This window comes from Phaenicophaeus curvirostris, chromosome 5 (genome assembly GCF_032191515.1).
Source record: "Phaenicophaeus curvirostris isolate KB17595 chromosome 5, BPBGC_Pcur_1.0, whole genome shotgun sequence".
NCBI classification, from domain to species: domain Eukaryota; kingdom Metazoa; phylum Chordata; class Aves; order Cuculiformes; family Cuculidae; genus Phaenicophaeus; species Phaenicophaeus curvirostris.
The window spans coordinates 37,456,992-37,578,284 of NC_091396.1; the positions used below are offsets into that span (position 1 = coordinate 37,456,992).

Here is a 121,293-nt window from a genome sequence, read left to right on the forward strand (position 1 = left end):
ATGTGTAAATTAGGTACGTATGACAGTATGTTAACTAAAATTCATCGATCTTTGCAGTTCTTTCCCAGGAGGTTTTCCTTCCCTGCTAATGGAGTCTTCCTTGAGCTGTACAGAAACTTCTAGCATAGCAGGGAAGCTTTTCTCATTTTCTCAGCCTAACTGTCTCTAGCTTCATGGTAGCACAAACTAGAAAGCATTTGGTATCACATACTTATTGTCTCTTAACTCCTTGCCTCCACATGATGTGACAACAACTGGGAGGAAACGTCTCCTAAGAGTGTTGTGTTTTCTTGTATCTTCAAAAAAAGAGGCTGAAACTGAGTAGCTGTTAAAATTCTACAGAAGAAAAGAATAGGAAAAAAAAGTTGACTTTCTCAACTGCTTGATAGCATTGCTAAGTCCTACCTGAACAATTTCAGTTGGATTAGGTAGTGCCTCAGTGTAGTGACAACTGCATCTAAGGTGTACATCCAAGTGTTATTTAATAAGGCCTACAATTATATAGGAACATATCTTTTAGAGGTGACTAGCTTTCTTTCCGTTAAGCTTTAGAAAAATCTTGATTTACCAGATACTTTCAGTCTTTTGTGCATATGTCTTGAATGTCATTGTAACTTGTTTTAAATTGCAGTATGCTTTTACTCTTCACAATGGCTTTGAATGTACTTCTCAGATATTTCTGAATTTTTAGAAACTAGGAACACTAACTCTTAGTGAAGAGACAGGGCTTTTAGAGACTTTGAGTAAATTAGTTTTTATTCTGCTGGTATGTAGAAAGGATATACAACTTGTGGTATTTTGCTTCTACAGCTGACAACTTGTTAGTAGAAATGTATCATGTATTTCAAAGTTAGTACAAGTCCTAACTATTATGCTGTTGTTTCAAAGTCTGCTACCTCTAGCTGGGTTTTTGTTTGTTTGTTTGTTTTTCCTTATAGCAGTATATAGGTAATACCATAGAAGTATTTTGATTCTCCTGTTCTTACTGCTCTTGTGGACTGAAATACATAATCTGTTTTACATGCTGCAATTTAGGAAGGATGTGACCAATTGAAGTTAGTCCAGAGACTATTAAAACACTCAATTAGTTCTTTTTCTTTCTTCCTTTTTTCTTCTGTCTTTTTTTTTCCTTTTTGGTATTAAGGTGGACCTAAAAGAATACTTGGGAAAACCAGAATTCTCCTTAAAAAAAAAATAAATAAAGAGGACAGAGAAGAGACTCTAAATATATAAAATTGTGACAGAGAACACTTTGTTATTTTCCATGTTCACTGGGGAAAAGATGAAGCAAATACCTTTGTAGTAAAGAAAGGCTCAGCTGAGGGCAAGGAAAAATAGCTTCTTAAGAGGGGCGATGTATTGGAGTGGGAACCCCTGTTGAAGGAGGTTCCTTAACCTCAGCTAAGTTGTTAAGATCACTATGGAGGCTGTTTAGACATGAGTGGCTTCACAGTGGAAGGCTCGGTCCTTTGTAGCTGTTACCATTATTATTTTTGTAACTTTTCATGGACTTGGGCACTTGCAAATTATTGTTTTTTGTTTGCAGGTAATTATGCCTTAGCTGAGACATGGTAGCTTGCCCAAGTGTGTTTTGTCTGTTGAAAATTCAAGGAAAATTAAAATTGACTGTGTAATTATTTTGTCTGAGACAAAAATATTCATTATGGTGAATTATTATAAGGACTCTTATGATGACTTCAGACTATACTCGTGGTTAGGTTTCACAACTCTGGTATTGTAGCTCTGTGGTGAGATAGTGAACATAGCCTGTGTTTGTTCTTGGTTTTAGGGGTTATCCCTGTTCTCATTGTGGTTTATGGTTAGTGTGTGCCTCTTCTTGGCTAGTTCTAGTATTTCCCATTTTGAGATAAGGTAAAAATTTTTGCACTACTGTTTCTTCTGGATAGAGTTGATAAGATGCAGACATGTGAGTAGTAACTTTATACTTAGTTTCAATGTATTATTAATTTTTATTTCTCACTAACACTGCGTTCACTTAATTTTCATTTCTGAAGCCCAAGCATGCCTCTTCCTCTCATCTTCATAAATATTTCGTCTGGGAGTTAGAGTTACTGCTGTAGGATACAAATTTACTACAGTAAGTTTCTTGTGGGTTTTTTAAGAATAGGCTTTATTTGTATATAACCTAAATATCATAATGTAGCCAAACTGTATATGTTTTAAAGTAACATGCAGGACTAAACAATATCTGTGCTGCAGCACAGGTGATTTAAATTTATTTCTTCTGAAAAATAGTTTCTTATTGTCATGTAACTTAACAAGTGATTACTCTGTTATCAGGAAAGCATTTTAAGCTAAGTTAAATCAGGAGTATCGTAATATAGATGCTTTTGATCTCTTATATAGAAAATGAGGCAAACTTAGGCAATTACATATTAATATAGGCTTAAATCATACTCTCTATTTTGTTTTAGGGACCTGTGGGATTTAAGAATATCTCTCCTAAGAAAACTTGCTGCTTCTACAGCCTTCCATCTTACTGTGCAATTGATGGTTTCACTTGAAATACCAGTCTGAAGAAACTTAACAGTGGGCGAGGTATAATAGATTTTAAAAAATGTTAAAAGTTCAGCATTGTGTAACAAGTGACAGGATGCCCAAGAAAAAGCCATATATTTGTGACATTTGCTATAAACAGTTTGAAACTCCATCAAAATTAGCTAGGCATTATCTGATACATACTGGTCAAAAGCCATTTGAATGTCATGTATGCCATAAAGCCTTCAGGCAGCTAGTCCACCTGGAGAGGCATCAGTTAACCCATAATCTGCCTTTTAAGTGTATTGTTTGTCATAGAAACTTCAAAAACTTAATCACTTTCTTAAAGCATCAGCAGCTTCATAATGAAAATTGTCAGAATGATACCAAGCAAGCAGAAAACTCGGTGAACTTTGAGCAAGACAGGGTCACTTATGGCATATTTCGGTGTTCTACATGCTGGAAATATTTTACAACTGAAGAGAGGTGGATGCTGCATCGGTGCCCGAAGGTGGATCATCTACATGGTGCCAGAAGGAGAAAGAAAACTCACACTTGTGAGTCATGTAAGAAGACATTTCCATCAAGATCTAAGCTAGAAAGACACTTCCTTATTCACACTGGCCAGAAGCCTTTTAAGTGTTCTTCATGTGGTAAATCTTTCAGACAGTCAACACACTTGAAAATCCATCAGCTCACACACACAGAAGAAAGGCCTTTTCAGTGCTGCTTTTGTCAGAAGCGGTTTAAAATACAGAGCAAACTCATGAAGCACACACAGCTCCATACCAGAAATAAGACTTTCCCCAATATTTTATACAAAGCAAAGGCTCTTAAGTATCCCAGGCTACAGAACCTGTTGGAAGGAAAGGGGGATAGTTTTGAGAATGCTGACAGTTACAAGGCAGAGGAGAATGACCCACGTGATGTTCACTCCATTTATATTGTACCCTTTCAGTGCCCAGCATGTGAACAGTGTTTTGAAACGGAGCATGTTCTAAACTTGCACAAGTGTTACTTGGGAGCTGGCAAAAGTTCAAATAATGGTGCAACAGCATGCAGTCATACCGTCAGCATGAAAAATAAGATTCTGGGGAAGCTGAAGCGTACTGGAGGAAAGGCAACAGATTTTTCTCTGTTTGACAGAAAAAAAGTAAAATCAGGTCACCTTAAAAGCCCTGACCTGGTTGCAGCTAGAGATCAGCGTTCTAATCAGCATGCTTCCACTAAACCTTTCAAGGATTGCTATAGCAAGCTTGACATGCACAAGGCACTTAGTAATCGGATGAAAAGAACATTTGCTGTGCCATTACCTTTGCAAGAGCACCTGCAACCTCACGACTTTGGAATTAATTTAAAAGGTATGTGTACTGGTAAAAGAACGTTAAACATCGATGATTCACTGCATAATAAAGATGACTCTATTCATGGTTCATCAGATGATGGTTTCTTTGATAACCCAGAAGTACTTCACTATGCTTTTTCTGCTCCTGCTAAAAATCTACATAACAGACACAAAGTGTGTAAATGTGACAGATGTGAAAAAATCTTTCCGTCTTCATCCAAACTTCAAAGACATTATCTTACACACACGGGACAGAAGCCCTTTGGCTGTAATGTTTGTGGGAAGACATTTAGACAGGCAGCTCACTTAAAAAGACATCAGCTCACCCATGCTGAAAAGAGACCCCATAAAAGCCCTGTTTGCCAGGTAGAATTTGAAAACCTGAACAAACTTTTCAGTCCTCAGGGAAATCATGTTGAATTTAAGTCTTTTCAGCCTGTGGGTTATTCAGGTTATTCTCAAACACCTTCACAGACGTCTGGCTTTCAAGAATTTGAGCTGATTCAGTCAAACCAAGTGACTGAGATCAAAGTTGAAAATGAAGCAGGGGACTTTGTTGTTGACACCAGCAGTAGAAACACACAGACATATTTGTGTAGTAAATTGTTGGAAACAGAGCAAAACTGTTACAGCTATTGGCATGATTTTTCTGAAGGTACTGGTAAAAGTGAAGTTGTTAATAAATTGTATCAATGCAGTATCTGTTTTAAAAGTTTTAAATCGCCTTCTAAGCTTGAAAGACATTACCTTATGCATGCTGGACAGAAGCCATTTGAATGTTCAGTTTGTGGTAAAAATTTCAGACAGGCCCCACATTTGAAAAGACATCACCTTATTCACTTTAAAGAGAGCTTAAAGCTGAGTTCCGCTGAGCAACAACCAGACAATAAATCATTTTTATCAAAACTGGATAATGCCCTATGAAATTATACAACCAAAACTTTTAATACATAATTATTAAAAGGCTTATGTTAGATCAAACACTTGACTGAAGGGGATTATCTTTTTCTGTTATGGAGATGACTTGGTGAAGAGTTAATTTGCTGACTTCAGAACTGTCTACTTGATATAATTTGAGATGAAAGTGAGATATGTTTAAAACAAAACAAAAAAATGCAACAAATGCCACATTGCATTTCTTTCTCTAAATTAATTTATGAATACACAATCTTACTGTATTAATAATGTTTCAGCCATCTGCAGTGAACCATGAACTGGATATTTAAAAATAATACCTTTTCCCATGTAGTATTTTATGACATGCTGTCCAGTGATAACTATCAGAAAAGTAAAGATAAAAAGGTACTTTTCATAACGCAGAAAAAAATGGTCCTTTTACTTTTTTTTCTGGCTCACTGGATGTTGCAAACAAAGGATGCTTGCTGTATTTATTTCCTACTTTAAAAAAAGAGGTTAGATGTAACATACAAAAAGAGAAGAAAAGGAAGAAGTTTTATGAGAAAACATGTTCATGTGGCACTATAGAAGAGATAATAGAAAAAATTAAACTACTTTGCTTGGAGGTTTGTGGATGAGGAATTGGATCTTTTCCCTTTTTATAATAAAATATAAGTAAAAAGTGCTAATATAGCACGGTTTATAATTTCACTACTTCATTTCCTCCACTTCTTTGAATATACCTTGCCTTTTCTAGCTTTTTTTTTTTTAACTGACCAATTCATACAAAAGTGAACTTTTTTTCTGCAAGAAAAGAGGACAAGAAATATCATTAATATTACAAAAGGCTTACTATCTGTTCCAGTTGCCTTTCCTTTTAGTGTACATATTGCACCAGTAAAAGAAATGTTCTCTAAGATGTGATAATAACTCAGACGAGAAGTTTTGTCATGAATTCATGTTCTCATTTCATTAAATATAAGAGATTGAAAATGACTCTTAGTTCAAATTAAATAATTCTGATTTTGTATTAATAGAATCTGTAGTTACACTTTCTGATAAGTAGAGAGCTTTGCCCATTTTGCCTGTGGGATTGGTTAAAAGCATAAGTGCAGCTTTGTTCAGTATGAACAAGAATGATGGGGGTTTTTTTGTTTGGGTTTTTTTTTTCCTCTGCAAAAACTACCTTTTAGATTGTTTCCTTTGTTATACAACTTCTGAATAGTTGAAACCTGAAGTTTTTAATGTTATTTCTAAATCTAAGATACATGGCATTCTTTTCACTATTTAAATAGATCCATATTTATTTAATTAAAATGGAGGGGGTTGTGTGTGGTTTTATTTTTTTTTAATTTTTGAAGTGATTTATCTAGGTTTTGCAGTGGCGTGAGCTTTTTAGTATTCGGTATAAATGAAGTGAAAGGTGAAGGGAGTTTGTATTTTATTGCTATACACCTTCTTCTTTCCCATTTCCAGAGTGGTTAAACCCAGGAAAGATATTCAGAAGCAGTCTGCAGTTACTATGATTTTTGTATGACAGATGAATTCGGTACGTTAATGATAACTATAAGTATTGAGATTTTTTTCTCCCTATGAAATTGTTTCATATTGAAAGATAGAATACTGTATAAAATGTTTTGAAAGTGTATTGTAGAGCTCTTTTAAAATGCTTGTAATAAACTATTTTATTTATATTGTACTTCTATTGTATATTTTATGTGCAAACCAGAGCTTTGCTGTGCTACCCTTGGAATATTTGCAGAAAGCCAAAACTTGCAAAATATATACATATACATATATATATAAAGGTATTCATACATATGGCTAGGGAAAAATTAAAAAAGGAAAAAAAGGTCATCATAAACCACAGAAAAACTGTTTAATCACTTTTATAGCTGCTTCTCACTGAGTGAGATCATCTCTCATTTGTTTGATCTGCCTTTGTTACCGCACCCAGAACCAACAAGAAGTTAGCAAGGCCAATCAACACAAAGGAAACTTAATTGAAGTTAATGAGACCTTAGGCTTCACATTGAGATGCTGGATCTAACGTTTCATTTTCCTGTCTGCCTTCTGGTATAAACATAAAACTCTGAAAGTCATAATCTTGCAACAGTAGCTCACTCGAATAACACTTAGATGACTCTTAAACCAGTAAAGACTATGGATTCGGTTCTTCTAATGACCCCTTGTAATAATGTGAAAAATGCATAGATCTCCTAACTAACCAAAGAAGTCACGGTTCATATTCCTAGCACAAGGTTTTGTGGATTTTTGAAATGCAAGTTTTAACTTAATAACCTAGTTTTATATTCTGATGGCTATGGATGAGATTTGTCTGAGAGGCAGTTACCATAAGGAAAATTGAATTTGCAGAAGTGACTTCTCTGTGCTCTCATATGCCTTATTTTCTCCATGTAGAGTAAATTAATTGTACTTCTTCATATAATGACTACTTCTGTCAAGCAGCTTTTAAACAGTATCTTTTTAGCATCTCTTAGAAAAGTGAATCTTTTCAAAAAGAGTGAAGTCCATGCAAGTGAAGGAGAGGAGAAATCAGCCTTATGCCAACAAAATCACTCGGATGTAGAACTGATCATTTCTTTGTTCAGAAACCGCTGTTCTGACATAAAGTATCAGTCTGTCTGCACTGAGTTATCACAAGTCTTTAAGTGCTGTTTTAATTGTGTGCTCTGCCATTCCAGTTCCTTTCTGCTTCCTGGACACGCTAATGCATGACTTGATTCTGCTATACACCTGACATAGTTTGGATATGCGGCTGAAATTTTTCCTCTTCACTGGAATCCCTTCACTGTCCCTGGTGTCAGTTTGTATGGATCTGTGAAGCCCCGTTTGTGAGAGTCATGGAGCTGGTTGTTGCCTTGTGCTGCCATGACATGCAAAATGATGCCTCAGAATGTAAGAAAGTGATAGGCTATGATATATACTGTGCCCTGTCATTCTCTACTGCAAGTGGTCTGGGTATATAGAGTAAAAAGAGCATAGAGTGGTGGCTGTCCAGCTTTACATATGGCTGCTTCACTGGATATAGCACTGGAACGTGTCTTGCTGACATGAAGGAGGGTCATATAGAGCATTATGTGGCCACTGCTACATAAAAAAAGTAAAATTCTATTCCTAAGCTAAAGAAAGTAACTATGCATACTGTCTCCTGTTTGTATTGCTAATGAACTGCACTCAATTTCTGTTGATATCAAGAAAAGCACTATCTTCCTGGTATGCAAATTTGCATTCTTTTATTTGTGCATTTTTTAATATAGTATACATTTTAATGCTTAGTATGTTTGCAGAAGTAGCTTGCGGAGCTATATAAACTCAGATAATTTCCTCAATTCCTACTTTATTTTGATTTTAAGACAATCCTGGAAATGCAGCTGAGCAGAGAGATTTCTGTTAGTGACAATGCAGTCCTCCTAAACTGAGCAGAAATCTGCTAAGACATCTAGACACCTCAAGTGTTTCAGTCAATTTGAGGATAATTTTTAATCTCAAAACATGTTATGATTTTTTGATGACATTGAGAGCAATCTTGGTTTAGTATCTTGGCAACCTCATTTGCCATAGTGTACCTTGTCTTCTATTTTATACCCTGGGTCTTAATAATAGCAGGTACTTGGGTAGTGAGAATAGCTGTGTAAGAATTCCCTCTGTCAAATAGTGTGTCTCATGCTAATGCAGTTAGCAGAGGAAGCACGTCCATTTGCCGATAAGCAAAAATTATATATGTCATATTTTAGTTTATATCACAGCAGAAGGCTTTTTTCAGTAAAAGAAATAATTTAAAAATAATAATTATTTTTGATAGTACATCAGTGTGAATTTTGCTGTTTTCAGTAGGTATTCTGTTTTGTTGCTAATTTATCCTCTCTTAAAGTCCTTACATGGTAATGCAAATGTCCACTCAAAGCCTAGAAAATATGGATAAAGGCAAGGATGAAAGCTTTAGGAGACTGGAGCTAGTTCTCAGCATCTTAGAATTGTTCTCTCAATGAGGTTTTGTGCTTTATATTAGATATGCTTCTGTTTTGTCTGCAGTCTGTATTTTTCTCTATATTGTGAGAAGGGATACGTGATCAAGAATCTACTTTTATAATGATTCTGCAAATAGACTCAACTTCCTATAACATTTCTCATGCTAGCACTAGCAGAAAGGAAATTATTTGCCTTAGAATCTCATTTTGGTGATGAAGGCCTCATGTTCCTCCAACAGATTTATCTCACTTTTTTTTTGCCCCATAGAAATTTTATCATATAACAACCTCTCACAGGTTTTCTAGAGCTTTAGTGGACAGTGGTCTCTTATGTTCACACCGCTGTTCTGCTCCAGCTGGTAGGAACCTAGCTAAAAGTCTCTGAAGAGAATTAGGATAGCCCAGAGTTATCTCTAAGTTGAGCTGTTACCCAAATGTGAGTCCAACAACAGAAAGCTAAGAGTGACACAAACTCCCGTATTTCCCCACCTCCTTCACTAGAGGCACTGCTTGCTATTCTGGGATATAAAGCAGCTGGGTTGCTGAATTAACCATATTTTCCTCTAGTCATGAGATCAGAATTTCCATTGAAGTTACTGTAAGTTTTGCATGAAATCAAGGGCAGTACATTGGCCAGAACGTGTGCTAAATAAATATTTATACACAAATCAGAATACTACTGACGGCTTCTTTACACTTTAAAATTCTAAATATTTTAAGAAGCATCTGTTACTAAACTGAGGCATCAGTTTTGAAAGTACGCATATTTACTGAGTGAGTACCCATATTTAATGAGATGAACACAGTGACAAACTCTTGGACTAGAAGAAGGCACGTAAATAAAATAGTAAAAGCAATGTGATGTGATTGAATTAAAAATATAATGAACAGGCTGAACATTTAGTTTATGTGAATATTATTAGTAACTGCTATGAAGGAAAAACTGTAACCAAAGGAATAACCGCTATCATTGTGCCCAAGCTTTTTACATGTTGAAAGATTCCTCTGATCTTTTCTGAGAGGCTCTTCCAAATTTTATTTGCCTGAATGCAGGTTAAATCAATGTTTTCTCTATTATTGCAACAGGTAAGTGACGCAGAAGGTTTCTGGTCTTTGAATAATGTATGTATTATTCAATTTCTGTGCTATCCGCCCCCTCAACTCTCAAAAACTTATTTCATATAACTTTGCAAGTAATATTTTGAAATGCTGCACATTCATAGTCACTCGCCTTCTTTCATAGAATCATAGAATAACCAGGTTGGAAGAGACCCACCGGATCATCGAGTCCAACCATTCTTTGGTTAGAAGAAAAGCTGTATGTGCAAGTTTGTACATAAACATGGTGATCTTGAAATCCCCATGCTTGGAGCTTTCTGTTTCAGAGCTCTCAAAAAAACTTTTGTTTGTGCATAAAAATCCATAAGCTATAGGTAAAAGCTGATTTTAAGGAGATGTAGTCTCCTAAGCTTTACACCTGTGCTTCACAGAAGGCCTACCCAACATATAGCTTTATGTTACTTGGGCTGGGATTCATCTGCCCAAAGTTCAGGTATCCAGTGTGCAGTTAGGTATTTCACCAAAACTAAGCTTGTGTGTTTAGCATAATGCTCTAATATTAGGCCAGATAACAAAGTCCCATATAGCAATGTGATGCACCCCAGACATCTATACATGCATCCTGAGAAGCACATTTCTGTTAAAAATCACCTGGACTACCTTGACACATTTAACTCACGTGCAGGGCCCAATTCAGCCATCTCCCTCGAGGACTTAGATGTTTTTGACTTTCTTTCATATGGAATGTTATTGTCAGAACAATCACAGCTCACTTTTGAAAAAAGCAATGTAGACTTCCCTTCACCTCAGACTTTTTTACCACACATCCAAGAAACACTGTGGGTATTCAACATACATAGGAAAGAGCAAAAATCTGATGAGTAGAATGGGTAAGGTAATGCCATTTTGCAACCCAAGTGTAGTGCTGGTATTCCTTACCTGCTTTGGAAAAAAACATTCTCACTGGAGTTTACGTAGCTGCAACATGGTATCCATACTGAGTCTACATCTCTCAGTGCAGGGTTTATTTACGTCTCAGCAGCTGAAAGATAGATGATTCAAAGGATAAATCTCTACATTTGTGTGAAAGAGAAACAGTAAAAAGTGTGACTACTGTATTACAAACATGTAGCTGCTGAATCTAGTTGCACCGGTCATGTCTCACTCAAGACCCTAAAACAATAACAAATCTTAAAATCAATTAATATTTGAAATCCTTATAAATTATTTGTTTGGAGTTTTCATTGCTATAAATTAATTTTTTTGACGCTAAGTAAAACCTAGAATAATCTAAAAGGTAATCAGGACAGAACATAGAGTCAACCCCTGCTAGTTATCATTACATTCTTCATGACCCACCAATGCTGTATTCAGGAGGGTATCATTGAGATAAAAGCAATGGCTTATCAATGACCTTGGCTTCTGTAGTTTACTAAGAAGAGGATTAAAGCATATTTTTGCTGGCTACAATAATATAGAAGGGCAAGCATCCAAAACAAGAAGAGCTAATTAAGCAAGAAAGCAGCATTGAATATAAATTGACCAAGGCTGTAAGCAGCCTAGAAATGAGTAATAGTCTTGGAAACTGCATCTGCTCTGACGTGTGACTTCTTAAATAATACATGTCTTCAGGAATGAATTAACAGATTTTTGAAGAGAAAGAATATGTGATTTTCTTGATGTGTTAAGTCAATGAGTACAGAAAGAGGGAGAACTTCACAAAAGGCTGTGGGGACAACACAATGGAGAATTTGATTTTTCCCCTGACCACAAAGCAGTTTGGGGTGAAAAGTGGCAGAGGTGTCTCCACTCTGGGGGGAATTGAGAATAGCATTCAAGAGATGAGTCTTCATAGACAGTTACGAGCTGGAGTGAGAGTCGCAGATGGGGTGGATACAAGCATGACACTGGGTGTCATTATGCCTGGTCTGACCACGACTCTGCTTTAAAGGTTCAGCTACTCTTGAAACTTGAAAGCAACCTATTTGCCAATGCACTAGTCTATACTTTTGATGATCATTTGTAGTTCTACTGTCATAGCACTAACTAAACAATACCCCATGTTCTGATTTGCCCTCTGGAAAGACCTTTGTCACCACATTGACCGTAGAGAAGTTTAAGACAACTAACCATCACACTGGGGCACCAAATACTAAAAGTTAAGTAAACATTCCTCCATGAGCTTTCATACCACATGGAAATTTTGGGATTTTGACACATGCCTGATAATCTGTTATAAGCAGAGGTCAGAATGTTTAAATTAGGCTTATTTAGGCTGTTCTAGAAAATTTAACAAGCTTGCCTACTTTCTGGCACGGCAATAACTCCCCAAAACTGTCACCTTGTGGCTAATACTTCAGTATATGATTAGGAAAGAAATCTGTTTTAAGTAATGAACTTATACTCCTTTGTCCTTTTTAATCACTAATTTAGAGCATCAAGAGTCCCTTTCCCTCCTGCCATTTATCCTTGTCTGCTTATGGATAGTAAAAGTACACCCCCCCCTTTTTTTTTTTCTTGCAAAACTGGCAAGCTGTTACATTCCTAATTGTTCTGATAGATGTAAACATTAAGTTTTGCATGTTGATTTCTGATGCAGTCAAATACAGAACTACTTAATTGTGAAAAGTAGGTTGGAGCTGACAATGTAGGTAGGAAGTGTTATCAGCTAAGGTGCAGCAGTATCCTAATATAGCTCAGACAAGCCAGCTAAGGGCTTAAGTAAATTATACCTGTATTTTCTACACCTCTCCATGAGTGCAGGTGCTAGGAGTTGTACCAGGTGATGTAGAAAGGGCAGACACCAAAATGTGTAGTTAATTTGCATAGATTTTGATAAGTCTAAGTCAATCACAAAACTGTATGCTCAAGATGGATTAATTTAAATTGAAGCATCTTAATATGCTGATTTTTATCGCAATTTCAGTGTCAGACAGGGTACATTGATTTAGGAATATTTCAACTGCTTTGTATTTGCATATTTTTCATCAAATACAGACCTCTCTAACGGTTTCAGTCATTAGACAAGACAATGCTTAATCCTTGCTATTTACAGAATTTGTTACTGGTACTTTTGTGACTTTTTTATTTTACTAGTTTTCATGTGACACCAAGCTGAGTGGTTCACTTTCTACACCAGAAGGACGGGATGTCATCCAGAGGGACATGGACAAGCTGGAGAAGCGGGCCTGTGCGAACCTTGTGAGGTTCAACAAGGCTAAGTGCCAGGTCCTGGTTTGGGGCAATCCCCAATTTCAATACAGGGTGGGGGATGATGTGATTGAGAGCAGCCCTGTGGAGAAGGACTTGGGGTTGCTGGTTAATGAGAAGCTCAACATGAGCCAGCAATGTGTGCTTGCAGCCCAAAAGGCCAACCATATCCTGGGCTGCACTAAAAGAAGCATGGCCAGCAGGCAGAGGGAGGTGATTCTGCCCCTTTATTCCTCTCTTATGAGACCTCACCTGCAGTATTGAGTCCCGTTCTGGGACCCTCAATGTAAGAATAATATGGAGATGCTGGAACAGGTCCAGAGGACAGCTACCTCCCATACGAGGACAGGCTGAGAGAGTTCAGGTTGTTCAGCCTGGAGAAGAGAAGGATCCAAGGAGACCTTATAGCGACCTTCCAGTACCTGAAAAAGGCTACAAGAAAGCTGGAGAGGGACTGTTCACAAAGGCTTATAATGATAGGACTAGGGACAATGGGTATAAACTGGAGAGTGGCAGATTTAGACTAGACATAAGGAAAAATTTCTTCATAAGGGTGGTGAGGCCCTGGCACAGGTTGCCCAGGGAAGGTGTGGCTGCCCCATCCCTGGAGGTGTTCAAGGCCAGGTTGGATGGGGCCTTGGGCAGCTTGATCTAGTGGGATGTCCCTGCCCATGTCCTCTTCAGGCAAGAAATGCAAGAACCAGACTTAGGGGAATAGTGACCTTTAGTCTATCGGTTACACCATCAGTGAAACTGACTGTGAATTAAGCAATTTTGGGCACTCTTGAGTTTTCCTTTGTTCTTCTGGTCAGGCTGATAGTCTTTTGCTTTCACAATTACTTTTTCCGGAGCCGGGAACTTATTTACTTCCAAAGGTGCGATCAAAGGAACTGCCTGAAAATCACCTTCCTTTGACTGTTTTTTATCGACAAGCGTGGCGGTACCGGGGGCGTACGGCAGGGGGCGCAGCCGCAACACCCTCCTCCCCGCGGCCGCTCCCGCGCTCGTCGTCCCGGAAGCGCCTCCCCGTGCTTCCGCCGCTCCCGAGCCGGGGTCGCTTCCGGTGCGGCTGGGCCCTCGCCATGGCGGCGCCGCCGGGTTCTGCGCCGCCCAAGAAGATCGTGGCGCCCACCGTGTCGCAGATCAACGCGGAGTACGTGACTCAGGTAGGGCTGGCGGGAAGCGGTATCTCCTGCAGGCGCTGCTGGAAAGGCCGTTCCGGCAGCGTCGCGGCCTCGGGGTTTAAATCGTCTTTGCAGACTGTGGGAAAGGGTCTCGCCTTGTCGTAAGTGAGGAGGGATCTGGAGCGTGGGAAGGGGTGTATGTGGGCGTCCAGCGATCTTCAAGAGCAGCGCCCCAGAGTAAATGGGGCTTTTTATAACCCATGACGAGTCGCAGGGAGTTTCTTGTAGCTGCATATTTTAAGCGTGTTTATGCAAACCTTCATTTTTTTTGTGCGTGCTGGGAGTGCTGCTTTCCCTCCTCATGTACAGCGTAAAGAAGTTTGGGTAAAGGTGGTCTGGAAGCTCTTGCCATCGTAATAGCTCGGGAATTTTGGTGAGGTGATGGCTACAGCAAATAGCCTTGAGATATTAAACCTTTACGAGTCGCCTCTAGTGCTTTGTGAAGTTTTTCATGGGACTGGGGTCATTTACGGTCTAGGATTTGCAGTCTCTGAAAGACCATGATATATATTTGAGAGACTTGTTAGAAGGAACCTAGAAGCAATTATGCATCTGAAACTTTTACAGAGATTCATGTCTCTGTTTAAAAAGATTTAGGCATGAAACCCTTGTGAAAAATTTGAAAAGCATTGTTTTTGGTAAAGGTAATGTTATTACCTATAGTTACCGTATGTTGAAATTAAGCAAGAAACTAGTGAAATAAAGCTTGGGGATGGTATGTGTTACGGACTTACTGTATCAATGTATGCATTTAAATGTTTGGGTTTTTTTTAATTTTTCCCCTGTACAGTTAGCAAACAAATACTGGGCTCCACATGTGAAGAAAAAGTTGTCTTTTGATTCAAAGGTAAGTACTGCTGGAATTGTGATGGGCTGAATGAGTGAAACTCAATCCTTTTGTGATGTGCCAGTCTCCAGTAGCACTTTTTTAATATAAGAGTGTAGGAAGCTGCTTGGAATGTTAACAGTTGCTTAACACACTGTAATTATAAATTGTTTGTTATGTATTTGTAGTTTATAAGTGTAGACACCATTATAAAGGTGCAATAGCAGTGCAATTCTTTTTTACACAATCTGTTCAGTTTATTGTGGCCAAGACCTTATGAGACTAAAAGTCTTTTGAGCTTCTCTGTTGAGGTTAAAAGATATTTGAGGAGGGGTTACTTTTAGAAATCAAAGAAGGATGAAAAGATACAGGTATTACTGATCTGTGTACTTCTTTGTGAAAGCTGCTTCAGAGAATTTTGGTCAGACAACTTTAGTGCTGTCCTGGTGGATATGTGTGTTTTGGACGTTAAAAATTTGGCCAAATGTATTTGGTTTTGTGTTGGTTTTCCGTAGTACAGAATTCTTAAATATTAGGTCTCTTTCCCTTGTAGGTGTTTGACTAAATCTCCCTTTCCAACCTCAGTTTACTGACTTTCTTTGTGATATTTGTGATAGCATTTTTCTGTGATTGTTGGGATTAGGATGTACATGAGCAGCTGAACTGCTTCTCTGTCATGTGATATCAGTATGCCTATTGCAACAGATAATGCAGAAACTTTGACAACCAACGACTGAGCTGAGGCATATTTGACTTGTGAAGACTGTTCTTTAAATTCAGCGGTAAGGCAAAGGTTAACAATAAAAAGGCTTGTGTATCTATTTGTATAAAAAAATCTCAGTGAGATGTAGGCTGTTCTTTCAGAATAACTTGAATGAAGGTAGTATCCATTCTTTATCACTGTGTGTTTTCCCCTAAGTTGATGAACTTTCTTTGTGAGAATGCATGTCTATGAATCTTTTGGGCTCTTTAGAGCTGAGACATAATTTTTATGACATTTTTTGATCCAGTAAGCAATTCATAAGTAACTAACTAATTTAGAGTAACTTTGAGTGCATAGGATGTCACTTTAGGAAGTATATAAAATTCTTAACCTTTTTTTTGAAATATCCTTTCCTATAGGTTATTGAAGATGTATATACAAAAGAAATTGTCAGGTCAAAGTAAGTACACTGGCTGCTTTGATATATCGACAAGCATTGCAACATTAGAAACCTCTTCAATAGGGATAATGTTTCATGGTATATTTTAAAATGCATTAACATGCTGAAAGCAGATGTAAATGACTCAAGTGCATTTGAGTAGTTTAATAATTTTGTTATTTCAGAGTCTGAATATGGCAAAAAAAGTCCATGAGCTCATAATCCTTAAATTCAATGGTTGAATATCATATTGTTTGATTCCTTAATCTGGTCATCTGTTGTGCTTTATGTTGTTCTTGTTGTGATGGTTATAGAAAGTCAATCCCTTCTTTTGTGACTACGGTATGTAAAGAAAAAAAATTAGTAGAGGAGTGTGCTGCCCATAGCGTTTTGCTCTTTCCCTAATTATTGTTACCAGGTTTGTAAAAGGCAAGGCTCATTTCAGTGTATTGTAATGTTAGATGAAAGATGTAGAATTCAAGATAAACTGCTTTCTACAACTGTGCGTATGGGAAAGAGTTGTAATTGTACAGGAGAGAGTTGTAACCATAGCTGTTTGGCATTCTTTAGTGGAAGTTTGAGCTCTGGAGAGAATTCTGTTTATGATTCCTTTGTGAAAGTAACCTAAGAATTGCCATTCAGGATCGGAGCAAGCTTCCAGCTTCCATTTCCAGTCACTAAGAAGAGATACCATTGCAAATTTAATACATAGTTGTAATTTTCCAGAAGACGCTCTGAGCTTTTAGCAGTTTATATTTTTAACGCTGTTGGTAGCAGGATCTTCATATTTAAAAGATTTAGATTAATTTATTTTTTTTTAATGTAAACTCTATTGCTTATTGAACCTGTATGAACTTTAGCTTCCACAGTGTTGCTTCTGCATTCAACTGGCTGCTCTTGCACGCAAATAGGGAGGGCAGAAATAATTTCTAGATGTTTCTGGAGGTTTCCTTATGTAACAAAATAAGGGAAAATGTAGCCACTTCCCATGTAGTTACTGTTATGGGAGGCTTTCTTTCCTATGTTAATTGATTACTTTTTCCTTTTTAGGTTTGCTATTAGAAAGATAATGCTTCTTGAATTCAGGTAAGCTAACTGGAATGAAATTTTAAGTTATTTTTTTCATAGAGTAGAGGCAAATGCATGGCCATAGGTCACTTGAGGTAGCATACTAGATGTACACATTTGTTCCTACTTATGAAAGCTTTGAATTGTGTACCTACGAAAATTAAAGGAGGAAATTAAATTAATAAAAATTAATTAATTTGGGGAGGAAATAATCTTATAAGTGTAAGTAACATATCAGATTATCTTGGTTTATGATTTTGAATTTCTGGTGTTAATGAAGCACCAAAGAAGAGAGTGTGAATGAAAGAGGTAAAAAAACCCCTTGAGTCTGTTATTTGGAATGTATCATTAGGCCTTAAAGAACTCATTGTAGTCAGTGGAAGGTTTTGGATTAGGACTTTTATTATAATGGTAAAAATGAATTCTGCTGCAGCACATTTTCTTGTCTTGAAAAGAAATGGAAATTTGTTTAGAAGATTCTTACAACTACTTCAGGCTTTCCTGGAAGAACTAACGAAGCGTGTCATGTCCAGAGAAGAGTGACAAAGTTGGTGAAGGGGCTGGAGAACAGGCCTTATGAGAAATGGCTGAGAGAGGTGGGGTTGTTTAGCCTGGAGAAGAGGAGGCTGAGGGGAGACCTCATTGTTCCCTACAACTACCTGAAAGGAGGTTGTAGAGAGGAGGGAGCTGGCCTCTTCTCCCAGGTGACAGGGGACAGGACAAGAGGGAATGGCCTCAAGATCTGCCAGGGGAGGTTCAGGCTGGACATCAGAAAAGAAATTTTCACAGAAAGGGTGATTGGGCACTGGAAGAGGCTGCCCAGGGAGGTGGTTGATTCACCTTCCTTGGAGGTGTTTAAAGGACGAATGGTTGAGGTGCTGAGGGGCACGGTTTAGTGTTTGACAGGAATGGTTGGACTCAATGATCCGGTGGGTCTTTTCCAACCTGGTGGTTCTGTGATTCTGTGAAGCGTGCACATATTTGGGAACACAAATTAGTGTTCTGTTTGGTTCTGGTTTACCTCTCAAATCTTTTGAGAAGATAGTATGAGATGGTTTTTGAGTGAGATATATCAGCCTTCTCAAACAAAGATTCTATGTAAATTAAAGTAGTACCACTAACGAGAAAAGTAAGACAAACTTCCCTCTGTTTCCCACTTATACTTTCTCTTCTGCCTTTCCTAATAAGTAAGCTACAGTTTAGGATTTGATGCTAACAAAGAGCATGCTGATAGTGTGAGTTCTGGAATCTAAATGCCAGCAATACCATAGTGTTAGTGGTTTTTATCCTTTTTGTGAACATTCTTAATTTTAACAGCCTGTAGTGTAACTCTTGTGCTTTTTGGTGTATAGCCCCATCTACTGCTGTTTATCCTGTAAGTCACAGAATCACAGAATGATTTGGCTTGAAAGGGACCTCTGGAGATTATCTAGTCCAACACCACTGCTAAAGCACATTCACCTAGAGCAGGCTGCACAGGAGCACGTCCTGGTGGGGTCTGCGTATTTCCAAGGAAGGAGGTTCCACAGCCTCATTGGGCAACCTGTAGCAGTGCTCTGTTACCCTTGCAGTGAAGGAGTTTTTCCTCATGTTCAGGTGGAGCTTCCTGTGTTCCAGTTTGTGCCCACTGCCCCTTGTCCTGTTGCAGAGCACCACTGAGAAGAGTCTGGCCCCATCTTCTTGACTCCCGCCTGTTAGAAGTTTATAAGCATCAAGATTCTCTCTCAGTCTTCTCTTCTCCAGCCTAAACAGACTCAAGTCTCAGCCTTTTCTCATAAGAAGGATGCTACAATCTCCTAATCATCATTGTGACCCTCTGCTGGACTCTCTCTAGTAATTCTTTGTCTTTTTTGAGCTGGGAAACCCAGAACTGGACACGATACTCCAGGTGGGGCTTCACTGGTGCAGGGTGGAGGGAGAGGATAACCTCCCTCGACCTGTTGGCCACACTCGTCTTAATGCACCCCAGTGTACCGTTGGCCTTGTGGGTTACTTAGGAGTTCTCCCTGCCTTTTTTCAACACCAACTCTGGTACTTGTCTTATCTGAAATTATTGATGAAGCCTAATGTAAGGCAATGGAAAAGTAAACTGGGGAAAAATGTGAATAGTTAAAACTGAGTTGACTCATGAGGGGCCAAATGAATGTTAGAGCATGCATTGGGAGGAAGGAAGGAATGCATGAACAGCTTGTTTAGGACAAAATATGTTTCCACCTTCTGGTGGCAGTTGTTAAAGTAGCACAAGTGCACTGTTGAATATGATTGATTTAGGGATTCCCTTCTCAGGAGTAATTATCCTGCATAGTTTCAAGCAGAAGTTAAAGGAGAGAGGTAGTTATTTGTCCAAGTAGCCTCTTACCTCTAAGATCTAATTTTAAGAGTTTCTTCTATGAGAAATGTACTGTCTTAAAGAAGAAGAAATGCTCATTGCTGGGAAGCTGGTATTTTCTCGTGTCCAGTAATTTTTTTTCATCTTCTTGAAAATACTTAATCACTCTCCTAATATTCAATGCTTTATTTTAGTCACACTGTAATGTCATATTTTTATTGCCTTTAAATGATTAGAAGTATGAAATCTCTCTAGATTATGCCTAATCTTTTTTACGAGAAAGGGCATTTAATTATGCAAATACAGTTATATAATAGTTGTCCTTTGCATCTTATGTTAGGAAATGCTGCATGTGACATTCTTTAGACAGGTGATTTTTTTTTTTATTCTCCTTTTGGAAAATCATAATGAATTCATCTTCTGAGTTTGTATTGAGCTGTGACTACTTGCTGTGTTTGAAACCCCCTGGTGAATGTGTTTTTCTGAAAAGAAATGCATTTGTCTCTTGTAGCAGCCATTGAGTCTTAGGAGTTTTGCTGCAGTGACCTAGATGAGACATAACTTCAGGAATTGCTAACTAACTATAAAGATGGTTTTAAGGAGAGGAGGAAAAAAAAACCCCTGTAGATAACTGTTCTTTCAAGTGAGTGACAGATTATGTGGGTGGCAGCAGCTAATGAAATATTCTTTGTCTCTTCACAGCCAGTATCTTGAAAATTACCTGTGGATGAATTATTCTCCAGAGGTGTCCAGTAAGGCATATTTAATGTCAATCTGCTGTATGGTGAATGAGAAGTTCAGAGAGAATGTGCCTGCATGGGAGGTAACCATTTCAATTACAGCTAGAATTGACTTTGATCCACAAGTTGTGAGTTTTGCAGTGTGCTCACTTATAGTGGCAGGAGGTAGCTAAGCTTGTAGTGTTAAAAGTAAGTGGTGTCTTAGCTGGAGTGTCTCCTGTGGTGTTTTAAAGTGCGTATTCTTTTCAGAGAAAGCAAAGGATGGATGAAAAATCACCTTCTTTTCCTTCTGGTGTGCGAGTCTTTTGTTCTGCTGTGTGATGCCTTTACATCGCCATCAGCATTTGCTTTTTTGGCACTTGACAAATACTGGGCGAGAAGGTCTTTTGCAGAGAAGGTCTTGCTCTGATACTGAAAAAAAAAAGGATTTTTATATCTGTTGGTATGAGAAGGCACTAGTGGAAGTCTTAACATACTGTCCAGTAGTGTTTTGCCTAAAACTTGTGAATATGGTTCTGTAGCTTTCTTGCATGAATTTTGTACGAATATAGTCTCTTATTCTGCTTCCGTGTCCTGATTTTTTTGTAAGACTAGGTTTAGAAATTATTTAGTGTTTCTGTAAACAGTCAGGTTCTCACGGGCCATTTCAACAGCATAAGCCTAATTAGAAATTCTATGCAAGCATTATTTCAGAGGGATGCTTACTCTGGTAGCAGTGCTGACAAAGCACAAAGGATTAGTAACTTTCTGGTATATTGTCTTGTGCCTTTTTTTTGTTCTGGAATATGTACAGATGCAAAATGACAGGTACATATTGCTTTCTAAGCACGTTAGTAGAATTTGTTTTGTATATGGCTGCTCTTGTAAAAAAAAGTATCTCCACAATTGCTTTGTTTACCTTTTTCTGACTTGGATAGCTGAATGGGAGTTCTACAACTGTAATTAATCTCTAGTGTTTTTTAACCTGCTCACTTTTTACAAATCACTAAACAGCTGCCATAGTTGTGGCCAAAACCTACCAAATCTCTTCTAAGCTCTGTCACTTTACAGGTGTTCTGTGTGATCAACAGCTGAACATTACCAGAACACAATCCACTTCACTCCATTTGTGCTCCTTGTTTAATTTGTCCTATGTATCATCTGTGTTAGGTTGTGCAGAAGGCTGTAGTCCCACTAAGAGCATTTCAACAGCGTGAGAATCCCTGATCAGGAGGCTATCATTAGTCTCTTTTGTGAGTGCTGCTGAGTCAGAATAGATGAAAAGGAGAAAATCTAATCTTTCGTTTTATAGCTATAAATGATTTAGGGAATTTAAGCTATGTTATGTGAATGAAGATTGAAATTATTTGTATCAACATGATTCAAAATCAACCAACTTCCTCTTCTATTTCTAGACATTCAAAAAAAAGCCGGAACACTTTCCCTTCTTTTTCAAACGCATACTGGAAGCATCACTGGTTGAAGACGACAGTGAATACTCCTTGCATGAACAGACAGTCCTGCTACTTTTCCTTGATCACTGCTTCAATAGTTTGGTATGTTAAAAGTAACTGTAATATTTCCAGTGTGTTTATGCTGTTCTGTGTTAATAGCAGCTTAGTGTGAGCAATTTCTTCTTAGGAGACAGATGAAGCAAAATTCCCATTTAAGAAAGAAGATGGTACTAGAGAGCTTTTACCCGTCTTTTTGACTCTTACTTTTTCTCTCTCATCATGTTTGCTTTTCACTGACACAAGGTCATAAAAGAGACTCAAAATTGGAGGATTGGCACTTACTGCAATTTAAAGGCATATATTCAGACATTTTTTAAATGATGCTTAAAAAAAGGATGTATTTGTATTTGAAAAGATGTTTTACACTTAAAAGCCATTACATGCTCGCGTCCAGGCCTGACTGGGTGAGGGGGCAGTTCGTGTATCTGTATGGCAATCTGGAGGCCAGCAAGGTCACTCCCAGTGTGAAAAGCAGTATTTATTTTGGCTCTGGCAGACATAAAGAGATCAAAATACTCGGGTGCACAGCCAAGATACAGGACTGCAACTTCACAAAGTTACAGAAACAAATCCCAACCAGTTCAGATCACAATCTGATCCCTGAACACAGCCAAGGTCACTCAGATCCAATCCGACACACACCGTGCCTAGGTCTCTTCCAGCTTGTACAGTTGAAAGACAAGATGAGTTCAGGATCGGGAAATACCAGATAGGGGAAGAGAGATAGGGAGGAAAAGACAACCAGGATGGCATGCATGATTATCCAAGGGTCAGTATTAATGTAACAATAGTCGAGTGAACCACTATAAATCTAACAATCAAAAAAACCCATTTAAACAAATAGGGTTGAAACCACAGTTCTTATCCTTGATTTTCTATGCCTTATTGCCTTTACTAGCAATAGTAAATAAACAACTCAAAACTTAATGTGTAACCCACAAGCAGTAATAATTTTTGAGCACTCAAAGGGGTGCCACTTATCTTCCCCAAAATTTTAAGGTTCAATTTTGTAACCAGAATCCCACTGGCTCTAATAAATTTAGGGGGCTTAAAACCAGAATATTAGGAAACGAGGCATGTGTAAAGCCTCACGGTAATCTGGTTTCTCCAAAGGATGGAATTTTGGATCCCAAGGACAGAACTCACAAAACTGCGTGGTAATGACATCCTCAAGAGTATCCTTCACCACCACTTTCTTGCTTGCAGTCGAGATCAATGGCTCTAGATCTCTCTTCCTGAGGACCAGTAATAGCATTAACAGAGAATATTACCAGAGAAATATGCAACTTCCTTATGAAAGGAAATATTCAACTTGGGGAAACCCAAACTCTGTAATACAAGCATAGTGAAAGTAGCCACATTAACCATATTAACCAGAAAATCAACAGTTGTGGCAAAAAATCTCAATACGGGTGTAGTGAAAGTAGCCACATTAGTCTTATTAAACCCAAGACAAAATCAACAGTTGTGGGAAAAGGTCTCAGCCCATCTTCAGTGGCGGAAGTTATAGCAGAGCGTCTCAGGACATATCTTTGGTCCGCATGGCTCCATGGTTGATCATCGAGTTTTTTCTCAATAAAAAGAAAGAAAAAGAAAATTTGGTCCAAACCAGGACCGATTCTTAAAAAGAAGGAACAATCCACGATGTATTTATTTTATTCTCCTTTCCATGGGTGTTGATAGCTATCCACACATGCAGATTAAGTGGAGTTTTTAAAAATAAAGGGTACCTCTCATGATTTGGGAGGCTCACCAGCACAGGCTGCCCTGGGCAGTACCTAGATTCGCCGAGGGACAAAGTAATCAATAAATCCCCTTGTTTCTTTCCTGTGAACTTTCTAAAATAAGTCCACTGGCTGCTTTTTGGTTCAGCTAAAGATAGCTCCACTAGTTTTCTCAGTCTCGGGGGGCTGGTAATCTTACTGACAGTGGCTGCTCTTCCCTTTGTTAAAGGGGCTGCAGGTATTTTCTTTTCTTGAGTGGGCGGGTGGCTTTTGTCTGGGGCTGTTGCTTTTTTGCCAGCCAGTGCAGGTCGGATAGGGGCAGGCCAGGCACTAAATATCCCGGAAACCCCTTTACTAACTGATACCGTGAAAGTCTGTGAAGCCTGATCCCAGAAGTACTGGTCGCAATCACATCATCCTACTTACAAAATCCATTTCCTCCACCCCACTGTTTGAATCACAAAGCATAGTACTCCCTCATGCTCCTGCAACCGGGCAAGCTTCTGCACTTCAGCCAGCTCCGTTACGGCACTTACTGTAGCTTTCGCTACAGCAGAGGTTTCAGACTTCTCTCCCTTATCAATAATAACTAGGGGCTGGAGTTTGAAATCAGCAGCATCAACAGCAGGATCAGGTTCTGCCACCCTTTCATTAGTGATAATCGGGTTGGACTTCAGGATCAAGATTGGGAGTAGTACCCAATTTCACCACCCCGTCCTCCCAAAAACAATGACCCTCATACTCCAAACTGGAAAAAACAGTTTCACAACACCCACCACCGCTGTCCAGCAGTGGCAGTCCAGTCTCTTTTGTTCGATCCACTGCACCCTGCTGCCGAGCCACCCACTCAGCCTCTGGGTCTGCATCCAATGTCAAAATAATTCCTGGTCTGTAGAGTCCCTGAAATTCTTGCTCAGAAAATCTAATCATATCCTCTCCCTTGTAAGCAACATCTGTTTTAAACAGGGGTGGGAGCTTGGTGGCAGAATGAGGCAGTGAATCAGGTTTTACCTCCCCCTCATCCCAACAATAGGTGGCCGCTTCCCCTGCCAGATCTGCAGCCTGGTCTGTAAAACTTGAAAAAACGGTTTCCCTACTGGCCTGACAACCATGGAGCAGCTGTAATGTCAGCCTCTCCTCAGGTCTATAAGCATCATCTAAGTTGCCTCTCAAAAGCTCCCTTTCCCTTTTCAGTTCAACCGGTGCCTTCTGTGTTATCAGCAGAGCTGCCCACTCTGCCTCCAAGCATGTCTCCAGGGCCTCATTCACTGTTTTCAATGCTTCATTTTCTCTCTCACTTTTAAGTCTCTCTGACTTTCCTTTCCCAGCAGCCACCCACATGGCTCCAAGTATAACCAACAGAGCTAAAGACATGTGGGAGCAATAGAAAGAGGGCACATCCCAGGGAACCATCATCACCATGCCAGAAATCACAATTTTCTTTCACCCTGTTGCCACTGCAAACAGACAAGCCCTGCTTGCTGCTTCAAAAATGTCACACCCCAGATCCACCAGCCACATGCTCGCATCCAGGCCTGACTGAGCGGGGTGGCGATGCAGTGCCCACCACTGCATCATCTTCCCCTGTAGCAGCCATCTCCAGACCTTGAGCTCAGCCAGGTGAGGGAGAATGTTGCTTACTCCTGCACCTGCCCTCCATTGAACCCTGTGCCACAGGTGAGGCCCTCAAGTGAAATCCCAAGCTCTGTCCTTGGGGAGGTCTGCCACTGCACCACCTCCAGTATTTGTTGCTGGTGCCACAAAACCAACATAGAAATGGCCAGCCTTCAGACAAAACCTTTAAGGCAAAGAAAGAAGCAAAGTTGGGCTTTACACTACTGTACTTTTTAGTTTGGCTGGGAAATGGCACAAAATTATTTCCAGTAACTATTGAGAAAGACAGTATTTTTTTTCACTACCTGCACTTCTCTTTGAGTTAGTTTTAAGAAAACATTGGACCAAGTTGTACTGTTGCTTTGTGGTAGAAATACAGTTATAGATCCTAATTAGCAAGTGTGGAGAAAAAATTATCTGTTATACGAAACAGTTCTCTGTTACCTCTGCTACTGGGCTTTTTTGTTTTTGCTTACATTGCACACAGGATGTATCTGTCAAAATTAGTATCTCTACAAGTAAAGAACAAAATTGTATCTTGAAGATAAAATAATTGAGAAATTGCATGATTTGCTTTTGGAATTATGAATGATTGTAGGAGCCAGTAATCATCCTGAACCTTATGTATATAGTTTGTTGAGGTAGTATTTTTCTGTAGTGGCCATTATACAACAGATTTTAACTTTAAAGGAGGGTTTGATAGTGGCTGTATGGAATCCTGCATGCAGAGTATGTTTCTCATGAAACATGATGTGGAAGCCAGTAAAAATTCTTGTAAAAGCATACTGCTATTGAGGCTGCATTTCTTTGTGAATTGCAGAACAGGATAATCACAGTAGTGTTTTAAGCAAGGAGCACTGAAACATGAAGTTTCAGAATGCTGGGAATAGAGTATTTGTCCATGAAGGCATATTTAAGATATTAATGGAAGTGTTTCAGTAGTTTAGGAATGAAAGAAAATTTTGTGGATTCAGATCACAGGCACAGTTGAAGAGAGAACATTTAAAACTACAGTTGAGGTTACATGAATAATAGAGAAAATTAGTTATTTCAGATAGTGCAAAAAGTGTAGATGAAATGGAAGAAACATGATAAGTGAAGTGTTTCAGGAGAGAAAGAATAGAATAAAAGCAAATGGAGAAAGCAAAGTAAGAAAATTTGATTCAAGAATGAGAAATGCTTGAAGAAATAATATCAGTTCTCAACAGCTTCTGTGCTAAAAATACTTATGTGGATGGGGCCTCTGCCATGAAAAGAACCTAAAATGCAAAAATCATTCAGCACTTTTAAGTGTTAATAGGTAGGGCTATTGTACAGTTTCCTGTCAGGAAATTATGAAATCTAATACGCCACCACATATGTTTTTGTCACATGGTAACATACATGGATGTATTTTGTATGGCACATCAGAAAACATAAGAATTTTAATAAAAAATATTTGTCTGCAACTTTCTAACAGGAAGTGGATTTGATCAGAGGTCAGGTACAGCAGCTCATTTCTTTACCGATGTGGATGGCTCTACAACCTGTAAGTAAAACACTGTAAACTGGCAAAGTAATCTTCTAGGCCAAAAGTAATCTTTGTTGCTTACAGCTTTTTCAAGCTATGATTTGTAGACAGGGCCATGAGATCACAAGGACTGGGGAATGGAGCTGACATCTGGCTGTGGCTAGACTCTCTCTAGCAGTATTATGTTTTTGTTTTACAATGTTACTTATTGAGATTAGTGTGAGACAGCTATTCATTTGCATTTGTTATGTATTTTTTCTTTCTTCAGTAAGACTCGATTGTATTTTTAGCTCCTGTGACAACAAAGATTCTTGGTGATTGTATAACATTTTAACATTTCAGAAACGACTGGAACAAGAGCTGAAAAAGACACCAAAACTAAGAAAATTCTGGAATCTAATAAAGAAAAATGATGAGAAAATGGATGAGGAGTCGAGAATACAGTATGTTACAGCAACTTTTTCCTGTTAAATCCAAAGCTCTTAATGCACTCGTTGTGTTTCAGCAAAAATAAACAGTTTCAATGAAAAAATATTTCTTAAAAAATATGTGAAGATGGCAAATAATGAATGATTGTGTGTTGTCTCCTGGAAACTATTTATAGTCTTTATACAAAGTACTGGTATAGAACGCTAGTATTTTGTTTGATTGTTGAATTTGTGATACCAAACCTTAGAGCTATAGGACGAAAGCCATAAGAGAATATTCATGTAGTTACTTCTATTTTTTTCATTACTTTTAGGAAATGTTTTGCTCTTAAGCAGATAGCTTATGCAAGTATTTGAATAAATTTGTGTCTCACCACAGTTAAATGTTCCAGTACTTTTGTGTTGCAATGTGATAAGGTGTAGGTGGTGACATTTCTCCTCTTTGACTCAGTAGAAGCATTGATTGTTAATGTGCCTAAAAATGTAGAACCTGCTAATCTGCCTGCCTGAGTGCAGAGAGAAAAGTTATCTAAACTGTTTAGATGTATTTTGAAGAAACCTGCTGTCATTCTATAGATCTTAAAGCAGGTAACTGATAGGACGTACTTCTTGCCTGCATTTAGGTAATATTAATGTTTTTGTTATGTGTCTGATTTTAGAGCATACCGGGAGAGAAGATTTCTTTCACAGCTCATTCAGAAATTCATTTCTGTGCTAAAATCAATACCTGTGTCAGGTATTTGTGGTTCTTGTGTTAATTTTTTATCTGCTAATCTGTTGTATATTCTTTCTAGTTGCTGAAGCAACTACTCCTTGGGATACAAACCTGAGACTTAATCTAGATGGGGATTTAGTGAAATCTGTGCCTGTCTGCATGGATTCCATGTCAAAATTAGTATTCAAATCCATATGTGCTTTAAAAATGAAATAGCAGAAAGCTACTTTAAACTTCTTCTCCTTCTATACAGTATGGACTTAATAAAAAAAAATATTTCTGGGTACTGATATTCTTTATTGTGTGCTTACAGCCTTCTTAGAGCATTAAAGTATTTCATACATAATTAGATGCCTTGTTAAACAGGTGGTACAAATGCATATCATAAGGCTCTATTCTGTCAGTACTGTTGGTTTGCAGTAGGAACAAAAGCCTAAGTGAAGTGAAATTCTTGAAGATTTGACTGTTCTTTATTTGTAAGTCATTGTGACAAGTGAAATTATGTGCTTGCCAGATTTAGAAAGGAAAAGTGTTTGTTCAGGCAGGTGTTAGCCTTTTGACAAAAAAGACTTATTATGTTCTCAGTACAGCACAGTTTCAGTGAAATCACTTCCCAGAGTTCTGCTTTTGCTCTTAAACTTTTTGCCCTTAACTGGAGGGGAAAGTCTGTGTGTTGTAGCTTCCTCAGAAAGGATGCCTTTCCCCTCTGTTTTCCAGTTATGTAAGACGTGGATTAGGGATATTTACACTGACACTTCATTGAAGGCATTACTAAGGTAGATTTATTGTTGTGTTTTGACATGATTCTAAAGGCTCCTTAGTAATCACCACTGAGTGCCTTTGAATATTGTCAAACCCTTTTGTACGCACCTTGCTTGCAGCTTTTAAATAGGTATTTTTGAGTACCTGGAGTTAATAGTTCTTAAGGTTAGTGGGCCGTTTGTATCTTGTGGAAGTGTGCATTTTTGTATGTCACATTGGTTGATTTTTTTCAGAGGGGATAAAAACCCTCCTTAAACTCTGTTTTCATTACTTTCTTGTATCCAAAAGTTTTCTGGTTTCCAGTGAAATAAAGGGCTGTTTCAGTAAAAGAGAAGAATGTGCAAATTAGTTTTTTAATCTTGTTAAAAGCTAATACTGGTATTATTAGTAGCACTTATTACATTCTTACTGAGTAGTTCAAGTACAAAAATATTGTGGTATGCATCAGTTGCAAAAGAAATTTTTTTTTTTCTATCTAGGTCCTATTTCTATGGACAAAGTTCATTACTGTGAGAGATTTATTGAACTCATGCTAGATCTTGAGGTAAGTTATTAAATTGTTTCAACCTGTTTCCAGGTGTACTTTTCTAGGTTTTAAATGCATAAAGTCATTATTTCAGCTTTACTCCATTTAGCAGGTGGTTACATCACAGTTGTGCACATGGTTGCTTTAATAGTGGTTTTCCATCTGTAAATAGGAGTTTCTAGCAGTGCATCCACATTGTGAACTCACTAATAATATTTTTTATAAGGCAAAAGAACTCTTTGAGAAAGCTAGAATCCTCAATCACTCATTGAAGACTACTTTAATTGGAGTGGTGATAATAAAACGATGAAAATGTGTGGCACTTTAATCTGGTGGGAATAATCCAGAAGTATTCTTCCCAATGCTTTATAGGTCACTTAAGGTATCTTTTCTGCTGTAAGGTATAATTCCAGAAAGCGTCAGTAGTTCTGAAATGCAAACTGTTTCTATTTGATTAGAATTCATTGTTTAAAAGTAACAGTTCTGCTGTTCTAGGTTTGTTACAGAACGGCCAGGTTTTGTGACATTTTTCAGTAGGTACTGAGAAAGTGGGACAGCGTTAAGCTTCACAGTACCAGAAATAAAAATAAAAGACATTAATTTACATTTATCACAAGTAGCAATTCTTTTAAAAAAACTTCAGATTTAGAACACTCACACGCGCACTCACCCTCTCACGCTGTCCTCTGCTTAATCACTTAACTGTCATTTAGCCTGTGTTTGTCTTTGCAATAGAATGAATTCTTCAAATTAGATCTTGTTGTCTTTTGGATGTACTATACTCTCAGAAGATAAAATACGTATTTGAAGTTAAACTTAAGTTAGATGTTAGCCAAAATGATAAGAGGTAGTACATTTAATGCTGGTTCTTACTAGATATAACAGGAAGGTTAGAATTCAGACAGTTTATGAAGCCTTGTTTAAATGACTGGAACAAGCAAACAAGAAATTAGCTGTATATCTAAGTCTTTTTGCCTTTGCATGTTGTGTTAATGGGCTCTTTATCAGAATATTTGTTTCATATTACAGTATATAGACTGCTGTCAAAACTTGATGATTTCATAATTTCATAAGAATGACCTTATAGAAATGTCTTACAGTTTTCTGAGGGGTTTTTTTGTAGTTATTGTGCAAAGCAATTAACATTTTCTACTACAGATTCTTTTCTTTGCTTTATTTCTAAACACTGTGTTGATTTTTTTTTTGGCTTTCTAAACTCAGTCTGTAGATTCCATGGAGAACAACTGATTTTTCTCCTGCATTGTTGATATGTACTACTGCATGCTGTTGAACAATTGGTACATATAGCAGCTTAAGTTATTTATGTTCAGAAGAAATGATCTGTTTTGCTTACAAAAAGTTTTTATAAGTTCTCAATTAAGATTTGAAAAATTCTTAGATCTAATCTGAGTAACTTACAAAGAACAGAAGAGACCATACCTTATTTAGAATAAATACAGTTTGAAATCTTGAGAAAAACAAGTTTAAAATTAATGAAATGAGTTTAGAAAACAAGCATTTAAAATGATGTTGTAGCAGTGTGACATATCTTTTGTAACACGTAGTCATTATGTAGACATTTAGAGAACAATTGTTTTATTTAATTCCCTTTTATTACTGGCAGGATGCAGTCTTACTAATGGCATGCTGTCAGTCCTATAAAAGGCCGTGTTTGTAGCTACTGTGTTCATAGCAGCCTACTTGCATAAAACCAGAGTCTTGGCATAAGTAAATGCTGCTTTAATATGAGAACCTCTACTAGGGTATTAGATATGTAAATAATTGTGCAGCAATCTATTTTGATATGCCTTCTTGAAATGTAAAATTAAGAGAAACCAGGATTTCTTCTGTTTTGAAGAACTGCTTGTACTAACATGAGGTTGTTTACCACAGGCTTTGCTTCCCACACGGCGCTGGTTTAACACAGTGTTGGATGATTCACATCTTGTTGTTCACTGTTACCTGTCTAGTCTTGCCAAAAGAGAGAAGGAAGGTCATCTCTTCTGCCAGGTGACATACAAAGTTGTTGAAAATAACTTTCATTCTGATATGGCTCTGAATTCTTTCTATTTTTAAGACAAGTTTTTTTGAGTGTTCCTGATTGGATGTAAACTACGTGTGTATTTAAATCCTTCAGACAGTTCTTTCTTACCTGCACCTATATGTGTGACTGCTCTTACGTTTCTTGCTTCGAATTTGAACAGCTCTTAAAAGTACAGCCTAGAAATAGTACAGTTTCTGGCCTGCTTTTCCCATGTACAGCAGAAGTTGTCACCATTGTATTCTTCTGTGCTTTGTTTTAGCATCTGTCTGTTCTGCGTTGCAGCTGTTTTTCACTACTGCTCTTCAGTTTACTCAATCGTAGAAAGTATATTGCTTTATATGGCAGGTTCTGAAGATCTTTCCCCTTTTCTGCATCTCGGCTGTTTTTCTTGCTGCCTGTTATTCCCCCATCTCTGGCATTTGTTCAGTTTCTCTGAGAGTTGTAACTGATGGAACAGAAAGCCAGCAGCACATTTGAATAATTTTCTTCTTCTGAGTTAAATAATATCATTGAAAGGTAGGATGAGTTCTGGAGCTGGCATCAGAGGGCAGGAGGAAGCAAGCCAGGAGTTGGGTTCAGTATCTCTATGAACATCTGACTAGGTCACCCTAGTGACTTTAGTTTCAGTTTCAAGTCCTCATAGGTAAAAGAAAAAACACATTGGTTGTGGGCTGTGCTGTAATTCCTGTGGCTTGTAGATGAGATCCCTAGAAAATTATTTTGTGCATCAGCTAAGTATAAAATACGGATACCACTCCTTAGTCCATTTCTTCAAGAACTTTGAGGAGCTGTTGTCCAGATTTTTCTTCTCAAATTATGGTTTTGTTTGGAGTAGGGTTGTTCTCTTATTCTTAGTCCACTAATTTTTATGAATGATATATCAGCTTTTAGATATGCTTAAATTCTACACTGGCTTTGAAATCAATGATCAGACTGGAAATGCTTTGACAGAGAATGAGATGACAACAATTCACTATGACAGAATTACTTCTTTACAGGTAAGTGAACAGCAAAGTACTTATGGGAGGGAAAGAATTTAGTCTAGTTTAGTCTAATTTGCATCTAGAATGCACATTGAATTATTTCCCAAAGCAGACCCTTTATTTTTGCTATTGAGTTATAGGAATAGTTTTAACTTGATTTCATATACCATATCAAAGACACTAACGCTTCAATATTGTGTTTGTGAGTCTAGCAAATACCACCACTTTTGATTTGATATTGTCAAGTTGAGATGAACTGCTCCCATTAAAACTATTGAGAAGGGAATATTAAATGCTGTAGGAACTTAAGTTACGATTATGCAGTAGGTGGCACCATTTCTCTATATCAGTATGCACATTTAGTAGCAATAGTATTCCCTTTATTTCTATCCTGGTAGTGTGTACAGGGTGCTATGTGTTATGAATTGGAAGAAGCTATGCTTTTGTATAAATATTTAAATTGTTATTAAATTGTTTGATTAATATGCTTACATGTTGGGTTTGTGTGATGGTCTTTTGTAGAGAGCAGCATTTGCACATTTCCCGGAGTTATATGACTTTGCACTCTCAAATGTAGCTGCAGTAGATACTCGTGATTCACTGGTGAAGTTATTTGGACCCCTTAGGTAGGTTATCAAAATGAAATTTAATGGGAAATTGAAATTCTTTGTTCTCAGTATGTTCTAATGCAACAGATTTCTCACCTTTTCTATTTCCAACTTCTCATGTGCCTTCTAATTTTCTGGAAAATAGCTAGCTGGTTAAAGTAGTTGTGGCAGTAATTAACTCTGTAGTTAACCTCTTGTAAAATTTAGATATTTTTATTCTATTCTGAACAAAAACTACAACAGGAACCATAATTTACACCACTGTATTTACTGCATTGTATTGTAAATGCTGCAGTTAAAAGGATGACAGTCTGTTTTGACAAAGACAATGTCCGCACTGTTGTTTGGCAGTGTTTAAAAAGCTGCTGTGTTCATTGAGAATCAGTGGTTCAACTTCACCCCTGGCAGTGTTCTAGAGCACTGTAAAGCAATTTGAAAAATAAATTTTTTAAACATTTTAAACTTCACTTAAAATACTGATCTGTGGTTATTGGTTTCTGATGAAATTCGTGGTTGGAATTTCTTTTCAAGGGAAAAAAATTAGCTACAGTAGTAGGTGTGCTCTCCCGGGTTTCAGGTTGTGACACAAGCTTCCCTTTCCTTTTGCTGCACAGCTCGAACGTTCTCCACCAGGTGGCGTCGTATCTCTGCCTGCTGCCGCCCCTTGCGCAGGGGGAAGACTCGCCCTATGAGAAGGAGTTCCTGTTGGAGTTGCTGGTAAAAGCATGATTTAATATTGCTTGTATTTTTTCTTCTGCAAACTCCAGACATAGGTAAATATAGAAAATGCACTGTGATAAAGTAGCCATTTAGGACCTTTTGCTGAAGCACTTGTGAACCATAGCAGTGTTACAGCAGTACTGTGTACTAAGGTGGGTTTTAAAACCATATTTATTAATTATTTGAAAACACTTATTTATAAATATAAGTTCCCTAAGAAACTAATATGTGTGTGTTCAATGTAACTGTAAGGTAAATAAGTAGAGTCTCAGCAACAATTTTGAGTTCTTCTGGCATAGTTGTTGCTCTTACTATATATATTAATCTGTTTGTCCTCTTTGAAAGCAAAAGAGCTGCTAAAGTAGAATTAGATATTCTGTTTGGTTCTTGAAGGCCATTTGAAATACTGTTTGGTGCTCATAATAGTTTTTTGGATATTCAGTGTATAACAGTATCACTGTAGGCTTCTAATCTCATACCAGTAGCAACATAACTGGTGTAGTGTGACATACTATGGCATAGCTTTTTTCCTAAATATTTCTAGTAAGCTTATTTTGTGATTGTAGATTTCTTTAAATATTGTTTATGTTGTTTCTTAAGGTTTAGATGGTAGTGATATAATGTTTGTGGATGCCAAGGAGAGAGATTTATTTAGGAGACATTGTATTGGATCACTTTTTTTCCTCTCAAAGAGGAAATTAAAATGCGCTGTTGCTGAATGAAGTGTTACTTAGCTATTGAACATATGTTTAGTGGAAAGCAAAATAAATCTAGTTTGAAGTTGATTCTCTGCTAAGACTTGACTGAATATTTTCAGTTCTGTTTTGTCATTTTGGTCTGCTGAGTAGCCAAAGATTGTTTGCCTCTAGTACAGTGACTTTTAGTTGGACAATGTGTTTGTTCATTGTGTGCATTTAGATATATTTAATTAAAAAAAAAAGAAAAGAAAAAAATAGCAAGTGACCACTGGCAGTCTTACAGATTAACGGGTATGTTTCAAATATAGCTTTATTGTCCCTTTTTGGCTTATGGAAGTTTAAAATGCATCCTTTCTTCAGGTTTCCCGTCATGAGCGACGAATATCTCAAATTCAGCAACTCAACCAGATGCCTCTTTATCCCACTGAAAAGATTATTTGGGATGAAAATATTGTACCAACTGAATATTATTCTGGAGAAGGTATGATAAGAAGTTCGGTAAACGCTGAACGGAACAGAAAATTCTGCAAAAAAAGTGCAGTTCAAATATCTGTGTTCATTTTGTCTTCAGAACTTCAGAGGCAGTACTTTGGCTTCTTCAAATACTATCCAGTAAGGTCAGCTGGTTGTGAGTTGTGAATTGGGAACTCTGAAATGAGATTTCTGGCAGATTTGTAGTGGATTTAAAGAAAAATCCAAAGGCCTATGTTTACACAAAGACATTTGCTTCTAATCTGGGTAACAGATTATACTTCCATCCATGGCACAGTTAGTTATTGTAAGGTCAAACAGGTTGTAGACATGCAGCAGAAAAGCCTTTGTCTATGCTTTGCTTTTAAGTATGTTTAAGAAAGCCTTTTTAAAAAGTAAAAAAAGGATGATGACAGGAGGAAATTAACACTAATAATCTTACTGTTTGATTTCAAGGTAAGGTGTACGCATAGTCACTGAAAGGTAGTGTATGTGCTCTAAATTCAGAACCTAGTGTTCTTGTCTGATGTGCTTATGATCAAAGAAGCAGTCTGCAGGTATTGCAAAGAAGGAATTATGTAATTTTAAGCTTTACAGTAACCAACATATGTAGTTTTGTCTAGCTGTTTTAAAAAACTGTTGTGCTTTTTAAAATCTCATGTTGAAAATAATAATGCGGATTATAAGAATTTTCATTAGGAATGTGAACATTTTAATTTGGAAATAGAGATTCCAGATAACATATATCTTCAAAGACAAGTATGTTTCTGGTTTGAGCAGTGTGAGTGGCCTTCTCCATGTAGTTTTGATTCGGAGAGTTGTTTTGTGTAGATATGAGTCATAAGTTCAGCTGCTTAGCATAAATTGAGTTTTTGGGATAAATTCTCTCTGAACAAGTATTAGTGAGAAGAAAAAGATTTTTGAGGCAACAAAGGGTCTTTTTCCAAACAGATATACAAATGCCATCTTGAGATTTGCCCAAGAAGGGATAAAGTGCTTATGTTTGGTATGATGCAAATAGTTTAAAGCTGATTCATATTTTTCTCAATAATAGCTCTCCTGATGGTGTCTAATCTTGAAAAAAAGTAACAACAGAACAATACCAAAAAAGACACAGCCCCAATAAAACAAAGCAAAAAATCCACAAACCCCCCCAAACCATGGTGATAGCTGTAATTTCTAGGAAATTAATGTATAAACCAAATTTTTTTTTTTTTGTTTCAATGAACAGCACATAGGCTGTTAATGGTCTGGAACATTCAGGTTCTGGAATGCAAATCAGGGTAGCTTTGCTGTTTTGGAAGGCTGACTCTGCAAGATTTAACTTGTGAGTGCACTGTATGTGTACCTTGTGTTTTATTAGCAAAATATATTAATTACCTAATGGAATTGTGGGGGAAGGGAGAGAAAGAGCAGCTTATCTCACTTATTTTTGTGCTGTTTTGTGCATCTTTAGTACTACATTAAAGAAATTTTATTAATGGTGAAATGTAATTTTTGGAAAGTAACAGTGGTTGTTAGTGGAAGCATTTCCTCCTGTGGTGAATTCCTGCTATTATTATCCGTGTGTTGGTAGCGCTGATGAGAAGTATTTCTGTTGCTGTCAGACTGTTAGAAGTACGTTTCTATTTTGCTTCTCTTAGTTTCAGTTTGCACTTTCTCATTTTAACCTCCCTGTATTCTTCAGCTCTGATTTCAAGCAAGATAGTTTTGGTTTTGTAGTCTTGAGGGTTTTTGTGATCCTAAAAGTTTGCTGCATTCTTTTGGTGGAAAATGTAAATAAGAGTAATTTAACTCAGGAAAGATAGGAGTATTGTTTCTGTTTTCTTCAAATAAATGAGGGAAAGGAATATCTGTCTGATAAATGGTGTGCAGCCTTAAAGAGATGTAGCTTCAGGCCCTGCCATTTCCATGCATAACTAACTTCACAGGATCAAGTTTGTTACATGGTGTTGAGAAACATGTTTAAGTATTTTATCACCATGAAGCTTTCCAGAATATAAATTACTGTGTTCTGTCGCCTTTCTTTATATTACATATACCAATGAAAGGTTTCAAGGATAATGTTTCAAGTTACAAAAGCCAAATGTTTTCATAGGTCTTAAGCATAAGTCTTAAACCAGAACATCAATCTGATCATGTTAAACAAGTAGCACGTAAGAGTTTTTATTATGGAAAATTAGCATCTAAGACTACTCTAAAGCTATGAAAGCTTTAGGACTTGTCTAGGAGTTTTAATACTTTTTGTTTAGTTAGGTCTGATCTTCCCATGTTTGTCATTCTCATTAATAAAACCCCAACAAATCTGTAATCAGTAGCAGAAACTTTCTTCAAAAGTTGTGTATTAAAATCTGATTTCTTGGCTTAAAACTTTTTTTCTATACTAATGTTTTTTGTGGCTTCTAGTAAACATAAATGTTTGGAATTGGGAAATTGTTGGATAACACATTTTTTTTGTTAATTAATGAGCCTTTTTCATCATTGTTTAATGATGGCTTAACTGTTGCATTTCCAAAGTACCGTCAGTTTGCCCTACATTTGATATTTATAAAATCAGTTTTGTTGTCTCAATAAAGGGAAGGATTCAATTTTTAAATAGTTTACTGTGTTACTGCCAGAAGGATGAAAACTAATTTAATCTTGTGTAGGTTCATTTAGAGAAAACATTAGAACTTGGGGGAAGGAGAGGAAGAATGTGGACTTTTAGTGATATTTATTCATAAAGGAGTAGTTCTTAGAATCAATTTCCCAGGATAATTGCTATGGCACTTACAAATATGCGTGTATATATTTATGCCTTTGTAGAACCGATATATTAATATGTCTTCTTGTTTATTCATCAAATACCTCTTCACTTCCATCCTTACTCCCTTAGGCTGCCTTGCACTTCCCAAATTGAATCTACAGTTTCTGACTCTTCACGACTACCTGCTGAGGAATTTCAATCTCTTCCGCTTAGAGTCTACTTACGAGATCAGACAAGACATTGAAGATAGTGTCAGTAGGATGAAACCATGGTAATATTTATTAACTGATGCAAACCAGTCAATTCAACTTAAGTTGTAATCAAAGTGCATTTGAGAATGAATAATTGGTATTGCATATATCCTAAATAAATAGTAACAAATGTATTTTAAATCATTGCATATATACTGTTTTATGCTAACTTCTTTGGTAAGGTGTTGCCCTCCTGTGGGATGACTTTATAATGGTGTGTTACTATGTATCCCTGTTGCATGCTAACAACCAGCTTTTGTTGTGGTGAGATAGACAAGCTAGTTTTCCAAAAGTACTAAGCCTTGGTTGACATTAAAAAATATCAAAACTTTACCACCACCTCTTATGGTTTATGAGAGATGTTGCAGAGCATAAGTTGCCTTTTTTTCTTAAAATAAAGGTCAGTTCACATTACATTTCAGTTCTAAAATGCTGAATTATGTGAATCTACTGCAGTACCATGTAAAATCAAGACTTCTAATTTTGTTCTAGAGCTGACTGTAAAGTAAATTGTTTCACAGTTTAGAAAAAGAACTGAATCTCTTTTCAGATAATGCTTAACAGAACTTTGTTGTTTGGTGTTTTCTGGGATTTTTTCTAGGTTATCGGAATATGGAGGTGTGGTCTTCGGTGGATGGGCTAGGATGGCACAACCCATTGTTTCTTTCACAGTGGTGGAGGTGGCAAAGCCCAATATTGGTGAAAACTGGCCTATGCGAGTGCGAGCAGATGTTACCATTAATTTGAATGTCCGAGATAGCATCAAAGATGAATGGGAAGGTACTTACGTTCTTTTGAAATAAAAGGGCTCAGAATAGGTACTCATCAAAATGTACTTTGATGTAATCTTACTTGTAAGAAGGGGTTTTTATTTCATCAGAGATGAGGATTTGCTAATCCTAATACATTGTTTAAAAGTTAGTTACTTAAATTCCAAGTCTAAGAAGTTTATACATTCCTAAAACGAAGATGGAATATTAAAGTATTTAGACACCCACTGGGAGCAGAATGTTTACTACTTCAGACTGGTATAATTCAGTTTGTAACTGTAAGATTCTGCCCTTTACAAGGAATGTGAAAAAGTAACTAAGCATTTTAAATTAATTTGCATGCTAATAATGACATATTGGCAAAGTAGTGGGGAATGTGATATCTGTCTCGTATACATATGGAGAGAACAGATTCTGATTTAATTCAAACCAATGAATTTTAGTCAGTGTTTATGTATTTGAATGTTGTTGGGAAGTGCTGACTGCACCAAATACTGTTTCTTGTAAGTATTCCCAGGCAACACTTCTTCTGCTTGGGGAATTGAACTTCGGTTGACTTGGGTTATCAGTAAATGTCACTCCCTTCTCTTTTGTTATGAGGAACTTGTTAAATGTGCTGGAGCTGCATAGTGTGATTACAAGTCACATAGCACAAATGCTAAAGCTGGATCATGTGATAAATAAGCAGATACAAGTTTGGGAATGCAGGTTTCTATTAAAGTAGAAAAGCTAGGAGGATGGCAGCAGACTTCGCTATACTGAAGGTAGCCATGTAGTGGTGCACCTAGCTTTCTAAATACTAGAACAGCCTCTGTGATTTCAAAAGCAGTAATGCTTTAAACTTAGTCTAAACTGAGGTGAAGAATTGGTGAATCATTGCCAGGTCTTGGTGAAACTGCTTTAGATTGGATGAAAAAATACAGCGTGCATTTACTAAATTTTGAATGTGTCTTAGATCTGTGAGAATATGTAGATATACTGGAGAAAAGGATTAGTATTCAAAATAACAGTAGTGAATTGGTGAAACTGCATTTTAAGAGTAGTGTCATTCAGAAGGGGTGAATATTAAGATACTGTACTTATGGAAGAACAAGTCACTGCACAGATGCATGTTGAGAGTGCCACTTGTTAGGTAGTAATTCTGCAGAATATAAAGAGTCTGAGGTCATCATTGCTGAAAAGCAAACGTGGCACCATGACAATATGTTACTGCTGAGAGAAAGAGAAATACACTCAACCAAGTCATATCAGGACTTATAAACTGTGATGTAGCATGGAAAACAAGTAACTTGGTTAGGTGACCTTTTGCTCTATTGAGTAGATAACTAAAGTAACTGTTCAGGATTTTGTGCCCAGTTCTAGGCACTGCACTTCAGTTTGTTGTTAAAAAAAAAATAAATTGGAGGTTAGTCCAGAAAAAAAGCAATGAGAACAAGAGGTTAATGATACACTAATTTTGAGGAAAGACTGAAAATATCTAGGTTGTATAACTGAAGTAAGATTGTTGGGAGAAGCATAATCTTGAAATAAATAAGTTAGCTGTCATGAAAAAAGTGGTCAATTTCTCCTTTTTATATCTGAAGTCCTAGCAGATACTAGTGTGCAAAAGTAGTGGAAAAGATGACAATATCCTATGGTTCTGTATCCTGTAAGTTAAAGGCATGTTTTGAAACGGGGCACATTATTGTGTAAGCAGGTAGGGTTTTATTTAAAAGAAATTTTTGTGTGTATTAAGGAATGGACAAAAAAAAAGACATTCAATCAAATCACTGAATGTCCCTTTTTGGAATCAGGTCTGCGTAAACATGATGTCTGCTTTTTGATTACGGTACGTCCCACACAACCTTATGGCACAAAGTTTGACCGACGACGACCTTTTGTTGAGCAAACTGGTCTGGCATATGTCAGAGGCTGTGAGATCCAGGGCATGTTGGATGAGAAAGGACGTGTTATTGAAGAAGGTATGATATTCGAAAACTTGTTTGAAAGTCCCCACATTTTTTTTTTTGGTAACAACCTAATCATTGACTTGCTTTTCTTTTAAGCAATGCTTATTGCATTCATTACCTACTTGAAAAAACAAACCATTTCCATAGCTAGTCCTGAGAAAGGTTAGCTAACTATCTCTGCTAAAATCTCATGTAATTAGATTAATAAATTAAATCTAGTGCATTTTGATTTGAGGAATAAAATAGCTTATATTCAAAAACTGTGTTAAAAATGGGATGAAAACATGAAATAAGAATATTTGTAATGCCATGCAAAGATTAGTTTTATCATGTGAAATTGTCTAAATTTCATTTCAGAAATGATTATGGATCACTTCTTTGAATGCTAATCTGTTTTTAGCACTACTTCAAACTGTAATCTTACTATATCATTACTGGCAGGACCTGAACCCAAACCAAGACTTAAAGGGGACTGCAGAACATTCAGAGTGTTTCTGGACCCAAACCAGTATCAACAAGACATGACCAACACAATCCAGAATGGAGCAGAAGATGTGTATGAGACGTTTAATATAATAATGAGAAGAAAACCAAAAGAAAACAATTTCAAGGTAAGGTACTGCTCATTGACTCTTAAGGTAAGAGTTTGTCTGAATATGCCAACTGTACCTAGTCATGTTCGTTTTAGATGCATGGAGTTAGGCTTCATAGATGGAGTTTAATCACTTCAGGAAGTTAGCTGTGGGGGGAAGTTATCATAAGCCAACAGACTAAGTGTTGTACTAACTGAAAATCACAACACTTTACTTCACTTGCTTATATAAGACATATTATAACACAGTGCTCTGATTCAGGGATAGGATGCCGTTCAGAGGACCTGGACAAGCTTGAGCAGTGGGCCTGTGTGAACCTCATGAGGTTCAACAAGGCTAGGTGCGACGCCCAGAATCTGGGTCAGGACAACCCATGGTGGCAGTACACAGTGAGGGATGAAGGGATTGGAAGCAGCCTGGCCAAGAAGGACTTGATGGTATTAGGGGATGAAAAATCACAGAATCATAGAATAACCAGGTTGGAAGAGACCCACCAGATCATTGAGTCCAACCATTCCTGGCAAGCACTAAACCATGCCCCTTAGCACCTCGTCCACCCGTGCCTTAAACACCTCCAGGGAAGGTGAATCAACCACCTCCCTGGGCAGCCTGTTCCATGGCCCAATGACCCTTTCTGTGAAGAATTTTTTCCTAATGTCCAGCCTAAACCTCCCCTGGTGGAGCTTGAGGCCATTCCCTTTTGTCCTGTCCCCTGTCACTTGGGAGAAGAGGCCAGCACCCTCCTCTTCACAGCCTCCTTTCAGGTAGTTATAGAGAGCAATGAGGTCTCCCCTCAGCCTCCTCTTCTCCAGGCTAAACAACCCCAGCTCTCTCAGCTGTTCCTCATAAGACCTGCTCTCCAGCCCCCTCACCAGCTTTGTTGCTCTTCTCTGGACTCGCTCCAGAGCCTCAACATCCTTCTTGTGGTGAGGGGCCCAGAACTGAACACAGTACTCGAGGAGTGGTCTCACCAGTGCCAAGTACAGAGGGAGAATAACCTCCCTGGACCTGCTGGTCACACCGTTTCTGATACAAGCCAAGATGTCATTGGCCTTCTTGGCCACCTGGGCACACTGCTGGCTCATGTTCAGTCACTGTTAACCAACACCCCCAGGTCCTTCTCCTCCAGGCAGCTTTCCAGCCAGACTTCTCCTAGTCTGTAGCACTGCACAGGGTTGTTGTGCCCCAAGTGCAGGACCCTGCACTTGGCCTTGTTAAACCTCATGCCATTGGACTCTGCCCAGTGGTCCAGCCTGTTCAGATCCCTTTGCAGAGCCTCCCGACCCTCCAGCAGATCAACACTTCCACCCAGCTTAGTGTCGTCCGCAAACTTGCTAAGGGTGCACTCGATGCCTTCATCCAGGTCATTGATAAAGACATTGAACAGGGCTGGACCCAGCACTGAGCCCTGGGGAACCCCACTTGTCACTGGCCTCCAGCTGGATTTCACACCATTTACCACCACTCTCTGGGCCCGCCCATCCTACCAGTTTTCCACCCAGGAGAGTGTGCGCCTGTCCAGGCCAGAGGCTGACAGTTTCCCAAGCAGAATGCTGTGAGAAACTGTGTCAAAGGCTTTACTGAAGTCCAGGAAGACCACATCCACTGCCTTTCCCTCATCCAGCAGCCGAGTCACTTTGTCATAGAAGGCGATCAGGTTAGTTTGGCAAGACCTGCCTTTTGTGAACCTGTGTTGACTGGGCCTGATCACCAGGTTCTCTTGCATGTGCTTCATGATAGCACTCAAGATCACCTGCTCCATGACTTTCCCTGGCACTGAGATCAGACTGACAGGCCTGTAGTTCCCTGGATCCTCCGTGCGACCCTTCTTGTAGATGGGCACAACATCAGCCAGCCTCCAGTCCAGTGGGACTTCCCCAGCCTTCCAGGACTGTTGGAAGATGATGGAAAGGGGTTTGGCCAGCACATCCGCCAGCTCCTTCAAAACCCTTGGGTGAATCCCATCCGGCCCCATAGACTTGTGGCTGTCTAGTTGGGCTAGCAAGGCTCTGACCACCTCCTCTTGGATCATGGGAGCCTCATTATGCTCCTCTAGCTCCTGGGTTAGTACACAGATGGAACGACCCTCCTTACAACTAAAGACTGAGGCAAAGAAGGCATTAAATACCTCAGCCTTTTCCTCATCCCCTGTCACTGTTGTTCCTTCTGTGTCCAATAGGGACTGTATGGTCTCCCTAGTCCTCCTTTTATTATTTATATATTTATAGAAAGATTTTTTGTTATCTTTCACAGACTTGGCCAATCTGATTTCTAGCTGAGCCTTAGCCCTTCTGATTTTTTCCCTACACAATCTCACTTCCCTCCTGTAGTCCATCCAAGAGGCCTGTCCCCTCTTCCAGAGCCCATAAACATTTCTCTTCTTCTTGATATCACTCAAGATCTCTCTGTTCAACCAAGCTGGCTTTCTCCCCTGCCGGCTTTTTTTCTGGAACATGGGGATGGCTTTCTCCTGATCTGCTAGGATTTCCTTTTTGAAGAGCTCCCAGCCCTCCTGGGCTCCCTTGCCCTTGAGTACTGTCTCCCATGAGACTTTGCCAACCAGCCTTCTGAAGAGATCAAAGTCTGCCCTCTGGAAATTTAATGCTATCGTCCTACTAACCACCCTCTTCACCTAGAACAGAAAACCCTATGATCTCATGGTCACTTAGTCCTAGGCGTCCACCTACTGCCACATCTCCCACAAGGCCTTCTTTGTTCACAAACAGCAGGTCCAGGAGGGCACCCTCCCTTGTTGGTTCATTCACCAACTGTGCAAGGAAGTTGTCTTCCACGCACTCCAGGAACCTCCTAGACTGCTTTCTTTCTGCTGTATTGTACTCCCAGCAGCTATCAGGAAGATTGAAGTCTCCCACAAGAACGAGAGGCATCGATCTAGAGATTAACCCCAACTGTTTATAGAAGAGCTCATCAGCTGCTTCTCCTTGGCTGGGTGGTCTGTAACAGACTCCCATCACAAAATCTACCTTCTGGTGGGCTCCTCTGATTTTAACCCACAGGCACTCAACCTCCTGATCGCCACGATCCATCTCAACGGAGTCCAAGTCCTCCCTTACAAAGAGGGCTACCCCGCCTCCTCTCCTACCCTTCCTATCCCGCCTGAAGAGTTTGTACCCCACCATAGCTGCACTCCAGTTATATGAGTTACAAAAGCTGGATGTGAGCCAACAGTGTGCACTTGCAGCCCAGAAGGACAACTGTATCCTGGGCTGCATTAAAAGAAGCATGACAAACAGATCGAGGGAGGAGATTCTCTGGTCTGATCTGGTGAGACCCCACTTGGAGTGCTGTGTCCAGCTCTGAAGCCCTCAGCACATGAAAGGCATGGGTCTGTTGGAGTGGGTCCAGAGGAGGACCACAGAAATGATCAAAGGCGTGCATGGAACATCTCCCATATGAGGAAAGGCTCTCAAAGTTGGGGTTGTTCAACCAGGAGGAGAGAAGGCTCTGGGGAGACTTTATTGTGGCCTTTCAGTACTTAAAGGGGTCTTATAAGAAAGATGGTGACAAACTTTTCAGAAGGACTCGTTGCACTAGGACAGGGGGTAATGGTTTTAAACTAAAAGATGGTAGATTTAGACTGGAAGAAAGAAATATTTTGTACTGAGGGTGGTGAAACACTGGAGCAGGTTTCCCAGAGATGCCCCATCCCCACAAACTTAAGGTCAGTTAGGATGGGTCTTTGAGCAACGTGCTGTAGTTGAAAATGTCCCTGCTCGTTGCAGGGGAGATGGACAGGATGACCTTTAAAGGTCCCTTCCAACCTGAACCACTCCATAATTCTATGATTTAGCCTCAGTGGCGCTGAGAAGAGGAGGAGAACCTCCCTTGACCTGCCAGCATCTTCCTAATGCAGCAGAAGATACTTTAGACTTTCTTTTGCTATGAGGGTGCATAATTTTGTATACCTGAAAATATTTCTTGTATGCATGCTTAGTTTCTTTGCTGTTAGATCAGTTAGACCTTTGAATCTTTAATGTTCCTTGGGTTTTCCGTTATGAAAATGCAACACGAACAAAAACCTGCCATTCAGTGCCTAAAAGTCATACATTACATAATTGAAGTGACTTCAATTTTAAAGGATACTGCAGGAAGTTCTGTGCAGATGGATAAAGAAGGAGGCAGGAAGACTTTGACTTTTTTTTATTTTTTACCTGTATCTGGAAAGATGCCTCCAGTGTGAAACAGTAGCTTGTGTTCTGCACAGAGCATTCTGATGCCATCCAGCTGTGGATTGGTGTCACGTTTTATCAGAGCGAAGGAACACAGGACAGTTTGCCCAGACTGCCAGGCCAACATCGGCAGCATTACCAGAACAAGTCCCTTCTATCTCCTTATAGAATTATTAAAAATTCCAGGAACTTGTATATGCATGAACAAATTTTATTACATAAATTTGTGACAGGGTAGGGGTTTGAGGATCGCTGGTGATCAGATACTGACTGCAAAAACAGGTCTAAAGTGTGATATACAGTCAAGACCTCCAGCATAGACAAACAGTAGCAGCTGGCATGATGTCAGTAGATAAACACACATACCAGAATTCTTAGCCAATAGGCATCCCTGTGAGGGGTGAAGATAGAGTCCATCCCATCAGCTGATGCCAGAAAGCTTTGATTAAGCCTTCCCTAAAAGTTTCCCTTTTAGTGTATCAATGTTTTTGTACCTTTGGTTGGAGCTTGAGTGACTCTAGTCATATGTTCCTTTATTCCTGATTGGTGTAAAAATCTCTTGCTTCACATTTAAAGGTAGAGTCAATAAAATATTGGAGCACATGCCCAGCTGGGAAATGTCATCACTTGAAGGCAGGTAGCCTTTGGGATTGAGGTATGTTTTCATCTTATAATGACATTAAAATGAGGGCAGTTTAGGTAAAGGACATGATTTCACTATGGTTGCTGAGACAGCAGTCATGATCCATCTTCCTTGATATGAGCTATGCAGTTACCTTCACAGTTCCATGTTCATAATGGTAACGGAGCCTGGCTGCACTATTGTGTAACAGCACCTTGCACTCCATTCAAGTGAGGCAGAAAGTACCACTTGGCTGGAACAGATGTCTTCCAAGGCAACCACGTTACTGTCCTAGGAGCAGCAACTGCATTTTGCTGTAATATCACAGTAAAATCACTTTGGTATACCTTATCTTGGTGGGTGTTGTTTTGGAGAGACTTGGGGTTCTCATTTTTGCCCCACATTTTGTTATTTTGCCATAGTTGGTATAGTGGAAGTACTTTGCAGAGTCCTTCATAACTTTATATTAAAAAAAACCCAAACAACAGCAGAACTAATTGTTAATGATGTATGGCTGTGGCAGGTTCATTTTACATTATAAGTACAAATGCTCTCTACCAAAGCCTGTTGGTGTGCCAGCACTATAGATTTTATTACTTGAACATGTATGCACTGTTTTGTTTTCGGAAGGAAAGTGCTGCAGTGAATTCTTAAGTTTGCTCAGAATTGCTGTATGTGAGTGTAGCTTTCGAATTTGTACTGTGCACTTGCAGCTGATTTACAGGCAAATCACAGTGCAAAACATTCTGTGCTGTTTTTCACTTGTCTCAGACATTCATTTGCCAAGAATAATAATGATATTCCTAGGTTTATCACATCACTACCAGTTTAAAGTGCAAACATTCTGTGTAAGCCTTGCTAACTTAAGCTGGATAGAAAAAAAACAAGGTATCACTGTGATTAGTGTTGATAGTGTGTTGAGCAGATTGAAGATAGCTTTTAAGCTGAGCTTGTAGGAGGGAAGACAAGAGAATGCTTGTGCAGTCTTCATGAATTAAGTGGATGTGATGGAAGTGGAAGTGCAAATACAGTGTGTGCACCACTAAATCACTACAATTGGTCAGCAGTGTTCATTCTTAGAAGAACTAACGTTACTGTTTTTACGTTTATAGAAGTTACTTTTGAAAACCTGAAGGAAAGGTTTTGTGATGTAAAACCAACACAGTAGCTGTTAGGGATGTACTTGTTGAACTTTCCTCTGAGAAATGGGTTATCTAGATTTAGAAGTGTTACCTGAAGAAGCCACATTTTCAGGTTTATTTGTGCTTTTCTTGGCACAAATGTGGCATACTATGCTGAATATACATTTAAGCAGAAACACTTGTTTTATATTTGCATCAAAAATACAAATATTCTTAGTGAATATGGGACTTGTTTATCAGTATATGTTGGGCCTCTGAAGTAATTGCAGGGCCTCCAGGCTTCATAAGAAAAGATCACATGCTAAAATGTTTGTAAGAAGAAATGCACTATGTGCGTTGGAGAGCCAAAAGGAGAGGAGGTTTCTGTAGTTGTTTGTAGGCATGAGGTGAGATTCCTTTAACCATTTCCTTTATTAAGTGAGGCTGAGCTGAGAGTATACTTTTGTGTCACAGTGATACTTGATAATGCCAGCTATATTATTACATGTAGGTTCACCTCTTCCCAGAGCTAGGAATTTGACTATCCAGAGATTACTGCACAAGGACAAACCTGCTTTGACATGTTTCCTTGGTACGAAAATTAAATTTGAAATAGATGGAGTCATTCTGCTGGTAGACAATCTAGCAACCTTCTTAGATAATGAAGGGACAGAGCATAGCACATATAACAATGTTAAGTTTTATGTGCTAAGTTGCCTTCGAGCTAATAACTTTACAGAGCTGTCACAGAATCCACAGCATCATTGAGGAACAGAATCACAGGTTTACAGTGTACTTGAGGTTGGAGGGAGTTCCTGAGGATGATCCAGCCTAAGCCCTGCTTAAAGCAGAGTTAACTAGAGCAAGTTGCTCAAGAGAGGACAGATTAGGGTGAAATAGTTTGTGAGGACAGTTGTCACCACAACATCATCAAGCCTAGGATCTGGAGGCCATGAGTATATACACCTGTATGAACTGTATGAGAGACACTGGAACAAGTTACCTGGAGAAGCTGTGGATGCCGTTTCACTGGAAACGTTCAAGGTCAAGGTTGGATGGGGTTCTGAGCAACCCAATTAGTTGAAAATGTCCTTGCTTATTGCAGGGGGGTTGGACTAGATGACCTTTAAAGGTCCTTTCCAACCCAAACCGTTCTATGGTTCTATGGGTCTAAGATCTTGAGACTTTGTACAGTTGGAATTGGATATTTCCAGTGATAGAGACTGCATAACCTGTCTATAGACAATCTGTTCTAGCAGTTAACTGTACAGTAAAAACTTCTTCATATATTTAAGTGGAATTTCCTGTATCTGTGTCTGTTTCCTTTTGCACTTTCACAGGGCACTACTGAAAGAAGCCTAGTTCCATTGTCCTTACTTCCTCCCATTTTTTTTTTTTTTTTTAAATACAAACTGATAAAATTCCCCACCACCCTTTGAGTCTTCTCTTCTTGATGCTGAATAATCCTCTCTCTCAGCCTCCCATATAAGAGATTCTCCAATCCCTTAATCAACTTAGCGGTCTTTTGCTGGACTCACTGGACACAGCACCACAGATATGGTCTCATTCGTGCAGAATAGAGGGCAAAAATCAGAATCTTTATAGAGGATGACTGTGTAAGCAGAAATGGTGACCACATTACATTAAAAAGGCAGACAATCCTACCCTTGCGAACTAGATATGTAAATTTAGGCTATCAGAATAAAATTACATACTTTTAATTTTGGCTGACTAATCTTTACAAGATAGTTGTTTGAAAAATCTGTATCATATCCTGATGTGGACTGCTGATGCAGTATGCCTCTGTTTATGTCCATGTTTGATGGTGTGGTAAGTTCGAGGATCTGGAAATCATCAAGAGTTTACATATCCTGTGTTTCTTCTGCTGAAGAGCAGATGCATGATGGCCTAATACCAAGTTTCAAGTAAGGTGGTTGTTGAAGACTTCTCACTAAAGTAGCCCTTTAACAGGAAGGCTAAATTTAGCTATCTCTTAGTTAAAATGCGCACCTTCTGTGCAAGTCCAGGGTTTGCAGCATTGATGTTTTTACTGGAGGCGGGAAAAGAAAGAAAATACTGACATAACCAGAGATGAGTAGAGAAGAGCAGGCTTTTGGAGGAAAACTTCATCTGGCTTCAGGGATGAAATTTAAAGGCTTAAAGGAGAAACCTTAACCTGCATGAGGGGGTTCTTGAATTAATTAGGTTTCTGGTAAGAACTGGATCTAGGTTTTAGGGTGATTGGGGCATTAATTTGCTATACAATTGTGCATTACGCTAAGTAGGATTTTTGTGCTGGTCAAAGTAAAGAGTAATCATGTTAAAATGCTGTATGCCTATAGTCTTCTAAAAGCCTGACATAAGCCTTAACATTTGCTGCTTCCAGAAATCGATCAGTCAATCAGTACCCACTAAGCTGAATATTTCTTAGAATCTGTGTGTGGAAATGTGTTGAGGACTGTAGAATAATCAGTTGTCTTCTTGGATTAGTGAATTTAGGTGCAAAAAGAAAGAGTTGAAAAGCAAGGAAAGTGCGTGCGAAGATTGTATATTGAAATCCAATAAATGACCCAACTAACCATGCAGAGGTTTTAACACATTTTTGGTAGAAAGAGGATGACTTTATGAAGATCCTGTAGAAGAATTTCAAGCAGAAGTATGTGTAGCTGTTGATAAAATGTGAATTGTTCGGTTATTGTAAAACCAGGATGATAAGCTAGGACCATAGCAGACACTTTATTTTCGTTATAGGTTATTTTGAACTATGCCTTTTTCTTTTTTTTTCTCCTATGAGTGTTCTAGCATGAAAGCTTTACTGATAATTATGTTCCTCTTTACTAGCTCCTTAATAATAGGATAGTATAAGAATTGTATGGTTTGATGGCGTCTTGTTGCATGTAGACACTGTATATATGTTGACCTAGTCTAACCAGACACCTGTCAATGTGTCTGGCTGTCAATAGACTGTTATGTGCTAGCATCTTAGATTTGATTAGGCTTCAGTATGTCACATTTTCTTGGTGAAAAGTCAATCTCAACAATAATTTTTTTTTTCTGTTTTTCTAATTTGCAGGCTGTTCTGGAGACCATTAGGAATTTGATGAATACAGATTGTGTGGTTCCTGACTGGCTGCATGATATCATTCTTGGATATGGAGATCCAAGTAGTGCACACTATTCGAAAATGCCAAATCAGATTTCAACTCTGGATTTTAATGACACGTTCCTGTCCATTGATCACTTAAAAGCTAGCTTTCCTGGATACAATATTAAAGTGACTGTTGACAATCCAGTTCTGCAAATACCCCCTTTCAGGTGATCTCAAAATTTCCAATATTGTTCTGGTATTCTTGATGAAGTGCACTATTAGGTGGAGTTGAGTTTAGTGGTTGAAGGGAGGTGCTCTTTCTTTTAAGAAAAGATGTTAATATGTTAATATGAAGATCTAGGTATTTATATAAAAGAGGTAAATGTACTACAGTTAGGCTCAGGACAAGCTTCTGCTCTGCTCTGTACAAAAATGCATCACAGCATTGCTTGTAGAACAGTCTATTGGATATATGGAAAAAGCAACAGTATGAGAGACTCAAGACGTAGTATTCTCGTTTGCATTATGATATCTAGCATTCTCAAGTTCAGCCTAAAGATTTTTAATTTCAGAGTTTCCTTACATGTCTCATTAAGACAAGCTTACAACAGCAATTTCAACATCAGTTAAAAATTGAGAAACACCATGCGATCAAAATAAAGAATTAAGTCTGAAATCCCATGTTGCTTATTTTTTTTTAGAAATGGTTTCTGAAATAGGACGCCTACCTATGCGACCACTAAATGAGACTTACATGTTTTATTTTGATGGTTCTGTTCAGCATTTTTAGACTTGACAGGAGTGAAGCTCCTTGGACTTTGGCAACTGAGTTTCACAGGCCGTGATGTTGTAAAAGAGTTTCTTCTTAGAGAAGAGCTGCACTGTAGAAACTGTCTTTTTTTCACATATAAGTTAATAAGAATTGAAGTATGTTTCCTTTTGAAGAAATAGAATTAATTGGGAGGGAAAAGGGGGAGTTCCCCCCATACCAGTCAGCTCTTACAGTAGCTGAACTGAATCTTGGAAAGCAGGGAGATAACCTTCCATGATTATTTTGTGTGTTTGTTTTTTTTCTTTTGAAATGCTGCATGTAGAATGTGTGGACAAGGCATTAACGTTATATGATATGAAAATAGGCTGAAGGTATCAAGACACGGTGCTATGCATGATTTCTGTCAACGAACTAGTGTTCATTTTCAGTTCATAGATTGAGATGCAAATATTCCTCTTTATGAAGAGCTAATGCTCTTCCTGCTCTTGTCTTTGTCCTGTAAAGGGGCTAAGAGGTTATTGCTGTTAAAGTTCTCTGAATTCTTGTCTCAAAAAATTAGATAGGCACTGAAATTCCTTCACTGTGATTTGTTTCTGAACTAGAGAAGCTTACTAATATATGATAGAGGGCTTCATGTGTTGGAGCAGTTTAGACCATTGACATATCTTGTGTAAAAGAAAAAAAAAAAAGGGCATTGGTTCTAGAACAGAATCAAGATATTACTGCTGAACAGACAGTGCCGGTGGCTTTCTCTTATGACTTTTCTCCTGTCCCTTCCATTTTCATTTATGAGCTTTTTGCCTTCAGTGTTTTCCCAGCTGGCTGTCAGCACTGCCCCTGGCTTTTCAACCTATGTAAAGCGTACTTCTGGCATGCTTTTTGTCAAATACGCTTTCTTAAAATCAGCTTCATCAATTTAGTTGTCATTCCTTTTCCTTATCCTCATTAATACTTTGTCTTGGGCAACTCTGGATTCCCTGTGTTGTGAAAGTTTGTCTTAGTGGGGACAAAAAAGTCTTCCAAATTTGGTATCATAATGAACATGTTGAAGTGTAGTCTTAAATTCTGTGTTACAGGATAACTTTCCCAATAAGGGGAGGTAAAGGAAAGAAAAGAAAAGAAGAGAAGGAGAATGAAGAAAAACCTGAAGAAGCTAAGACACTGATTGTAGAGCCTCATGTCATTCCAAACAGGGGACCATATCCATATAATCAACCAAAACGGTAATAAATGGATGAGAACTTATTTACAAATGGGAACACATACAGAACAGTTAATTTTCAGAAATACTAAGAATAATATTGTTGATTATAAAGGAAATATCATTTTGATTTAATTGCCAAAAGAAGATTTTAGCTTGAGACTGTTTTCTTTTATATTTAAATCAAACTATTCTCTTATCCCCTCTCTGTTAAAAAATTCCTTTGAAGAACACTGGGGAATACTGTCTTAGTATTGTGCTAGGACTTCAAACATACCTAAATTTTACAGGATTCTCAGCAAATAATATCTAATGACAGACAATCTTTTGGATGGGATGATTTTGTTGTCATATGGACAACGCAATTTACTGTCTTGATTAGAAATTGCAAGATTGTCATGTCTATAAAGAAGAAAATTGTAGTCATGATTTCATTTATATATGTTTTACAGCATATGGTTCAGGAGAAACGTGTAGTCAATTAACTTGTTAAAATGCATTTTTGAAAACTTTTGGCAAGATCTATCAGTTCTCTGATCTTATTTTGCTTTGTTACAGCAATACTATTCAATTTACCCATACTCAGATTGAAGCTATACGTGCAGGAATGCAGCCTGGGCTAACTATGGTAAGAATATAATTTATTATTTTAATTATTTGATTCTTGCTTTAGGTACTTTCAGTGAAATACCAGTAATGCCTATTTCTGTACCCTTGCTGAGGTAACTTCTGTTAATTAAAATATAAAAAAATAACATACAAAGGTTCAACATCCTCCCATCTTCACAAAATCATACAGAAATACATTTGATCTCTGTGTAATTGTATCCTGTGTTTCAGCGGCTGAAGACTTTCAACAACAACTGAATTCGCTTTTTCAGTGGTTGAATTGCTGGTTTTGGACTGTAAAGCTTATGCCATGTCTGTCATTTTTGGCAGTTTTAAATTACTTGCATCATTTTTAGTTTGATTAAAGGAAATGGAAGTAATTGAATTCTCTTCAGTGAGCTTTTTTTCTGCTGTCTTGTGAAAAGTAATGTGCAATCCTTTGTATCTTGCTGACTTCTAGAACTAAGAAGTTACAAACAAAACAAAAGCTATAGATTTGTTATGAAAATAATTTTTGATCAGTGAATTTCTACAAAGGTCTTTAACGTTTACCACTCTCAATTAGACCTTCACTACACATACCTGTCTCCCAATGAAGTACTGTATGTTCTGGTAGTGACATAGTGGAAGATTTGAATGACTTTTCTGATACTCTTCATTTTTTCTTGGTCTATATAGGCAATAATGTTAATTTTTAGGGGTTTGTATTGGTACTCATTAGTATTGTACTCTTCCTCATCCCCTTCCTCCTTATGTTTTAATGATCCTTATACACTCTGTAGCTAACACACAAAAGGTGCGTGGCAAAGTTAAAAATAAACTTCAGTGGAATTGTATGCCTTTTGTCCCTGCCTGACTAGATGTGGTAGTAGTGTCATAAATGTATAAAAGTTACCTGAGCTTTTGGCAATGTTTTTGAGTATGTTTCCTAGTAGAGCACAGCAGAGCTTTCTAGTTGTTGATAGAAAATCAAATTTTAAGGTCTATTTAGAAATTAAAACTATTCTTTTGAATACTGTGAAAATGCTACAGTGATAGATGCTTTAAATTTGGTTATTAAACAACGTTAGAAGGATTTTGATATGCTTCAAACTTCTGGATTTCATATAATTAGAGTACCCACACCCGTGGATGAGAGTGTTTTTTCTATCAGGAGTCTTAGGAATAGGAAAGAAGATTGGAACATTAAAGTCTTTATTACCATTTTTTAATATATAATTCACACAAAATAATAGAGGAGAGTCTCTCTCTAAGACACCTCGGGTTTTTGTCTTATTTTATTTTAATAGCATTGCATACTGTTTGTTGGTATTATTTAACATTTTGTTGAACTATTAATGAGCTTCAAATTCAAGTGTATAATGCATTGTGAACTACCATTTACCTAATTTTTGGAGTCCTTTAAAGAAGAAAGTAAGTTCATATATCTTGTATTCCATCAGCTTTCAAAAATACTTGAGAAGATGGTTGTTATAAAATTTGAACTTTCATATTAGAACAGCATTTGTTACTTTTTACGGTGTTAGAAAATGAGAGCATATTTTGTCAAAAGGAAAAAAGAATTACAAGTCAGCTTTTTGTTCTTGAGAATGTACTTCTGGTTGGTTTTTGGTTTGGGTTGGTTTTTTTACAGCATCTCCCACTTTTTTGAAGGAAGAGAAAGAGGACTGAGTAAACCATTACATAGTATAGGCCTGGTTGTTATGTCATATATTTCTGTCAAATTTTTTTGAAAAATACAGTCCTACTTGCTTTTGAATCCAGTGATGAATAAGATTCTTTAAATGGAGTGTGATTTCATAGCATTTTATAACTTTTTGTGTAGACATATATGAATCCTACTAATCTGTGCATTTTAATGCTGAACAAATTACTTTAAAATGTCTCAGGTGTCAGTTTTTTAATTTTTTTGTATAATAGAGCCTATAAAAATATCACCTGTCAGTATTCATTATCATCAATTGTAGATTTCCGATTTAATAAAAAATGGAGTTTTTATTTTTCTTTTATATCTACCTTGCTTTTATTTTTTTTTCCAAGTATGTATTTTGATACTTTTTTCGCCATTTCCCCTATGCTTAGTTTGCCCTGAGCTAAATAGCCATTTTTCTCTAAGGAGGTCTGTTTTCATGGGTTAAGAGACAAAATAGTATTTCATATGCTGGATTATCATATTCCTTTTAGGCAGTAATCTGCCTAACTGGTCTGGATTAGTCTGTCATGACACACCGTGTTTGTTCTTGAAGTTCACAAAAAACAGCAAGTAACTGCTGGATTACCGTATTCCTCCTAGGCAGGAATCTGCCTCGGCACTGGGCTAGGTCTTTCATGGTGTACATATGTGTTCTTGAATTTGACAGAAGCCAGCAAGCAGTTGTATGTGAAACAGAAAATTGTTGTTGTTGTTAATACATGATGTTAGTCTCCTGTGAGGTTGTTCTCCTCTTTTACCTGACTGGCTATATTTCTGTAACATGCAATATTTTGATAAATTGTGTCATGATTTTTGTCTTTAATTTTTGTTTTGGTTTGGTTTTAGGTAGTGGGTCCACCTGGTACTGGAAAAACTGATGTAGCAGTCCAGATAATATCCAATCTTTATCATAATTTCCCAGAACAACGAACTCTTATAGTTACTCACTCTAATCAGGTAAAGTGTCAGGCATGACACAAATTTTCCTGTAATTGCAAAGAACAACAGCAAGTATTGAGGCCAGTAGGTTTGAGATTGCAGTTGTCTCTTAACAGTGGAATCTTGAGTTGATTTGCATGCAGTTTCATAATGTGAAATCAAATTTTTGAATTTCAGATTTCTAGTTCTGAGCTATTTATTAGAATTTTTCAACATATTTAACTGATTGGAGCTAGAAATTAGGAAATATTTTGAAAAAGTGTCTGTGCAGTTCTTATAGTTGCACATTCACTTCACGTATGCCAGATTTTTGCTAACTAACTGTCTTAGACAATTAATGCTCTGTGCTTCATGCTTCTAAGGTAAGGCAAGAAGTTCTCACCGGTGCTGAGTACAGAGGGAGAATAACCTCCCTGGACCTGCTGGCCACACCGTTTCTGATACAAGCCAAGATGTCGCTGGCCTTCTTGGCCACCTGGGCACACTGCTGGCTCATGTTCAGTCACTGTTAACCAACACCCCCAGGTCCTTCTCCTCCAGGCAGCTTTCCAGCCAGACTTCTCCTAGTCTGTAGCACTGCACAGGGTTGTTGTGCCCCAAGTGCAGGAACTGGCATTTGTCTTTGTTAAACCTCATGCCATTTGACTCAGCCCAGCAGTCCAGCCTGTTCAGATCCCTTTGCAGAGCCCCGCTACCCTCCAGCAGATCAAGACTTCCACCTGGCTTAGTGTCATCTGCAAACTTGCTAAAGGTGCACTCGATGCCTTCATCCAGGTCATTGATAAAGACATTGAACAGGGCTGGACCCAGCACTGAGCCCTGGGGAACCCCACTTGTCACTGGCTTCCAGCTGGATTTAACGCCATTTACCACCACTCTCTGGGCCCGCCCATTCAACCAGTTTTCCACCCAGGAGAGTGTGCGCCTGTCCAGGCCAGAGGCTGACAGTTTCCCAAGCAGAATGCTGTGAGAAACTGTGTCAAAGGCTTCACTGAAGTCCAAGAAGGCTGCATCCACGGCCTTTCCCTCGTTCAGTAGGCGGGTCATTTTTTCATAGAAGGCGATCAGGTTTGTTTGGCAAGACCTGCCTTTTGTGAACCTGTGTTGACTGGGCCTGATCACCCGGTTCTCTTGCATGTGCTTCATGATATCACTCAAGATCACGTGTTCCATGACCTTTTCCGGCACTGAGGTTCAACTGACAGTCCTGTAGTTTCCTGGATCCTCTCTCCGACCCTTCTTGTAGATGGGTATAACATCAGCCAGCCTCCAGTCCAGTGGAACTTCCCCAGTCAGCCAGGAATGCTGGAAGATGATGGAAAGGAGTTTTGCAAGCACGTTCACCAGCTCCCTCAACACTCTTGGGTGGGTCCCATCTGGCCCCATAGGCTTGTGTGTGTCTAATTGGCCAAGAAAATCTCTAATCATCTCCTATTGGATCATGGGAGCTTTGTTCTGCTCTTCTAGTTCCTGGGTTTGTACACACAGGGAACAACTTTCCTTGCTATTAAAGACTGAGGCAAAGAAGGCATTAAGTACCTCAGCCTTGTCCTCATCCTTTGTCACAGTTGTTCCCTTTGCATTCAAGAAGGACTGAATAGTCTCCCTCGTCTTCCTTTTACTGTTAATGTATTTGTAGAAAGATTTTTTATTATCTTTCACTGACTTGGCCAATCTAAGCTCTAGCTGTGCTATAACCCTTCTGATTTTTCCTCTGCACTATCTCACTTCTTCCATGTAGTCCAAATGGCAGATCTTGGCATCTTCAGCTGAGAACGTGCTTCCTGTTCGTAAGAGGTGGAGTCTTAACTGCTAATTCACAAGCATATGTAAAATTGTAGCTATATTGATCATTATGAAGGTCTTGAAGATTCTTCTAAATCTGCTTCTGATTTCAAAGGATTTGTTTGAAAACTGGGGTCTTGTATTTCCTGGTCTCCCTAATTAGTCTGTTCTGTCTCAGTTCTAAGTGTCTAAGTGTTCTAACTGAACATACCACTTTGATAACATTAAATCTTTGTCCATCAAAGCAAGATCAGGCACTCAGGCTGTTGAGGAGTTACAACCTGGAATAACATAGGCCGGTCTGTGATGGATTGTGGGACAGTTAACAGGTAATGAAGTTGAGAGAAAAGGTTGAGAGCATATCCGTTGGCAAGGGAAGGAAGGAAATAATTTGAGGCAGGCAGTAGACTCTTCTTTCCAGACAACACTTATGTGAGAACATGAACTCGAAACTGTACTTCAGGAAAGTCATCAGGGTTGTTCTCTGTGTCTTGACGCTGTACTTAAATATGTTATGAGACTTCCCACTGACTTGGAGTGCAAGTGCAGGTTGCTCATGTTTATTTTTAATTTCATAAGTTCATGATCCAGTGCTTGCAAACTTACTCCTTTGAAATAAACTGAATTGAACAGTTGATATTAAACTGTTAGGGAATTGAAGAGTTTAAGGCAGGAGACGTAGTACAACTTGAAGTTCAGTTCAGCAAAATGTATTTGTCCTGATGGAATACAATCACAGCATCTACCAGTCATAGCAGATCGCTCTCTTCTAATGTATAGGAAAAGTTAAGTGGTTTAGTCATCTAACAAATTCAGTTTTTGCAAAGTGTGCTTCTTGAGACATCTTTATAAGCTGATAACTTTATCAACTAAATTAACTAAGTGAATGAATAAAATTTTTACATGGTTTTAAAATTGTAGAATAGAATTTAATTGGTCTATAGAATATGAAAATACAAGAGTTTTAGTAGACTAATTTCCCTGTTAAGGTTAAGAGCTCTAGTTTCGGTATTAACTTCAGCTTTAGACTCCATTTATACCTAAAGAGGCATCATTTCCTAGCTGGAAGTTCTTACCAGTAGTTCTTCAGTTTTTCCCTGCAAGAGCTTCTGAACATCTGAAAACTACCATTTCTCCTGTTCTTGTCAATCTTCAGGCCTTGAACCAGCTGTTTGAAAAAATCATGGCTCTAGACATTGATGAGCGTCACCTCCTGCGTCTGGGTCATGGAGAAGAGGAATTAGAGACAGAGAAAGACTTCAGCAGGTGAGAAGGGAGGTCCTAATGATAAACTCACTTATATAAATGTTGTCTTATGTGTTGAATCCATTCTGCCTCCCTTGTAAATGAGCAAGGAGCTGTGCTTAACAAGTTTTACCTTTCTCGTATTATTGAATCCCAGTAACGCAGAGTACACAAGTTTTCAGTACAGGGTTGTGTAACTTCAGTTCTTATTCAGGAGAAGAAAAGTGTTCTCTTGAGAATTCAAAGGCAGCATCAGGTGATTGCTTGTTCAGAAACTCAACTACTTGAATAAAACCAGATGGTTATATTTTGGGCCTCTATATGTTCTAAAGAATTGATCTGTTTTGTGAGAGAAACTTGAATAATAAGAGTAGGTTTTTGCGGTTAGGAATTTTTTGTGCAAATGTGATCTCTTCTACTGGCACAGTGAATATTGATTATGTAAATATAAACATGAAATAAAACATTATGCTTTTAAGTCTTCAGAATATTGCTTGATTACAAAGTTGCTTATTTCATTGGTAAATAGTGCACTTTGAGTAATATATAAAGATAGCTCTCAATTCAGTATCAGTATAAAGACTTAAGGAGCTGTTCTTGTAAATATTTGTACAATTGTTATGTGTTAGTCCAATTGACGTTAGCAGGATCACACACATTCGTAAATGTAAGTGAGGGCATAAGGATCATGCACTGGAAATAACTGAGCTATCCAGTACTGGATTGTTATCATTCTAAATAGGACAATGGAACCCATTGTGATTGCCAAAGAGTGTCTTTTTTTTCTGTGCAGAAAGCATATTCTATGAATAGTAAGTTTAGTAAGAACTTGAATTTTAGCCTTTATTCGCATTTGAACTTTTAACTATGTATGCATTTTTAAAAGAAAGTATCCTTTTCCTCTCAGTTCTTTAATTCCAGTAATTTATTCCACTTTTTAATTTGCTTTCTTTTTTAGAAAATGCAATACATTGATTTCTGTTTTGCTTGTATTGCTTGTGGGAAGGGGGAGTGCATGGATCGAGGATGTTGATCTATAGAGGAGAATATTAGACTTGAGTTGGGTAAGACAAGGAAGAATGGAAGGATTAGATCATAAACTAATCAGTCATAAAAGTTACTGAACAGGCAGCTGTGAGTACAGGACCTCCTACGTGTGGATGGTAGACCTCTCTGTTATGGTGAGCTCAGCATTACTGCAAGACATTTTCTGTATTGTTAGAGGAAGTGAACCTTACCGTACTGAAACTTCGGGTATAGGTTCCATTTATAATGGTCCATACACTTGCATAAGTAACTTCTGTTTGTGTAACGCATACTATACCACAGTTCCTAAACAGTACATTGGAAGTAATGCTTTTCTACTTTACAGGTACATTATGAGAATGTTTTACTAATGCTTAAGAAACTTTTGATGAAATGACAGGAAAAAAGAGCTTTTCTCCAGTAATGGATCTTGCATGTCTTTGTAAAGTAATAGAGCTCAACTGATAGAAATAGTTGGCACATGACAAATTTATAGGTTTTGGAACCTGATAGTAGTTGCAAAGGTTTTTTGAGGGGAGGTATTGGTTTTTTTTGTGATCTCTTGTTGTAATACTTAGATAAAACAGTTTTGAATTAAATACATTTTAAAACAAATTATATTTGATCCATTTTATAGGTATGGAAGAGTTAATTACGTGCTGGCTCGAAGACTGGAACTTCTACGAGAAGTTGAACGATTACAAAGGAGTCTTGGAGTCCCAGGAGATGTTTCATACACTTGTGAAACAGCTGGCCACTTTTTCTTATACCAAGTAAGGACTGAAATACTTCTACAGAGACTGTATGACGCCAGTATGTTATGAAACACTTTATAAAAGTTTGAGTGAATTTTTCAGGTTTGAGTCTAAAAAAGCACATTATTTTGGTGGTTCTAAATACAATAACAGCCAAAGCTTTAAAAGCAACGTGACTTAGTTGTGTTGCTATTGGTTTAAATACTGCCTGATGGCTAATCAATTGAAAGGCTACCATTGCTGCTTTTCATGGCTGCTGGCAAAGATTCTAAACTGGAGTTTCTCCTTCAGATAGGAATATCTGTGGGCTGCTTCACATTCTGGACAAGCGTTAGAGCAGCTGCTTGATGATCCTACTAGAAAGCTTTTATGGTGTTAAGTGCCAGCATGAAATTGGATACACAGTATACAAAACAGTGGTTTTTCTGTATAGTGTATATCCATCATTTCCCTTCTATGTATTTTTCAGCGGCATGTTATACATTAGCAATAAATGTGGCTTAAGCAGGCCTGTAGAGTGGTACTTAAGGTCAAATGCATACACTGTATATGTTTTTACAAAAGTTACTTTGGACTTACTGTAGCTTGGACCTAAAGATTGAATGGTCATTATGTGTTGGCGAGTACTAGGAGCACTCAGCTTCTGGTTCAGTTTCTTCCCAAAGGAATCCAACTTGCTATTTAAACCAAAATACTGTAAGTGAAGATAATCAAAAGCTTTGCTTCTGTGTTGAGTTCACATAGTAAAAATTTGGTAGTAGGGTGTTGCAGGGGTGACCTCTGTGAGAACAGGCTAAGTGCTGCCCCATGCTGGACACAGCCAACTTCAGCAGACCCACTGCTAGCCAAAGCTGAGCTCATTAGCAAAAACGGTGGTGCCTCTGTGAAGACATATTTTGAGAAAAGGTCAAAAAACATGGTGTAGCACATGGGGACAGAAAGGGGAGTATAAGGAACAACCCAACACACCAAGGTCAGAAGGAAAAGGAGGGGCAGGAAGTACTCTAGTCACTGGAGATGTTCTCCCATTGCTCATGGAGACTAAGGTGAAGCAGGTTTCCCCCTTGCAACCTGTGGAGGATTATGCCAGATCAGGTATCCATACTGCAGCCCATGAAGGACCACGTGCTGGAGCAGGTGGATATGCCCTGAAGGAAGCTGTAGCCTGTGGAAAGCTATGCTAGAGTAGCAGAGGAGCATGAGGAGAGGAGGAGGTGGGAGAGATCCGGTGTTATGAACTTGAATGCCAAGTCCCATTCTTCATGCACTGCTAACAGTGGGGAGGATATGGAAGAGTCGGGAATGAAAGTGTCAAATTGAGCCTGGGAGGAAGGAGGGTGTAAAGAAGGAAGGTGGTTTTGGCTTTGTCTTTGTTTCTCACCATCCTGCTCTATTTTCAGTCAGCAATAAATTAAATTAATTTTCCCTAAGTCAAGTCTGTTTTGCTGTATTGGTACCTGTTAAGTGATCTTTCTGTCTTCATGTCAACCTATAAGCATTTCTGTCTTATTTTGTCCCCCTGTCCTGCTGGAGGGGTGAGAGATGCTCTGTGAGAGTCTTGCAGCCAGCCAGTGTTTACCCGCTGGAGCTCCAAAAGCGTCATCCTGATGTAAGGTCAAATGCGAATTTAGACATACCTGGCTTTAGTGATTTTTTTTTTTTTTTAATACTACATGTCCAAAAGTACACATTGCCAATGACTTTATGATATAAAAACATGTCAGTGTAACACTTCTGTTTGCTATAGGTAATGTCTCGTTGGGAGGAGTATATCAGCAAAGTGAAAGTCAAAGGTGGAAGACTGCCAGATGTTACGGATGTCTCCAATTTCTTTCCTTTTCACCAGTATTTTGCAAATGCTCCTCAGCCAGTTTTCAAAAGCAAGTCCTATGAAGAAGATATGGAAATTGCTGAAGGGTGTTTTAGACATATAAAGAAAATATTCACTCAGCTTGAGGTAAGACACATAACTAATAAAGGTAAGTGGATTTGGCTTTATAAAAACTTTACACAGTTCCAAAATTCTTCTTTACCTTACATTGTAAAAGGAATATATATCTCTAGGCAGCTTCATTAGCTTGCAAGGCATTCACATGAGAATTTCTACTTTTGAGCAAAATAGGCATGTTTCATAGTAGGGACAAGTGTATGATCTGTTTGATTTTGATCTTGGGAAGCAGCCATTTTACATGTTCCATTTTCACTGATTCAGTTACAAGGTTGGTGCGCCTGTCACTGCTCCTCTGTTGCTTGCAGGGTCTTTATATTTACAGTGAATTGCCTTTAAACTGGAGTAACTGGAACAGATTATCATCTGTTTTTTCTCATGTTGCTTGAGACGCTTTTAAAATTTAGGGTAAAGGTGATCTGGGTAACATTTAGTAATATTCACTGTACTGGTCTTCCTAATACTGAGTTTGATGTGAAGTTACGATGCAGTAAAGTAGAAAACAACAGATACGGTAAAAGAAAAGTTTGGGTGATTCTGAGAGGGTACCACAGAATCAGTCAATCAGTTGTCTGCAAATTTATGCATACACACATAATTCTTGGATGTGCTTTTACAAGATTTTTTTTAAAAAATATTATTGTTTACAGGTTTAGCTTAAAACAGTTATTCAGATGAGATTGTTAACAACAGATACTCTCATAATTTTGTTGCCTAATAGTATTAAGAAGGTGGCCAGATAGTTTGAATGCATGCATTTTATAAGCATTATTTTTTTGTTGTTCTGACTTCCAAGATTTTCTTTTCTCTACCTCAGGAATTCAGAGCATTTGAACTTCTCCGCAGTGGCCTGGATAGATCCAAATACCTGTTGGTGAAAGAAGCCAAAATCATTGCCATGACTTGTACTCATGCTGCTCTAAAACGACATGACCTAGTTGAATTAGGTTTCAAAGTAATGATTATACTCATGTTACTACACTAATTGAGGTTTGGTTTTGTTCCCCCTGGGCCTTGTTTAAACCTTTTTATCTGTCTGAAATCTAAGCAACTAGGCTATTTTTTTACCAGTACATTTCAGGTTGTAATTTTACTGAAGAAAAATTTAAAATTTTAATTTAAAAATTAAAACAAAGATTGCTTTGAAATTATTGTTTATACAAAAATGCTTTATACTGCATCTCTATTAAAAAGAAAAGTTAATTTTGCCATATTAGATGATGAACAGCAATGATATGATTGAATAATAAAATAAAGGCAGAACTGAGCAAAAAACATGGCCTTTAACTTTCCGTACCTAAAAAATGAATAGTTTGAGGAAAAGGAGCTATGCTGCAATGCAGTTTTCACTCTGCAGTGTTAACCATAGGTATTAATATAGTACTGACTTTCAACTGGCAAAAGTAAACCAAAAGCCCATCACCAATAATTCAGTATTATTCTTCTACAGTAGTGCACTGTATTGAATCACAAAAGTGCTCCTTTTCTGCTTCAGTGCAAAGATAGCAATTTAATTTGCTCCACTGCAGAAAGCTTTTCTCTTGCGGATGGATCATGGCTTATGGGAAGCATGCCATGTAGTTGATTCCTTCTAGATGTAAGCCCTGGTTGGTATGGATGGATCTGCTATTGATGTAGCTGGATTTCATCCTCTGACGTGGATTTTTACTAATACTGGTTTTTACCTGTATTGTAAAATCTTGCTGTTACTGTCCCACCCATCAAAAAATGAATGAGTAATTGATGCTTTCTTTTGGTGATAATATAAATGAATGCTGTTACTCACCTTATTTGATTGATGAACATCTCTACTTTTTCTTTCTCAGTACGACAACATCTTGATGGAAGAATCTGCTCAGATTCTGGAGATAGAAACCTTTATACCTCTCCTGTTGCAGGTTAGTCCTGTATTATAAAACACATTACAAAAAATGATAAATGAAAGTCTGTGTTCTTGAACAACATAGACTATTAAAAAGAGAATATCTTTTGCAGAAAGTAACCTAGAACTGCTATTTTCTATTTGAGTGGACAGTAAGAACTTTCACATTGTTCTACATAAGTTGTTTTCCTTGGTTTTTAATATTACAGAGTAAGCTAATGGGTTCTAAGTATGTTGACTAAATAGTATTATTAGCAGGCTTTAGTTTTGAAAATAAAAAAGTGAAGATATTTGTGTAAACTATGTCCTGGTTTTGTTACTCTTATGCCTTCTCATTTAATAGTGATTATTGCTAATATAAAAAATTGTAAATTTGGTACTTTTTATTAAATAACAATTTTGTTTCCCAGGAAAGCAAGGCTTGCATAATTGCTCTGTGTCATGCTGTCTGTTTGTGGTGTTTAATTAGTTTCAGTTAAGATTAACAGAGGTAGAGAGATACTGGGCACCTACAACTTTCAGGAAAACTGGAGCCAAATGGAGAGGAGGCATTCTAATTGATGATACAGCTCCACAGAAAGAAAACAAATGGTTACTGGTTCTGCTTCTATTTTTGCCCAATAATTATGCATCTTTTGTCTGGCTAATTGGTGAATGTTTAGCCAGGAACAAACACTAGCTTGTACTGTGTGTTGCAAACCAATAACTGGTAGATAAAGGAATGCAGTTGTGATACAGATGAATGGAAGTCTTGCAAGTGGAAAGGTATTGCTAGCATAGGAAAGGAAAGAAGGAAGCTGAAGCTAATGTGTCGCAGGGGACATTTATAGCGCAGTCTTCAGGAAGCCAGATAGCAATGGCTCTGTGTAACATAAGGGGTTTTTAAACAAACCCTAGAGAACTAGGCTTACAGAGGAGTAGTACTTGGTTTCTTGCACTTAGAATTCTGGATAAGAAACTTTTAAAAATGGAGTTCTTTGGAAGGCTTTTCTCTGAGACTGAAATCGCTGATAAGAGCAGAATGGCTATACAGAATGCTTGACCTTGTCCAAATCAGTAACTTCTTTGAAGGGAAAGAAAAAATGAAATATTTTTTTCATGCCATGGAAAATAGTTTCCATCCTCTTCCTTTCTTACTAAGGCCTCTTTAGGCTTGATGAGCTGGACGGTCCAGAGTTCAGTTTTCTTTCCTTACTCTGTGATTAGAGAGAGTTTCAGCACTCTTCCATTTCAAGTGGCTTGAAAAGGAACTCTAGGCTTTGTCTTGAACCATATTCCTATGGGAAAGGGAGGTATCACAGGAGTGTGTAAGAAATGAGGGTTTGAACTGGTGGAAATCTTCAGGATTCCAGTTCCTGGATAATGCTACTCATACATCTATTCCTTTTTTTTATTTCTATGTTACAATATTCCTTCATGTGCTCTGTTGGTATGTAACATAGGAACAAAAAAGGATGATCAGAAACTGGAAAGAGATATACCAAACATACTGGAGAGCATTTAGGCCAAGAGCCAGGATAAGGATTAATTGGAGGCACATCCTGGTCATGGAAGAGGCTATGTGGGAATTCCGGAGGTAAATAGGCGAAGCACGTGAACTACAGAGACACATGAAAGGCAGGCGAAGTTTGAGCACTAAAATTGTTTCAGATGCTTCAGACACTTCATATTCACTGTCTCAGAATTCAAAAAGTAATGCTTAAAAAACTGGTTTTGGGTAACAGGACTGAGTAGAAATCAATTTTTTTAATACTGTAACTTCTATAATTGGTTCTTCATTTTGTCCTCTTATAATATGTTACTTTTGACCTTCAAAACATTGTAATATATTTTTCTGGGTGTTTTTCTACTGATTTTAATAGATACTCTTACCTGTTGTTCTATAAGAAGCAAAACTATTTGAAGTACTACTCCCTTTTCCTGGCAGTAGATTGGAAAGAGCTAGTAGTTGTCTACCCACAGTTCAGTGTAACTTAAGAACAAACATTGGCATTTACGGCCTAGCGTAAGACAGACAATTTGACTATTATTGTGTTGTAATTTACTGCCTCGATTATATTGTAATAGGTGTAATTGTGTAATTTTTTAATTTTAGAACCCCCAGGATGGATTCAGTCGTTTGAAACGGTGGATTATGATTGGTGACCATCATCAGTTGCCACCAGTCATTAAAAACATGGCGTTTCAGAAATACTCCAACATGGAGCAGTCCCTTTTTACGCGGTTTGTTCGTGTTGGGGTGCCAACTGTTGATCTGGATGCACAAGGAAGAGCAAGAGCAAGGTGGGATAGAGAAAATGGCATGTCTCATTTGTAAAAAACTACCAGATTAAAAATCAGAGAAGTACTGGAAACCCTTTTTTTTCCACTCTTAGGACAGGAGTTAATAAAACTGTAATTTAGTTTTGTTTTCCATTTGTTTCAGTTTACACTAGGAAGTAAGATTTTTCTTCACTGTACTTTGCTACTGTATGAGTACTTTAATGAAAATGCTATTTAAAGGAATTTTAATAGTCTTAAGTGTTTGGGATTTTTTTGCAGCTGAGACTTTTTTTCTGAAGCAGCTTCCTTTTGTAAACTAATATATTTAAAATATTCAAGGCCAAATAAAATTTTAGATTTTAAATTTATTTGTTTAAAGTACATTTTTGTGGTTTGATATTAAGGAAAATGACTCCGTATCTTTTTACTTCAAGTTTAGTTTTAAATCCTGATTTTTTAAGGCATAAAATTGAATGAACAGTGTGAAGTGGTAGAATATTATTTTCTAGTCATATGAATAACAGTTATTTTCAGTATGATTTTTAAACTGCAGATTATATTTGAGTGTGATGAAAAATAAAGTATATCTTCCCATCTACTATTTTGCAACATTTCTGAGAAATTTTTAGAGAATTCTTTCACTTTGCAAGCAATTTTTTGATGAAGGATTTTTTTCCGTACCTTCCTATACTTTGTGTCTTCTTTTCTGGTCATGGACAGCTTCCCTGTGAACTATCTACTGCTCTATCTGCTCTGGATACAGTTGTGTGTTTCTGACTGAGGTGTTGTGGTTATATTACTGTCCCTATAAATGTCAGATATGATTCAGAATTGTGTAGTTTTTCTTGTTGCTTCCCTTCACGTGTCATGGTAATAGCCAAAATAAAAGAATAATCTCTTGACTGCTAAAAGAAATTTTTACAGCAGATAATGCAGAAAACCCTTTTTCATTTTGTCAAGAAGCATTAATATTTCTTAAGCTTTGTTTCCCATGAAAATTCTGCAAAATGTTTACCCTTCAATGTAGAACTGATCAAGCGCAACTGGCCTAAGAGTGAGTGTTCTGCACTGAGCTTTCTAAAAGAAGTGAAATCTGAAGTTTTCTGTGAGACAGAAAAAGTAATTGCTGGCTATCTTGTACAACTATGTTTGTTGCACATATCCAGTAATATTATTTTTTTCATTGTAAACTTACAGAAGCAATCATCTTCAAAACAAGGGGTTCTGTGCATGTGAACTCTTTAGAATAAGTTCAGGAACCCACTTTAACTGTCTGATGTTTGTTTCTGTGTTTTTGAACAGTTTGTGTAACCTTTACAACTGGCGTTACAAGAACCTGGGTAACCTGCCGCATGTGCAGCTTCTGCCAGAGTTCAGAACAGCCAATGCTGGATTTTTGTATGACTTCCAGCTCATAAATGTAGAAGACTTCAATGGTGTGGGAGAATCTGAACCCAATCCTTACTTTTATCAGGTAAGTATCAGTATTATGTGTATACTTTATTTAATCTGGATATGGCTTATTAGATCTATAGTTAAAATCTAATCTTCTACAATGAAGACAGACTGTCAATGTACAGCAAACTGATGTTTAATTCATGTTCTCAGAACTGAGTCATGTGCATGCAAGATTTTTTCTCCTTTAATGATTTTTGAATGTTGAAAATAATAACATATTGTGCTTTTTGCTCAAATGGAATGACTTTGCTTGATAGCTGTGTTTTCTCAGTGTTGTGGGTGGGATGAGATTTGGTGTGTAATTCATTATGAAGTATTGTTTTGGCCTATGGCAAACTGAAGTCTTGCAATTTGACTGTACTGCCATGATAGTGAAATAAACAGTAGCATTTCCCCTGTACGTGAAGGATCAAAGTGTGGCACACATTGGAGTTTGAAGAATCACTGTATTGATTTGATCTATACTATCTATGTAAGAATGTCAAAAAGCCCATTCATAAAAGAATGAAACAGCACTGCAAGGAATATAGATAAGATTCAGAGAGACATTGAGGCTGAAGTAAATTGCCAAAAAAACTTTGCCTTGGCATTTCTTAACTGAATTTTCAAAATGAGCCATCCACAACAGCCTCTATTTCTCTTAAATATAGGAAAGCCTTTGACACTTGTAATAAGATGCTTATATTTTCAATACTCTTATTTTTTCTTTTTTTAAAAACAGCAATGAAAGTAACTCTGTTGCCTAAATCACCAGTTTGGGTTTCAGAAAAGTTAGAAGCTGGAGCTGTGTGCAAGTCAATGAGTTTAATTCAAACATGGAACTAATACCTTATATATTGTTTAATATTATGGAAAGCAGACACACTTTAAGATTATAATATTTGTGGTCACTTTTTCCATATGAAGGTCATTGTTTATGTTAATCTGTTTTTTTAAAAGGTATGAAAGAGATTCATAGGTTTTGCTTGAGCTCCTCTCACTTCTAGATTGAGGAACAGTTCTGTTGAAGGGAGAGGTTTTTTTTCAATATTCTTTTTCTTAAGCTATAACACACTAACATACAAGTAGTAAAAAGCTGTCCTGTGGAACAGAATCTGCTGAAATTAGTGCCTTAAAAGTGAGATTCTGATAACTGAGAATCTGAGCACTGCTTTAGACCACTCCTGGGCCAAAGACAATGGAACAGTAATGGAAGGACACAAAACACCTCTGTCACTACAACAGTGATTTCATGAGCATACTCTTTAATACTTCCTACAGGTTTTGGTATTTTTAGTTTATCTTGAGGACTGAGAGATATTAGCAGAGTCCGTTGCATGTTTTTTCCTGAGGAAACAGATTGCTGACATGTATTATTTCTCTTTGTGAATTTAGGCATTTCTTTCCAGAGTTAAAGAGGATTAAAATTTGTAGAATAGCTCCATACCCATAGGTTGTTTGATATGCCTGGCAACTGCATTTTCCAATGCAGAGAACACTTAATAAGAAAAAATAAATAAGGATGGTATGTCTAGTCTACTCAAACATATGCCAAGTGGGCATAAGATTCCCAGTATAAATAGAGCATGAATAAATGTCAGCAATTGAGAATGCTTTTTAACCTGAAAGATAGTTTTTGTGGACAGAAAGTGGCTTTAAACAGGCTATGAGTAACTTCAATCTGGAAACAGGACAAAACTTCCTATAGCCTGAAGAGAGATGCTTTGGGACAGGCAAAAAAATTTAGAAAATAACAGCTGCTCATTTGAAATTCAATAGGTGTGGTCTCAGTAGAAATAACCCAGATGTCTGTCTCCTAAATAATAGTTAAAAAAACTTTAGTTATTCCAGTTCAACTAGTTATTACTTTCAGCTTACTGGAGCATAAATCATAGCAATTTTTTTGTGTGCTTGTTTAGAAGCATGTTATATTGATGCCGTTTTTTTAAACCCTTGTATTTAAATACAGGTCTCTGTAGATTATCAGGTTCTACTACTTCTTCATAAATGATAATTCCATACTTTTACATAACAAGTGGTTACTTTAACAGGTGACCTTTAAGAAGAAAAAATGAAATACTGTATAAGTTGAGTTCTGTTAATAATACAGTTAATGTTGCAGTTCCTTTGGGCAGACAGCTATAAGCATACAAGTGCATTCCGCTACAAATGTGTAACTGTTTAATAGTCCATAAGTAATGTTTTAACATCTTTTTTTTTTTTTTAAATTTTTTTTTAAGGGCAGTTATTTATTTAGGATTCTGTCTTGTTGAAATAAAACTGGAATCTTCTGAGTAACTCTTGGGTAGTGTCGATTAGTAACAATAATATTGATGTTGATATTTTCAGTAGCACTCTGAAGAAGAATCAGAATGAAGTTATTAAAACTACTTGTAGTTCTTTTATTCTTTCAAAATGGCTTTTATTAAGTGAGCAAAGAAATGGCTGAACTACAGACATTTCTCTCAGCATTGAGATTTTTGTCTAAATACACAATAGTGACACAGGTGTTATTCCTTCCAACTGTGCAAGTTGAGTAACCCTTCTCTTTTTCTCCTTTTCTTCGCTTTTTCTCCCTCTTTCAAACTTAAGAATCTTGGTGAAGCAGAGTATGTTGTGGCAGTCTTCATGTATATGTGCCTGCTTGGTTATCCTGCAGACAAGATAAGTATCCTGACAACATACAATGGGCAGAAACATTTGATCCGTGATGTCATTAATCAGCGGTGTGGAAATAATCCACTGATTGGGCGACCAAACAAGGTGACTTTGAAAATCAGTCATTGGCATGGTTCTGGTTTGTTTGCTTTTATACTGTTGTTTTATAGAACAGAATAATTTAATAGATTCACAGCGTTCTGCGTAAATATTCCCTAGTTAACCACACATTTATTAACCTACATTCTGCAGCATTTCTTACAGTAGTGTCCTCGTTTCTCCCTGTTTGTAATTTGACATACAAACTGAAGTCAGTGATGTTGGAAAGGCTAGAGACTACATGGGACTACAGGTCATGTATTTATTCCTCAAAAAAAATCCCAAACAAACAAAACCCACTACTTTAGGAAGATCCACCCAGAGTGGAAATGAGTTGATAAAATGGTGATGAATCTGATGAAACAAAGGAATATCATAGTTATAAAAATCTTGTGCTACTTCTGCAGGCTAGAACTCTGTATTGTAAAACCGGTGGTTTTCCACAGCCTTTCGGTATTAGGACCCCACTATTAGCTGTCTGGATTAAATAAAATGTGAAAGAAATGGTATACAGTCAGACAAAAGCTCCTCCTAACATCTGCCAGTAAGAACAGGCTGATGATTTTTGATTAGAGGTCAAGTAAAACAGTTAAAGCATTTTCTTTTCTCTTTCCATTTACTGCAATCTCAATCTGAAGTTGGTGTTAAAATTTTGGTGTTATGTTTTCCTTGAAATGGTGAAGATTAACCTATAGAGGGTTTTTCTTGGTTTTTGAATTTTTAGGTAACAACTGTGGACAGATTTCAGGGGCAACAAAATGATTATATTCTCCTTTCACTAGTGCGTACCAAAGCTGTAGGCCACCTAAGGTATGTAAGAAGATACTCTTCAAGTGTCATTACACTATGTGTTTTCTGTATGAGAAAGCTATTTGTAGTACATTACACACAAGCATTTGATTATTCAAGTATGTAGTAGAAATGAAGTTTAATGCTGTGTATTGAATGAAGTTCAGACATACTTCCTTTTATAACTGTCTGGTACCCTCTGCACAACCAATGTATACTTTAGTAATAGCTCTTACACTGTAAGTATTTTATGTTACTGCAGATAGGCTGAGCTTAGTTTCACCCTAGTGGAACGGTAAGTGTCTTATGCTTGGTGAACAAATTAAGGCTTAAATTTTCTCGTAGATGTCTTTCCTATAAGTAAGCTTTTTATTTGTTTTATATCAGAAATGTTTGATTGCTGCATAAAACGCGTTACGAAATGTAGTTTGAAATGCTTGCACTTCAGTTTTGGGGTTGAATGGAGCAAGACTTGTCTATAGAGCAGTAGTTAGATGGGTTCTCATAAACATATTTGTTCTGGGGTACAGAAATGCTGTTGTGATTTGTTCTCAATCTAAATCTTTACCTCTCAAGTCCAGGAAAATAGTAGGTGATTTTTTTCGTGTCATTATTGGTGCAGTGAACCATGTTTTATGTAATGGGTCTAGGATTTGGTACTTATTGAAGCATTACATAGGAAAAAAATAATGACAAAATAGTATCTTAGTAGATGATTTTATATTTCCTTTCATGAAGACTTCTCTAAACTATTAGGTATTTTTCTAACAACTCTGCAATCAATGAAAAGAACATGATTGATTTTGTTTGTTCTCTGAAGGGATGTCCGACGATTAGTCGTTGCTATGTCAAGAGCCAGGCTTGGGCTCTATATCTTTGCAAGAGTATCGCTGTTTCAGAACTGTTTTGAGCTAACTCCAGCTTTCAGCCAGCTCACAGCTCGACCACTCCACCTCCACATTGTTCCCACAGAATGTTTTCCAACCACAAGACAGGTAGGAACAGCTGCTCTGAGTTTAGCTACCTGTATTGAGCGTGTGTGTTTGCCCACTTTGAGTTGGCTGTAACAATTGGACTGTCTTCTCTGCTAAGCCAAACCAGTGCCTCTTGGATAATTATGTCCCTAGAGCTAACTTTTATCCTGATATACACTAGCTGTTTTTAATTGATTTTTCCACAAAACTGTTATCAATTTATCTCTGTTGTACCTGCTTCTTCAGAATTTCAATCTGTGTAAGCAATTCAGTATTTTTCTTTCATAAGAAATAGGTAAGTTTTTAGCGTGTTGCATATTTTTGTTGTTGTTATAAACGAAAATAATGTTATTTCTAAAAAGGAAAAAGCCACACAAAGTCAGATAATTCTCATTAAAAGAGGTAAAATTACATTTGACTGAGGAATTCAGGATTACCAATTAACTTTTTTTTTTTTTAAATTGGGTCCAGAGTCACGAAAGAATTTTGTTGCTGAGCTAGGGTCTTAAATATGAAAAAATAATTTGTAGTACTGAACCAGATCTTCATGGAAAGGTTTCTATTAACTATCTAAGCACAGAACAGAGAGTAGGGTGCTAAATACAGAAATGAAGGAACATATCTGCTTTGCTTCCTGGAGCTTTGAGCAGGGCTGCCCACATGAACTCAAAATTCAGTTACAGATCTTTCCCTGGTCTGAAGCACTGTTGACAGGTTTGGGGTGGAGACTTCAGTTAAAATATTCAGGCCCACTGTGCAATAAAGAACACAGTGTGTATGGCCAGTGAATGTGAGCAAGAAGGAGCTGGACAGTGGTGGACAAGTAGGCTAGATCCTAATCTGATCCTGCACTATTTGTGCTCTTAGAATGCTAAATGTCTCAAGTCTAAAGTATACTTTATGAAGTAAGCATGAGAACCCAGCCATTAATTTTGAAGATTCTTAGTTGGTCTGCAGTATCGTGATTAATCCAGTTCCACAAATTGTAAGACCCACACTTCCTATCTTTCCAAATAACGTACCTTTTTTTAAATAAAAAAGATTATTTAATTTCTTGAGGTTTAAGTTTTCTAATATAATTAAATAACCTTTGAATAATGGTGTCTTCTTTGCTTGCCAAATGTCTCCCTTTTTTCTCTTCCTTAGAATGGAGAAAGACCATCTCACCAAATACATGTTATTAAGAACATGCCACAAATGGCTAACTTTGTGTACAATATGTATATGCACATGATACAGAGTACACGCCACTATCAACAGGTAAGGACCTTCTAACTTTTGGAAGGTGTGTATTTAAAATAGAATAGATTTTTAGTAAGTAACATGAGATGCTGTTGAGGTTTGAAACTCTTCCTTGTTATGTTTAAAAATCAGGAAGGTTTCATGATTGGCAGTGAAAATATTGAAGTCTTTAAAACCTTGCAGTAGCAAGAGCTGTATCTTTTAGTAATTTAAACACTGATTTAAGGTCCTGGTTTACCACATAATGCTAAGCACAAAGTACAATCAGCATAAAAGCCCAGACTCTCAATACTCCAAAATCAAGTTTTACTTACCTTTCTTGTTTTAATAAGTTAATAAGTTATTAGTAGTGATTAACAACAAGTTAACAGTAAAAGCTTTAAAGGCAATGCATCTAATCATTACTACAAGAGACTAGGTATAGTAATTAAGAAATACACATTACCAATTGCTGTATCCAGATCTGCAGTTGCCAGGGAGCCCCTTTTGCAATGAAGACTTGGAGAGCCTGTCCTGGACAAGTGGGAGTCCTGTGCAGTGCGTCCACTCATTGATGGGGTCTCCAAAGATTGCTGCAAAAGGGTCCAGCTTTTATATTGTTAAATAGACAACTTACATCATTCTGAAAATGTGGAATTTCTGATCCCAGCTGCTAATTGCCCCCCTCCTGGAGCGTGGCCAGCCCCTGAGAAAGGAGATAAAGATACAGCTGAATATTCCTTGTCTTTAAATTAAGTGGCCTGTTGAGGTGCAGCATTCCTGCATAGTTCTCTTTTCACACATGTGGTGTTCACGCTTGTGCTGGTTGGTCAGCCAGGATGTTGATGGTCTTTTTCTCATCCTGTGTATGGTATGGTAGAGAAGCTACAATTAAGGTAGCACAGCCTAATTCTACTGATAATGCCAACTTTGATGCATTTTCTCACACTCTGTATTAAGAATAGTGCAGCACAATTCTACTGAAAATAGCACTATGAGAAGTTACAGACTAAACAGTACGTGTAACAATGCAATACAGATCACCCATGGGTCGCCCATGTTGTTTTAGGCCTGTTAGTGAGGCCCTGTCACTTCAGGTCCCCCAGACCAGGAGTAATTTATACAGAGTGCTAGATGTGGCTCTATCGGGGCCCATAAAAATTCATTGTTAATACCAAAGAACTATTAATGGATAAGAAATTTTTGGATGGTTGCACCCAGAAGGTAATGGTGAATGACTCCAGATGGATGCTGGGGACAAGCTGTATACCACAGGGGTCTGTTCTGGGACTAGTGTTGTTTAATATTTTCATCAGTGACATAGACAATGGGATCGAGTGCATCCTCAGCAAGTTTATGAATGATGCCAAGCTGAGTGTTGAGGTTGACACACCTCGGGGACAGGAAGCCATCCAGAGGGACCTTGATAAGCTGGAGAAGTGGGCTTGTGAGAACGTCATGAGGTTCAATAAGGCCAAGTGTGAGGTCATGCACCTGGGTAGTAGCAACCCCTGGTGTCATTACAGGCTGGGGTATGATTGAGAGCAGCCCTGCGGAAAAAGACCTGGGGATCCTGGTGAATGAGAAGCTGGACATGAGCCAGCAATGTGTGCTTGCAGCCCAGAAAGCCAATCATACCCTGGGCCGCATGAAAAGAAGCATTGTCAGCAGGTCAAGGGAGGTGATTCTGCCTCTCTGCTCTGCTCTGGTGAGAGAACACTTGGAATACAGAGTGGAATACAGAGTCTCAGCTCTGGAGCCCTCAGCACAGAAAAGACACAGACCTGTTGGAGTGAGTCCAGAGGAGGGCCACAAAAAATGATCAAAGGCCTAGAACACCTCTCCTATGAAGAGAGGCTGAGTTGGACTTGTTCACCTTGGAGGAGTGGGAGAGGAGAATGGATTGGTCCAGGATGCTTGTGCGTAAGATCTAGGTTCTGTTCTTTAGTGAAAAGATGTGTTTTCTATCACCACCTCTCCCTTCTTTCCTTCCAATGACTGTTTCATCTAATGTAGAACACTATAATCAGAAGAGGTCAGGCTCCAAAACTTTTTTTTTAACTGAATGCCAGACTTTCAGATAGAAAATTTATTTTCCTCTGCAGTTTTTATCCAGTGCATCTTAGAATTTATTTTGTTGTTTGTTTTGTTTCTTTTTTCATTCTGGGAAGCATAGCTTCAGCCCAGCTTGAAGCATTTTGCTACTCAGAAAAAGCCTTTGCCAGATGGACAGGATATTTTCTCACTGTTTTGAGGAATTGCTCTAATTATCAGTCTGCTGTAAAGAAAAGGGGAAAGAGTAGGATTGACACTACTGATGTCTCCTCTTATAACTGTATTTTTTTAGAGTAGAGAAAAAGCACACTATTTTGTTAGAAACCCAGTGCTATAAGCACATGATGGGACTTGTTTTGGAGCCAGTTGGTCTGATATGGAGATCTCTCAACTGTGCAGATCATATGTGATGAAGACTCAGTGGACTGTGCAGTTGGTCACATTCAGATGCTAATGATAGTTTTGTAAAAACTGAGAAGCATATACATGTCCTGCAAAGCAAATTATAGCTTTTGATATTACCAGAAGATGGGTTTGCGTGACACCTTAATCAAATATGAACGCGATCCTTCTGCTAATATCACGTATTATTTTTAACATCCTAGTCTTACCTATTACTAGCTAAGATTAGTAACATAACCAATGGTTTCCTACAGTGGCAATGAATCACATTCTCCTTGCAGAAGCCAAAAAGTGAACTACAAAAAAAAAAAAAGCAAAAAAGTAGACAGAAAGTTTCTTTTATTATGTTTGTTTTATGCTAGTAGTAGTAATCACGAAGCAAAACATGCATTTAGCTAAATCACATAAGTAATTTGAATTTGTCTTATGCATCAAGAAAATTTTTTATAATTAAAGAATCTCTGGGTTTGAAATATGCTTTTTTTGCAAACAGATGAATTATAGGAACCGGAATAATAATTTCAAAGTCTATTAAAAAAATCCTTTTCATATCCTTGCTGGTAGTCATAATTGCTTTGTAGATTTGCCTATGCTTGTCAAAAATTTGTAATATTAGTGTCATCTAATTCAAGATAAGGCTTCACTGTAATTAAACACTTAATTCGTGTAGCCAAGTTTCCTTCAAGCAAAACAAAACTAAACAATCATCCATGGGAGGTTTACCGAGCTTTTATTTTGTTAGAATGCTTCACAATTTTTCAAAGAAATATCCATCATGTCATTAAATAATGTCAGGCTGTAAGATGTGTGAAGGTTTCTGTACAGCCTGGAGTTGTATAGCATGCATCCATACTCTTCAGCTGACTGTATTCTTGATATTTTTTCCTGAAGTCTGTGATATGGTTATAATGTTTCGCAAACTACTTTTCTTGTTGTGAGCAAAACACTTCAGATACACTGAATTACTTTTCTGGAAGTATTATGTGGAAAATATCTAAGCATTACTTTAACTGTTACAGGAACTTATGTTGTTCTTCACTTAGAGCTGTGGGCAAAACATGTATAAAAACAGATAATGTTCACATTGCACTTTAGAAGACATTTAAAGGGGGAATTACTGGAATGAGTTGTTAAAAACCAGCCTGTGAAAGGCCTCAGAAAAAACAAGTTAAATGTATCTAGAAGTTTGAAATAGTATTAGATGAGATTGCAGTAGGAATGGGTTTGTTACTCCAAATAGGGCTTTACCACACCCCTGTCACTGTCTGGCTCTTGGGAATAATGAAGTATGTTTGATATCCTTGAATTGGAAGTACTGAGTTATTAACACCCTCTATTTAGGAACAAAATGTGTCTAAAACTACCATTGTGTAAGCCGAGATCATTCTTCATTTTTTTATATATTAAGTGCCCACAAGTGACTAGAGCTTCTACATTTTAAGGCTTTGTTGTTAGCTTGTTATCTAGAGCAAACTCCTAAATATAAGGTGAACAGTTCAAGGTAAATAGGAATAGATGCCCAGATAGATGTATTTGTTGTAAAAACTGAAAATCTTTACTTTTTAGCGTTTACTGCCCCCACCTGCCATGATCGAAGAAAATGAAACTACTCAGACTCAAGAAACTGAAGTAGAAGGTGACGTGCAAGGCACGCAGGAAGATGCAGAAGAAGAAGAAAATAAGGTAGGGGAAGAAGTGATGAAGGAAGGAGAATTTAAAGTGGCTGAAGTGGATGAACATCGAACAATGCCAGAACACCCTGGAAGAGACAGTGATAGTGGAGACAGTGAACCTGAGAATGAGACTGAAAAATGATCCATGTGATGTCTGTCCTGTACATGGTTTGGAAAATGATCAGGGGAAAAAGCAGTTAAAAACATAATTGCTATTTTTACATGGACTTTTTTAAATGGTTGCTTGTGTAATGTAGCCTGTTTCATATATTTTTCACTGAACACTTTGTGGACAAGCAAAATGTTTGGCAAACATTTGACTGACTTCTTGTCAGTAATGTAATTTGTTTAATGGTTTCAAATGATACGAGATTTCCTTTTCATAAGTTGTTCAGTAAAGATGCTTTTTATACCACTTTGAGTATTTGACCTTTAATTGAGCCACTGAGTTATCCATTAAACTTCATTGAAGAACTGTATTCAATATTGGTCAGACACTCTTCCTGAAGTTTCCTTAATATTTTGCAATGGAGAATTCCTTATGCAAAGCTGTGCTTCTATACACTGAGTTGGTATTTTAGGCATAGGCTCAAGTGTAGTAAGGTATCTAATTGTATGTCTGAGAAATGTTAATTACCATGGGACTTTGAAATGTTTAAAAGCTTTATTGAATTGGGACCTTAGAAAACTCTTAACGTATTTCATAAGGCCCAGGTACTTATAGCAGTTGCTCATTGTTGACTTTTGCTGCTGTTTTTAAGTGGTCATTATTTACAGAAGATGGATGCAACTTCTCAACAGCATTTGTTTTCTTAAATCAGCATTCTGAAATCAATTTATTTTGCTTTTAAAAGGGCACAATAATTGTCCATGATAAAGCCACATGAGGAAGAAAAATGAAAGTAGTTCCCTGAAAGCAGGATTTGCAAAACAAAATATTGATATTAATGACATAATGGTTGATTGGGTTTTCTAGGCTAACTTCCAAGTTTACATCTTTAATAAAGTGATCAGAGAAGTTTTTTCACTGGTTCTTTAAAAATAACTGTCAGCGTGGGAAATCATTCAATGGTTCATGAATTTCTAAGGAGATTTTCAAGCAAAGCAGTAGCTGTAGGAACATCTTTTATTGCTGACAAAGGGAAAATAGTTGGTTTGCAAGTCTTGTAGTTGTGAAGCTGCCAGAAGGACTTCTTCACTAAATTGTCAAGAGAATAATTAACTTACAATCTTTTATTAACAGCATTCAAGTTCTTTATTAATATTTTTGTGGTATAATAAGGAAAAAAGAAACGGTATAAAGTAAGCCAATCTCCATGAAATGCATCTATTGCATACTTGTGCATGCATGCTGAGGTCTCATCTGCCCCTCCACTGGAAATCATACTCCCCCCATCAGTTATCAGGGAACTCAGTGGAGTAACAAATCCAGCACTTGCTATTGGTACACACTACTGTTGGTCAGCATAGCTGAGCTGAAAGGAGCTGTAAAGACCTTTTTAAGTTGTGCACAGTTTGCAGTGAACTGTGACCACACCTGCTTGTGAGATCCTCTAATTCTGTTTGCAGGCCCCAGGTGGTCACTCCTGGCTCTTTCACTGTAGAACAAGAGCAAAGTATTGAGTTGTCCTAGATGTTAGTGTTCCCCTAATGTGATGAGTGGAGTTGCAGTGAGGGTTGTTTCTTGCTAGGGTACAGGAAGAGGCACTTGAACTGCAAGCAATTGCTGAAGTGTTAACAGCCTTAATATACAGTTTCTTGAACCTGTAAAAGACATGGAAGGTTTTGTTGCATTGACTTGAGCTGAGCAAATGATTCATTAGCCTTGCTGCCATCTTTTGTATGTTGAACTTTACTTTTTTTCAGGGATGTGAAAGCATTAGGAGAATGCATTTTCAAAAGTCTGGAAAGACATGTTTTCTTGTAGCATTGATTGGGAAGTTCTTCAGGCTTTGATTTGGAGTACAAAATTTGGGGTTTGGAACGCTTTTCAGTTCTGCTTTGGGTTTTTTTTTGTAAAGGATGAGCTTTGTCTTTTCCACAAAAATAGTTTTTATGTTCTAGTTACATTTTCTTATAAGAAAGAGCAGATGAGAGAAATGAAATAGTCTAAATCTGTAATTTTTAACTACGGGGGTTATTTTTCAGTGGCATTGTTTACTTGGGATTTAGGATTCCCTTCTGATGATCTTTATTCTAGAACAAGATCAAGTTGTTAAACTAAGTGTATTGAATTTTTTTTTAAATAACATACAGATTTAGTTATTTTTAAAAGATGGAATCTGTAAGTAAGTGAACAAAACCATTGTTAGAACAGCTTACAAAAAATCTATTCAAATATTATTGCAAGAAATTATTATACCACTGCATGAAAACCTAGCGAACAAAATCTTCATGAAGACAAGATCCTTTAAGGGTATAAACTGGAGGAAAATATGTAAAATTACTTTTTTTTTTCTGTTCTTCCAAAGCCATGCACTAATAATAATTTAAAAAAAGCACAAAAGACTTTTTGAGTGAAACTAAAGAACTGTTGGTGGCTTTTCCTCATATTTATTTAGCAAACGCTTCCAGTAATTGCTTAATTTTCCTCTGTTACACAGAGCCTGCAAAACAGCTTAGGCAGTTCTTTTCAGTTTTATTTAAATAGAGACTAGTTTAGAAACAACTCAGCCCTTGGACTCTGATATTGTGTTGATACAAAAATGGTACTGTCATCCAATATACTCTTCATTTCTGTAATAGCCAGAGAAACACAGATAAAGAGTGATTTACTTAAGGTTCTGTCATCCATACTTAGCTGAGATAGACAAAGATGCAAGGGGGCCTCCATTTATGTTGGACTCAGAAATAACGCAGTAAGTGCAAGTTTGAGTAAAGAAAATGTTTTAGTAACACTTCTGGAGCATGGCTTGCTTTTGCTTTTGTCTGTGTAGGACTTTGAAACAGCTTGGCAATGTGTCAAAAGATGGTGGATAAGCCTACCTTGCATTTGCGTAAATAGTGGATACCAAATAGTGTTGTACGTGTTGGATAAGGTAGGTTCTAAGTTCCTTCAAAAGGGAAGCAAACATCTGGCTGCTTCTCCTCTGTCTTGGAAAGATCTCTGCAGTTTCCTAGAATGCAAAAGGATATGAATCCTGAAGAAAAGTATTCTCATGCAGAGCAGAAGTTCAAGTTTTCCTGGCATAATGGCTTTGCTGACAGGACAAGAGAACAGTTTTATTCTCTGAAATCACAGGATTCTTTTAAAAAGGCTACCTAGAGGCAATGTTGATCACATACTGGGTTAACATGGTGACATACTATTCTCTTGAAACAAGAATTAGGTTTCGCTTGAAATCTTGTAGAGCAAGCAGAAAAAAGTGAATGTCCTAGCCAACAAATGAATCACAACCCACAGCAGTCAAGAAGCTGTGAATGCCAGTAAGACATACGGCAGTGCATTTTCCTTTGGCAAACATGGTAAGCCTCCCAGTAGAATCAGTCATTAGTAAATGAATGTTTTTCAGAGAGTTTTGGAGGCTGTATTAATGGCCTTCATACCTTCTTTTTTATGTGATTTCTCAAGTGCAAGTTCTCTTACAATTTTTTTTCCGCAGAGGATTGATTGCTGACGTACATGTTGAAAAAAAACAATAACTGGGAAATGTTTACACACATTAGTAGTGATAAATGCATTTTTAAAAGAATGCTGTTACAACTGCAAATTGAAAAAGAACTTTCTTAAAAGACTTTCAGCAAAGCATTCTCTGTAAGTCCATGTATTTTTGGGAGGTTTTTGAAGAAGCACAGTACTCAAACTTCCAAAATAAAATTCCTCTCTGTCAAAAAAAGACATCTACAAAATTACTACAGTGAAGAGAATACAAAAAATGATAACCTGCAATACTACTTCCTCTCAGTTTGTAAAAAGTAATATTTCAGGGGACTAAATGCTACTATTGTAATAAGAAAGTGGTCTTCTCCCACTCCTGTGGTAGGTAACAAGATTATTTCTCCAGGCGGGGCTTTAATCAGTTTAATCAAGCCAGTATCAAGGATAATGTAATACATTGCTATTAAGAAAATAGCTTCCATTGTGGTTTTCACTAACCTTGAAAAAAAGAGCAAGGACGAGGATGTTTGAATCAAGGAATAACATTACTTAGGCATAACGCAGAGAAGCCTGTTGATGTACACTTATATCTGGAATAAAAGATAAATATAAAAGCGGAAGAGGAGTTATTTCAACTGTAGGTAAGAAACTTCTCAGCATTTGGGCATTATCTCTCTGCTTGAGAAACACTATCAGAGAAGTGTATATTTCTGGATTACTATCTTCTGAGAAACTGTAGAGGCAAAAGAAAAGTTGAGCTGGCTGCTCTCAATTACACAGTTCATCTATAGATGTCAGTGAAAAAGGATATACAACTACAGTGCATGATTGTCTAATGAAACATTAGAATTTTATGATTCCAGAGAACAGCATAAAAGAATAAGCTAGAGACCCAAATAAGGATCAGGAATAAATCAGTCCTGGCACCGTTTGGAAGAGATAAAAAGAAGCCGGCCTTATTGCATTTATCAAGCGTGAATTCCTAAATTGCTGCAACCCAGTGTAAGAAAAGCCCTGCTACACATCTAGAGACGCTTCAGCATCCTGCTGTGCTAGTCTGACATCTCTTGTATGTCAAGAGCACTTATTTTTAGACTTGACAGTCATTAGGGACATAATGTGTCTTAATTACTGCAAAGGAAGTTCAGGGGCAGCAGAAGTGTATAGGGAGAAGATTGGTATAGAGGCTTTAAGGTTCTGTTTCTGTTTCTGACCTTAATCCACAACTGCGTAATTGCCCTGTTTTTTTAGAGTGATTTTTGGCAGCAGCAGTCAGGTCCTTATGGGCAACACCGTGTTTTCTGAAGTAAGATATACTACATTTTGCATACTGAGTCAGAGAGGGGAGAGAGCACATAATCAATAATCCTCTTGTGCTGAGGACATGTGCAAGAACACTGAAACTAACTGGAAAAAAGTAAAATCCAATAGCAGAAGAGTTCTCTTATCACTGACCACCTCTGGATACACGGACAGAGTGTTAATGTTGCTCTATTGCAGTACATATACATAGAATCATAGAATCACCAGGTTGGAAGAGACCCACCAGATCATCAAGTCCAACCATTCCCACCAATCTCTAAACCATGCCCCTCAGTACCTCATCCACCCGCACCTTAAACACCTCCAGGGAAGGCGAGTCAATCACCTCCCTGGGCAGACCATTCCATTGCCTAATGACACTTTCAGTGAAGAATTTTTTCCTAATGTCGAGCCTGAACCTCCCCTGGTGGAGCTTGAGGCCATTCCCTCTTGTCCTGTCCCCTGTCACTTGGGAGAAGAGGCCAGCTCCCTCCTCTCCACAACCTCCCTTCAGGTAGTTGTAAACAGCAATGAGGTCTCCCCTCAGCCTCCTCTTCTCCAGGCTAAACAACCCCAGCTCTCTCAGCCGCTCCTCATAAGGCCTGTTCTCCAGCCCCTTCACCAGCTTTGTTGCTCTTCTCTGGACTCGCTCCAGAGCCTCAACATCCTTCTTGTAGTGAGGGGCCCAGAACTGAACACAGTATTCGAGGAGCGGTCTTACCAGTGCCGAGTACAGAGGGAGGATAATCTCCCTGGACCTGCTGGTCACACCATATGACCTAAATCTGAACTTAACTCATCCATACCCAAATATTGCCTCTGTACAGCTCTGTATTAAATACTAGTAGTGGCTGAAGTATTGTTTTAGGAAACAATGCGATTGTAGAGTTGATGACAATGCTTTTCAAAAATGTTAGTTAAATGTTGCACTTCGTTGGTATCATATTTAAAACCAAAACCTATTAAAGCACTTGGCTTTATTAATGCACTTCCACGTTTCATGAATCATATGTTATTAGAAAGTCAAGTGATAAAATAGAAAGCAAAAGATATAATATTCTGAATTTTAAAAAATCACAAAAAGCCTACAAAGAAAACCCCAAACACTTCAATGTTTAAAAATTCTGATTTTTTTGTGTTCGTTCCAATTAGCACTGAAAGGAAATTTAAAAATTTTGAATTTCCTGTAAAATGAAAAGTTGAAACTCTGAGATGCTCTTATCAAATATATGTGCATGTTGAACCCTTCCTGTGGTACCACTGGTGTTCCAGTTTTGAAAATTGACTGACCTAGGCTCAGAAGTGAATGATTCACAGTTTTGCATGAAGCTCAAGCTATTAAAATTGTCTTCAACGCCCTGCTTTCCTGTCCTGGTGCAGGATGGAGTAATATCCCTTTTCTTGCCTTGTTTGGACTCAGCATGTTTCAGAGACCTACTAGTTTTACTCAGAGCTAGGAAGTGCTCCTGAGTAGCTAATTGTTTTTACAGGCTCTGCTCTTTAACTCATTTGATCTCTAATATACTGTGAGCTTATCCTGTCCCTGCATATCAGATATTTCAGTGATGGGGTAGTTGTCCTAGGTTCCTCCCTGCTCCTGCAACATTCACCAACTGGCACTCTGTCAGTCTGAGCTGTGTAATGAGATGAGGCACTGAGAACAGCTGCTGCCCCTGACTCACCTCAGTGCTCAGTCCTAGGCACAGCACCTTCCTGTAACACTGTTTTTTTTTCTTTTCAAAGCCAAACCTCAGAATTACATGTGTGTGTGCCTATGTACCAGGTCTTGCCTAGGTATGAAATATGGCTACTTTCCTCAAGTTTTTGCAGCACACTTTCAGCACTCTTGGTCTTTTGTGTGATGACATTTAAAAACTGTACTTCATTTAACTGGAGCACTCAACTTTTTGAAGAGAGAACCATCACCATCACAGTGCTCACCATTAGAGCACTGACTTTGACTGTATCTGGCAAGCTACTCCTTCCCAGAATAACTGTCTTTTCTCTGTGGGAATTTGTGTGTTTGGGAAAAGACTTAAAATCTTTCAATGGTAAGGAGACAAACTAGTTACAAAGAAATATCTGGGTGCAGGCAGGTTGACCATTGCCAGATATGAAGATGATTGCATTGTGAGTCAGGATTTCTGTTCTGGAGTTTGGAAATTACCCCTCTGAGAACGAAGTCACAGCTCGACTGTCTGAGCTTGCTCCCTACACTTTACTTTCACGTTATCCCAAATAATTAAAGCAAGAAAGTTTAAATAACCAACAGCCCAGCTGTAGCATTTATAAGTGATTCATGAGTTTGGGATGTCTCAAATGCTGCTTTCAGGATAGCTGTGTTTGAAGAGTATTAGCAGACAACAGTGTGCCCATGAGAGTGTTGAAAGGACCCAAAGCTAAAAAACATGACAAGAATCCTGGAATCGGAAGTCACTATTAGATTAATTTGTCATGGGTAGACTTTCCTTCATCTGCTGCTACCAAATATTTTCCCAGTTGAGACCTGTCTCCACCTTAATCAGTCTTTCCCTTGAGAAGGGAAAGGCTGGTGGTCATGATTCTTCTCGTGTCTGCAGAGGAAACCTCTCTTCCTCGAGTCAACCAGAAAAGCTTTGGTAGGAATCTTCTCCTACCCTCCACCTCCTGACAGGGGTTCACTGTCTCAGTTTGCTGATTACAGAACATTTCCCCCCTTACTTGGTAACTGCTAGCTGGCTGGCTGGCTGAGTTTTGCTGCTTTTTGCTGCAGATTTTTCCAGTTTGGCTATGGTCATGTTGCACATACAGCTGAGGGGAAAGACGTAAGCCTTGCTTGAATTTTGGACTGGATATAATATGCCTATGAAGTATTTAATGTGAAAAAGAATGTGCTCATAAGTAGAAATCTGTATTAGGGTAATTTGCCTATGTTGGCAGTAATGTAATATGCCACTACCTGACTCTGAATTTAAGCCGCATGTATCAAGGTCTCTCATGAGCCATACAACCCTGTGGGATCGGGCAGGAGCTACATGCAGCATAAAAGTCTTTTTTTTTCCTTTTTTTTCAGATCTAGCAGTAGGCTGTGTAGATATTAATAGATGGAGAAAAAAACAGTGGGTCTTGCAGCATTCTTCAAATCAGAAATCTAGGAAACAAGGAACAGTTATTCATAACAATAATTTTGGTAATTCTGAGAGAAGACTTGAATGTATTCATAGCGTTTTCTTTAAAATTTGTGGACTACAAATATTTCAGATACCCTAGTAAATTCTGCTTGAAATATGGAAGTCATTCAATAGAAAAACAAAGGCTGTACTTTCTTGTCTTGTTCTAGCTTGAAGCCAGATTTAGGAAATCTTGAATATAATGGCAACTGAGATGTTTGAAGACAGTCTTAATTAGCTATTTAAGTACTTAGTTTACGCAAGGCAATCAGAAATTGAGTACTAATTTGCAATATTATTTCAGTGAGTAGATGTTCAGATTGAAGATTGACCTGTTTGTTTTCTAAGGGAAGAAAAAGAAATAACAATCTGTAAGTGAATTCTAGGGGTCTGCACAGCAAAGACAAGACTGAAGATATAACACCAATGTTTTACGATGTCTCGTACAGTTCCTTGATTTTAATTCATTCTTCTCTTTAAGCTGAGTCGGTGTTTAAAATTTCAGCTGGCAGGCTGTCAGGCTTGCCAGCAGTATTATGACTATGAATATTATGACATCCATGTATTTACAATTTTAAACCATAATGTTTATTTAGCAACTTCAATGCTGAAACAAATTGTGAAAAAAACCCAGCCTCTCCATATACACTATGGAAAAAAAAATTAACTAATTCAGAAAAAAATTTGAGATAATTTGGATCACTGGGTATTTGCCTTCACTGCAAGATTTTTTCTTAAACTAAATGCTTGAATAATTTTGTGGCTAAGCCTGAGTTGGAGATATCTAGGTAACAAGACATCTACTTAGTATTTCTTACAGCATTTCAGACTGATGTGATTTAATATAGCCTAAGTGGATTTTACCAGAATTTTCTGAAGAAAGTGTGTCCTCGCAGCCCAGAAAGACAACCACATCCTGGTCTGCATCAAAAGGAGCGTGACCAGCAGGTCGAGGGAGGTGATTCTCCCCCTATAACCTGCTCTCCTGGAGTACTGCATTCAGTTCTGGAGTCCTCAGACAGGAAGAACATAGACCAATTAGAGCAAGTCTAGAGAAGGGCCACAAAGCTGATCAGAGGGCTGGAGCCCTGACAGGCTGAGAGACATATGCTTGTTTAGCCTAGAGAAAAGAAGGCTCCAGGGAGACTTTATAGCAGCCTTCCAGTGCTTAAAGGGGGCCTACAGGAGAGCTGGGCTCTTTATTAGGGAGCGTAGTGGTAGGAGAAAGGCTAACAGTTTTAAACTGAAAGAGGGTAGATTTAGATTAGATACTAAAGAGAATTATTTTTACTCTGAGAGTGGTAAGGCACTGGAACAAGTTGCCCAGAGAAGTTGTCAATGGAGGTGTTCAAGGCCATGTTGAATGAGGCTTTGTGCAACCTGAAGCACCTATGGAAGGTGTTTCTGCCCATGGCAGTGGGGTTGGAATCAGTTTATCTTTAAGGTTCCTGCCTACTGAAACCATTCTGTGATTCTAAGAAAATATAGCTGAATTATGAAAAGCTGTGTATACAACATCATTTGTAAACACTCTCTAAGAAATTGCCAAATGTGATTAACAGAAATACACACTGAAAATTCCTTAGAAATTATGTTCTATTAATATCTAACAAAAGGATGGAAAAGACGAAATGAAGGAAACTGGAGGATTTGAGGAATATATGAAGTGCTTGTGCAACTGATACAAATAGAAACTTTTCCATAGGGATTTTGGGACACACATTTTCCTCCTTCTTTGATTCTTTACTGTTTCTATGGTATATCTGTTCCTAAATGGACTTTTTTCCACTGGGCACAGTGGAGTTTTTTGTAAGATCGCTACAAAGCTTTTTTAGCAATCTTTATTTCTCTAGCCTTGTCATAAAAGGAAGGGGAGATAAATTTTTAATATCTTTAGGATATGCCAGGTATCTCCTCCAAATGTTTCCACTAATCAAAACACGACATGTACAGGTATTAGTGTCTAGCTTTAATTTCCCTATCTCTTGCTTTTTGTGACAGAGGTCAGAAGATACTCATTGCATCACTTAAAACACAACCGCCAAAGCCATGTCTAATGTTTGAAGCTGCACCTTCAGCTCTGTGACACGGGTGACATACCATGGCTTACACAGTGCAGCTGACAGTTCCCCTCGGGATGTGCAATCTCTGGCCGATATTGTTGACTTCAACATACTTCCTTCCTTGCTTGGAAACTCCAGCCAGCCCAGCCACCCTGTTGGGATTACATGAGCCAGTGCAAAGATGGTTTCTCCCTAGGCTACGGGTTTAAGGATGTGAATGTCAGGGAAGGTCAGGCTTAGGGCTACCTCCGTTCCTGAGAGATTTACTGTTTGCAGTGATCCTTCTGTTCCTTGTAGCCCACCCAAGACCAAAGCCACTTGTTGAGGCCACATCTGTTACTGTGGCTATGACTGTGGTTTGGTACTGTGCAGTTGGTTGTGTTCAGGTGACAAAAGAGAAGAGAAGGGCTTTTGCCAAACAGTGTATTCACCTTGCATTTCTGCTTGGGTGAATGTTAGCAGAGAAAATCAGATCATTTAAAAAGCTATAGAGTTGTGCTGTAAAGGTAAGGCTGTTTTCCATATTTTTTCCTGATTTTACTGATAACTGAGTAATTTGTGTACTTTTCAGTACAATATCATAAAGCAGCATAAATTCAGCTAGTAAATACAGGCCATCCTCTTCCTGAGCCCTGCTATAGTCTCTTTTTTTTTCTAAACAGTAACAGTGAAAGCAGAGTTAGTATGTTAGTATGAAATATTAGTGTGATGGGTATGAAATTAGTCCATGAGAAGCTCTGACTAGGTAGAGTTATATTGTTCAAGAAATCACTTTTTCTGTTTGTGTTTTAAATGTTTTGTAAACAGAACTTGGCTAAAGAAATGCAACTGTTTAGTCTATCCATAGATTCAGAATTACTGTTATTTTTCAAGACATTGTTTACTCTATCATGATTTAAAAGCAGTGTCTGCTGCCACGGTGTTAATGTATTTTATTAGCATCTGAATTAGAGCAACCTGTTTAACTCAATACTGAGCCACCCACAGTGATTTCTCATTAGGCTGTGCAATACTGCTTTTTACTACTCTAACTTTTGCTTCTGATTCTAGTTGAAGTTTAACTACTTTATCACTTTATGCATATATGTCTGGTTAACAGCAGTCCTTTGATAAAGAAGGCACACGTAGTAAATACTTGGGTTTAAATTTTAAAATAATTTCCTGAGCAGTTTGTATTTTTACCATGAAATCTCAATTATTAATTATTAAAAATGAAATACTGAGAAATGTTCCAATGTTTTAGATATGATCAGTTTATTTTCCCATTATTTGATTTTTCTTGATTTATTTAGCTGCTGGACGTCTCACAAGACTAACAGAAAATGACAGATTGTGTTTTGGATTGTGTAGCATTTTCATACATACAAATATATATGCAATTTTCCAGACTGCTGAAAGAATGAACAAGGCAGAAATGTTCTGACAGCTCACAACACATCCCAGTCATTGAGGAGATAACTGTTAATAGTCTTGGTGGGTAATAGGCTTGATGGATCTGTTAAAACACAATCTCAAAGCTCGGCACAGGGAGTAGATGATAATGAAGAAGACCAGCAGATACGTAAACTCAATTAACCTGATGCTAGTAGTGTGCAACCTTTTTTGCATTAAGCCAAAGAATAAGCAATGAAATGTGCCTCATCAGATTGCCTGTTGACAGCCTGAGAAGTTCTGACACTTTATGATTCAGCCCTTAGTCTGGAACTCAGGATTTTCTTAATGTGTTACATTATATTCCAAACATTAATTGTGGTCTTTATCTATGGTCGTATTTTCTTGTGTGTTAATGGAACATTACAACTCATATGTATAAAGCTATGTTAAAAATTTGCATTGAAGTCATTATATTCCAGAAGACTACTCATTAAGGTCAATCTAATATTTCCCTTTCTTCCTTAGAAAGTTTCCCAGGAGGCACATGTGACTTGATATTTGTTACATTAGACTTCTGTTAAATATAGAAAACAGATTTTTCTAGGCTGAAAAGATCTTTTTCCTCCAAAAAATAACATTTACAAACAGAAGAGGGTTCTATCTAGATATCTGTACATGCACATGCAATCAAAGTTGACCCTTCTTTTCCATGTCACTGGGTTTCAAATGGCAGACTGCAAATACTCAGTGTGGCGATGATTTTGGCTTATCATGCTGGTGTTTCTTGGCTGGTCCATAGGCATAGCCTTGTGTGGCCTCCATGGATTCCTTTCCCCTCTTGTTACTTTAATAGGACTAGATGAATTAAGTGAAGTGTTGCTGAAGGGTGCGTGTCTGGGGAGACAGCATGCTCAGAATGTGTGTAATGGCAAGCCCCTGTGTTAAGCAATGAAGATAGTCATGTATCGGACAAGTGTTTAACTGTATGCTGCTGGATTTCATAGTTTACACTGTTAATCTTAGTTTTTCAATTCTAAAGAGAACTTCTCTTCTTTCTTAACTGTGTACATTTCTCTAGAGAGTGTCTAATATACCTTAACAATCAAGAAGTTTGTCTTCTAACATATATAATAAAACTTGCAGCCATTGTTTTGAAAATGAGTAATGTTAGCCTGTACTTGGGAAAAGTAGCGATGTGCACGTCACTCGGATTTTGAGTTCAGTGTCAAAAATCTAATTAAATAATTGAAAATACTGCATAAAAAGTGGAAATCACTCACTGGGTCTGATTAAGGCTCTTGAGAAAAGTCGAAATTTGTGTGAATATTTTAATCTACAGTGCATATTACTCAGTAATAGGAAAAGTGAAATTCTGATCTAATGTCTTTGCAGTGTGGTTTTTTTTCAAATATACATTTCAGTGTGTTTAGTTTAGTTCTTTTGCAACAGACATTCGATGTCTTTTGTGTCACCATCTCATTTTGTGTTAATTTCCTATGAAGATCAATTTTGCAATACAACAAATTTACTCATGTGGATTCACTGCAATGTTTTCAAGAATACTAAATTAATAAACAATTTCTGTAAACAACCTCATTAACATGTCTTCTACTTTGTCCTTTGTTTGACATATTTCATATTTTTATAATCCACTGAACACTAAGCATTGTCCAACCATTTACTTGTAATACTTTGTATTTCTAAGAATTTTAGTAGTTCTCTAGAGCAAATATTTTTAGCTTTATTTTAAGCCTGATTTTGCTGGTTCTGTCATCCCCTATTTTTATTAGAGTGAGTAGTTATATGAAAAATAAGATCGGTTTCCTAAAAGTTTATTTTCTTGCTTTAGAAGACATTGCATATCTTAAAGTGACTAACTGACAGAGTTATAGTAACTGCAATTCTGTGTGTTTCCAGAAATGTTTTAGGAATTAGCAAGTCTATAAAGCAGTTTAAAGAAGTTCACTTGATCCAGAGGAAGGTATGATTAGATGAAACAGTGTTTCAATGCCATGTTACTATACCAAGAAATGAAAGGAGTTGCCCTCTGAAAATCAGAAAGCTTTCAAAGAGGTGTATAGAGTTATACCAAATGATACTGAGGACAGAGAAGACCTCCTTTCCTTTGTTGATCATTTTTAGTCGTTTATGTTTTCATCCAGTTTGTCACTGAAAGAATGTATTTTGGCTAAAAAAGTATTTCCCCCAATTCAGCTGTGAGAAACTAGAACAGAGTTGATGTACTGGGATCAAATGCCTATCTTTTAGTACGACTTTCATTGCTTCATGGAAGCAGAAACATGACATGGTCTCTGTGGTAGCTGGATATTGGACTTGATAGCTTAAGAGATATCCTCTGTCTTGCCAAAGTTCATCAGAAATTATTAGTGTAAAAAGTTTACCTCATGTTGGATGTCTTGGAAAGTTTGACACAAAATTACTCAGCCATTTTTGAAAGCAAAGCTGAGGAAAAGTATGTATATATTGTGTAAAAATAAAAAAGCATAAACATTTTCTTGAGAGGTTCTAATCACCCCAGTATATAGATGTTTAATATTTGACAGAGGGAAGCATAGGCATCATATATTGGTTTTTTTGTTATTTCCAGGAAAATCCACTGAAATTTAAGTGCTTCATAAACTCTTAGAAAGCCACGTGTATGTGCTCATTAGATGAAATCTCTGAAGTCTGTCTTCCCTGCCTGTATTCAGCCGTGCTTATCTGTTTCACAAGACTAGACTATGTCCACATCACTCCTGTGGAACAGATGATCATGCAGTATTTGCCTGATCATGTACAGGGAACTCAATGATTTTACTTGTAACTGTGGGGTGAGGTATCAGAAGAGGGAGACTTTTTTCTCTTGGTTTGCAGTAATCTTCCCAATGTGAATGAAGAAGGTTCTTGACTTAACTGTAGAAGCAGCCCCCAAATATATCTTATTTCCTCTTTTTGAGTAAGCATGTAATCATTAGGGTATAGCGAGAGATTTAACCTTATATATATCTAGCTGCAATTATTGTTGCAATAGCTCCTGCCTAGAACTGCCTGTAACTTGATTCTGGGAGGTAGAGTTATGTATTTCTCCCACAGTAGGAACACAAGAAGATTACGTATGCTTTTGCCAGTAAGCTACTGCAATTAAGAAAGCATTGTACAACAAAGTTGGCTATAACTGAAGTGGTTTTTATTTATTTCAATGAGAACAGCAAGAGGCTTGAGCTCTTAGAAAGTGGTTTTGGGGTGAGATTCAAGACTGGTGAGAAACAGATTTGGACATGAATGGTATTTCATAAAGAACCTTGTCCTCATTTAGCCTCAGCCACTGAGAGTTGTCTTATGCTGAATTTGGTGATGATACAGAGGAGCAGCTTATAATATTAGAAGATAGGATCAGAGAAAACGCATTGCTGGCTGAGGTTATTTACTGGAGATATTTTTTTTACTAATTCTGTTCTCTGAAACATCTAAATTCCCCTGTGTATTAACACTGAACTCAGGAGCTGTGAATTCTGCCAGGGCATAGCAGACAGATAAAATTTAGGCATTAAACAATCTAACATGCATCGTAATATAAAAGGTGGAAATACACGATTTAAGTTGAGCACCATATGTGCTCTAAATATGGAAAATGAGAGAAGTAAATATGTCTAAACTCAGATCCTAAAACAAGTTATGTGGTTCATGTGATGGACTCCCTGTGGGGAGCTTTCTAAGCACTGGAACAAAAGAATAGTTTTTCTTTGACTTATTCAGCACAAACATAATAACTTGCATATTTTCTCTTTTCTCCCTGTTTTATAGCTCCATAATAATCAGAGTTCAAACAAACTTCTGAAAAATCAGACTCTAGTTGAAAGCTGCTTTTTAAACATCTGTCTGTAGTAACTTTGCTTCTACACAGAAATAAGTTTCTGAAATCAATGTTGTAATTGGATTACCATCTTAATCATAAAAGTTCCTGTGCAACTTCCAACAGCAGTTGTACTAGCTGGTAAAATGGATCCTGAAATGTAAAAACATGTTTAAATTGCTGCCTAAGTCTAGCAGCTACGTTGCGGAACTACTGGAACATTAGCTGTTTTGCTCTTCATTTTGCTTCTATTACATATCTAGTTGGTGGCACAAAGGACCTGTAGTGTCAAGGCTGTGCCTGTGATGTTCAGCCACAGAAGGAATTGTGAGGGATACACTGGAAGTTAGAATGATAAGGGATCATCATGAGAATCTATTTCTGTTGCTCTTCCCTCCCCAACTCCTTCAAATTGTAAATTTGTAGGTGATTGCTCAAATCCTTTTGGAATGCAATGAATTTTAAGGTGAAGCAAACAAAAAACATGTGAATACTCAGCAGAGTAACCTCAATATTTCTCTCTTTTCTTTCAGTGATCATCTAGTCATCTATCTTTTTTCTTCTTACCTCTTTCCTCCATTTTTTGCCCATTTTTAAAAATTTTTAATTAATTTTTCCTAGTTTGAATTCTCTTAATTTTTTTTCTGTGGTATTTTTGATTATTTTTTTGTTCAGGAATTCATTAATTTGTTTTGTTCTCCTTAATTACGTTTTCTACCTTCTACTTCATCTACTCCACTTCGTTGAATTTCCTTTAATATTTATGAATTTGCTTTTATGCCTGACATAACTATTGTAGTATTCCTTGTGCTGAGTTGATCTTCTGGGGTGGTTGTGTTTGGTGTTTGGTTCTCAATCTACTACTGGCAGTACTACCATACTAACATATTCTGCACATTATAAAACATACATAAAAACAGAAATAAAAAAAAGAAAAATGACATAAAGATGAAATAAAGAGCATTTAAAAATATGTTAAAATTTTATTTGTTAATGATACAAAAAATATTTTCCTCCTGCAGCCCAATGAGTTGTCTCGCACACCCCCTGGAGATTATGCACCTCACTTGGAAACCACCATTCTAGATACTCTCAACCAAACATTGGTAGCCCCAAACATATTCTTCCAAAGAACACCTGAGTTCTACAGGCATTCTTAGTTTGTTATAACATTTTCCATGTCTGATAAGGGAAGAGGATTTTGAATCAGCTCCAGAATAGATAACACAGCAGTAGAATTAGTTGAAACAATAATTCCTCACATTCATCTTCCTCTTCTCTATTTTCTTACATTTTTTATGGGTTTTTTGGCTCATCCTTTTAAAGTAAGAAGTTCAATACATTTACAAACAGGGCAGCCTTTTATGCAAGGACATACAAGATCCTGCTACTAGGTTAGATAGAATTCCTGTTATGATCTAAACCTGTGCACACCTCCTTCATTATTATTGTTATGCTGTAACAAAATTTCTTTTAACATCATTCTAACAGAACTTCTTATGCAAGTCTGTGCTAGAATTTAGAAACTATTTAGGTCTGCATTAGTAATGTATAATTCTATAGCAAGAAATTATCTCCCTTTCGTTATAGGAGAGCTTGATTCTGAATGATGCTGAGTACTTCAGGATGCGTAGCACTGCTGCTCTTATTGCTTTATAAGTTTTGTTCTATCCTTTAATGATACGAACAGAAAAAATAACGAGAATTTCCCACATTGAATCTAGAGTTACTAAACAAGATGTATATTTTTAATACTTAAAAAATTATTGTCTTTTATTTCCTGTAAGAATAACGATATATGACAAATAGATAAGAATTGATGGAGCCTGACATATAAATATGCTATATGTGATCATTTACATGAATATGAATTACAAAAAAAAAAGGCCATTCAAACTAGTGAATACTCCAAAACAATAATCACATTTTTAGTTTTATTGAAATATTGCTTGCAGAGGTATCTACCCAATGTTTACCTTTTGTGACATTCTTTCCCCTGATTCAAATTTCTATGGTACTGTGTAGAATCAGGACCTTTTCTTCCTTTAGTTTTCATTTTAGAGTTCATTTATGCTACATGACTTTTTCCCAGATTAAGTAATTAATCTGCTCATGATGTCATGTTAGTTGCTTTAGCAGCAGTAACATTTTGACACATACAACTTTTTGTTGTATGTGTCAAAACAACTACAATTTCATAGCATGTCCAGATGCAGTAGGTGAATCAAGAATTTATGTAAAGCTGTAATTTTTAACCCACTTGTGTTTCTGTACTCATTTGAATTCCAAGATTGTCATCTTTCTTTTCATTTGAATACTGCCGAGATACTTTTCCTAAAGGTAAACCCTTCAGCATTTCATTTTCCTGTTGCTAATAATTGAATTCAGAATGTCACTCCTCTGTGGCTTCAGCTGAGTATAACTCTGCTGAAACCGGCAGAACTTTCTATGGCTTTCAAGCAGATCAGCTAGGAGAATTGAGCTGAGCAAAGCGATTTCTTCATCATGACAACTATTTGATCTTGTTGTAGTCATCTGTAAAATTGCATGCCCCAAAATAGCAGGTATGGAGTGAGAGGAGGAAAATTTGAGCACTACTGGACTGATGCTTAAAACATTGAGCAGTACTTCTAAGACTTATTTTTCTTTTTCAGATTGACCAACAATTTCCTGTTTATCAATTCATATATAAAAACCTCACAGGAATTTTGGGAATTTAAGATTCACTAATAAATGTGAATAACTTGGTTATAACAAACAGCCAGACTTATGTTTAGACCTAGAAATCTACTGACTTCAGGATAAAAGCAGGTTGTTAGTCAGCACAAGACTGCAATTACGCTGCATATTCTAGCTTTTTCTCTTAATGCCTCAAGCTTTAAAGGCTCATTTTATATATTTCCACCCCAACTGATCTAATTTTCAGAATATGCTTAGACATGATATGTTCAGCATTCATCCTCTTATTTATTTAATCTTGAATTTATTTATGCCTACATAGAACTTCGTCGGTTTCCTCTTGTTATAGAAATCGATCAACAAAATCATATTTCAATCACTTAATTCAATATGAATACTCCTGGAGAGATCACTGTCCAGTTCCTGATGGGATTTGAAGTCCTGCAGTATCTTCTGAAGATGACAACATAAATAACAGGTTTGCAGGGTATATAATGATTCAGAATTAATGACCAGAGTAAATTTGCTGGTTTTAGCTCTACCAAATAAATATTTCTTTATTCTTGGGTTTTTAGTCCAACTATAAATAGTTGTTATGTCCTACGTGATTTGATAGGAAAGAAATACACATAGACAACAATTTCTGGGCTTGCTCCAGAGCCTATAAAGTCAATGATATGTTACTAAGTATTTTGGTGCAGTCTGTATGAGCTCCTAAACTCTCTTCTCAGGACTTCCTCTCAAACATATAATAATTTTTCTGAAATTCTTTAGTTAATACCCATTTTTCTTACACTTGGATACTTAGAACTCACTGCAATATTCTAGGTGTAACAGTTTAATTTCTACAGCAGCCATTTAGACAATTTTTACATGAGTTGTCATGGGACCTTCAATGGTAATCAGATCGACCATCTATGACAGAAAAAGGAAATGATGTAGATGAGTTTTATAGAAGAGAAAGTATTTTTTTATCAGGTTCCAAAAGCTTTGACACAATTTACATCTTACAAGAGGTTCTGTATTAAAGGCCTTTACCTTTAAAATTATGTATATTTTGAAAGTGCCATGGATTTTAATTGCCACTTTCAAAAAAATACATTTAGCATGCTAAATATAGGGAAGGCTGGAGTTACTGCAGTGCCTAATTCTTAGTTGCCTGTCATTCAAATGGGAATCTAGAGAATTGACATAGGTGAGTAGGTTCCACCTAAAATATATGAGTTGATTCAGGCACTGGAACATGCCAGAAAAAGCTGAAGTAATGATAAGACATTTAGACCTAATATAGTAGAAACACTAAATCCCGGGATGCAGCTGACACACTCTTCCTTTTTGGAATTAGTGTGCTTGAACTGCAGAAGCCAGCAGATGGATAGCCTGTTCACTTTGAAGCCAAAATCTAAAATCCTTCTAGAAATTTTCAGCATCTTTTCTTCCTCAGACTTTTAACAGGACTTTATTGTTTCTACTGTTGTCTTTTCTTTTAAGTGCCATTTGGGAATGGAGAATGAAGCAGAGGGAGAGAGGAGGCTTTTCCTTCTCTGTTCTATTACAGATTAGAGGTCAGAGTACACTGGTAGGATGTGAGACACAAATTTAATTCTCTCTACAACTCTTAGTTTAGCATCCTAAGCCCTATAATTCCTTTGAAGCTTAACAGAGAAAATTCTGCCTCGTTCTGTTTCTGTGGGCCTCAGGGTATCAAAAAGGAAAGGTAGAGAAAACATGAGATGAAATATGGCTCTGCGGTCTACTAGATACACTTGACCGAAGGTGTCCTGAGAATCTGCTTTCATTTTTTTAATGCAATGTCCATGTAAAGCCTCTGTGAATGGTGGTGGGCAGAGCAGAGGCAAGTAATGTATTGGCTAGACACGCTAAGCAGTGACATGGCTAGCAAACATCAACAATGAATGGATGGTGCAGACAGCAAGATCAGTAGCAAAGCTTTGGTGTGGTTTCTCAATATCAGATGGGGTTTTCCGTGGAGGATAACAGGGTAGACAGGGCAAGGCAGGGCAGGGATTACACCAGGTAGGTCCCAGTCCCACAGTGCCTGAGTCAGGCAAGCAGGACTGGAGATGGTGGCCAGACCTGAGCAAGAGTCCAGATCATAAGGCAGCATGATGGTGATGAGGCAGGTCTGAGTCAAGCCAGAAAATCAATCAACAAGACAGACTTCAGATCCACTGGTAGCCAACAGATCTGTAACAACAAGGCTACAATGTCAAGGTTCAGATGGAGATCAGAAACAGGGACAATGAGGGGAAACAATCATGGCCCAAGCATGACTGGGCAGGACCATGGGGATGGGGACGGGATGACCTCAGACCATGGAAAGCTGGAGACTGGCCCTGCTGTAGCATTGCTGAGGCAGGGGCCGATGATACCCAGGGTCTGAAACAGGGTCCTGGTCTGTCAACAGGGAGGAGGGAGCCCCAGGAGAGGCTGCAAAGGAATGGTCAGGACTGTGAGTGCCCTCAGGGCCATGGTAGATACAGTCTTCAAATGTGGTTAAACAAAATTAAATAAAGTATGCTTTTTTTCCTTTACTCTGTCATTCAGCCTGCATATAGCCTGAATCCTTTGAAATCTTGGTCCTGACTGTTCCTGTTGGAGGATAACATCAACGCCAACCTCCTCTCTGTGCCACTGCTCTCTACAGAGTATGGCTGATTCAAGAACTGGCAACCCCACTCAGCAAGCAACTTTTCTTTTTTAGTGATATTTACTGAGTTAATTTTACTGAGACCATTTTTTCCTCATTTTGAAGTGCAGTATGCTCTATTTGAATTTTTCTACGTGTCAAACTTTGTTAAATGTCTGTCCAATACCTTGGTCTATCCAAGACATTTTGCACTGGGAAAAAAACTGCTTATCATAAGAATAATTCCTCTGAGAGCAATAATGTGTCCTGGAAGTTGTGATAGAATTTTGCAAAGTAAACATGTAAATTTTCTTTGTGGTGGCTGCCTTTGCTTGTATTTTGTGTATTATTTTAGAAGATATTTTATGGGAAGATAATTGCTTTATGAACCATCAAATTGACCTTTTTTTCCCAAACCTTTTTTCTACTATGCTTAAGGCAATAGATTAAAACAATTTTTGTTTTTAGTTTCTTTCAGCAACATTTTCCCCAGTTGACTTAAATGATGAACTTTTGCCAATGAGATTTTACTGATGCCATCTGGTACTTCCTTTATTCTTGAATCACTGAGATTTTAGGAAGATTACCTGTTCCTTAAATATGCATTTAACCTTTCAATTTTAACCATCTTTTCCAGGTTTCCTGTAGGCCCCATTTAAGTATTGGAAAGCTGCTATAAGGTCTCCCTAGAGCCTTCTCTTCTCTAGGCTAAACAAGCCAAACTCTCTCAGCCTGTCCTCGTATGAGAGGTGCTCCAGCCCTCCAATTGTCTTTGTGGCCCTCCTCTGGCCTTGCTCTAAGAAATCCATATTCTTCCTGTGTTGAGCACTCCAGAAGTGAACACAGTACTCCAGGCAAGGTCTCACAAGAGCAGAGTAGAGGGGGAGAATCACATCCCTTAACCTGCTGGTCACACTTCTTTTGATGCAGCCCAGGACATGGTTGGCTTTTTGGGCCAGAAGCACACATTACTGGCTCATGTTGAGCTTCTTATCCACCAGCACCTTGGATTGACCTGACCCAGGTGTGGAATCATGCACTTGGCCTTGTTGAACTTCTTGAGGTTTACACAGGCTCACCTCTCAAGCCTGTTCAGGTTCCTCTGGATGGCATTCATTCCCTCCAACATGTGGACTGCACCATGCAGACTGATGTCATCAACAAACTTGCTGAGGCTGCTCTCAATATCACCATCCTTGTCTCCAAAACAGATGTTAAAAACCACCAGTCTCAATACCAGCCCCTGCAGAACACCACTGGTCACCATTCTCCACTTGGACATTGAGTCGTTGACCTCAACCCTTCCAAGTGATCCATCTGTCAGATCTATGCCTCTCTGAGTTAGAGACAAGAATATTATGTGGGACAATGTCAAATGCTTCGCACAAGTCCAGATAGATGATGTCAGTTACTCTTCTCTTATCCACAAATGCTTTAGCTCCATTGTAGAAGACCATCAAATTCAACAGGTGTGATTTGGCCGTGGTGAAGCCATGTTGGTTGTCATCAATCATATCCTTACTTTCCAAGTGCCTCAGCAGTTTCCAGTAATATCTGCTCCATGATCTTGCTGGGTGCAGAGATGTGACTGACCAACCTGTAGTTCCCCAGGTTTTCCTTTTTTTTTTTTTAAAAAAAAAAATGGGCATTATGTTTTCCCTTTTCCAGCCAGTGGGAACTTCACCAGACTGCCACGACTTCTCAAATACAATGGATAATGGCTTAGCAACATTATCTACCAATTCTCTCAGGACCCACCGATGCATCTCATCAAGTCCCATGCAACCGTACACCTTCACGTTCCTTGGATGGTCTTGCACCTGATCCTACAGCAGGCAGTCCTTCATTCTCCTAGTCCCTGCCTCTGTCTTCTGACACTTGTGTGGTGTGGCTTGAGCCCTTGTCAGTGAAGACTGAGGCAAAAAGTCGTTGAGTACCTCAGTCTTCTCCATATCTTGGGTAACCAAGACTCCTGTTTCTTTACAGAGAGAGCTTGCATTCTCCCTAGTCCTCCTTTTATCACCGATGCACCTGTAGTAGCTTTTCTTGTCCTTGACATCCTTGTCCTTGAAATCCTTGTCCATGTTTAATTCTATCAGGGTTTTAATTTTCTTAACCCGATCCCTGGCTGCTCGGACAAATTCTCTGTGCTCCTCCCATGCTACCTGCTCTTGCTTCCACCCTCTGTAGGCTTCCTTTTTATGCTGAAGTTTGTCCCAGAGTTCCTTATTCATCCATGCATGTCCCTTGGGGGTTATGCTTGACTTCCTCTTTGCAGGAGTACACTGTTTATGAGCTTGGAGGAGGTGATCCTTGAATATTAATCAGCTTTCTTGGGCCCCTCTCCCCTCCAGGGCTTTATTCCATGGTACCCTAACAAGCATATCTCTGAAGAGGCCAAAGTCTGCTCTCCTGAAGTCACAGAATGTGAGCTTGCTGCGCACACTCCTCACTGCCTAAGGATCTTGAACTCCACCATATCATGGTCACTGCAGCCAAAGCTTCCCTTGAGCTTCACATTCCCCATCAGCGCTTCCTTGCTGGTGAGAACAAGGTCCAAGATAACAACTCTCCTTGTTGGTTCTTCTGTCACTTGGACAAGGAAGTTATTATTAACACACTCTAGGAACCTCCTGGAATGCTCATGCCTTGCTGTATTGTCTCTCCAACAGATATCAAGGTGGTTGGAGTCCCCCATAAGAATCACAGCTTGTGAACATGAGGCTGCTCCTATCTATTTGTAGAGGGCTTCATGTACTTGCTCTTCCTGGACTGGTGGCCTGTAGCAGACCCCTACTATAATGTCACAGTCCCTGCCTTCCCTTTAATCCTGACCCAAAAGCTCTTAGTTGGCTCCTCTTCCATCCCCAGATGTAGCTCCATGCACTCCAGCTGGTCATTGACATAGAAAGCAACATCCCCTCTGCATCATCCCTGCCTGTCCTTCCTAAAGAGCCTGTATCCCTCCATTCCAACACTCCAATCATAGGATCCATCCTACTGTGTCTCTGTGACGTCAATGAGATCATAGTCCTACAGGCATGTGCATATCTCTGACTCCTTTTGCTTTTTCCCCGTGCTTCGCATGTTTGCATAAAGGCACTTAAGTTAGGCCCCCAGAAAACCTGTCTTACTGGCTGTAGATCTGCCGTGTTTTTCTTCAGGTGCTCCCCTGACGACCTTCCTTCTCTAAGCTCTGGGCATCTACTGCTAACACTGGCATCAAACTGGTAGGAGTAGGATGGATAGAGGTTCCTCTCCCCCGGCAACTTTATTTTAAAGCCCTTTTCACCAGGTTCCCAAGCCTATGACCAAGGATGCTCTTCCCCTTCTGCAACAGATGGATTGCATCAGCCCCCAGTAGACCAGTTTTCTGAAAGTGAGAATATCTTTGTATTCCTGATAGCAGCAGTAGAATCTGTCAGTCTTGTAAAATGGTGTTTCTTGGGAAGGATATATCTATTAATTGTGGCAAAAAAAAAATTTTTCTGTGTACACCACAGATTCAGAAAGCCTTTTGTGCTCATATTTGAGAAAAATGGCATGCTTATTCAACAGCTCGAACTGGTCTTCAGAAGTAAGATTCTGAACAGTTCTTAGAAACTGGCTTTGACACGAATTACCATAGGTGGTTGTGACCCATAGAACTTGCAGAAGGACTTACAGTAGGTGACTAGACTAATCTGGAAGGTTACAGCTGTGTACTAGAAACAGCATCATTGGTAGTAGATTTGTATTCTGCTGATGGCACTGGTATGGTAGCAGTTGTGATGCTAAATTTGAAAAGGAATACATACATAGACTATGAAGTCCTGATCACTTTCTATAGAACATGACAGGTGCAGAATCTATGGCAAAGAAATGTTGACAGTGAGCTTGGAGGAGACTGAAGGTGGAGTGAGACAAAAATCAGGGTGAGGAAGTGCCTTCAGCTGTGAATTTCTGAGCCTGTGTCTTGCTGTCTCTCCCTCTCTCTTACTGTTCTCCTTTGCCTTTTTTAAACATCTAGGTGTTAATCTACATAATTTATATACTAATGAAACAATTTCTAACTTCCCATGTAATTTTATTATGCTTCCTGGGTGACCATTCTGCAAATCTGAGGTTTTTACAGTCACATAGAAGAAGGTAATATAATTTAAAAAACCCCAAAAACTTGTCAAACCATCTTTGGTACATCTAGCTATTATCCATTGCCTTTTGAGTTGTTGTTTACTAATAAGGTAAACAGTAAAAGGTTTACTAATCTCTTGCAGCCAGAGATTCATCAATTATCAAATGATGATTGGTAATACTTGCTCAGCATGCATAAAGATTTTTTTCACGTTCCATCTGTTCTAGTGTTTAGGTCAGATGTGTTTACTAACTGGAAGAACAGCCAGTTGAAATGAGACTTAGAAATACTGTTAGAAATACAGCCCATCAGCTTCTTAATGTATCACGACCCAAAAGTATCTCTCAGAGACACTGCATAGGACTGGCAACTGAGATACCTGCTGGCAACAGCTGAAGTGTTCAGGACATACTTGAGCTGCTCCATGTCCCTCAGTGCCTAAGACACCCTGAGGAGCCTAAATTGCAGCAATTTCCCTGGGCTCCATTTTACATCACAGCAGCCTGCAGCCTTCACAGTATGAAATGCTGGAGTCCTACCCTGTCATGCCTGCCATGCTCTGGCTTGCAAGAGAAGCACAGTGTTTTTGGAAGCAAGGTATTCTTCCTGTGCAGGCACAGTGCTTTTAGGATCTCCCAGTACTGTCTGAGCCCTCTTTTCCCTGCAAAGGGAGTGTAATGGGAATAAGAGTCCTGGTCTTTCTTTGTAAGTGATATGTGGCAAATAATGATTCTGGAGAGTCAGAGACTCAGAAGCATAAATTCCTTTTACTGCCACTCAACTTCACTTACTTTGCCCCTGCGTAATTCTCTCACCTTCATAACAAGATGTTTTAGCTGCATCTCTAACTCTCAGTACCCACCTCATTATTCTATCATTTCAGTGCACACTTAAGATGTTTTAGGTTAATTATAGACATGCAGCAGTGCATGAGTGAGTGAAAGTAATGCGGAGAGATGATAACAGCCTGCAACTATGTGGAGGGTTTAAATTCTGAGAAGACTGAGAATGTATTAAGTATGAAGCGTGGATTGTTATGAGAGTGAAAGAGACATAACTGAGAAAGGAAAAAACTCGATGGATTCTCTAGAGAAGTTTGCTTGACAGTGTGATTATTAAATTGGGAGACTCTCCTCTAGGAGAACACGAGAAAGATTTCTCACTCGGGAGGTTGAAAACCTGATTAGAAAAGTGTAATGGAGCTTTTCATAGGGAACAAATTAAGGTTCGTGGTGAGAGCAGACTTGCCTTTTCTGGCTTCTCTTTGTATATATATCTGCATACACACAGAGACAGATTCAGAACTACACAGATGTAGATAATGATGTATGACTCCTTTGTGACAGTGATCCATTCATGACAGTGATTCATTCATGGCAGTGATATTGATGATATATCATGTGTTTGGCATTCTCATCTCATCAAGAATTCTGCCCATCAAGAACACTCTGCTGTGATGCTTCTTATACTTCGAAAGCACATATAGCTTCAAAAAATGTCATAGAACTATAGAAAACCTGTCAATGTGGCATTTACTTCTTATTCTTAAAAAAGTAGAATTTCTTCCAAACATTACACTGTCCTGAGGCTTAAGAGAGGTAACATTTGGCTTTGTGGTAGGACAGATTTTACATGTCATCATCCATTTGATTTTGAAATAGCAGATTTTAAGTGAGAAATCATCTTCTCAAAGACTTGCTAAGTCAGGATATACTGTACATACAATAGTTTGCTGCATTAGGAAAAGGGTTTTTTTATTGGAATATGTACAGACAATAAAAGAATAATCTGGAGGACTGAAAAAAATACAGAGAGGGCTTGAGATTTTCCGTTTCTGAATGCAATGTTAATTCCTATAAATAATTTGAAGTCTGTGGCAATAGGGATTCTATGCTTTAAAGTTTTTGAAGAATCAAGACTTTATTTTTAAGCTAAATATTTTTTTCATTCAAAAACTGAATAGCAGTTGTGGGGATTTCTGGCCATCATAAGTTTGCAGTGACATATTTTAATTCAAATTTTTGCCATGCGGAGGGAAGAATTCATGTTTTGATTTTGGCAGCAGTCACAACAGTGTATTGTTGGCTGAATAAGACATCCAGCTTTGCCTGTGTGCATATGTCATACCTATACATTATTTGGCTACCCCATTAATATTGTGCACACACTGAGGCTTCATGCTCCTGTCTTTTCAGGATGTTTTAGAGTATGTGCACATCATGTCCACTACAGACTTGTCTGCTCTCCCACTAGTGTCATAGTGCCAATATTTCCTTTGTCTCTGAGGTCATTCCCAAGGCCTAAGTCATGAGAAGTGTACACAGCATGACTGACCCTGGTTAGTCAGATGCTAGAGTATTTTTCCTCTAGGTGCATAACACACATCAGTAGGTTTCTGCTTCTTTGTTTGCTTGTTTGATTTATTTATTATTGAGGCTGTGATATCACTGTGTTGCAGAAAGCAGAATGATTTTGGCCAAAGGAATATATTTAGCTGGGTACTTTTCAAATGGCTATGAGGAAGCAGATGTGATTTTGGATTTACATTGTGTGGTGCCCTTTTCATTTGACCTTGCAATATACAGCAGTCGGGGATTGATGAGCTCTCGAATGTATCAGGATCCTAAATGAGAGTCCCACTGGATTAGAATTTAAAACTTGAGAAAAGAGTAGATGCTTAGTTCTATTTAGTTCTACCCCATGTTAAGTTCTAAAGTAAACAAGAAAACTCAGACCGTTTTTTTTTTTTTTGTAGATTTTGCAGGGAGATCTGGCTCTGTCTTAGTTTCAGCAAAGTGTCTTTCTCTCTCTCTAGCCAAAGGGAATGTAGGATGTGACAGGGAGGGTCTGATTGGGGAGGAATTCGATGTAGCTATCAGCAGCAGGCTTCTATGTAAATAGCGTAACACCTCTGAACTGAGGAACAGCTGAGATAACACTGCAAACTAATCTCTAGTGCAGGAGAAGCTGGCCAATCCCTCACATTATATGGTTTCTGTAGAAAAGAGGTGCTAGGGAAAAAAGAAGCAGATTTAATTTATGTTTTGCAACTTACCATGCAGTAAAATATGCTGATTTTTTTTTTTAAACTGAAAGCAGCATACGGTAAAGTATCCTTTCTTTGAAATGGTACTCTGTGCCAGGATGTATATGCCTGTACATCCTTGCATATATATAAATTCTCATATAAACAGGTATCATTATCACAAAATATTTTCAACTCTGCTACCTGTGTCTAACCAGTTCAGAGGAATATTTACTCACTTGGAGTCCTTATCCCACCAGTATTTATTTTGTTTGATTTTTCATCAATACCAGAAAAGCTGAAGGTTGTCCACAGCAGAGGCACTGAAGGACAGTCTTTCCCTGTTTTGACCTTTTAAGGTCATTATATTTCACAGTCCCTCACCTTCCTTGCTTAGGTAGCTAAGGAAAAAAAAAAAAGAAAAAAAGCATAGGCACATATACACACAAACACACATGTTTATACAATATAATACAATATATATGTGCATATGTATCTCTACACATATATTAAATATACATACATGCACCTTTATATGCAAATAGTGTCTCACCTGAAGCTAGCTGTGTCCTCAAGTCATTTAAAGTAAAGCAGGAGCTATCAATAGCCAATAAGTTTGTTGCTACATCTGCTTCAGAGTTGTGCTCAGAATTGGGAATAACCCTAAGACAAACTGGGGCTGGGGTGGAGTTAACCACCTCATTAATTGTGCTAGAAACAAGGAAACTGATTCCAGTATCTCCAGTTTCATAAGAAATTAAAGTCTAAGAGTCTCTGACGCCCCCTTTGGATAAAGTTCAGAAATGAATAGTCAGTGATACCCAGTTCTTGCACCCTTTGTCCGAGCCAAACCACAGTGCAAAGGCATCTCTTACACCAGCATCTCCCCACATCTTCCAGACTGCTGGCTGGGTTGCATTCACAAGCTCTTTCCTTTTGCCTCATGTAAGATTTATATAAACATTTGATGCCGTCAGCCCTTGTACGGCATCTAATAAATGGGACCTGTTTTGAAGAAGTTGAGTGGAGAGGTGAACTCTTGGCCTTTACATCCCCAACCTTCCCTTCTCTCTCAAACCTCAATTCTTTTTTCTGCTGTTACGTCTTACACAGACAAACGTTGGGCAGTTTATAAACTGAGCTCCCAAAGGGCACTGTGTAATAATGCAGCTCCTCTGGGACACATGCTAACAGGCTCTGCCTTCACATACCAGGCCAAACCCACTCAAGGGATGCCTCTCAAGATTTTCTATTTTTAACAACAACAACAACAAAAAAATCCTGAAGATAGATGGATTTTCTAGGTTCCACTGCTGGAACAAATTATCAATGTGGATGTTTCAACAACTGAGCAGGAAAACAACTGTCGCATTACATTAATACCATAGCTGGTTTTTGTCCAAGCTGTTCCTATCTCTCATCCTCCACCCTACACATATTACTATGCGTTACTGATCCGATCTGAATTAAAAGAGCAAAAAATTGGGAGTTTAAGTATATGCATATTAATGTGAATTAGTAGATCCCACTCGGTGCTGCAGATGTCAGCCAAAGGCAGAAAGAAACACTATTTTTGTTGCAAGCGCTCATCAAAGTTTAAAAGAAATTGAGTGTGCGCCACTCCTTCCTAAGGCAACACAGACAGCACATGTAGCAAAGCCTCAGTTGTCAGCACCAAAGTAACCTCATGGGTCGTCGATTAAACAAGGGGATGGACTGGCTTTTTTTTTTCTTTTTTTTTTCCTTTTTTCAGACGAAAAATGAAAAAATGAAAAGCCGGTGGGGAGAACCCCCCCAGCGCAGCTTTCCTCGCCCCCCCCCCCCCCCCCCCCCCCCCGCCAAGCCCGAGCATCCCCGGCTCCAGGCGCCACGTTTCTGGGTGCACCTGGGCGGGCAGCCGGCGGCTGTTGACACCTCGGGGCGGCGGTGGGAGAGCGGCCCCCGTCCCCCCAGCCCCAGCTCCCGGCCCGAGGGGCTGCGGGGCTCCCTATTTGGCCATGCTGCGGGCCGGGGGCGCGCTGCCCCGCGCCTGCCTTACATGGGCCGGGCGGCCGGGGCCGGCAGGGGTCCATTCATGGCTGCGCGGCCGCTGAGTGGCGCGGAGCCGACCAAATAAGGAGAAGGTGGCTGCCCCGTCCCGCCGCGGCGCCGGACGACGCTTCCCCTCCCGGGGGGTATAAATCGGGGCGTCTCCGCCGAGCCGGCACCCAGGCTCCCCTCCGCAGCACCCCCCCCGCCGCCAGTGCCGGGCTGGTGAGTGCGGGACGGGACGGGACGGGACGGGACGGGACGGGATGGGATGGGATGGGATGGGATGGGATGGGATGGGACGGGACGGGACGGGACGGGACGCGCATCCCGGTTATAGCGTTTGTCAGCGCTGGGATCAGCGCTCCCGCCGCCCGACGGGGCGCTCCGGTCCGAGCTCTCCGATTGCGAACGCTCCCCTTTCTGTCCCTCTCGGTGGCCCGAGAGCGCCGCTGGTGATGCCCCAGCGAGCGTCCCGCAAGCCGGGAAGGGAACCGCTGAGGGATGTTGCGTAAAGCGCTGCCGCCGAGCATCCTCCCGGGAGCAGTCGAATCCCCCGCCCCGGGAGCAGCCGCGCTGGGCCGGGATCCCGGCAGGACGGGGCTCTGCACGCTCGGCCGCGCTGTTTTTCAGATCTGTGCCTCCCTCCGAAGATGTGTGACGACGAGGAGACCACCGCGCTGGTGTGCGACAACGGCTCGGGGCTGGTCAAGGCGGGCTTCGCCGGGGACGATGCGCCCAGGGCCGTGTTCCCGTCCATTGTCGGCCGCCCGAGGCACCAGGTAAACCCAGGGGACAGCGCCTGGGCCGGAGCGAACCTCCCCCTCTATCCAGGAGTTGCTTCCACTTGCCTCTTCCCTCCTTTGACTGAATTTGCGCATGATGCAGTTTAAGGCCGCTCTCACCCATCCCGTCCAATGTTTCACCCAGCAATCGCCTTCTTTCAATTCCCTCAACTTCTTTTGTCCGTCTCTGATTGTACCTTCTCGTCATTCTCTAAGCCTCCTTTTCTGGGTTCCCATTTCATTCTCCTCTTTTGTCACAGTTATATCAGAACATAGAAAAAACAGCACTCTTTCTCCTACAATTTTCTTGGTAAAAAGTTTGTGATGCTTTTTTTTTTTAACTAAAATGTTTGCAATTTCTGTTATTGTGAATAAGTTACAGCTGAGGCAGACTATTTTCTTTCACTAGAAGGTTCATTTCCCTCTGCATCTTCTGGTTTATAAACTCTTTTTGTAAGTTTCTCCTTCTTTTCCTGCTCATAATGTTGTGCAGTTTACACTCAGTTAAACTTTTGGATCAGAAAGAAGTTATTGAAAATAAGAGGTACATTAGAAAAGGGGGTTTGGGGGGAATCCTTTTATCTAATTAAAGGAAGGAGGATTTTATGAGAAAACTTCAAATCCTGTTGACTTAATATTTCAATAATACTTAATTGTTTTCCTAAACAGGCTTTTAGTGGTGTGACTGCTTGTACCTTTATTGAAAATAGCATAGTTGTCTGTGGTGTAATTGGACTCTGTGATGTTGTCTTACCTCAAATAATGCTTGCTTGTATTTTCTTGTCTTAGGGTGTTATGGTTGGTATGGGTCAAAAAGATTCCTATGTAGGCGATGAAGCTCAGAGCAAAAGGGGTATCCTTACTCTCAAATATCCCATTGAACATGGCATCATCACCAACTGGGATGATATGGAAAAGATCTGGCACCACACTTTCTACAATGAACTCCGTGTGGCCCCTGAGGAACACCCTACCTTGCTCACAGAAGCCCCCTTGAACCCTAAAGCTAATCGTGAAAAGATGACCCAGATAATGTTTGAGACCTTCAATGTACCTGCTATGTATGTGGCGATCCAGGCTGTCCTGTCCCTGTACGCCTCTGGCCGTACAACAGGTAAAAACTAAAAACCTAAATACTATTTAGATTTTCCCTCTAAAAAGGAAACCTCCTTCTTTCTACTCCAGATAGGATACCCTCCCCCACCCCCGTAAATAATTGAAATGAATAGAAAACTAGGTACTTGTAATTTACAGCTATTGATGATAACAGTGGCAAAAAAAGCTGATACAAAATACTCTGTGGACAGAACAATGTGGATCTGTCTGCATTGCTTTCAAAGAAGCGCTGTGGAACTGACTCTCCTGCCACTGGTCATGATGCATCTGGGGAGGCATTTCTGTGAAAATACTGCAGTTACACAAGTATTATGGTATTAATACACAAGAATTAAATACACAAGTATTTAAACAGGGCCCCAAAGATGTCCATTATTGGATCGAGACAATCGCTATTGCAAATATTTTTACTACTCAGTGTAGTAGCAGCAGCAGGCTGATCATATGCATTAGCTTAAAACATGTACAGAACAACTGTTTTATGGGAAAATTCACACCAAACAGGAATGTCCAGGCAAGCTAAAGCAGAGGGAAGGGGCAGGATCTTTATGTCTAAACCAGAATGATATTACTTTATAATGCCTGAAAAATCCTAGATTTTGTTGTGTTTCTTGCTGTTTACTGTACCTAACGTCTCTAAGCGTTAACTAGATGATTGGAACTGCTCTCTGACATTTCTCTCCAGGTATTGTTCTTGACTCTGGCGATGGTGTCACCCACAATGTACCTATTTATGAAGGTTATGCATTGCCCCATGCTATCATGCGTCTGGATCTGGCTGGTAGGGATCTGACTGACTACCTCATGAAGATCCTCACGGAGCGTGGCTATTCCTTTGTTACAACAGGTCAGTCCTGCAGCTTTGCCCTCTTGTGAAAATGCTCATATCTCTTCTGGCCCACCTTCTTCCTCTAGTAGTTTCCTTCTCCAAACCTTGATTTGATTCCCATATATCTGCAGCTGAACGTGAGATCGTTCGTGATATCAAAGAGAAACTGTGTTATGTGGCACTGGACTTTGAGAATGAAATGGCCACTGCTGCCTCTTCCTCCTCTCTGGAAAAGAGCTATGAATTGCCTGATGGTCAAGTGATCACAATCGGTAACGAACGCTTCCGCTGCCCTGAAACCTTATTCCAGCCATCCTTCATTGGTAAGTGTTACTAGGAAATTCTTCTTCTCGTAGGAGGTATGAATGATTCAGAAGATCTAGAAAGTGTCCCACTCCAGTTCATGCTTGTCTAAATTTGTCACAAAATCAAACACAAATAAATAATGAATTACATCCTCTGGTCCATGTAAGCTGTGCTTGATGTGAGCTCAGCTGATAATTAGCTGAGTTCTGGGCTTTTGTTGCAAGTTTTAGATCTGGTTTTAGGGTCACGTTTTTTTAGTGATAAAATGTACAGTTAGCATACCATCTTTAGCGAGTGGGACTTGATGATCCTTATGGGTCCATCCCAACTTGAGATATTGGATGATTCTGTGTCACTCGTGGCAATAATAGCTTTCAGTGCTGTATTTGTAAGGCTTAACAATTAAAACAGTATCTGACTCCATGAATAAGTAAAGTATTTGGGAGGGGACAAAAATGGAATGAAAGTGTGTATATATTTATATGTGCTGTAATTAAACATTGTCATGGTCAAGATAGTAAGCTTTCCCATTTGTGAGTGCAGCTGATGGATATAGCAAATGCTTATACTTCAAGTCCTGCATAGTAAATGCAGTTGTTCATCAGCTGACATCTTACTGTGGATCCAGTGTCAGCCCTTTCAGGAAGCACCTGTTAAAATTAATAAATTGGAATGCAACCTACAAACCCTTCTGGTTTCTTTTTCCTTGCCACCAGGTACTAATATCCTGGTTATATCTTGCCTCGATGTTTATAAAATATATAGACTGTGTTTTGTATAGGCTGGAAAAAAAAAATCGTGTTACTAATGTCTTGTCTAGGTCTAATTCAGCTGCTTTCATGGGGTCTTTCTTGCTGTCTGTTCTGTATTCAACTAACGCTTTTTTTGTGAGACTCTGATGTAACCTGATATTCATATACTAAATTAGTTTATCTTATGTGTCTACTTCTTCTCTAACTGTATATTTTGAGTGTCTACTGTCTTATTTCTTCTCAAGGTATGGAATCTGCTGGTATTCATGAAACTACCTACAACAGTATAATGAAATGTGATATTGACATTCGTAAGGACCTGTATGCTAACAACGTCCTCTCAGGTGGAACGACAATGTACCCTGGCATTGCTGATCGCATGCAGAAAGAAATCACTGCACTTGCTCCCAGTACTATGAAGATTAAGGTGAGGAATTTGACTCTGTACTATAAAATGTGGGTAAGGATGGGAAAAACATCTACATAATTGAATTGGGATATAGGAACAACTTAAAAGTGAGGTGAGATCAGCAGCTGATGGGCAAATGAGAATAAATTCCATTTAATCAGCATAATTATATTGATTAGAAGCAAATGAGAAAAAAAGAGAAACATGGTTATAGATTTTCTTAAGGAATATTACATGTATTGTACTAGCTGCTGAAGATCAATGCTGTTATTATATGCAAGTTCTTTATTTGCTTAAGGAAATTTTAAGGAAATTAAGGAATTGATGATATGGGTTGGTTGTTCAGAAATTCAACTGTTAAATGAGGATTTTGTTGCTTATCTTTATCCTAGATCATTGCCCCACCTGAGCGCAAGTACTCTGTCTGGATTGGTGGCTCCATTCTAGCATCCCTGTCCACCTTTCAGCAAATGTGGATCAGTAAACAGGAGTATGATGAAGCTGGTCCATCCATTGTCCACCGCAAGTGCTTCTAAGCACTTTTTCCTTCAATTTACTTCCCACTCAGGATGACGACAATATGCTTCTTGGAGTCTTCTGGCAACCCTTCCTGAACTCTTCAGTCATTGTACAGTTTGTTTACACACCCGTGCAATTTATTTGTGCTTCTAATATTTATTGCTTTATAAATAAACAAGATCTGGGACTTGCAACCTACAAATATTTGTCTTTTGTTTTATTTGGTTAAAAAAATGAGACTTAACAGTCGGGGATTGGAAACTTCTATCAAACCTATCAATGCCTTTACTGCATGCATGTCCTTCTAAATGGTGTAAGTGTGTTAAATTGTGGCTTTCTGTTAGTTACAGTTTATTCTTCATGATTTTAGTTTTGAAACTTGAAACAAAAGAAGCATCATCTCTCTCTCTCTCTCTATCTCTATCTCTCTCTCTCTCTCTCAAGCCTGGCAATGAAATAGCCTTGAAGGCAGACCTAGTAAGTGGAATAAGTGGAAAGGAACCTCTCATAGCCATTCACTGGGTTTAGAAATGTTTCTTCTGTTGCATCTCTTATAACACAGGTATTTTAATATTAATTTATTGAAAGCCAAAACTTCTGTAAAAGAATTATGTTAATACATTTAGAATGTGATTTACAACTAATTAGCTTAATCTTAAAGAGGCATACAATTATCTTCTGTGGGCTATAAATATTTATGACAAAGCAATAATTCAAACTGACAGCTCACTCTTCTTCACCACATCTTCAAAGCCAGAGATAAAGAACTGAAGCCTTTATTGTATTAATGCGCAAGAATAAAACTTCTGCTGTATAAACATACAATTGTTTTAATCATGATTATTTTCACATCATCATGCATATGTTGGGCAATTCTTGCTAATATTTGTTGCTATTTGACCCAGATACTACGATTATAAATTGCCTATTTCCTGTGGGCTTTTGTGTTTTTTCAAAACAGTGGAACCAGTCAGTGTCATAGTTTGAATTATGCACAGCCTGGAGTTCACCTAAACGTGACTTAGGAAATCAATTAAAGAACTTATCAAGCTGTGCATGTGGTTAGTTAGGCACATAGTCAGCTGAGAGCCATTACTGGTGTTTGAAAAGATTAGATTTCATGCTAATTTTATATCCAAATGACAGTTAAAATTCCCCAGATAACAGGCAGTTTACAAAGCTGAAGAGAAACTTTTTCTGTTTTCCCCACCTCTTATTTTCTAGAAAGGCATTAAAACTGGCTGTAAGATGCAATCTGCAGTTAAGCAGATCTGATTTTACTCTTTGAAGATAAGATGTGTTTAGTATCTGTCTTCTATTTACTTATCGTTAGAAGACATTTTAATGAGATGCCATCGTAATTGCCTACCAAAGGCTTGCAGTTGAAATACTCAAATATTTTTAGACATATTTGCTTTTGGACAGAGAAGGTGGATGAAATTGTTAAATATAAATAAAATTTAAACACAAATATGAAATTGTAAATATTTCTACAATTTAAGAGTAAATGCAGACTTTTAAAGCAAACAAAATTTGAAATTTAAATACATATGAAATGTAATTATTTTTAAAATTTAAAGAATATGAACATTTTAAAAATTGTTAAAATAAATATGAAAATGAAATAAAAATAGATATTTAATTTAATTTTCATAAACACAAAATTTAACGTAAATATGAAATACTTATCCTCACACTGCACACAGTATTACTGGAACACTGCTACAAATAGGCCTTTTAACAATGCAATACAAATTAATCTGTGAATATCTCAAGGCAAAGCCAAAAGCTTCCACTGTTCTTAAGAAGGTTTCCAGAGCAGGGAATCACTTTGAAGTTCACACTATGGAGAGATTTTGTATATTTTAAAAACACAGGAACTTTTCTAGATTTCTGATCATCACAAATTTAATTATTCAGACTTAAATGACATTTGCCACTGACATTTGCATGTTGTTGTTCAGAACAATTGTACTTTTCTCCCTTGTTTTTCCTTGCTAATTTGAAAGACTCAGCTGGTCAGAAAGGTCATCTCGGGTACTAGTGTGAATTACTGGGGTGATACTGGACATAAATTGCAACTAATTGGAGCTTAAAATGTTAAGCAAGCATGCAAAGAGCATGCCAAGCCAGACCCAGTGGATTCCTGACTGACTGGCTCTGGTTGATAGGTCAGGATTGGCAGGCGTACAGCTGGCACCATAATTATGGCTGTGAGCAGAAGTTCACCCTTGAGCATGTGGGCATGAGGAGGAACTGAAGGAAGCTGCTGACTGCATGACTGATGGAAAAAATTCCTTCCATTGGCCTTTTTGGAGTTTGTAATTCACAGTTTATGGAAATGGATATGAGAAGCAAGGATGGTGCAAAATGGTGATATGCTTGCATATATGTAGGACATGACTAAAAGTATCAATGCCTTATCCTTTTCTTCTTACAGAGTGTTTCCAGATGTATTCAGATTTAATGCAATAATTCCATATTTTGCCATTAAAAATCATATTCACACTCAGTGCAGTGAAAACTTTAATAGTTCAGTGGGATGGGGAGTATGATAACTACCTTTGGAAGGAAAATTAGATCTTTTAAACAAGGATAAAGCAACTGATCAATTTGATTGAGAGGAATTTGGGTATAAAGTCACATAATCTAGGATTCAAAACACCTCTAAGAGATGCCACTGTTAAAGTTTACCCTCTTTTTATGTTTTGCAACAAACCTTAATTATAGTGGTATAAATTTTTTATGGCAAATGAAGATGGTGGAATGGGATGCAGAAATTAACCGGAGAGCACCTATGAGATAACAAGTAAAACTATTGTAGATACTTCCTTGAAAAAAGGCAAATTGAAAAACAGCTGTACCCAAACCCTGCTGTGATCATCAGTCTTCACCTTCGAAACCTCTCAGCTAATGAGATTGACAAAAATTTTGAGACTAAAGAATTGCAACTAACTTCATTGTTCTTGATGAGATTCCCCTTGCATGGAAGAAAGAAACTTAATATTTAGCCAAACTTATAGGTTCAGTGCAGGTGTATTGGAAAGCTGTGTGGATACACTGTGGGACAGCGGACTTGCCTGGACTTGTCAGGGCTGATCTTGCAAGAGGGGGACTTGCTGGGACTTCTGGGTCTCAAACACAGAAGTTGTCTGAGTTTGCAAAAGACAGCAGAATTTGTATCTTGTAAGACTGATAGATGGGGAAGTGGTCCAACACTGAAATCAGCTGAGTGACCCCTGGGGTCAGGTGGAGGCATCACAGCCTGATGTTTCATCAGTTAAGAACTGACTGGTGGCTAACTCACATATCTTCACCTAGTGCCTTTCTGGAGAGGGAGTAAGAAAAGAACACAATCCTTTAAACATGAACCATTGACCAGACCTGGGACAAAGGTCAGATTAGCCACACTTAGGCTTCATTATGAGGAGGAGCTTACAAAGCAAGGGAGTTTGTCCTGAACATCAGCCATGTATTGAAGACATACCTATTAAAATGATATACATGGAAAACACATCTGCTACACCAAAGCGTGTCCTTTATCTGATTTTGCAACTCCTTGTTGCTCCATATGTAAAATGATGTGAAAGTGACTCCAAGGAAGTCAGTCTGATGTGATTTTTAAGCTGTGTAAAGGGGTTTTAATTCAGTTATAAGGGCTAAAAAGTGTTAGGAAATACTGAGACTCATAAGTACGAGCTGGGAAAAAATCCTAGGGCCTATTCTGGCAGCTAGAACAACACAGCCTAACACTTCTTTTGAGTGAAGGATATTGGGGTTGTGCCACTGTTGCCTGACGCACAGATCTTACAGAAATCTTTTCTTGTAGATTGAGGAGCATGTTGGCATTTAAGGAGTATTAAGGGACAGGATTATGATCAGAACAGAAAGTTCATAACTTCTCTGCGAAGCATGTGCTAAGAATCTGAAAATTGTGTGAAAAATCCTGTGATTCATTAAAAAGATGGATTTTTTTTACAGCCAATAAGGAGATGCTCTAGAAGTCACTTGTTAGTGCTTCAAGGCTCTCAAAAAAATTGGTAGGAGAGTCATTATAAATTTGATAAAGTTGTCTACTTTGTAGTAATCTTCTCTAAAAAGGCTGTTTTAGTTAAAGCTTTAAAAAAATCAGCCTGAGGCAAAGCAGCAATATGAAAATTTTTATCTTGAATAATTTAATTCTGTAAAGTTAAAATTCTTTTAATGTAGAATAAGAGGGTTTTATGCTTAAAAATATTAGATGACTGTAAATATATGTGACAGATTAATCTACAATAATAAAACAATAATAGGACAAAAATGGAAAAAAAAGCAGAGATTGTTGTTTTCTTCTAGTAACAGCTAAATCCAGTCCCACCCTGAAGCATTCTGTGACAGAAGCTTCTGTCATTTTCAAGACACAAGTAAAAGGAAAAAAAAAATCATTTATAAAATTAAGCGATTAGTAAATCTCACTCATTACTCATTCAGGCAGTTATCATACCACCAATCATCTTTGCATTTTCTCCAGAGGATTATTATAATTGCTGAAACGTGCAAGCTCAGTATAATGATATGTTGGTTATTGGAAACATTTTAGTATGCTAATATAGAATTAAATCACGGATTTAATTTGAGATTAAGCTGTCCTGCGTGGATAATGTTGGATGAATGGAACTTAGCAGACATTAGAAAAAGTTAGTATCTGGTGGCAATCTTATTTTTCATTATAAAGAAATAATTCACAAGATCCAGTATATATGACGTCTAACAAACATAGGTCAATATGCTCTTTAAGAGGAGACAAATTGCATTTTAGAAACATTTTTTAACCATTTTCTGTAGAATGACGTACATATGCAGGGGAAAAAGTGGATGTGGAATAACATAAAGATTTACTCACATAGATTTACGTGACTTGCTAACAATGTATTAAATCTGTGAAGGTACTCAATAAAATCCAGGTACCAAGGCAGTAGGAATTGACTTAAAGATTAGTTCTGAGTCTCTAAGCCCCTCAGGTTTAGGTCATCAGAAAGAGTATTGTCAATGAGTTTTGGTACAATGAGCAATTGTACATGAGCTTTCCTTCCAAATGGTCTCAAATGCCTTATGAGCTACATTGTGGTTTCTAGATATGCATTCAAAAAAAGGCAATGTTCAAAGGGAAATCAAGATGCTCCTGGGTGTTAGAGATGGCCTGCAACTCCAGCTCTTCTTAAGAATGTGGAAGTAGGTGGCTGTAGCAGCACAGCAAATTCTGGCATGTATTCCTTGCACTTTTCTGGCTCTCTGTGGCTGATAGTGTCTGCCTCAGCTGCAATGAGAAAGAAAACAGTTGAAGAATATAGTTTCTTTTGTTCTGAGGAGGAACGGGTCTGGGAGGAACACATTGCTGGGCCAGTCAGGATGGAGAGATCTTCCACAGCACCCAGAAGCACAGAGATTGTACAGTAGCTGCCATCAAATTAAAAATGTAAGTTTGCAGAATCCAAGCCATAGCCTCACATTTCTGTAATGGATAAGTTTTGATATTGAATTTCATGCTAATTCTTTATTTTTTATTTTGAATATACAAGTTATTTTCAGGACACAGCCCCTTGTCTTCAAAAATTGTCTCCTTTTAAAACAACAAAAGAAAAAAGCCCAAATCAATCAACCAAAACAAAACAAGCCTAAACACAATAAGAAACACTGCCCTTAAGCAACAAAATTGTCCACCTTGCGTCTTTTCTTTTAACTAAACAATTTTGATTACTAAAAAAGTTTTAAAGGTGGGTGGATGTGGATGTGAATATTTGCAATGCTCTGATTCTTGGGTAAGCCAGAAGGGAGAAGAATTCTTGCAGAAACAGAAATCTCAGCAGATTTTAAAGATAAACCACTGAACAAGCTATAAGGAAAAAATCACCCTTCACTATTTACTTCTTTACCATGATGTATGTTTTGAATTTAGCACCTAAATTAGAAATATTCTTTCTTTCTTGCAACCTACTGTCAAAGTGCCACAGACGCATGTTCTTCAGATGTGGCCTGAATACATCACATACTGCTGAAATTGTAAAAGGTGCCCAAAGACATGCAGAGAATAAGTCTGCAAAGTCTGGTGTCACATTTTGTATTTTAATGACTGTAACGATAAACTTTTTCTTTCTGATCAAACATAATGTCAGCTGTTGTCATCAATGGGATGGATAAATTTGTTTCTGCCCTTTCATTTCAACTGAATTCTGCCCATTGTACTGGCACCTAACAGAAACATGAAATATGTTCTGACATTATTTTGGTAAATAAGCAGCATATGAAATTAACAGGAATAGTATTGTACAGGTGTTTCTTTCTGCCAAAAGACATACAAAGGGTGTCTTTGCTCATTTGGACCACATATATTGTAAAAAGCAAGCATATTGCCATTTAAAATGCCAAACTATTAATTATATAAGTAATAATAGAGAGAAGGTGATTGTGTAATCTCCAAATAGGGTCGTGTGGTGACAGAGACAGTGGGTGCTATTAAAAGCTTGACATTTATTACTCACAGTGGTTAAATTTATCATGGTATTTGTGGCATTTGCCAATCTAAGTATAGGGAATGCCACAAATACCACAGAACAGATAAATTCTGCTGTGCAAAACCCAACAAAATGCAGGTGGTGCTTTGCTAAACCTACAGTTTTCTATGTTCTGGTAATGCACTGTAGGTATGAGTAGCTAGAAACTTCTCAACATGGAATGGGAAAAAAGTTTGTTATTCTTTTCTTTTACTATATCTTGCCTATTTAGACCAAAAGGTCTTTTGTATAGGAAATAGTTCTGTGTGTCTCTTTATAGCCTTCAGAGCAATGGAGACTCTATCAGCGTTTGAGCATCCCAAAGCTAATAAAAACCAGATCATGGCATGTCATTCACACAGACAAAATGGATTTTGTCCAGTACATGAAGGTTAGGAAATGTTCCAGTGGAAAATATGCCACATATCTTGTGACAAACAACACACTGTGCAAGTCTTATTGGAAAAAAATGGCTTTTCAAGCAAAAAGCTGTTCTCCAGGATGAAACTTAAGAGCTCTAGAGCCCTGTTTAAGTCCTGAAATACAGAATGGACATAGTCGATCACACTGTACACTTAGTCTAAGACATACAGAAAAATCATGTTTTTCTTTGCAATAACTGCAGAAGAAGCATTAATATAACAGTAAATAATGGAACTCCTTTTTTCTTCACCTAATAAAACAACTTTAGTGCTGCTTGAGGAGATAAAGGCTTTGCCATTGCCTTACAATGCTGGGGTTTTCCACTCTAGTCACTCAAGCCCCATTTGTACCTTGAAAAATATTGTTTCTTGACTTCTCCAGGTTCACAGGGTGAACATGAAATGGACAGCAACTCTTGAGTCTTTTCGACGGGTGCAGTTCTAGCCTTGCTTAACTGGAGGAGGTGCAGTGTTACTAAGCAGAAATTCTCTTAGGTATTAAGTTGTGTAAAATATATCTTGCTGCACGTTAAGAAGGCGTAGCAAAATGCTGAAATAATGTGGCCATAGTTGTGACCAAATTCTTCACCTTTGGCAATAATGTGTACTTGATCCCTTAATGGGATTCCACCCTTGTAGGATAGACCTATGTCTAGAGTCAGATATTTCCCTCCCATGGAGCTGTTGAGACTGACTATTTGATTATCTCCTAAGCTTCTGAATGCATCTGATTACAACAGATGGCATTGAAGAGTATGTAGTGAAATTCCCGGGGTATTGACAAAACACACATGTTACAATTCAGTCTTGCTGTCAGTCCTTGACATGAACATATATTCATTTGACATGAATTCTCCCCCGAATTCCCTGGTCTTTCCACAAACACAATTTGCCTAGTAAAAGCAATGGAGGAAAGTATGCTAATGAAAGCAGATGCTGTATCCAACCTCAGTCATTTCTCTAATAATTTAAAATTTACTCAAATCATAGGTAAATTGACCTCTTCAAAAATCTCTTGAAGAGTGGAATGTATTTTGCTTCAATGAGTATTGTTTTGGAAGACTAGAACTTCAGATATAGCTTGAATGTAGAATAAAAATACTGCATTATATTCTTAGGACTATAAAACCCTGCTAAGTGCAAAATTCTTAGCTCAGATAAATCATAGAATCATAGGATGATAGAATTCCTAGGTTGGAAAAGACCTTTGAGATTCTTAAGTCCAACCGTACCTATCCACTATAAAATCATCTACCACTTCATCTACCTGTCTTTTAAATAACTCCAGGGATGGTGACTCAATCACTTTCCTGGGCTGCCTGTTCCAGTGCTTGATAACCCTTTCAGTGGAGAAATTTTTCTAATGCCCAGTCCGAACCTACCTTGGTGCAGCTTGAGGCCATTCTCTCTAGCCCTGTCACCTATCACTTGGGCAAAGAGACCAACAGCCACCTCTCTACAACCTCCTTTCAATCACTAGTTGTAGACAGTGATAAGGACTCCCCTCAGCCTCCTCTTCTCTAGGCTAAATAACCCCAGTTCTCTCAGTCACTTCTCATAAGACTTTTTCTCCAGCCCCTTCGCCAGCTTTGTTCCCCTTTTCTGGACACCCTTCAGAGCCTCAACATCCTTCTTGTGGTTAGGGTCCCAGAACTGAACACAGTATTTGAGGTGTGGCCTCACCAGTGCTGAGTACAGGGGAAGAATCTTGCTGGCCACACTTTCTGATGTGAACCAAGACACTATTGGCCTCCTTGGCCATCTGGGCACACTGCTGGCTCATGTTCAGCCAACTCTCAACCAACACCCCCAGGTTCTTCTCTGTCAGGCAGCTTTCCAGGCACTTGGTCTTGCTAAATCTCAGCCTGCTGGCCTCAGCCCATTGATGCAGCCTGTTCTCTCGTTGTAGAGCCTCCCTGCCTCAAGCAGATCAACACATCCTCCTGGCTTAGTCTCGTCTGTGAACTTACTAAGGGTACATCCATTCCCCTCATCCAGATCATTGATAAAGATATTGAACAGAACTGGACCCAGCACTGAGACCCTGATCCCTTCACCATACGTCCCAAGGCCCTGAAGTCCCTTTTAATTGCGCTTGGATTTCATTACTACCTACTTGGAAAATCAATAGTGCATAATAATCCATGGGCCTGATCAGGGTTGGAAATTTTCTTTTCACATCTTTAATTGATGTCTCAGGTAGGTAGCAGACTTTCCTATGTAAAGGGTCTGGTCTCCAGATCAGGCTTTCTCTTCCCTCCCAGAAGGGAGTCTGCTATGGCAATAATCCCCATTTTCTTTTTAACAGAGGTCGTTTTGACAGATGGCTTAGGGTGTCTTAACCTAGAGAATATTTCTAGGCTGCGAGACTCATCATCCACAATAAGGTTTTGTCCCACTTGCAGAGCTTCATATATATTGTGCAAGGAAATCTGTGAGACTGAAGTT

At 38.3% G+C, this 121,293-nt stretch overlaps 3 protein-coding genes across 4 annotated transcripts in view; all 3 read left to right on the forward strand.

Moving 5' to 3' along the window:
- ZNF770 (zinc finger protein 770) overlaps nucleotides 1–6,493 on the forward strand; it is an 8,718-nt gene extending 2,225 nt beyond the window's left edge. Inside the window, exons 2-3 of one of the 2 annotated variants that reach the window (XM_069858345.1) lie at nucleotides 2,436–3,860; nucleotides 6,218–6,489. In XM_069858345.1, coding sequence (XP_069714446.1) covers nucleotides 2,579–3,860; nucleotides 6,218–6,267 — 1,332 coding nt within the window. In that variant the 5' untranslated portion in view covers nucleotides 2,436–2,578 and the 3' untranslated portion in view covers nucleotides 6,268–6,489. Of the gene's footprint in view, nucleotides 1–2,435 lie in introns of both variants that reach the window. The other variant, XM_069858344.1, reaches the window with a different exon arrangement.
- Nucleotides 6,494–14,051: 7,558 nt separating this feature from the next.
- AQR (aquarius intron-binding spliceosomal factor) lies at nucleotides 14,052–77,757 on the forward strand. Its single transcript, XM_069858347.1, has 35 exons — nucleotides 14,052–14,168; nucleotides 14,977–15,033; nucleotides 16,135–16,175; nucleotides 17,205–17,240; nucleotides 20,254–20,374; nucleotides 21,686–21,826; nucleotides 26,582–26,650; nucleotides 26,975–27,075; nucleotides 27,720–27,796; nucleotides 29,017–29,081; nucleotides 30,957–31,073; nucleotides 31,992–32,105; nucleotides 32,613–32,716; nucleotides 33,313–33,415; nucleotides 34,477–34,597; nucleotides 37,463–37,604; nucleotides 38,186–38,364; nucleotides 40,148–40,315; nucleotides 40,745–40,914; nucleotides 49,903–50,144; nucleotides 51,766–51,912; nucleotides 52,449–52,518; nucleotides 55,039–55,149; nucleotides 58,073–58,182; nucleotides 59,825–59,960; nucleotides 61,690–61,899; nucleotides 62,708–62,845; nucleotides 63,717–63,788; nucleotides 65,868–66,055; nucleotides 67,337–67,508; nucleotides 70,064–70,234; nucleotides 70,953–71,038; nucleotides 71,838–72,012; nucleotides 73,138–73,251; nucleotides 77,236–77,757. The coding sequence occupies exons 1-35, from the start codon at nucleotides 14,085–14,087 to the stop codon at nucleotides 77,482–77,484; spliced, it is 4,401 nt and encodes a 1,466-aa protein (XP_069714448.1). The 5' UTR covers nucleotides 14,052–14,084; the 3' UTR covers nucleotides 77,485–77,757.
- Nucleotides 77,758–107,375: 29,618 nt separating this feature from the next.
- ACTC1 (actin alpha cardiac muscle 1) lies at nucleotides 107,376–112,095 on the forward strand. The gene is made up of 7 exons (XM_069858352.1): nucleotides 107,376–107,402; nucleotides 107,811–107,959; nucleotides 108,752–109,076; nucleotides 109,764–109,925; nucleotides 110,039–110,230; nucleotides 111,211–111,392; nucleotides 111,767–112,095. The coding sequence occupies exons 2-7, from the start codon at nucleotides 107,831–107,833 to the stop codon at nucleotides 111,908–111,910; spliced, it is 1,134 nt and encodes a 377-aa protein (XP_069714453.1). The 5' UTR covers nucleotides 107,376–107,402; nucleotides 107,811–107,830; the 3' UTR covers nucleotides 111,911–112,095.
- Nucleotides 112,096–121,293: the final 9,198 nt, after the last annotated feature.

Excerpts from the sequence above, each read along its gene's own strand:
- AQR (XM_069858347.1), top strand. The coding sequence starts at position 14,085 with ATGGCGGCGCCGCCGGGTTCTGCGCCGCCCAAGAAGATCGTGGCGCCC. Across the intron at positions 40,316-40,744 it reads AGGACGTGTTATTGAAGAAG|GACCTGAACCCAAACCAAGA; the intron begins GTATGATATTCG and ends CATTACTGGCAG. Across the intron at positions 63,789-65,867 it reads TTATACCTCTCCTGTTGCAG|AACCCCCAGGATGGATTCAG; the intron begins GTTAGTCCTGTA and ends TTTTAATTTTAG.
- ACTC1 (XM_069858352.1), top strand. The coding sequence starts at position 107,831 with ATGTGTGACGACGAGGAGACCACCGCGCTGGTGTGCGACAACGGCTCG. Across the intron at positions 107,960-108,751 it reads TCGGCCGCCCGAGGCACCAG|GGTGTTATGGTTGGTATGGG; the intron begins GTAAACCCAGGG and ends TTCTTGTCTTAG. Across the intron at positions 110,231-111,210 it reads ATTCCAGCCATCCTTCATTG|GTATGGAATCTGCTGGTATT; the intron begins GTAAGTGTTACT and ends TTTCTTCTCAAG.